The sequence below is a fragment of the Felis catus genome, chromosome A1, assembly GCF_018350175.1.
Source record: "Felis catus isolate Fca126 chromosome A1, F.catus_Fca126_mat1.0, whole genome shotgun sequence".
Lineage (NCBI taxonomy): Eukaryota > Metazoa > Chordata > Mammalia > Carnivora > Felidae > Felis > Felis catus.
In genome coordinates, this window is record NC_058368.1 from 94456871 (window position 1) to 94580749 (window position 123879).

The 123879-nt window shown below is 42.5% G+C and overlaps 2 protein-coding genes, 1 long non-coding RNA gene and 1 other non-coding gene across 11 annotated transcripts in view; 3 read left to right on the forward strand and 1 right to left on the reverse strand.

Moving 5' to 3' along the window:
- Positions 1-18000: 18000 nt before the first annotated feature.
- LOC123385448 lies at positions 18001-19645 on the reverse strand. Its single transcript, XR_006597969.1, has 3 exons — positions 19496-19645; positions 18986-19087; positions 18001-18252 (listed from the first exon to the last, which is right to left on the reverse strand). It is a non-coding gene; the product is annotated as an uncharacterized LOC123385448 (long non-coding RNA).
- Positions 19646-20050: 405 nt separating this feature from the next.
- Positions 20051-94830, forward strand: LVRN (laeverin). Of its 7 annotated transcripts, none has more exons than XR_006597950.1 (21): positions 20052-20927; positions 40541-40683; positions 42548-42687; positions 47144-47270; positions 54058-54212; positions 56187-56300; positions 63074-63217; positions 64005-64070; positions 64176-64241; positions 64459-64631; positions 66696-66772; positions 67138-67277; positions 70684-70739; positions 74292-74445; positions 76321-76415; positions 78193-78300; positions 79861-80028; positions 80473-80610; positions 88280-88355; positions 93642-93859; positions 94357-94830. XR_006597950.1 is itself a non-coding variant. In XM_045057763.1 (20 exons), exons 1-20 carry the CDS (start codon positions 20230-20232, stop codon positions 93780-93782), a joined length of 2979 nt encoding a protein of 992 aa, XP_044913698.1. In that variant the 5' UTR covers positions 20052-20229; the 3' UTR covers positions 93783-94830. The 7 variants fall into 7 exon arrangements, 3 of the variants coding, with proteins under 3 accessions (XP_044913701.1, XP_044913698.1, XP_044913705.1); XR_006597964.1 differs by lacking the exon at positions 94357-94830 and adding an exon at positions 83153-83270 and having other exon boundaries at positions 87656-88355; positions 93642-93711; XR_006597965.1 differs by lacking the exon at positions 94357-94830 and adding an exon at positions 83153-83270 and having other exon boundaries at positions 93642-93707.
- On the forward strand, positions 90929-91116 carry LOC111557054. The gene has a single exon (XR_002736815.2). It is a non-coding gene; the product is annotated as a U2 spliceosomal RNA (small nuclear RNA).
- A 23222-nt stretch (positions 94831-118052) lies between the features above and the next one.
- ARL14EPL (ADP ribosylation factor like GTPase 14 effector protein like) overlaps positions 118053-123879 on the forward strand; it is an 11672-nt gene continuing 5845 nt past the window's right edge. For both annotated transcript variants that reach the window (XM_045057777.1, XM_023254342.2), the window contains exons 1-4: positions 118053-118185; positions 118856-119455; positions 120993-121107; positions 123020-123159. In XM_045057777.1, coding sequence (XP_044913712.1) covers positions 121015-121107; positions 123020-123159 — 233 coding nt within the window. In that variant the 5' untranslated portion in view covers positions 118053-118185; positions 118856-119455; positions 120993-121014. The remainder of the gene's footprint in view (positions 118186-118855; positions 119456-120992; positions 121108-123019; positions 123160-123879) is intronic.

Genomic DNA, 123879 nt, shown 5'->3' on the forward strand with positions numbered 1-123879 from the left:
CAGCAGCTGGGGCCCTCCTTCAATTGTATGCCCCGAAGTTCAGCGAGGTGCCTTCTCATGGCTTCCAAAGACCCCCTGTGCAGATCCACTGTTCCACATTGTTTTGGGGAGCAGCCCCTGTCGTGGGCACCCAGGGCATTTTCCTCACCCCCTCCACAGGCTCTGAGCCATGTATCAGGTAGTCTTCCTGTGGTGTCTGCACCTGTTCCCTCTGAGAGCTTCTGAGACCGTTGCTTTGCAATGCCAGTGGACGCTTTCATTAGTATATTTAGGAGCTGGAAGTCTGGGTCACACGTACCCATCCCAATATTTCTATAATCAGGGGCTTTTGGATTCCTTCTACTGCAGCAATGGTTCTCAACACGAGGACCCACCTGAGGACTTTTAAAAACACAAATGCTTGGGTCCCACCTCAGACTAATTACAAAAATATTTGTGGGCATGCGGGCCTCAGAGTCATTTTTAGTTTGAAAACGTTGAGGTGATTCTTTTTTTACAAAGTTTTTAATGTTTATTTATTTTTGAGAGAGGGAGAGACAGCACGAACAGGGGAAGGGCAGAGAGAGAGAGGGAGACACAGGATCCGAAGCAGGCTCCAGGCTCTGAGCTGTCAGCACAGAGCCTGACGTGGGGCTCACACTCATGAACTGTGAGATCATGACCTGAGCTGAAGTTGGACGCTTAACCAGCTGAGCCACCCAGGCGCCCAACTTTGAGGTGATTCTAATGCACACCCAGGGTTGGAACCACTGCTCTAATTCTGGCACATCAGGCTCACTGACTGTAGGTTAGTCAGTGAGTTAAACTGCTGAGTTTAGGATCCAGTTAATTCCAGTCCAGATCTCCAAGCTAACATATTAAATATGGAGTCTTCAATGAGTTCACCAATATCAAGAAATTTGACCTGATTCAATCTTACGCAGTAAAACCTTGGTTTGTGCTTATAATTTGTTCTGGAAACACGCTTGTAATCCAAAGCACTTGTATATCAAAGGGAATTTCCTCATAAGAAATAATGGGAACTCAGATAAGTGGTTCCACAACCCCAAAATATTCATATAAAAAGGATTACAATACTGTAATATAATACAAAATAATAAATATAAAGTATTGTAGGCTGTAATAAAATACAAGATATAAAGAAAAATAAACAGATTAACCTGCACTTACCTTTGAAAACCTTCGTGGCTGGTGTGAGAAAGACAAAAGAGACAAGGGTTATTATGTAGGATGACTTTCACTATCACTAACGGATGTCGACTACAGTACAGTATTAATAAACTCTTGTCATCTACTGTATTTAATGTAACTGGCAGTAAGACAGAAAAGGAAAGGGTCTATATCTGCAGGCAGCCTGACTTATACTGAAGCAAAGCATTCCTAAACTTACTCTTACAGGGAAAAGCAAAGAACTGTCCATAGGTGCTTTGAGGTGACAAAAAATACATTAGTTCCAGTTGTGGGCACTTTGCAACGTTCTGAAAAATCGCTGATTTCTGCCAAACACTGTGGCCTGCGACCAAGCATCCAAACATGAGAGACCATCACCCACAATCCCACAGAAATAGAGAGAGAGAGAGAGAGAGAGAGAGAGAGAGAGAGAGAGAGAGAGAGAAGAACCATTGGGTCAGATGTGATCATGTAATGTTAGGCATCACGTACTACTCGTATTGCAAGACATCGCTCGTTTATCAAGTTAAAATGTATTAGAAATGTTTGTTCATCTTGCAGAACACTTGCAGAACAAGTTACTTGCAATCCAAGGTTTTACTGTGTTTGGTGTAACACCCTTAGAATCTATTCCCATATATGCTCCCCAAGCTTCTGGGGGAATTGGAAGAACCCAGATGTGCAGGCTCTCTTCCTGGAGAAGGAATAGAGCACTTCTTCTTCTGGGCTATTTTACGGTCTCATTTTAAGCCTTAGGGCAATGAGAAGTGAGTGAGTGAAGCCTGAGAATAAGTATCTCTTTATAAGGCACCTGCTCCAGATGAGGCACAAAGGTGTTTCCACAAGAAGACACTGTTTCCTCAGACAGAGTGGAGGGTTGCTTCCCCCGGTAGAGAAGGGTCTGAGGGAACTGATGGCTTGAAATTCTCAGCTTTGTTTTTGTCCAAATATCCTCATGCCCCTTCTCAGCCTCCTACTCTTTTCCAAACAGTGCCCTTACCTTAGCATTTATAGACCTGGTGGGGTTGCCCATTTAACTGATGTAGCAACCAGGGCCCTAATCCAAACTATGCTCGTCTCCCATATGACCATAAGATGGTCACAGGATATGAGATGAGATAAGGGACTTCTTTAAAGTAACTGTAGAAGTTTTCTGAATGTTCACTTATACCTTGGAATGGGAATTTAAAGCCTTATACTTATCTTTCGCTTTTTGGCTCTCCCTGGGGCATTCGGAAGAAGCCATAATAATCCATAACCCTCATAATCACCAGCTCAGTCAACAGCTCAGTCCTACAGCCTCTCCATCTCTCAATGCCTTGCTTTCTCCCTATAATCCATCCTGTGCTGCCATTGGTGAAGATCTGGGTAAGCACCATCCCATAAAGGAGGATATTCATGTGCTCTTGAAATATGTGAGCTGCCCAATCCCATAGTCACATTTCGAGAGTCTGTTTCCTGGGACGTATATTCCTGATTAGATGATTGTATCAGGTCCCAACAGAAAACACATTGCACAATCCAAGGGTTTAACTGGAGGGAATTTAGCAAAGCGGCTGTTTCTGGAGTTGTGGACATGATAAAGGGAAGCAAAAAGGAATCATCACACACCCAGGGATTAGCAACCACGAGAAGTCGTTGCCACACTTGGACCCCAAGTGGCAAGAGGAAATGGTTGTACCAGTCCCTGGAGAGAGCTGGATTGTGCAAGAGAACCCCTCCACAGGAGCTGAGACTACAGACAGGCTCAGCGCCTGCCAGAATCATAGAGCTGAGTGAGGTCCAGAAGGAGTCAGGGGGAAGAAGTACCTCAACCTCTCTCTGCCTTTTGATCTCTTGATGACGCCTCCCACTGGTCAAACTCATCTGGACTCAGAGGTCAAGAGAGGCTGGCTGATGCAGTTAGCAAAGATCAGCCTCCTACAGCAGAGCACAAGGCAAAAATTGAATTAGGTGATGGGAAACTGAGAATAATTTGCCCGAGATACCAATCTGTGTCCAAAAAACTGCTGCAGGAGCAAAACAGATCATTTTGAAATCTCTGCTGATCGTAGCCTTTGCTACCTATGAATTTATCTTTGGCCACCGATGAGATGCTTCCAGGATATGGGAATTAAAATAAATATTTTATTATTCTTGATCTTATTTTGATACTATCCCTCCACGGAGAAGCTTCTTAGTGAGGTCGTAATAGAACCAGGAAGGAAAATGAGATGATCTCTTAGCCTACTGTTCGGTTCTCTATCTTAACTCCAGAACATTCCCTGTTTTGCTTTTGTATGGTGAACCTGACTGACACAAATGCTGAAGCTTCACTTGATGCTGGCTAAGAGCCTTCTGGCCTCTGAGCAGGCTGAGTGAGATGCCGATTATAGGGCAGGGCTCAGTAAAGCTCTCGCCTTCTCAGGGCATAGGAAATGGGGTGGAGTGGTGGTAATTTCAGACAGAACCCTGGAGAACTGAAGCTGTAGTTGGCAGCTCTGAGCCTCATTTTGGGGGTGAACCTCGTTGCTTTCCTATGGCTCATAAACTGTGTGATAAACGATAACCACACTGTGAGTGATTTCTGTGCATTCTTAGATAAAAATAACGTTTGGCATTACACAGCATTTTTTCTGAAGTTTAGCTTCGTGGCAGCTTCCTCTTTGTAAGCATTTTATGTAAATCCTGAGGCAAGAATGACTGCACTAAACTGTTTTGTTTTTTTTTCCCAAGCATGGCAAAATGGCTAATTGTCTTCAATATCTGTTTGTTCCTCCTTTTAATAATAGAAGTCTTTCCATAGGATTAGAGAGACAAATCTCGTTTTCCTTAGAGCTAGATAGATACAGCCATATGATTTCCTAATCGTTGGAATATGAACAAAAAAGACATGTGCAACCCATCTGTGTCCTAAAAGAAAACACTAGCCCTCTACTTTCTCTCTCTTCCCTCCATGGGGCCGGGTTGCAGCTGTATCGGTGGGCCGGTGCTGAGCGCGTGCACAAGGACGACCCGCTTGGGGGACAGGTGATGTCATGGCCAAGAGCCACCTGCCCACCTTGGATCCTCCACGTAGCTCTGGACGATCCTGTGAAAAAGTAAACTTCTGTTTTGCTGGAGCCACTGCTCTTTTGTGATCCCTTTGTTACAGCAGCTTAGCCGAACCCTTAACTAACGCTTCAGGCTCGTCTGGAAATAACAGATGACAACTGGCCATTTTGCGTAAACGTGTCTGAGAAGTTCTCCTGTGATCCTTGACTTCCCATCTCAGTAAACAGGTGTCCAAACGCAGTATTTTATTGAAAAGCACCTTTATTGGATTTTATGTAATTAAATGGCTAGCTGGAAGAAAGGAAAAGAATTGAGCAGAAATTTAAAAAAAAATTTTTTTTAATGTTTATTTACTTTTGAGGAAGAGAGAGACAGACGGAGTGTGAATGGGGTAGGAGCAGAGACAGGGTGAGACACAGAATCTGAAGCAGGCTCCAGACTGTCAGCACAGAACCTGAAGGGGGGCTTGAACTCATGAACCATGAAATAATGACCTGAGCCAAAGTCAGGTGCCCCTACTGAGCCACCCAGGTGCCCCTGAGCACAAGTTTGAATGTACATTTTTTAATAGATTGGTTTTCTCCTTCATGTGTTTTTCTTCCTCTCCTTTTTTTTTCCTAGTGACAGTTTTCCCTACTTCTAGTTCCCACGCCAGACTGTGTTCAAGATACTCCACAGAAAAAAAAAAAACATTCATGACTTCATCTTTCTCTTCTTTACAGTTCGTTCTCAATTATTATATATCAACTGCCAAAGTCAGGCAGCATGTTTTCCCATTTAGGAGAGAGGGTTGATTTACACAGTCGATCTTTATTTTAAATACATTAACTTAGCGAAAGTACCAAAGATATATACCATATGACAGAGTAAGAGAGCTTAACTCTTTGGGGAACTAACTGTTTGGGTCCCATCGTTCATTCCACAAACATTTATTGAACATATTAGGCTGTGAGGGTGCTGTGCTCAGTGTTTCATTAACACTCAGTTCGTGCCTTCTGTGCCAAACGCCTTTCGCGGATGGTTCGTGTGTCTAGTGTAAGACTGCTAAGTGATGGGGGGAGAGGCCCTCTGTAAAACAGCCTTTCAAGAGAGCACCTGGTACACCCTTCCCGGCTTGCCACTACAATACCCAATCAGCTAGAACTCCACTATCCACTCCTTAGATCAGACACAGTGGTGCCGGTGTAGTGGGGCAGAGAGTGGAGACTATTTCGAGCTTGCGGAACACAGCCCTGACTGAGAGCCACCGTCACCATCCGTAAGTGTGTGAGACTCTTGATTTCACTCTCTACTTGGTCAAATATCTTTCTCAATACAAAGCCTGGATCCTGTCCTTACCTGAGTCTCGATACTGAGTAGATTTTGTCTTTTTGTGCAGCTGTGCTGTGGGAAGAACACACTTGATGAAGTCTCCAAGAAATACAGAGAAAAATGACTTAAGAAAAAAATAAGGAGGGGGGGCTCCTGGGTGGCTCAGTCGGTTAAGGGTGTGACTGTTGATTTCTGCTCAGGTCATGATATCATGATGAGATCCAGCCAGCCATGGGCCCTGTGCTGACAGCAGGGAGCGTGCTTGGGATTCTCCCTCTGCCTCCTTTCTCTGCCCCTCCCCCACTCGTGCCTACACGCACGTGCACGCTCTCTCTCAAAATAAAGACACATTTTTGGGGGTACCTGGGTCGCTCAGCTGGTTGGGCCTCCGACTTCAGCTCAGGTTATGATCTCACAGTTGGTGAGTTCCAGCCCCACGTCAGGCTCTGTGCTGACAGCTGGGAGCCTGGGGCCTGCTTTGGATGCCCTGTCTCCCTCTCTCTGCCCTTCCCCAGCTCGCACTCTCTCTCTCTTTGTCTTTCAAAAGTCAATAAACGTTTAAAAAATTTAAAAACAAATAAACATTTTGAAAAAAAAAATCAATGAAAGAGTCTTTCTCTTAAACACAATGGCAATAATTTTTGAATTATGAAGATAAAAAAATTCTGTGTATATACTGACAAACGTGTGACAGAACTTTATGTATTTATTTAATTTACTTATTTTTAAAAATGGAAGGCTTCACGAATTTGCTCACCATCCTTGCTGCAGGGGCCATGCTAATTTTAGTATATGTGGTTGCCGAAGCGAGCACGTGCCACAGAATTTTAAACAGGACTTGTTCTATCATGTGCTAGTGTGGGTGGTCCAAGAAGCTCCAAGATGGGATTAGATGTGGAAAGGATTTGCTGGGGGAACTAAGTGCGAGGGAAAGGTCATGGAGCCAGGGGAGGTGGGTCAGCCTTCGGACTGTGATGCTGTTGTGACTTTCTCCGTTGGAGGGAGGGAAGAGGAGGGCTGGATAAGAAGCGTCTCAGACTACAGCGCTGGGTTAAGAAAGTTTCTGGCAGACCAATGGGAAGTTTTTCAGCTAAACTTGTCCTTCCTAGGGCCTTCATTAACATCCCTGCTAGGCTCAGTCATTCATTGGCCCGGAGGAGCCCAAGGAGGCGTGGCCTCAGCATAGACAGGAAATAGCGGAGGGGAGCGGGGTTCACAGCAGCAGCTGGAGCTGTCAGTCAATTGCATTTTCTCTCCAGCCCGAAGGATACACTTTCATGGTCACCGCATGCAATCAGCCAAAATCCTAAACCTGAGAACCATAGATGGTAAATATTGACTCCTTTACAGTTTAGACACACGTAAGCAGGACTTGGTAACTGACAGCGGAAGTAGTCTAGAGACTGGTACCCCAACCAAGCTCTATAAGGAAAGGCTACAATTTGGAATTTCCAAAGAAAATAGTTGAAAGGAAATTTCTCTCTTCCTGGAAGGCTACTATTCTCTCTTCAGTTATCTCTATCCTGCTTTAATATCAGGTATGTGACATATATATCCAGCAAAGGACTCATATCAAAAAAATATGTAGTCAATAAGAAAAAGACCACCGATGGAAGAACATGCAACACCCTTGAATAAGCCCTCCACAAATGAGGAACTCCAAAGACCTAACGATTATGTGAAAAAGTCCTTAGCTTCACTGTAAATCAAAGAGGTGAAAACTGAAACCACACACCAAAGCAGCTAAAAATCACAAGACGGGTAATATTACATATTAGCAAAGTTATGGAAGACTGGGAACTCTCCCACACAGCTGTTCAGAGTGTGCCTTAGTACCACTAGTAGCTTTGCAACCTCTACTTAAGTTGAAGGTACACACATATTGTATAATTTAATAATTTCATGCCTAGATATATACTCAACAAAAATATATACCAGAATACATATATACAAGAGTACTTATAGCATCATTTTTCATAATAGGTCCTTATTAAAAATAACTCAAATATCTATCAACAGTAGAATGGACAAATCATGGAATATACATGCAATGGAATACTGTAAACTCCATTAAAAATTAAGAATAAATCAAAAGTTGAGGCACCTGGGTGGCTCAGTCAGTTAAGCACCAGACTTCAGCTCAGGTCATGATCTCACGGTCTGTGGGTTGGAGTCCCACATCAGGCTCTATGCTGACAGCTCAGAGCCTGGAGTCTGCTTCAGATTCTGTGTCTCCCTCTCTCTCTGTCCCTCCCTTTCTCGCACTCTGTCTCTTTCTCCCAAAAATGAATAAACACTAAAAAAAAAAAAAAAAAAAAAAAAAGAGTAACTCAAAAGTTAAATGCATTATCATGCATAAATCTGACAAACATAATGTTGAACCAAAAAAGCCAGACATCAAAGAGTAATATTAATGTTCTTTTCTATATAAAGTCTAAAAATAGTAAAAACTAATATATAAGGATTAGAGATGCACATATAGATGGTAAGATGACACAGAAAACAAAGTGAATATTGTAAAACTAAGAAGACAGGAGTTTTAGGGGGAAGCGGGATTTACCATCAGGAGGGAATTGTAACAAGGTTTCTAGGGGATGGTGGTAATGTTTTCTTTCTTTTTTCTTTTTTTTAAAAAAAATTTTAATGTTTATTTATTTTTGAGAGAGAGAGAGAGTGCGAGTGGGGAAAGAGCAGGGAGACACAGAATCTGAAGCAGGCTCTAGTCTCTCAGCTGTTAGCACAGAACCCGATGTGGGGCTCAAACTCACAGACTGCGAGATCATGATCTGAGCTGAAGTCGGACGCTTAACCAACTGAGCCACCCAGGTACCCCACTTTCTTTTTTCTTATTTCTTCTGGTCTTTTTTTTTTTGTTAATGTTTATTTATTTTGAGAGAGAGAGAGAGAGGGAACACAACTGGAGGAGGGGCAGAGAGAGAGGGAGACAGAGAATCCCAAGCAGGCTCTGCATTGTCAGCGGCCATGTGGGGTTCGATCTCACAAACCATGAGATCATGACCCAAGCCACAATCATTTGGGGAGCCTGGGTGGCTCAGTCGGTTAAGCATCTGACTTCAGCTCAGGTCATGATCTCACAATTCTGTTCATGCTTGGGTTCAAGCCCCGCATTGGTCTTTGTACTGACAGCTCAGAGCCTGGAGCCTGCTTTGGATTCTGTATCTTCTTCTCTCTCTGCCCCTCCCCTGCTTGCTCTCTCTCTCTCTCTCTCTCTCTCTCTCAAAAATAAATAAGCATTAAAAGAAAACCTTAAAAAAAAAAAAAAGAGTTGGATGGCTAACCGACTGAGCTACCCAGGTGCTTTTTTTTTTTTTAATTTTTTTTTGAAAGAGAGAGAGAGAGAGAGAGAGGCACTGAGTGGGGGAGGGGGCAGAGGGAAAGAGAGAGGATCTTAAGCAGGCTACACGCTCAACTCAGAGCCTGACTTGGGGCTTGATCCTATGACCCTAGGATCATGACCTGAGCCAATATCAAGAATTGGGCCCTCAACCGACTAAGCCACTCAGGCACCCCTCTTCTAATCTTTTATTCCAACACAGTATTTATTTTTTCCAAAAAGATTCTTATTTTTTCCCCTAGAAGCTCAACTGTTACATTTCCAAAGCAACACATACAATTGTAAACAAGCATTCATGGACTAAAACACCCAGACAGTGACAACAACTCTTGACCTAATGCTGTCTGCATATTCCTGAATTTTATTGAGTAATAGATCTTGATCACTATTAATAATAAAATCTTACTATTATGCTTAGATTTACAGTCTGTTTTTAATGGTGTGTATATATATAATGTATATATATCATATATATGTGTGTACATGATGTATATATCATATATATCTCTATATATATCATAAGCTTTACCATTTTAACCATTTCTCAGTGTATAATTCAATGGCATTAAATACATTCACACTGTTGTGTAAACATTACCACTATCTATACCTGAAGCTTTTTCATCAATCCCAACAAAAACTTTTTACCCATTAAACAATAATTTTCCCTTTCCCCTCCCCCCAGGCCCTGGTAACCTCTAACCTGCCTTCTGTCTCTGTGTGTTTGCCTCTTCCAGGTAACATCATATAACCTCACACGATCACACAATATTTACTTTTCTGTGTCAGCTTACTTTCCTAAGCATGCTTTCAAATCCCATCCGTGTAGCATAAATCAACATTTCAATCCTTTTCATGGCAGAATAATATTCCATTGTATGTATATACCACATTGTGTTTATACACTCATCTGTTGCTGGACATTTGGGTTTCTACCTTTTGGGTGTTGTGAGAAATGTTGCTATGAACGTTGGTATACAAATGTCTTTTTGATTCCCTGTTTTCAATTATTATGGATATATATACATAGGAGTAGGATATGCTTGGTCATATGGAAGTTCTGTGTTTAATCTTTTGAGAAACCACCAAACCGTTTTCCACAGAGGCTGCATCATTTTACGTTCCCACCAGCAATGCATGATAGTTTTTCCACATCCTTGCCAATACTTAGTTTACTTTTTTTTTAATTGTAGCAATCCTAATGGGTATGAAATTGTATCTCATTGTGGTTTTAATTTGCATTCCCTAATAAGTAATGATGTGAGGCATCTTTTTATGTGCTTATTTGACTGCTTGCCTGTCTTCTTTGGAGAATTGTCGATTCAAGTCATTTTCCCATTTTTGAATTGGGTTGTTTGTTTTTTGTTGTTGAATTGTAGGAGTTGTTTCTATATTAATAAAATAACATATTAGTATTATTGTAGTATATCAATATTATATTAATTAATAATTACATTATAATATAACTATTAATATATAACATAATTATATTAACGTTAATTACTATGCTCATATTCATGAATATAATTATTAATATATACTATATTATATTACATATAAGGTATGTTAATACCTTATCAGATATATAATATACAAATATTCTCATTCTTTAGGTTCTTTTGTTTTCTTGATAGTATCTTTTGAAGCACAAAAGTACTTAATTTTGATAATGTCCAACTTAAGTTTCTTTTACTCTCTGTGTCTTTGATATCACATTCATGAAGTCATCACTAAATCCCATGTCATAAATACTTTCTCCAATGTTTTCTTCTACAAGTTTTAGGTTTTTAGCTTTTATGTTTAGGTCTTTGATCCACTTTGAGTTTATTATTTTTAGATGGTGTGAAGTAAGGTTCCAGTTTCATTCTTTTGTGTATGGATATCCAGTTTTCCTAGCACCATCTGTTGAAAAGACTGTCCTTCCCCCATTGAACAGTCTCAGCATACTTGTGGAAAGTCAACTGACCAGGAGCACGTGGGTAGCTCAGTTGGTTAAGCATCTGACTCTTGATTTCGGCTCAGGTCATGATCTCACGGTTGTGAGATGGAGCCCCACGTCAGGTTCTGCTCTGGGTGTGGAGCCTGCTTAAGAATCTCTCTCTTCCTCTCCTTCTGCCCCTCCCCAACGTTCTCTATCTCTCTCTAAAGAAATACAATTATAATCAACTGACCATATACAAAACTTTATTTCTGGGCTCTCTATTTTATTCTGTTGATCTATATATTTATCCCCATGCCAGTGCCACACTGTTTTAATTACTTTAGCTTTATATTGAATTTCAAAGTCAAGAAGTGTTTGTCCATCAACTTTCTAAAGATTACATTGGCTATTTGGGGCCATTGTAAATCATATGAATTTGAGTACCGGCTTTTCTATTTCTGTAAAATAGGCTGTTGGGATTTTGATAGGGATTGTGTTGAATCTGTATGTCATTTTGTGTGACATTAACATCTTAACAATGTTAAGTTTTCTTATTGATGAATATGGGATATCTTTCCATTTATTTAGATTTTCTTTAAATCATTTCAGCAATGTTTTATCATTTTCATCATATAAGTCTTTCACGTTCTTGTTTCGATTTATTCCTAAGTATTTGATTCTTTTAGATGCTATTTTAAACAGAATTGCTTTCCCAATTTCCCTTTCAGACTGTTCATTGCTGGCATATAGAAACAGAATCGATTTTTGTGTGTTGATCTTATATCCTGCAACTTTGCTGAGTTCATTTTTTAGCTACAATACCTTTCATGTGAATTCTTTGGGATTTTCTGTACATAGGATCATGTCTTCTGCAAACAGAGATAATTTTATCTCTTTTTTTCCAATTTGGGTTGCTTTTATTTATTTATTTTTTTCTTGTCTAATAGCTCTGGCTAGAACTTGCAGTACAATGTTGAATAGCAGCAATAAAGGCAAACACGCTTGTCTTGTTCCTGATCTTTGGGCGGGGGGGAGTATTCAGTCTTTCACTGTTGAATATGTTATCAGTTGTGGGCTTTTCATAAATATTCTTTATCATGTTGAGTAACTTTCCTTCTATTCCTAGTGTCTGAGAAGTTTTATCAATATAAGTTTTTATAAATAAAAGGTTATATTCTGTGAAATGCTTTTTTTCTGTATCAATTGAGATGATCATGCTCTATTAATGTGTTGATGCATTTTCTTGTGTTGAACCACCTTTCCATTTGGGGTACAAATTCCACTTGGTCATGATGAATAATCCTTTTAACTCTCCTGGATTTTATTTGCTAATATTTTCTGGAGAATTTTGCAAGTATATTCATAAAGATTTTTCTTTAATGTTTATGTATTTATTTTGAAAGAGAGGACAGAGTATGAGCAGGAGAGGGGCAGAGAGAGAGGGAGACACAGAATCGGAAGCAGGCTCCAGGCTCTGAGCTGTCAGCATAGATGCAGGGCTTGAACTCACGGACCATGAGATCATGTCCTGAACCAAAGTCGGAAGCTTAACTGACTGAGCCACCCAGGAGCCCCTCAATTTCTTTACTTGTTGTAGTCTGTTGAGATTTTCTATCTCTTTTTGAATCAGCTTAAGTAATTTGTGTATTTCAGAAAATTTGTCCATTTCTTTGAGTTAACTAATTTGCTGGCATATAATTGCTTATATTTTCTGTTATATTCCTCTTGATCTCTGTAAAGCTGATAGTAATGTCTCCACTTTAATTTCTGATTTCATTTTTTTATGTCTTCTCTCTTTTTTTTCTGTCAGTCTAACCAATGGTTTGTCAATTTTGTTGATCTTCTCCGGGAACCATATTTATTTCCATTGATTTTCTCTATTATTTTTCTATTCTCTATTTTCTTTGTCTCCACTATAATCTTTATTATTTCCTATTTTCAACTTTAGTTTGCTAAATTTAGGTTACTGATTTGAGATCTTTATTCTTTTTTAATGTAGACATTTATACATTTATAGCTATCAACTTCCCTCTGAGCATTGACCCATTAGTTGTTTGAGATTTGTGTTGTTTAATTTCCACATATTTGTGAATTTTTCAATTTTCTTTCTGTTATTTATTTCTGACTTCATCTTGCTATGTTCAGAAAAGATGCTTTGAATAATGTCTTTCTTTTAAATTAATTGAGAATTGTTTTCTGGCCTAACATATGGCCTATCCATGGAGAAATCTCAGGTGTGCTTGAAAAGAATGGGTATTCTGCTGTTGTTTGGGTGGAATGTTGTGTATAGACTGTTAGACCTAGGTGGTTTCTTGTATTGTTCAAGTCTTCTAATTCCTTACTTATTACCCAGCTGATTGATGTATCCATTATTGAAAGTGGGATGCTGAAGTCTCCAACTATTATTGTAGAATATTATTGTGGAACTGTCTAGTTCTCCCTTAGACTTTGTTCATTTTTGCTTTATGTATTTTGAGGATATGTTATAGATGTGTATAAATGTTTATAATTCTTACATCTTACTGTATTGAACCTCTTACTGGTATGTAATATCCTTTTTCTTTTGTAACATTTTTTTGATTAAAAGTCTATTTTGTCTGATATTAGTATAGCCAGCTCAGTTCTCTTTTGGTTACTATAAGCATGGAATATTGTTTTCCCTTCTTTCACTTTGAACACATGTCTTTGGATCTAAAATGAGTCTCTTGTAGACAACAGATAACTAAGTCATGTTTAAAAAAAAATCATTCTGCCAATCTCTGTCTTTTGGTTGCAGAGTTTAATTCATTTACCTTTAAAGAAAATTACTATGAGGAGGGATTTAGTTCTGCCATTTTGCTATACGTTTTCTATATGTCTTGTAATTTTTTTCCATTTCCCCCATTAGTGCCTTCTTTTGTGTTTAGTTGATATTTGATTGAAATATTTTGATTCCTTTCTCATTTCATTATGTGTATAATCTAAAGATCTTTGTAATATAAGGGGGATTATATTTAACATTCTAAAGTCATACCAACCTAATTTGAATTTATACAAACTAACTTCAGTAACATACAAAGACTCTCTCCCATACAGTTCAATCCCCCCTTCCTGTTAATGATGACACAGATTACATCTTTATACATTGTGTGTTCAATAACAAATTAATATTTGTCTTTATGCCTTTGTCTTTTTTTTTAAATGCTTATTTATTTTTGAGAGAGACGGAGTACTAGTGGAGGAGAGGCAGTGAGAGGTGGCCAGAGGATCTGAAGCAGGCTCTGTGCTGACAGCAGCGAGCCCACTGTGGGGCTTGAACTCAAGAATTCTGAGATCATGACCTGAACCGGAGTCAAATGCTCAACTGATTGAGCCACCCAGGCACCTCTATGCCTTGTCTTTTAAATCACATAGAGAATTAAAAAATGGACTTACAAACCAAAAATTACAATACTACTCGCTTTTATAATTGCCCATCTGTTTACCTTTCTCAGAGATCTTTATTTCTTCTTTGAGTTACTGCCCAGTGTCCTTTCATTTTAACCTGGACTCCTCTTAGTATTTCTTGAAGGGTAGGTCTAGTGGTTCCAAACACCTTCAGCTTTTGTTTATCTGGGAATGTCTTATGTCTCCCTCATTTTTGAAGAACAGTTTTGCTGGATATAGAATTATCAGTTGATAGGGATTTTTTTTCTGGCACTTTGAACAGATCAACCTTCTCATCTCCAAGATTTCTGATGAACAGTCAGCTGGTAGTCTTAATGGGAGTCTCTTGTATGTGAAAAATCACATCTGCCTTGCTGCTTGCAGGATTCTCTCTTTGTCCCTGGCTGTCGACAGTTTGAGTATAATGTGTCTTGGTACGCATTTCTTTGAATTTATCCTACTTGCAATTTGTTGAGCTTTGTTAGATTTGTAGATTTGATTCTTGCAAAAAATTGGGGGAATTTTTGGACATTATTTCTTCAAGTCATGTCTCTGCCCCCTTCTCTTGCTATTTTCCTTCTGGAACTTCTACAATCTGTACACTAGTCAGCTTGATGGTATCCCACAGTTTTGTTAAGCCCTCTTCATTTTTCTTTGTTCTTTTTTCCTTTATGTTACTCAGACTGAATAATCTCATTTAGCCTATCTTCAATCTCATTGATTATTTCTCCTTTCCGATAAAAAACAACAACAAAAAAAACAATGAAAAAAACTGCTGTTAAGGTCCTTTAGTGATTTTAAAATTTTCAGTTACAGCACTTTCAGCTCTAGAATTTCTATTTGATTCATTTTTTTTTAGGTCTTAATCTTTTTATTGATATTTTGCATTTGATGAGATATTATTCCCCTACTTCCCTTTAGCTCTTTAGACATGGTTTCTTTTGGTTCATTCAACCTTATTTAAAATAGCTAATTCAAAGTCTTTGTCTAATAAACCCAATGTTTGAAAGTCCTTAGGGACACTTTCTATTGATGACTTTTCTCTGTGTATGGGCATACATTTGTGTTTCCTTGTATGTCTCATAATTTTTTGTTGCTGTGGGAAACACAATATGTTAAATAATATGACAAGTCTAAGATCTCTTGCCCTTTCAGGACTTGTTGCTGATTATGGTTGTAGTTATTTGTATGCTTAGAGGCTTTTCTGAACAAATTCAGTAAAGTCTGTATTCTTTGTTTTGGTGGCTACTTATGTCTTTGCTCATTAGCTTAGAGGTCAGCTAATGGTGAGACAGAGAGTCCCCTGAATACCTGGAACCAGTAAATCTCCCATTTTTTAAGATTTTTAAAAATGTTTTTATTTATTTTTGAGAGAGAGAGAGTGTGAGCAGGAGGGGCACAGGGAGAGTAGGGGACAGAGGATCTGAAGCGGGCTCTGCACTGACAACAGAGAGCCCAATGTGGGGCTTGAACCCATGAACCGTGAAATCATGACCTGAGCTGAAGTCAGACACTCAACCCGCTGAGCCACCCAGGCCCCCTAAATCTCCCGGGTTTTGCCAAGGGGCTCTGTGTAGGTGTTGAGGTATCCCTTCAACATTCAACCAGGCAGTTGACAACTCTGTCTTAGGCTTGACATCCAGTTTGAGCAATGCCTCAAGATAAGCTGGATGTGCTTAGGGCTTTCTTGGGTCTTTTCCAAGCATGTGGGTAGCCTTAGTTGTGTGCACGGCCCATAGCAGGCATATGGCCTTTTAGTTTTTCAGGAATCTGTTGGAGCTTTTCAAAGCCCCCTCTAGATATATAATTCCTGAACATTTCCTTTTAAACTTTCTGACAAGCTTAATGTTTGCTTCAATTGTTTGCCCGCCTCAGGCAGTTGCAAAATTAAACAATTGCCTATGGTTATTTTCAACCAGTACCCCTTAGGAAAGGCTGTTCACACAGACTGAACTGTGAATCAGGTCAAATAAAGATAACCTTGAGAGCAGTCTTCCAGGGAACCCCCCGGTAGTTCAAATATGACAATTCCTGAGAATGAGGTTTAAAGGGTCTTTAAAGGGACTATATGCTCCTTCCAGTGGTGGCCAGGCTACTGATTTGCACCGTGATAGCAGACTGTTGATTTTTAAGGCTACTGCAGAGCTGAGAAGAAGGAAATGAGAATAAAGCAAGTTAGAATGTTATAAAGCTCAGGTTTGTTTCTTTTTAACTGAGATTGGGCTGTTTGTTTATTTTTGAACAAACACTCTCCAGATTGCTCCAAGATTTTGGCTATTTCCCAGAGTTCTGAAATAGTTAATTCAGACCATTTTTTCCCAGCATTCACCTTGCTTTCACGGAGGAGAGGATTTTCAATGCTCCTTCCTCTGCCTTAATTCTGGTTATTTGGTTTCTGACTCTTGATCAATTTATTATGTGTTGACTCAGGTCTGAAATTCTCCCTGGAGACCCCTAGCGTTAGTTTTGTTACTGGTAGTTTGCAGTTGGATTTATGGGTCTGATATACCTGGCTTGATTATTTAAAAGGGGTTCTCTAAGAGTTTCTCCTTTGAGCTTTCTGTAAACAAGGTTCCTCTCACACACCTTGGTGGACTGAGCTGGTGACACAGCAGGGACCATTTATGCAAATAAAGGCCCTTGGGGAGCTGGCACTGGTGATGTCTCTCTGACCTATACTTGTCTGTAATCTCTGTTGCTGCACTGTATCCTTTGCCTTTGTTTTCCAGAGAGAGAGAGAGAGAGAGAGAGAGAGGAGCGTGAGTGGGGAGGGGCAGAGAGAGAGACACAGAACTGGAAGCAGGCTCCAGGCTCTGAGCTGGCAGCACAGAGTATGACGCGTTGCTCGAACCCACAGACCGTGATATCATGACCTAAGCTGAAGTCGGACGTTTAAACGACTGAGCCACCCAGGCGCCCCTCCTGTGCCTTTAAATACAAGCCTATGTGAAGATACTCAGTGGAGTCTGGTGAATCCGTCCAAATAACCAAACTAGGAAAATCTCTGCAATAGTATAGCCATACAATGCAGCTGTAGAAATGAACGTGAAAGATATCTGTGGAGTGATATGGAAAGATCCCCAGAATATAATGTTAAATGAAAATGCAAGGTGCAGAGTGCACTTTACTACACTATTTCTTATGTAAGGAAGGGGAGAGATACAAGAGTATGCAATTGTGTAAGGAAACACAGAGAAGATACACATAAAAACTATGGAAGCAGTGGAAGCAAGATATCTCAACATAACTGTCCATACTGTTTTGATTGTTGAGCCTTATGACTATATTACCCATTCAAAAAAATCAGATTTTCAAAGTAAATGAAGAAAAATGAAAAGAAAAATTGAGTCATATGGCCCAAGGGAAATAATAAAGTATCACAGAAGTTCATAATAAGTACCAAGATATAAAGATGGAAGAATAGGGGCACCCGGGTGGCTCAGTCTGTTAAGCATTGGACTCTTGGTTTCAGCTCAGGTCAGGATCTCGCTGTTCATGAGTTTGAGCCCTGCGACGGGCTGATAATGTAGAGCCTGCCTGGGATTCTCTCTCTCTCCCTCTCTCTGTCCCTCCCCCGTGTGTGCTCTCTCAATAAATAAATAAAGCTTTTAAAAATTTTTTTAAAAGATGCAAGAATAATAGACATGTCAAAGCATAAGCATAAACAAAAGTAAATAGGTACAAAGATGCAAAGATGAAGTCCCATTTGGACAGTATATAAAAGCCTGGACCTCTACCCACTAGATGCCAATAGAACTCGCTCCCCCAATCCCCCACCCCCGCCAACCCTTCAAAGTTGTGACAATCGAAAGTCTCCAAAAATTGTCAAATGTCCAGGAGAGAGTCAGCAAAAGCACCTCCAGTTGAGAATCACTGCTTTTAGCTGGTCTGAGTAGTGAGTGGATTTTCTGAGCATCTCCTTAAGTTTTTTGTTTGTTTTTAGGGGCACATGGGTGGTTCGATCTGTTAAGCATGGGTCTCTTGATCTCAGCTCAGGTCCTGATCTCAGGGTCATGAATTCAAGCCCTGCCTTGGGGCTTGGTGCTGGTCGTGAAGCCTACTTGAAAAAAAAATTTTTTTTTTTGTTAAAATTTTTAGTGAATGTATTCCTGGAAAATGGTCTATTTCCCAGAACTATTCTTTCCCTGAAGTGTCAGAAATTTCATGTAATAATATTCTCCAGTTTTTAAGTAATTGACATAAGCATGACTCAGCTGGTGTGTTATTTAGCAACTTTTGAGTGACATGAAAGATTTCTCAGAATCATTTGGTGCCATTTTATTACTTTGAGTCTTTGTGTGGTGGCCAATTTCTATTTGTTTAATGACAAACTGAGGGGAGGAACACCTCTAATACGAATTTGAAGTAACTCAGTTACTGACTCCTTTTATCTCTTTAACATTTCCTTGGGAGTCTGGAATCCTTCAAGAAATTGTCCTGTGGGTGGTAAGGACAATTATTAGCTCTACATCTGGGACACCCCTCTAGCTCAGTAGCACACAGTTCCAACAGAAGGAGCTGTTTCTCCCTTAGCTCTACCCCAGGACCTTCTGGAAGTGATGTAGGTGGCCACCATTATTTTCAAATATGATCGTTTCATTGCTGAAGAAAGCAGGTCAAACCTGTAATCAGGACACGGGTCTGTCTACAGATTACAGCACAACTATCTGTGTGAGCTTGGGTCTAAGTTTTCTTCTTCCGCCCTGTCCCGTTCCGAAAGTTTATTTTTAACTTGATTAATTTCATTGGGAAGGTCAATTTGCCAGGGGAATCACCTTGGTTTACCCCACCTCTGAACTCAGGTGGAAGGGTTTCCTCCTTGGATGGGACCTAGCAGGAGCGTGAAGACTGTTTTCTGGCAGAGATGGAAAATTTCTCTGAGTTCTGAAAGTCTGAAGATGGGATGCGCTCAAGTAAATCTTCAGCCAGCAAGAGAATTTTTAACCACCCTCTCGCCTCCCCCAGTGCCCCCGGAGTACGCGCAACCCCATCCGCAACGCACGCGAGCGCGTGCTTGCAGACTCGGAGCTCCGCTCCCAGGCCGGGGAACTCTCCCTGCAGCACGGGCTAAATAGCAAACAGATGCCCGGCAAGCCAAAGATCTCACCGACTGGGGCACCGCCTGGGACACGGGTCCCGCCCCGGCAGTTTCCGAGTGGAAAGGCTGGCCGCACTACTATGGCTTGAAACGGACCGGTTTGGAAATCAGAACGTCCCCTTTCCCAGGGACTACCCCTCTCCACCCCGCAGCCCCGGAGGAACTCCCCTTGCCTTTCGGTCGGCCCCTCCTCCAGCCCCACCTCGCCAGCTCGGAAAGGCTCGGGGACTCCTGGCCTTGTCTCCATCTTCGCACTCTCTGCCTTGGCTGCGTGAGTCCTGAGCTTATTCAGGAGGTGAATGTAGGCCCAACGGTTTGGCTCCGGGAGTTAGTTCTGATGGCGTGGATGTCCTTCTGAGGGTCATTTCAGAGTGCGTCTCCAAAAGTCCCGATCCTTAAGCCCCTCACCCAACCCCTAGCCCTGGCTTCCCCAGCTGATGGCCAGCAGGTGTGCTGTCCGCAGACCGTCCGGCAGTCAAGGAGCAGCGTGGGCCCTGCACTTGTCTCTTTTCCGACAACACCTGAGACCGCACTGGGGCGCATCGAACAAATCCCATGAATCCAAACATCCTTGTCGGAAGTGTCTAAGTTCGAGTGTGGTCCGACCGTCCCCTTAGCGCGTCGTCTCTGGAAGCCTCTTGTGCGAGGTCTTTTCCTTTGGACCCAAAGAGGCGCGCGCTGCGGTGCGCGGGATCCGCCTCTTCCCCAGGCTCCGGCGGGGCGGGGGTGGGTGGGCAGGGACCTGGATCTGATTAGCTGGGAGGGGGAAGCCGTGGTCCCAACCGTTCGCTCCTGTCTCCCCAGCTCCTCACGGAGGAGGAGGCGGGACGGTACAGAGAAGAAGAGCGAAGGGGGTCCCATCACTGAGCACCAGGGCCACCATTTGAGCCGCCGAGGTCTCCCGGCTGTCGCCCGGCCCTCGCCCCGGCCCCAGCCATGGGGCCCCCTTCCAGCTCTGGCTTCTACGTGAGCCGCGCGGTAGCCCTGCTGCTGGCCGCGCTGGCCGCCGCGCTCCTGCTGGCGCTGGCGGTGCTCGCCGCCCTGTACGGCCGCTGCGCGCGCGTCCAGCCGTCCGACCTCCATCACAGCGGGGTCCCGGACGCCGCGTCCTCGCCGCGCGGCACGCAGGAGGAGCCGCTGCCCACCTGGCCGCCCCGCCCCACTCGTGAACCGGCGGGTACGGCCACCCCGGGCCACTGGCGACCCCCGGGCCCCTGGGACCAGCTGCGCCTGCCGCCCTGGCTCGTGCCTCTGCACTATGAGCTGGAGCTGTGGCCCCGGCTGCGTCCGAACGAGTTCCAGTCTCCGACATTGAGCTTCACCGGCCGCGTGAACATCACCGTGCGCTGCAACGCGGCCACCGCGCGGCTGCTGCTGCACAGCCTCTTCCTGGACTGCGAGAGCGCCGAGGTGCGGGGTCCTCTGTCCTCTGGCCCCCGAGACGGCGCTCTGGGTCGCGTGCCCGTGGACGACGTGTGGTTCGCTTTCGACATGCAGTATATGGTGCTGGAGCTCGGCGCGACCCTGCAGCCCGGGAGCCGGTATGAGCTGCAGCTCAGTTTCTCGGGCCTGGTGTACCGGGACCTCAGGGAGGGGCTCTTCTTCAGCATCTACACGGACCAGGGCGAGCGCAGGTAAGGACAGGCCGGCCCCCGTCCCCCGCTCTAGCTGGGAGTCCCGCTGCTACCTGCGTCCCGGTGAGCGTCTGCTGCGCTTCCCCGCAAAGCCCCCACCCCTCGCGACGCTTGCTTGCAGAGCCAAAAGGCGAGCGCCTCCACCCCCCGCTGCCCTGCAGAGACCCTGCTTGTCTTAAAGCCTCTCGGACCGTGGTCCTGCCTCTGGCCAGTTTTCAGCCCCATCCCTGCCCGTCCAGTTTGTTTCTGTCCTTGCTTTTCTAAGGTCGCTACTACCCTAGAGGTCGATCATAGGCTTCAGAAAACCCCGCTTCTGCTCTAATCCAGGAGGGCTTGCTTCGCCACAGGGGGCAAATAAATCCCTTCCTATTCAGTTTGGTCCGCGGGCCGGCGGTCGCTGTAATATCTGGGAGCTCGTCCGAAATGCAGATCTCCCCCCGCCCCACCTCGATCAAAGGGATCAGACTGCGTTTTAACGAGACCACCGGGGGATTTCTGGGGGGTAGAGGTGGAGAAGCCTGGGGCTGCCGCACCCACGCGCTCGCCGAAGTTCCCTCCCCCAGCGCCCCTCCGCGCTCAGCTCCCTGCTCTGCCTTTCCCCTGGGCTCTCCGTAGATGCTACTCTTGCAACAGGCAGACCCACGTCGGTGCTCTTCTCATTTTTCATTTCTTTTGCTGAGGGTTCTCCCAAATTTAAGAATCCCCTTTAATTCATCCCCTCCCACCCCCTGCCTGGGGAAGGCGTCTTGTTTTGGGGATGAGCAGCAGCACCCCCACCCCTCCCAAGCTTTTTGAACGGCTCTCGGGACGCTGCTTCCGCTGGGGGTGGGGGTGGGGGGAGTACTAACAAGAGACCTCCCCTCTGAGTTTGCAAGCTCACGCAGCTTACATGTGTTCTCTTTACACTCATTTGGGATAATGTCTTCCACACGGAATGTTTCCAGCCCAAGAATTGCCTCTTTCCACGCCCTGAGATCACGCTACTGAACTCAGGAGAGCGCTGGGGGAAATCGTTTCTGCGGAAGACACCAGAAAGGTCTTTCTCCAGGCTGGCGAGCTTCTTCACTCACGCACTGGTGGGGCATTTGCGGTTTACACAACTGCATGTACTTTGCCTTTTATTATTAGAGAAAATGTTCTCAGATGTTCTCTGGGGGAGAGGAACCTAGTAAATTACCCCCTAAATCATCTCCTGCCCTGTTTTCAAAACGCCAGGGGTTTTAAAATAAGTTTAATAAGCTGCCTTAGCGGATGTGTAATCTGTAACTTTTGTTTTTAAGGACTGTATGCTTGGTTTGTTTGTTTGTTTGTTTTCTTTCAAAAATGCACCAGTGCTTGAAAAAGAGTTTTGGAAACTTTCTCATTGGGATGATGTGTCACGGGACTTAAGGACACCAGAAACCTTTTAAAGTGACTGTATGTGTATTTCAGAATGCAAGATTTTTAGAGGAAACACACACACACACACACACACACACACACACACACACACACACACACACACACACACACACACACACACACACACACACACACGCGACCACTGCACATACACCTGACAGTATTTTCTGCTGTCAGCCAGTAAATCTTCATCTGCTATCCCATCTCTTCCTTTTTCCTAATAAGGCCACGGCCTGGATGAACTACCCTAGAAATATGGGAAACGAAAGGCCCCTTTCCATTTTTCCATCGTGTGGCCAACTCGAGTGGTAACTAGAAACCATATTTTGAGAACATGAAAATTCAAACAAGCAGAAATCCTAATCAAGTCCCACAGATGTTCGTAGACCGATGTAGAGTTCCAAAACTGTGGCATCTTGAAGGGGCTGTTGCTCAGGAGTTGTTCTCCTGGGTCTCTGCTTTGCAAACCGCAAGGAAAGCAAACGGCCAGTGGAGCTGGAAGCCAAGGTCGCAAAGAACTTGGACAAAATGATGACTTATGGTGAAGCAGATTTTGGAAGCCCGGCAGGCCCGAGTCTGAGCTGTGTGCCTTGAGTCGGTCTCTTCATGTCTCTGAGCTATTGCCTCATTCACGGAATGGAGCTGAGTGTCAGCTTTTAGGGCGTTGTGAGAATTAACGAGAGAGAGGTCGGTGCCTGGCACACAGTCCATGCAGTGGCAGCTACTGTCGTTAGCTCACAGTGTAACTGTTAGGGGCAGCTTCTTGTCACCTAAGCGAGAAACCTGCCACGTTCTGGGTAGATCTGAGTCGAAGAAGAAGAGGGCCCCCACCTGGGGCACAAACTACCTAATCCCAGCTGCCAGTGGTTGAACATGTTTGCCTCTCGTTTGGTGACCCCTTATCACAGTCTGGACAGGCTGAAGCCTTTAAATAATTTTACTACTCAACACTAAGGGAAGAGAAAAAACCCTTCCAGAAAGTGCAAAGAGCATCGCCATCTCACACTTCTAAGGCTTGGGTGAAGATTTTCTGGCTTAAGAGGTTGCTGGGGAAGCTTCTCTGCCTTTCTGCACGTGGCAGGTGCCATCCCATGTCTGCATGTAGGAGCCATCCACTGAGTGCCTTAGATGTGTGCTTCTGTGTGTGAGCGTGTGGTGCTCTCCTCATTCCATGTGCCAAAAGTTGAGAGCAAACTCCAAATGTTAATGTTCCTTGAAGCGGTGTTTCCCAGACTTGATTCTCTGGCATATTGCTACCCAAGGTTTTGCCCTATTCACACACCTCTGGCCATATTTTTTTGCTTAAAAAAATTGCTCAATTTAAACAAAAATAATAAGTAGATTCATTAAAAGGCAATGCTACGTTATTATCATAAGCCAGAAACCATTTGGAATTTATAGTCATGCAACCGACCAATGCAATGAAAAACAATGTTACTGAGTTCTCCCTGCTTTTATTGTCTGCTGAAGAATCCGATGCCTCTGAATCCATGGGCTGCTCTCTCTTTCTTAAAAAGGGAAATTGGAACTAGGTGTTCAAGAGAAATAACACCAAACTAAGGTTTTTCTTTTGATCTTACCAGAATGATTCATAAAATTTGAAAAAGACTGACGTTCTCGTGTGTGAGTCAGATCTCTATGATAGTGTGTGAGGGCTACCCCAAATCCTTGCCCATCTACATGTGAGGAAATCCTGAATTAGAGTAGTGGTTCACAAACTTTTAAATTATATTAGAGGGGTGCCCAGGTGGCTCAGTTGGTTGAGCGTCGGACTTTGGCTCAGGTCATGATCTCGAAGTTCGTGAGTTGGAGCCCCGCGTTGGGCTCTGTGCTGACAGCTCAGAGCCTGGAGCCTGCTTCAGATTCTGTGTTTCCCTGTCTCTCTGCCCCATCCCCCTCTTGTACTCTGTGTCTCTCTCAAAATAAATAAACACTAAAAAAATTAAAAAAATATAAGAATAAAGCATATTTAAAAAATAAATAAAGTATATTAGAGTCACCAGAGGAGTTTATGAAACAGAGTCCTGGGGCACACCTTCAGAAATTCCAGATCCGTACACATGTTCAGAGCAACATTAGTCAAAACGGCCACCAGGTGGAAGCAATGCATGCCCATCAATGGATGGATGGATGAACAAAAGGTGGCATATACATAAAAGGGAGTATTATTCCACCTTAAAAAGGAAGGAGATTCTGACCTATGCTACAGCATAGATGAACCTTGAGGGCATTGTATAAGTGCCTAGAGTAGTTAAATTCAGAGACAGAAAGTAGAATGTAGGTTGCTAGGAGCTGGCAGGGGCAGGGAGAAGTTGTTACATGGGGACATTTTGGTTGTTTCCAGGTTTGCCTATTACAAACAAAGCTTCCATGAGCAATTTTGTATACGTTTTTGGACAAACACAAGTTTTCATCTTTCTGGAATCAACACCCAGATTCCACGATTGGTGGGTCATGATTGGTGGGTCATACGGTTGTTTCACATGTAGTTTTCAAGAAACTGCTAACTTGCTTCCCAAAGTATACCATTTACATTCCCACCAACAATGTATGAATGATAGTTTCTCTGCCGCTTAGCCACCATTTGCTTTTACCACTGTTTTTATTTTTTATTTTAGCTGTCATGATGAGTATGTAGTGATACCTCATTGTGGTTTTAATTTGCATTTTTCCAACTGCTCATGATGTTCAGCTTTTTCTCATGCTTACTTGGCATCTGTATATCACCTTTGATGAAATGTCTCCTCATGTCTTTTGCCCATTTTCTAATTGAATTGTTTGTTTGTTTACTTTTGAGTTCTGAGAGTTCTTTATACATTCTAGATCTGAGTCTGTTGTGAGATATGTGGTTTACAAATGGGTTCTCCTGGTCTGTAGCTTGTTTTTTTCATCTTAATAAGGTCTTCCAGGAACACCTGGCTGACTCAGTTAGAAAAGGATGCAACTCTTTGTTTATTCTTGAGAGAGAGAGAACTTGAGCAGAGGAGGAGCAGACAGAGGGGAACACAGGATCCGAAGTAGGCTCTGTGCTGACAGCAGAGAACTCATGAACTGTGAGATCATGACCTGGGCCCAAGTCAAACACTTAGTCAACTGACCCACCTACGTGCCCCTAAAAAAGGATGCAACTCTTAATCTCGGGGCCGTGAGCCCCATGTTGGATGTAGAGATTACTTAAATAAATAAAACTTTAATAGTAATGATAATAATCATCTCCAGGGAGCAAAAGTTTTTCATTAAATGAAGTCCGATTTATCAATTATTTTTTTATTTCTTTATTATTTTTTTTTCCGATTTATCAATTGTTTAAATAGACCAGGCTTTTGTATCATGGCTAAGGATGCTTTCTTAAAAAGGCTTTTGGGGGCGCCCGGGTGGCGCAGTCGGTTAGGCGTCCGACTTCAGCCAGGTCACGATCTCGCGGTCTGTGAGTTCGAGCCCCGTGTCAGGCTCTGGGCTGATGGCTCAGAGCCTGGAGCCTGTTTCTGATTCTGTGTCTCCCTCTCTCTCTGCCCCTCGCCCGTTCATGCTCTGTCTCTCTTTGTCCCCAAAATAAATAAACATTAAAAAAAAAAATAAAAAGGCTTTTGTTTTAGAGCAATTTTAGGTTTACAACAAAATTGGAGGTACGGAGATTTCCCATATAGCCCCTGTACCTATACCTACATGGCCTCCCCCATTATCAATACCACCCGCCAGAATGATATATTTTTTTTAACCAAAGGTGAAGCTATATTGGCATACCATAATCACCCAGAGTCCATAGTTTACTGTAGGGTTCACTCTTGCTGTTATGCATTCTATCTGTTTGGACAAGTGTGTAATGACATATATCATTATAATATCATACAGAGTACTTTAACTGACGTAAAAATTCTCTGTTATCTGCCTGTTCATCCCTTGCCCCCATCACTGATCTTTCTTGTCTTCATCGTATTGCCTTTTCTAGAATGTCTTATATTTGGAATCATATTATGCAATATGCATTTGAGATTCCTTCATGTCTCTTCATGTCTTGATAGTTCATTTCTTTTCAGCACTGAATAGTATTCTATTGTCTGGGTATACCATTGTTTATGTATTCACCTACTGAAAACTATCTTCGTTGCTTCAGGTTTTGGTGATTCTGAAAAAGTTGCTCTCAACTCTTTGTGCAGATTCTTGTGTAGACAAAAACTTTCGGGTAATTTTCTTTAGTTAAATACCAACGAGCATAATTGCTGAGTCATATGATAAGACTGTGCTTAGTTGTACAAGAAGTCATGAAACCGTCTTTCAAAGCGGCTGCGCCATTTTATATTCCCACCAACAATGGATGAGAGTGCTTGTTACTCCATATCCTCACCAGCATTTGGTGGTGTCAGTGTTCTGGATTTTGGCCATTCTAATAAGTCGATAGTGGTATCTTGTTGTTGTTTTAATTTGCATTTCCCTGATGACATATGATGTGGAGCACCTTTTAATGTGCTTATTTGTCATGTGTATAATTTCTTCGGTGAGTTGTTTGTTGGGGTTTGGGCCCATTTTTAAATTGAGTTGTTTTCTTATTGTGTGTTTTAAGAGTTCTTTGCATATTTTAGGTAACCATCCTTTATCAGATATGTCTTTTGCAAATATATTCTCCTAGTCTGTGGCTTGTCTTCTTGCTCTCTTTATATGTCTTTTGCAGAGAAGTTTTTAATTAAAAATTTTTATTATGTTTATTTATTTATTTTGAGAGAGAGAGAGAGAGAGAGAGAGAGAGAGAGAGAGAGAGAGAGAGAGAGAACGAACCCAAATGGGGAAGGCCGAGAGAAGGAAAGACAGAATCCCAGGCAGACACGGCACCACCAGTGCAGAGCCCGATGCAGGGCTCAAACCCATAAACCGTGAGATCATGACCAGAGCAGAGATCAAGAGCTTACCTGACTGTGTTACCTGGGCACCCCAGAAGTCTTTAATTTTAAAGAAATCCCCCTTATCAATTATTTCTGTCATGGATCATGTCTTTGGTGTAGTATCTAAAAAGACATCAGTATACTCAAGGTCATATAGGTTTTCTCCTGTGTTACCTTGTAGGAGTTTTGTGTTTTTGCATTTACATTTTAAAGTGGCCCATTGTGAGTTAATTTGACCCTTTATGAGCTTAATTTTTGTGAAGGGTGTAAGGTTTTGTGTCTACATTCAATTTTTTTGCATGTGAATGTCTAGTATTCCAGAAACATTTGTTGAAGAGACTGTCACTGCTCCATTGCATTGCCTTTGCTCCTTTGTCAAAGATCAGTTGGCTGTATTTGGGTTTATTTCTGGGCTATTCTGTTCATTGATCCATTTGTCTGTTCTTTAGCAATATCACACTCTTGATTACCGTAGCTTTCTGGTAAGTCTTAAAGTCAGATAGTGTCAATCTTCCAACATTGTTCTTCTCCTTCAATATTGTGTTGGCTATTCCGGGTCTTTTACCTCTCCATATAAATTTTAGAATTGGCTTATTGATATTCACAAGTTTAGCTTGCTAGGATTTTCGTTGTGATTGCATTGAATCTATAGACTAATTTGGTAAGAACTGACATCTTGATAATATGAGTCATCCTATCTATGAACATGGAATCTTTCCTCATTTATTTAGTTCTTTTTAAAATTTCATTCTTCAAAGCTTTCTATTTTTCCTTGTATAGATCTTGCATATATTTTGTTAGATACCTAAGGATTTCATTTTTGGGGGGGAGTACTAATATAAATGGCATTCTGGTTTTAATTTCAAATTTCACTTAATTGTTGGCAGGTAGGAAAGCAATTGGCTTTTGTGTATTAGTCTTGTATACTGCAACCTTGCTATAATTGCTTATGAGTTTCAGGAGTTTCTTTGTCAATTCTTTTGGATTTTCTACATAGACAGTCATGTCATCTATGACTAAAGACTGTTTTGTTTCTTCCCTCCCAATCTATCTACCATTTATTTCCTTTTCCTGACTTACTGCATTAGTAAGGACTTCCAGCACAATGTTGAAGAATGGTGAGAGGGCACATCCTTGCCTTGTACTTGACCTGAATGGGAAAGCCTTCAGTTCTCACCAGTAAGTGTGAAGTTAGCTGTAGATTTTTTTGCAATCTTTAATTCAGGATGAGTAAGTTCCCTTCTATTCCTATTTTACTGAGAGTGTTTTTTTTTTTTTTTTAACCATGAATAGATGTTGGATTTTGGCAAATGCTTGTCCTGCATCTATTAATCAGATCATGTGATTTTTTTCTTATTTACTCTCTTGATATGATGGATTACATTAATTATTTTTCAAATGTTGAACCAGTCTTGTATACCTGAGATAAATCCCACTTGGTTGTGGTATACAATTCTTTTTATACATTGTTGGATTCAATTTGCTAATATTTTGTTGAGAATTTTTGCATCTGTGTTCATGAGAGATGTTGGTCAATAATTTTTCATTTTTTGTAATGTGTTTGTTTTGATATTAGGGTAATGCTGTCCTCACAGGATGTGTTAGGAAGTATTTGCTTCTATCCTCTGAAAGAAATTGTAGAGAATTGTTATCATTTCTTCCTTAAATATTTGGTAGAATTCACCAGTGAACCCATCTGGGCCTGGTGCTTTCTTTTTTGGAAGGTTATTAATTCTTGATTCAATTTTTAAAATAGATATAAGCTTATTCAGATTGTGTCTTCCTATGTGTTTTGGAAGATTATGTCTTTTAGGGAGTTGGTCCATTTCATCTAGGTTACCAAATCTATGAACATAGAGCTGTTCATAGTACTTATTATCCTTTTAATGTTCATGGGATCTGTACTGATGTCTCCCTTTTCATTTCTGATCTTGTTTTTTTTTTAAATGTTTACTTATTTTTGAGAGAGAGAGAGAGAGAGAGAGAGAGCGAGCGAGCAGGGGAGGAGCAGAGAGGGGGGGGAGACACAAAATCCAAAGCAAACTCCAGGCTCTGAGGTGTCAGCACAACACAGGGCTCAAACCATGAACCATGAGATCATGGCCTGAGCCAAAGTTGGATGTTTAATGGACTGAGCCACCCAGGCACCACTCTGATTTTGGTATTAATATAGTTGAATTAATATTTATCACATGCATTATTGTTTTTTTTAATTGCCATTGCTCTTTGCTCCTATTTTTGTCTTCTCCTATTCTCCCTTTCTTTACTATGTTCAATCTGCCAATCCATGAACATAGTATGTATGTACATTGTTTAGATCTTTGATTTATTTCATAAGCATTTTATTGTTTTCACCATACAAGTCCTATACTCTACCCATGGGTAGAGTGCTTTGGGTTTCCTAATCCAAGGTCAAATTGGGCAATTGAAACTGTATCTAACCCCTAAGCACTTAATTTTATTTGAACAATTGTAAATGGTATTGTATTTTTAATTTGAGTCTTCATATGATTGTTGCTACTCTCTAGAAATACTGAATTTTGTATGTTTGTTTTGATATCCTATGACTTGCTCATCTCACTTACTAGGTCTAGGAATTTTTTTTGTAGATTCCTTGGGCTATTATACACAAAGATTTGAGAAGTATTCATGTATCAGTCTGTGTATGAATTCTTTGTGTGAATTCCTTTTTTTTCCCAGTAAATAACTAGTGGAGTGGATGACTGGAAAATACAGTAGGTAGGTGTTTAATTTCTTAAAAAATTATAAAATTATTTTCCAAATATTTTTACTATTTTACATTTTCATCAATACTATAGGAGAATTCTAGTTGTTTATCTTCATCAACACTTGGTATTGCCAGCAGGCTTTCTCATTTTAGCCATTCTAATAGGTGACTCTCACTGCAGTTTTAATTTGTATTTCCCTAATGACTAATAATGTGCATCATTTCCTGCACTTGTCATCCATGTATCTTAGCAAAATGTCTGTTAAAATCTTTTGTCCATTTTTGTTGTTTTGTTATTGTTGAATTTTTAAAGGGTCTTTTCTCAAACATATAATTTGCAAATATTTTCTCAGTCTGTGGTTTGTGTTTTTATTTTCTTAATAGCATCTTTGAAAGCAAAAGTTTTCTATCTTGATGAAGTCCAATTTATCATTTTTTTCTTTTATGTATCAGCCTTTTAGCATTGTATCTAAAAAAGCATTGTCTACACAAAGTTCACAAAAAATTTCTCCTATGCCTTTTATTACAAGTTGCATAGTTTTAGGTTTTGTAGTTACACCTATGATCCATTTTGAGGTAATTTTTAAAAAATGTTTATTTTTGAGAGAGAGAGAGAGCGCACAAGTGGAGGCCAGGAAGAGAGAGGGGAACAGAGGGTCTGAAGTGGACTCTGTGCTGACAGCAAGAGGGCCAATGCAGGGCTTGAACCCACGAGCCATGAGACCATGACCTGAGCCAGAGTTGGACACTTAACTGACTGAGCACTCAGGCACCCCTGAGTTAATTTTGGTATATGATATGAGATATGGATTAAAGGTCATTTTTAAATTTTTTGCATACAGATATTGAATGGTTTTGATACGATTTGCTGAAGAGTCTACTGTTTCTTCTTTGAATTGTCTTTATACCTTGTAAAACATCAATTGTCCATATATAGGAGGGTGTATTTTTGAATTTCCTCTTCTACATCATTGGTTTATTTGTATATCTTTATGCCAATTCCACAGTGTCTTGATTGCTAAAGCTTTATAATAAATCTCGAAACCTGATAATATTTATCACCAACTTTGTTTTCTTTTTAAAAGTTGTTTAGGCTATTCTAGATCCTTTGTGTTTTCATATGAATTTTAGAATTAGCTTGTCATTTTCTACCAACAAAAACATCTGCTGAAATCTTGGTTGAGATTGTGCTGAATCTATAAAGCAATGGGGGAGAATTCAAGTTTTAAAATATTGAGTCTTCTAACCCATGAATATGATATGTCTCCCTATTTATTTGTGGTCCTCTTTAATGTCCCTTGGCAAGGTTTTATAGCTTTAACTGTACATATCTCGCACATGCCTTATCAAATTTTCCCTATTTTATATTTTAAACGTATTATAAATGGTATTTAAAAAAATTCCAATTTCCAATTGTTTGTTGTTAGTTAATTTTTGTGTATTGATTTTCTATGCTGTCACCTTACTAAACTCACTTCTTAGCTTTAGCAGCTTTTTTGTTAATTCCTGTTTTGACTTTGTTAAATTAACATGTTACATAGCCTTGGGGTGTTAGATAGTGAGCCAAGGTTCAACAAAAGACCGCAAAGGAATTGAAATGGAGAAGTTTATTATTCCTAGGCTCTGGAGGAAGTACATGGCACACCTTGAGGGGTCACATGGGGAGATCAAGGCAAGATATAGGTAGAACACCAGGAGCTGGGGCGCCTGCCTTTATTAGGGTTCATGGCCAGAGTGCTTTGGGGTTCTTAGTCCATGGCCAGATTGTGTAATTCAACTGAAAAAGAGTGAGATTTTGTTAAGCTTTGCAGGGATGGCTCTGCAGGTGGGGAAGGCTTTATCACAAGGTGTATCAGGAGTCACATCAGGAGCTTGTATTTACCTGTGACTCTGCAGGCTGTTGTCTAGAGCATGTAGTTGTATGAGGCTAATGTCAGGTTAAGGCCCCTAAAGGCTGCTTGGCCAAACAATATGGATGCCAAAGCAGCAATACCATGGAGTAGCTTAGCTAAACTGAGAATTCCATTAAATTTTCTGTATCAGTGATTATATAGTCTTGAATAAAGAGAGTTTTACTTTTTGGTTACTTTAAGTGCCTTTTATGTCTTTCCCCTGCTTTACTTCCATGGTTAGAGCCTCAATACAATGTTGGATAAAAGTAGTTAAGTACAAATATCCTTGTTTTGTTCCTTATCATAAGCTGAAAGCATTCAGTCTTGCACTGCTAAGTATGATTTTTTCCTGTAGTTTTTCTTTTCTCTTCTTCTTCCACTTCCTCTCCTCCTCCTCCTCCTCCTCCTCCTCCTCTTCCTCTTCCTCTTCCTCTTCCTTCTTCATCGTCTTCTCTTTATAGATTCCCTGTATCAGATTGAGGAAGTTCCCTTCTGTTTCTAGTTTTCTGAGAGTTTTTATCAGATTGGATGCCAGATTTTGTCAAATGCTTTATCTGCATCTATTGAGATGATCATATGGTTCTTCTTTTTTTAGCCTGTTAATATGGCAAATTACATTACTTGATTTTCTAATGATAAATTAACATTGCATTTGCAAGATATATACTACTTGGTTTTGATGTATTATCCTTTTTATATTTTGTTGCATTTGATTTACTAAAATTTTGGTTTTAATTTTTGCATCCCTGTTCATGGGGTTTCTTTTTCTTTGTCTTGTTTTGGTATCAGAGTAACGCTGCCTTCAAAGAATACATTTAGAAGTTTCTTTGATTTTGGGGGAAGAATTTATATGGAATTGGCATTGATTATTGCTTAAATTTTTGGTTGAATTTCACTAATGAAGCCACCTGGGCCTCGAGGGTTTTTTTGTTTGTTTGTTTTTGTGGGATGGTTTTAAACTACAAATTAAATTTTTTTAATGAATAGAGGGCTATTCAGATTATCTATTTCCTCATGAGCAAGCTTTGGTTGTTTGGGTCTTTCAAGGAATTTGCCCATTTAGTCAAAGTTGTCAAATTTAAGTATAATTAATGTTCAAAATATTCCTTTATTATTTTAATATCTGTAGAATCTGTAGTGATGTCACTTCTCTCACCCCTGACATTGGTCATTTGTGTCTTCTCTCTTTTGGGAGCTGAAGCCCTGGTTGTGAAATCACCTCTGCCACTTACTAGTTGTCTAACCAGTGGCATACACTCCGGGGTGTTCAGCTTTTTGTAAGGTAAAAGGATGGGGTTCTCCAATGTCTCTTCCACTTCTGACAGACAATAAGTTTGATCAGTGTGCCTTGAGATTTATCTACTTTGTTAATCTGTTTCAATGATTTACTCTACTGTTTTTTTGTTTTTCACTGCAATGCTTTATGTATTATTCTTTATTATTTCCTTTCTTCTTACTTTGGGCTTCCTTTTCTTTTTCTATTTTCTTAAGGTGGGTGCAAGGTAAGTGATTTAAGGTATTTTTTTTCTTCTCTAACATAAATATTTAGTGCTATAAAATTTCCAGTAACTACTGCATTAGTGGCATGCCACCAATATTGTCATGTTGCTTTTAAAATTTTCATCCAGTTCCACATCCTTTGTAATTTCCCTTTTGATTTCTTCTTTGAATCATGGGTTATGTAGAACTGTGCTATTTAGTTTCCAAACATTTGGGCATTTTCTCATTTTTTATTGCGTGCCTGACATTTCAAAGTTTATGTTGCTCAATGCCACATTTTGTTACATTGCTTTAATGAATGCTGGTCTTTTTTGGATAGGTATACAAGTTATTTGGTGACCTTGATCCTTGTTTGATCCCCCATGTCTTGTGTTTAAGTTCTTTGAGAATGGATCTAAAGTCATCTAAAGTCACTAAAGGGGCACATAGGTGGATCAGTTGGTTAAGCATCTGACTCTTGATTTTGGCTCAGGTCATGATCTCATGGCTTGTGGGTTCAAGCCCCGTGTTGGGGTCCATGCTGGCAGTTGGAGCCTGCTTGGGATTCTCTCTCTCCCTCTCTCTCTGCTCCTCCCTGACTTTCACTTCCCCCCCACCAAGATAAATAAATAAATTAAAAAAAAAATTAAAGTTGCTTTTACCCCAAGGCTACTTTAGTTCACTGCTCAGGCATTACCTTCCTGGTCTCTGTTGAAAATCCATTTATTCTAGCAATTTCTGTACTCTGGCTTGTGGGAATTGGAACAATTCCTAGCATTGTGTGAGCTTCAGGAATTGTTCACCTTTCCTCTTCATGGTAGCTGTTCTTTCTTTGCTTGACCTCTTAAAGTACAGGTTAATATTTGACCAAAGGCTCGGGGTGAGGAGGGGTTATATGGACTCTGTGCAGATTTTTGGATTTCTGCCCTGAAGATTCTAGCTATCTAGGTCTCCCTGAGCATCAGTCATAGTCTCCTCAATTCAACGAGACCGCTGCACTCTGTTTTCGTTCCCTTTCCTTGTGCTGCAGTTGAGAAATTACATCCAGGTAGGCGAGGTGATTATAGAGTTCACATCTTTTGTTTCTCTTCTCTTGGAAATCACAGTCCAGTGCTTCCTGTTACCTAATGTCTGAAAACAGTTGTTTCATATATTTCATAAGAGTTTTTAGTTGTTTTCAGCAGAAGGCTAATTCTAGCCTGTGGTACTATAGAAGTCTCATCATCTCTAGATTTGGTAATGTTATTAAGTATAAAGTTAATCCTCAGTTCTTCCTCATGATATCTTGGTCTGCTCATAGTTTCTATTACATGATGTTCTACAAAGCACCTAAAAGGATCCCAGGAGAGGGAGCTAGCTGGAAAGGACCCCAGGCTGGGAAGCTGGAGCCTTCGTTCTGGTACTACCCCCGACCCCTGCCACTTCCTAGTTGTCTAACCAGTTATATAAATTCCCGGGGTGCCAGCTTCCACATCTATAAATTGAGATGGGACTCTCCAAGGTCTCTTCCACTTTGGAAATTCAGTGAAAGAAAGAATTTGTAATCCCATTGTTGTTCAAAGTGTCCTTTAAGAATACTTGTTGAGGGGCACCTGGGTGGCGCAGTCGGTTAAGCGTCCGACTTCAGCCAGGTCACGATATCGCGGTCCGTGAGTTCGAGCCCCGCGTCAGGCTTTGGGCTGATGGCTCAGAGCCTGGAGCCTGTTTCCGATTCTGTGTCTCCCTCTCTCTCTGACCCTCCCCCGTTCATGCTCTGTCTCTCTCTGTCCCAAAAATAAATAAAAACGTTGCAAAAAAAATTTTAAAAAAAGAATACTTGTTGCATTTCCAATCATGCCATGTCCTGTATAAAATATAAGGTAGAACAGGGAGGTATTCAGGGGAATGAGAGTAGGAAAATTAAGAGATTAAGAGATGAGGGCGGCTCACTAGTGTGAAATGGCTGGAGAAAATTAGGATTTTTATCTGGGACCCGTTAAGGGGAGAACCGCGTGATTAAAATCCATCAGCATGTGCAGGTGTAGAAAGAATGAACAGAGAACTGGAAAAGACGTCCTTCCAGTTGCTGTTTATGCTAGGAAATCTGGCACCAGCCTCAGAGAATGACACACAAGAGAGAAATTTGAGCAATATTAGGAAAGAATTTGAAAGTATCCAAACAAGGTCAGTGAACTCAAATACCGAGCACATGATCTCACTGGTGTCACAGATAAAAGAGGTCATTTCATTATCCTATAGAGGTGTTGAGCCCGCATGTCTCACGGGGCCCAGCTGTCTTCTCCGGGAGATGGTTTTGCTCATCAAAGATTCAGATCCTGTATCTTTTGCAAACAAGTGTAACCAGCCTATCGAAAAGGCACACCTCCCAGTTCAGTAAAAATGCGACTGTGTTTCTCCCACTGTGCTTTTACAATTTCGTCTCAGAGATCATCTTTCCTGCTCCTGCTTAAATACTCTAACAGCCCCATAATTTACTGCTCATTCTTAGGTGACAGATGAGCTACATTCCCTAAGTCACAAACACTGTCCAGATGCAAAAATTTGAGCATCCAGTCCTGTGTCAAAGCTTTTAAAAGCTTTGAACTGAGTTAGCTGTTAAATCTCCCTTTCTCTCCCTCCACCCTCACTCCCCCAAGCTTGGGTGGGCTTTCAGGTTAGAAGCCTGCAGTTGGTCAGGGGTAGTGGTGCTTCCTTCCCTTTCTCCACCTCAGGGTTCTAGCCCCACCCCCCCCGCCCTTTACCTTGAGAGCTGCTTCTACACCCCGACCAGGTCCGGTGGGTCTGGGGGAGACATGGAGAGGTGACACGTAGGGCAGTTCTCACCTGAGCCAGCACTCTTGCTGTTTGGCCTGACTCTGGCCTAGCACATACCTTTTTTCCCTTGAGATGTCATTTTCTCACTGTTTCCCTTTCTACTACAATGTTCTTGACCCTGCAGAATGATGCCTCTAGTTCTCCATTCTGGTGGTCATTAGTGACTCCTTCCTCAGCCCCTAGACATGGAGGAGTGCATCTCCAAGCTCTTCTAGTTTCATGCAGGTGGGCCCTGTTGGACAGAACCCAAGTCAGTCCCCGTCCTGGCTCAGTCCGTGTCTCAGGGCCCACAGCTGTTCCAAGGAACACTCCTAATCCCTGGCCTGGGGCTCACATGGGTCCCAAGGCAAGAGTATTCTTCTGGTTCCGCCTCCAACGCCTTTCCTTTTGCCTTTTACATTCCCACTGGTGGGAGTTCAACTCCGACCGGAGTCAATTTCGGCTTTCCCAGCAGTAAGCTGGGTACCAGGCTCTGAGTCTCTCTGCTTCTGCTCTCTGAGGGATCTTCTCCCTCATGGCTCACCCCAGTTTGGGGGTTTCCCTCCTCCCAGCATGCTGAGATCAAGAAGCTTGGCTAACCCGCACCACCTCCTCCCCCCCACCTAGAAATCTCTCCTCTCCTCTCTGGCCTCCGTTGCCTGACCTTCCTTCCATATGTTTTTGGTGGAGCCCAGAGGCCCCAGAAGGGCCCCAGGTTCTCAAGGCCATCTACTCCGAAAACTTCCATAAGGTGGTTTGGCACCTCTCTCTGGGATTTCACATCTATTGTGTTTTGTTGCCTGGTGGAAACTTCAGCTTTAAGATCCTATGATACAAGTAATAAACCAACATGATTCATGGGCCAATCCTTGAACCACAGTCCAGTGGTGTAATATCCGTCTTTACTAAAACATTTTGATTTCTGAGGGTGTTGTTGTGTAAAAACAACTTGGGGAGAGAGGCTTTCCGGTCTTATTTAACCCTTGACCAGTTATGTCATGTAGCACTTGTTAGCTAGAGCTGTAGGCAGAGTTCATACAATGATTTGGAATGAATGAGTGGATATTTTTTATATGGCAGTAGATGGATCCCAAAGGATATCATGTGGTCTTGACCCCTAAGCCCTCTTCTAGCACAAGAAAGTTGTGAGCCCATGATTCCCTGGCCACACAAGAGGGCAGGAGAGTGGCTTTGCAATACTGAGCCGCTACGGGACAAATTGTCCCAAATTAACTCCCTCACCAACTGACCGCGCTAAACCCAGACTTGTCAGGCACCATAATAGCATGTTTCGGCGAGGTTTGAAGGGAACAGAGGGTGGATGGTTCTATTTTCTGAGGTCAAGATATCTTTACAGGGTTGCTTGAATCCAAAGCAGAGAGAGAGAGAGAGAGAGGGAGGGAGGGAGAGAGAGAAGGGAAATAAATACCAGTGTTGAGTTCCCAGATGTGGCATAACCAGATCGTGTGTGTTTCTGGCTGGCCCTGACCTTTGTAGTTAGGACTGTGAGCCAGAAGGGCTGTGTGTTGTAGGGACTTTTTTCCCTTTTTGTTTGTTTGTATAAAACCAGGGAGGGAAATAGTTGAGTAAAATCCAAGAGTTTCTTCTATTTCACCTCTCAAGAGGCCTGAATCATGGAATAGGAAGGCACTTGCTTGCTATTTGCTTCAAGTGGTGACTCTCTGCGCTGATGTCTCTTAGCCTTTTTGAACCTGTAGTCCCCTTTGAGAAGGTTAAAACTTTCCCACTTCCTTGAAGAGTCTGATTTTCTCTCCTGACCTTGTAGCTTCCTTGAGAGGCCTATGCTTTGTGAGGTCATGGTAGTGGAGATGTTACCAAGCTTTATGTTTTATAGTTTCTATTACAAAAACAATAGGCATGTGGTGGCTTTCCAGATGGATAAGCACGTTTTATAAAATTGGCTGTGCTTTTTCACTCTACATTATACTTTTTCAGGCTAATTTATTACCATTAGTACAAAATGACCTACAATTCCAGGGAGCTCACAGGCCTCATGGAGACGAGGCATGAACTTCCAAGGGGGCTGTTTCTCCCAACCCTAGATGACTCAATCATGGTCACCTCAGGGGCTCCTTTTTCAATTCTGTTGGATGTCTTTATCCCTGTTAGAATCCATTTTGGGGGGCACCTCGGTAGCTTAGTTTGTTAGGTGTCCCAGCTCTTGGTTTCTGCTCAGGTCATGATCTCATGGTTCGTGAGATCAAGCACCGTATCAGGCTCTGCACTGACAGTGTGGATTCTCTCTCTCTGACCCTACACCACTCATGCTCACTCTCTCTCTCTCTCTCAAAATAAATTAATTAACATTAAAATTTTTTTAATGTTTATTTTTGAGAGCGAGCTCAAGTGAGAGAAGGGCAGAGAGAGAGGGAAACACAGAATCTGAAGCAGGCTCCAGGCTCTGAGCTGTCAGCACAGAGCCCCATGGGGAGCCCGAATTCATGAACCACAAGATCATAACCTGAGCTGAAGTCAGACGCTTAACTGACTGAGCCACCCAGGCGCCCCGTCTCCTTGAATTCTATAGTTCATCTACGTGGAGAGCAGTTTGTGAGGTTGCAAGGAATATAGCAGAATTCAGAGGTGGTTTGTTGATACATTCAGCTACTAATAATGTGAAAGCTCAAACAGCAATAAAAGGTTGGTAGTGCCATTGCTTTCTGGATGGGGAAACTGAGGCTTGGCAGGAATGTGGGACCTGTCCAGGATTACTCAGCTAGCAGGAGATGGAACAGAGTCCTGCAGACAAAGTGGCTGGTATCAGAGTTCACAGGCCACCTTCCAGTCCATGCAAGCAAGAGCAACGTACAGTGGGAAGCTGCAAGTAGGGAAGGCTTGTTGAAAATTCACTTTTGTCACGGTGAGGTGATGAACACATCCAGTTAGCTGACTGTGGCTGGCTTTTGAACGTGCTGATCGTTGCCTGTGAATTTTCATGTGAATAGAGGCCTTATCGTGGTAGAGGAGGGATCCCAGAGGTGGGTGGTGGTGACGGAGGGACCATACTCTCTCGTGGCACCCGTTGAATTCCCCTGTTACTTATCTAAGAGCTGGGCCTGAAGTAAGAGTAAATGCATCAGGGACACTAAGTCTCAGGGTCTTAGGAGAAAAAAAAGAATTAGCATCCACAGTTGTCCTCCCAAAACAGGTTCCCAAGTCCCTAAGTCTGTCTGTCTTTCTTTCAGAAAGAGAGAGAGAGAGCGAGCTAGGAGGGGAGGGGCAGGGAGAGAGGGGGACAGAGGATCTGAAGAGGGTTCCATGCTGACAGCAGAGAGCCCAATGTGGGTCTCGAACTAGTGCACTGTGAGATCATGACCTAAGCCAAAGGCAGATGCTTAACTGAATGAGCCGCTCAGGAACCCCCCACCCCAGGTGACTGAGTCTTAGTGATTCCACAGGTTTATTCTGATGAGAGTTGTTAGCTAGGCCCCATGTCCTGTCAGACTTAGGCCCCATTGACACAGAATGAACCTGACCATCTCCTCATTTGCTCAGGACACTCTTGACCCTAAACTATTCCCCATAAATCACCAGTGCACTGTGAGATAATGCCACTTTTAAAAAAATTTTCCATGGAGATGGGGAGAAGGAGCAGAAGGGATTTGATAAATCTACTCACCTGGAAACAAAAATTATCTTTTCCACTTGACATGCACCTGTATTGTTTACCCCTAAGAGGGTGCAAAATGAAACATTTTCTAAGTTTTCAACCCGGAAGAACATGTGAGAAAAAGATAAAAATGTGGACATTCTTGGAGTGCCTGGGTGGCTCAGTCACTTAAGCATCTGACTTCAGCTCAGGTCATGATCTCACGGTTCGTGAATTTGAGCCCCACATCAGGCTCTGCACTCACAGCTTGGAGCCTGCCTGGGATTCTCTCTCCTCTCTCTCTCTCTCTCTCTCTCTCTCTCTCTCTCTCTGCCCTTCCCCAATTTGAGCTCTCTCTCTCTCTCTTAAAATAAATAAATAAACTTTAAGAAAATGTTTAAAAAAATGCATTCTTCAGCAGACACTGCTTACATGTTAGTGGAAGATGAAAGCAATAGTCCGTTCCCCAAAAAGAAATCCTAGTTTAAAAAAATACTTGGTTCTCAAAAGCCTGCCATTGCACATTTGCTATATTTGTTCCTATTTTGTTTGCAGAAGGTTTTAAAGGCATATGATGTAATGAAGTAAATAGTATTTTGTGGTTGAAAATTAAATAGGTCTTTTGTATTTTAGGTCTTACAAGAATTGCAAGGTGTGGTGAGCCTTGGGAGCGTGTGTGTTTTAACTGGAAGGCAGTGCGGAAGATGAGGGGAAATGTTCTAGCTCCTTCCTGAATATAATTACAAGCCATCATCCCTCAATATTTTTGTGTGTGTGTCCACTAACTTGAAATAAAAATAAATAGGGTTTTTTCCCCCCCAAATGTGTTACAGGGCCCTGTTAGCATCTCAAATGGAGCCAACATTTGCCAGGAGCGTTTTTCCTTGTTTTGATGAGCCAGCTCTAAAGGCAACCTTTAATATTACAATTATTCATCATCCAAGCTATGGGGCCCTTTCCAATATGCCAAAGCTAGGTAAGTAAGATTTCCTGTCATGATATGTGTGAATATGTTAATTACAATAGTGTGCATATATATGGACCTACAGATATATGTGTATACTCGCACATACATATGTATTTAACTCTTTAATAGCTTTTATAGCAATGGCTTTTCTAGGCCGTGTGTTGGTAGCGTATTATAATTAGGGAGAGCAGTCACATGGGGTAGGTATCAGCACACACATTTTAGAGAAGGCAAGTCCTGATTCTTTTTGCACAGGAATCTGGGGACACCATTTCGTTCTACTTTGGTAGCCTGTCTGCCCACTAGTTTGGGCTTCAACATTGATCGTTAGTGATAAGCTCGCGGACTTAGGCTGAATCTGGTACACAGATGTGTTTCATTTGGCTCGCGTGATTTTTTTTTTCCTTCTGATTGAACTTTTAAAAATCCAGAGATTTCTCATAAACATCAAGATTTTTACTCCCTTGTAAACTTAGAAGATCTAACAACGCAGGGCCTGCAGCTCCTTTGTGACAGCAATAGTTACAGCTCACGAGAGACTGTCCCCTGCAGACGCCTCCCCCCCAAACTTGCCATGGTCCCCACCACTGCCCTGTTAATGTTTGCCAGCCTGATTCACATCAAATACCTGCCCTCGGCTTTGAAGGCCCAGCTTGCCTCTACTGAAGATCTCGCTGAAACCTAGCAATGGCAAAATTATCCTTCCATGACCTGTCATAGGCTCTAGATTAAGCATCATGAGAGGTGGCCTGGTCAATGAAACAGTAGAAGTAGATGGAAAAGATGAGAGATGGGTGGTGGGCGTCACTTGAGGTGCCCATGGATTAGGTCCACAGTCAAGACCGTGTTATTCAAGATACTGATTCGGAGCAAAGAGGCTGTCCTTAGACCTTCCTAATGTGGTTTGTTTTTAAATGTCTATTTATTTATTTTGAGAGAGAGAGAGAGAGACAGAGAGCACAAGTGGGGCAAGGGCAGAGAGAGAGAGAAGAGAATCCCAAGCAGGCTCCACCCGATCAGCACAGAGCCAGATGTAGAGCTCGATCTCACTAACCATGAGATCGTGACTTGAGATGAAATCAAGAGTCAGATGCTTAACCTACTGAGCCACCCAGGTGCCCATTGTTTGTTTTTAATTGAAGTACAGTTGACGTACAAGATTACATTGGTTGCAGGTGTATACCATAGTGATTCAACAATTATGTAATATTATGCAATGCTCACCATACAAAGTTAGGACTTTTATTTTTTTAATCTTTATTTTTGAGAGAGAGAGAGAGAGAGAGAGAGAAACAAACATACATTCAGGGGAGGGTTGGGGTGGGGGGAGACACAGAATCTAAAGCAGGCTCCAGGCTCTGAGCTGTCAGCACAGAGCCCGACGCGGGGCTTGAACTCACAGACCGCGAGATCATGACCTAAGCCCAAGTCGGACGCTCAACCGACTGAGCCACCCAGGCGCCCCTAAAGTTAGGACTGTTAATGACAGACTTCTCTATGCTGTACATTCTTTCCCCATGGAATTGGTTTTATAACCTAGAAGTTTGTAGCTCTTAATCTCTTTTACCCATTTTGCTCATCTCCCTAGCCCCCTCCCCATTGGCAATCACCATTTTATTCTCTGTATTCCTGAGTCTGTGCTTTTTTGTTGTTGTTGTTCATGTGTTTTGCCTTTTAGATTTCACATGTCAGTGAAATTGTATGGTGTTTGTCTTTCCCTGACTTATTTCACTTAATGTGGTTTTGACAGGCTTAGGGGTGCAGAAATCCACACTGCTAGACTATGGGTGACAGTCGACTCCACACATTGTTTCAAAGGTAGCTATTACTGCTTAGGTTTAACAGTGATTTGGACTAAAACCAATTTCCGTAGGTCAGTCTGAAAAAAGAGACGTGAATGGAAGCGTGTGGACCGTTACCACCTTTTCCACCACTCCCCACATGCCAACTTACTTAGTCGCGTTGGCCATATGTGACTATGACCACGTCAGCAGAACTGAAAGGGGCCAAGAGGTGAGTGAGGAAGATTCTGCAGGTAAGGGTGCCTTCATACTGGCCACAGGTGGTTCATCCATTGTCTCTGCATCCAGGGGTTATGCCTACATTTCTCATCGTCACCTCCTGGTGGCCCCTCTGACTTTTTCCAAGCCCCGTTGACACCCTTAGGGTGGCTTTGCAGATGGGACGCCACCATTCTCCCTTTTGGCTCTGTGGAAAGGCTGCACTCAAGGTAGGTTCTGGGCCCCCTCTTCCCGGGCTGTTGGCACCTTTCAGAAGACCGGGGAGCTGCCAAACTAGCACCTCGAAGCTCAGGTTTACCTGTTGTGTAGCCAATGCCATTCATGAAGCGGGGGTGATAATCCAAGTGTCCGGCAGTCTGGGCACCAACCGACCAGAAGGGACACCAGCTGGGAACAACTGTAATGGCAGATGGAGTGCCTGCAGGACGGATACCTGTAGGTAGGTATCGCCCCATCGAGAAGGAGCCCTGCTGGATTCCTCAACTCTGAGACACCCAGCGCCTCCCCACAGTTGTACGACGTGGGCGCTCTGTCCTGAAATACCCAGTTTTCACCCAGTTACAGCCTCATCACATAATAATCCTCTCGGAATGGGGCGCCTGGGTGGCTCAGTCGGGTACACGTCTGACTCTTGATCTCAGCCCAGGTCGCGATCTCATGGTTCGCGTGTTTGAGCCCCACGCTGGGCTCCGTGCTGGCAGCATGGAGCCTGCTTGGGATCCCCTCTCTCCCCCCCCCCCCCACCGCCTCTCTCTGCCCCCCCTTCAACTTAAATAAATAAATAAACTTCAAAAAATAATAATTCTTTAGGAAAATGTCAGGGCTGCTGTGACAAGTGCTTTACATGCTGGTTCACTGCCTCTTCTGCAGTGTGGAGGGAAGGCCGATTCCGTAGGCCGGGATCTTGCTTGCCAGATGGACTCCACAGAGCTGAGGAAAATCAGGCCCCCACAGTCCCATCTGAGACTCTCTCCTGGGCCCGCCCCAGATCTTCCAGGCTTGTCCCACTGACTTGTGGAGATAACAAAGCTGTGCATGAGCCAAGTCTGTCGCCAGGGGGAGAATCACCCAGAGCTGCTCCTCTGGAGGATGCATTAATAACACCGTGTTAGACGGAGACCACAGCTTCTCTTCCTCAACTGTTGGCTCCAGCCTCAAGAATCACTGGTAGACCATTGATATCCACAGATGGAACACAGGCCACGTCAAGCACAGCCAGAAATTTTGGGCACGATTTAGTGTTTTAATCTTTCTTAATGTTTATTTATTTTTGAGAGAGAGAGAGAGAGAGAGAGAGAGAGAGAGAGAGAGAGACAGTGTGAGCAGGGGAGGAGTAGAGAGAGACAGAGACACAGAATCCAAAACAGGCTCCAGGCTCTGAGCTGTCAGCACAGAGCCCGACACAGGGCTCGAACTCACAAACTGTGAGATCATGACCTGAGCCGAAGTCGGACGCCTAACCAACGGAGCCACCCAGGAGCCCCCTTGGGCACTATTTACAAGCGCGTGCTTTGTGCCTGGCATGAAGGAGCCGAGCCCCGGAGCTCACGAGCGACCCGAGGTGGTGTGTCAGTACCCACATCTCAAGTGGCTTGCCGTCTCAATGCTGCCATACTGCAACCGCGTCTCACAAAAGGGACAGGTCTGTTTCTTGGTGAAGGACAGCCCCGAAAAGAAAACCAGCTGCCGTTGGAAGCAGAGAGGAAATGGAACATGCCTGAGAAGGTCATGTTCTTAGCCAGAAAATTGAAATTCGGGATGAATTTATCAGCGGAATGCTGCATTTGGCGATGGCTCAGCTCTGCAAAGGGAAGGAGTCCACCATAGTCTACAGGGGAGCCAGAATGTACTCTTGGAATAGTGTCCAGAGTATATGAAGAGTTGCTTATTAAGTAAGAGATAAAAATTTAGTAAAATTGAAAATGCGGTTAATCCTTGTTGACATCAAGATAAACGTGGAAATGTAACTAAGGATGGAAATCATATATATATGTATATTATAAATATTAAGTTTATTTATTTTTGAGAGAGACAGAGAGAGAGAGAGAGGGGAGGATGAGTGGGGGAGGGACAGAGAGAGAGGGAAACACAGAATCTGAAGCAGGCTCCAGGCTCTGAGCTGTCAGCACACAGCCCCACGCAGGGCTTGAACCCATGAACCGTGAGATCATGACCTGAGCTGAAGTTAGACGCCCAACCGACTGAGCCACCTGAAAATCACATACTTTGAACAGAGCTTAGCACGCACAGGCATGTGTAAAGGGACTCCTCTCTCAGGCGGTAAGGTCCACTGTGTTCATGGAGAACCACAAGAATACACTGGTGGACTAGCCGTGGTGTTGAAAGAACTTTGTGGCCGCATCTCCAAAGTGTTCCTCACTATTTTGTGCTCCTGGCGGCCTTGCTGGGGGCTCCCTGCCCCTTCCCACACAGCTTGAAATCTCCATCCTTTGCCTCCCCTTTGGCTTATAAAATGGTAGTTTATGAGAGGGGCTTTGGAAACGTTGAGTTAAATATACAAAGGCTTGATTATTTTCCCATAGGTTACAGTGGAAATGCACACATCTTGAATGTGGGGAGTGGGGACTATTCTTTCCACTCGGTAGCTTAGGCTTTGGTTCAGCAATCTTCCCCTTGCCTCTGGAGTTAGAAATGAGGGGGGCGGGGGGAAGGTGGGTAGGTGTAGCACAGGGGCAGGGCTGAATCCTGGGGCCTCCTTCCGAGATAAGGAGGCCTCTGCTCTGCAGCATGGGGGAGGCCGAGGAGAACGAGGTAGGAGGCCTCAAAAACAGGTGGTTGCATTTTGTGAAAGGGGAACATTCCTGAAGACCTCACGTAATGCAATGTTCACATAATTCAAGACAAGTTTTCCAGCAGAAATAAAAGTGAAGTTAAGGTGGATGTGTTCTTGGGCTGCAGCCATCTGCAAATATCGTCGCTCTGCTTCTCATTTTCCTAGCATTCTCTCTAATGTTTTGCAGAGAGCCCTTTCTCAAAGCGACTGTGTTCACATCAGGACAATTGCCCTCACACCCTCATTGCTAACTTTTGTAACAAGGTTACTGAATTTCACACACGTTCTGCGGCATGAATGTTAGCGACTCCATTAAAAAGTGCTCCGATGGTGGTGGTGTGGGATAGAAAGTGATTTCATATTAAACTAATAACGAACAGTATAACAAGAGCAAATTAGCCACCGAGTCGCGCAAATAAATTCCCGAGTCCCCAAACAACAACACAGTTACATTAACCTAACAGAACGTGGCAAGGCTTTCTCTTTACCTGCTACAGAGGAAGGGGTCATAAACAGACTAGAATTCCCTTGTTCAACAACTGTAAAATCATAAGACTTGTGATGCACTTCTTTAAATTAGGGGAATTAACCTTATTGAAAAACTTTGAAAACAAGATCACGCACTGTTAATGATCTTAGCATCGAAAACATTAACAAACCGTTTTAAATTTGCACAACTCAGGTGTGTTTCATAATGTACCGTATTGTGTGAGCCCTGCTAACTGCACAGTTCTGTTTTGGAACATTGGAAACATGTCCTAAAAAGGGAAGCAAGGGTCTGAGATACCCTCTTACTCTAAGATAGAGTCTACATTTTCTGTGGGGGTAGATACCATCCCAGAGATTATTTCTGAATTCCAAAAGTTACACATGTTATTGTGAAAAACAAAACAAAACAAAACACGACTGAATAACACCCTTTCCAGAGAATCACAGCTCACATCTTAGTGACTAGCCTTCTGGACTTTCTCCAGAGCATGTACACATTTACAGCTGACCTTGAAGAACACAAATTTGAACTGAGTGGGTCCATGTATACACAGATTAAAAAAAAAATTTTTTTTTTTTTAGCACTTATTTATTTTTGACAGAGCGCAAGCGGGGGAGGGGCAGAGAGAAAGATGCACACAGAATCCGAATCAGGCTCCAGGCTCCGAGTTGTCAGCACAGAGCCCAACATGGGCCTTGAACTCACGAACTGTGAGATCATGACCTTAGCTGAAGTTGGATGCTTAACCAACTGAGCCACCCAGGCACCCCAACTTCCTCATGATTTTTTAAAATAACATTCGCTTTTTCTTTTTACTACCTTACTTTATTGTAAGTTTACAATATATGATACATATATAAAATATGCATTAATCTACTGTTTACGTTATCGGTAAAGCCTTCCCGTCAACAGTAGGCTGTTAGCAGTTAGGTTTTTGGGGAGTCACAAGTTACAGTTATATGCAGATTTTTGACTGCACGGGGTCAGCACCCTTAACCTCCATGCTGTTCAGGATTCGTCAACTGTCAACATTTTGTCGTGTAGCTTCTTCTGGAAAGGTAAGTCTTTGACTCGAGAGCATCAGAAAATTAGCCCATGGAGGCTGCCTCTTTCCAAAGTTCATTACCGCTTTCCCTAATCACTGCTTAATTGTTTTTGATTTAGATACGCATCTGGGCCCGGAAAGATGCCATCGCAAATGGAAATGCAGCCTTTGCTTTGAACATCACAGGTCCTATCTTCTCTTTTCTGGAAGATTTGTTTAATATTAGTTACCCTCTTCCTAAAACAGGTGAGCCATCTTCTGTTCCAATGCCATTGGTTTCCTATTGTTGGGGCCCTGGGTTAAGGTCAAGGGTACACAGAAGAGCCTCCCCGGACCCATTGTTACCGCTTAGCCGCTGTCAGAGGCAGCCCTGCGGGTGTCCCATCCGTAAGTTTGACACCTTCCCAAACACAGAGAGGCCTATCGGCTATTTCTCCATACACTGCCCTGTGCCCGCAGGTGTTCTCAGCATTTAGATTCCTCCTGGGTGTTCGATGCCAGCCTCTTCCCCTACTGAGGCTGCTGTCCCTCCTGCATTCTGTCCTTTTCTCTCCTAGTGCATGTGTGTGACAACACAGTTCTGGATCCTTTTAGCAGGCCTACGTGAGTTACTCCATGTCCCATGAATAAGGTTGGTGGTGGTTTATGGGGGGTAGCGTTTGTATGTCTGTTTGTTTTTTAATATTCTTTAGCTGTGAGTCATTGGATTAGGACGTGGGGGTCCTTTCTGTCATACAAACTTGGAATCACGTGTGAACCCTATACAGTCCTTGAGGAAATATAGAGACATTTTGTTGCTCCTAGATCTCTACAGTATGCCCTTAAGATTGTGTTGAGCCCCTCCGCTCAGAAAGCTGTCCAGCATTTTCTCTGTCTCTGGTATCGTGTCAATGTATCTTGTTCCTCTGACCTGTTCTGCGAAGTCTTGGAAAAAGTGTGCTCTGCCTTTTTCACCATCAGCTCGGCTGATGGTGGAAGAGGGTAGGAAGTAATTGTCCGGGAGCTCAAGCCTCCTGAACACCGGCGAGACAGGGGTCTAGGCAGCTTGAGCCTTCTGGCTGGGGAGGAACGGGGAGCAAACCAGGCTTGGCCCATTCAGGGATCCCGGAAGTGATACCTCTCCTTCTGGGAGTTGGAGGCATCAGAAGCCTGGGCTTGGAGACATCTGTGACTGGAAGATCTCACGGTGACACTTGTCTAGGCAAGAAAAGTTCCATTTGTCTTTATTTACATAAACAACGGTGCAGTCACCCTCCGTTCCCTGTTCCGTAAAGCACCTCCTCCCTCCAATTAGTCTCCTCGTTATTGTCCCCACCCCTTCCCTGCTGGCCCCCTCGAGCCCGTCTTCCAACACTGAGGCACGGGGGATCTTTCCACAGCAAAACCTGACAACCGTGTTACTGTAATATTACATATTGCTGTCCTCTTTAAAACCTCTCTGTGGCTTCCTGTTGCCCTGAGGATAAAATCCAAACCCTGTGCCCTGTCTTTACAACAGTGTGTCTCTGGCCAAACTCTCAGGCCTTTTGGCAACTCCTCCGAGTTGGAAGGATGCCCTAGCATCCGCTCTGTCCCCTCTCTACCTTCCTCTTCTCCTCTCCCTCAGGCTCTTGCACATGGACTTTGTACACCCTGCAATGCAGTCTCTCTAGCTTGTTAATTTGTATGTTTCTCAACCCAGTGCCTCCTCCTCCAGGAAGCTTTCCCTGATTCCCTTTTCCTCATGCTTCCACAGCATCCTATGCACCCCTCCATTTGAGCTCTTGACTTAACTACAACTTAATTGTTTCTCTTATTAGATCAAGAGTAACTTGGGTTCAGGATCCGGCTTGTCTTTTTCTTTGTGCACACAGAGCCTATTGAGACTTCTTCTAGAATGGTAGACAGTAACTTTTTTTTCTTTTTTAATATTTACTTTGGGAGAGAGAGAGAGAGAGAGAGAGAGAGAGAGAGAGAGAGAGAGAGAATATGAATCCAAAGCAGGCTCCAGGCTCTGAGCTGTCAACACGGAGCCCAATGCGGGGCTCAAATCCACAAACCATGAGATCATGACTTGAGCCCAAGTTGGATGCTTAAGTGACTGAGCCACCTAGGCGCCTCTGCGTTGTTAGAAGATTTGAAAGAAGAAGTGGCATGATGCTTTTAAGAATAAATGTGGACATTTAAAGATTTATAGACTTTTAGAATGGCAACTTCTCTTCTAAGTTTTAATTGTGCTTTTAACTTAAAAAAAATTTTTTTTAACATTTATTCATTTTTGAGACAGAGAGAGACAGAGCACGAATGGGGGAAGGTCAGAGAGAGAAGGAGACACAAAATCTGAAACAGGCTCCAGGCTCCGAGCTGTCAGCACAGAGCCCGACGCGGGGCTCGAACTCACGGACCGCGAGATCATGACCTGAGCTGAAGTCGGACGCCCAACCGACTGAGACACCCAGGCGCCCCTGTGCTTTTAACTTTAAATAACAGAGTCCAAACTATATATACTACACATCCACACATGATTTGTATTTTTTGTAGCAATGAAACTCAGGTACAATATAAATCATAAAACAGTGAAATAATGACCATAATCAGTGAGAATCTATGGAGCAAATACTGGTTACCTATTACTTTTCTAGGTGCTTTTTTTTTTTAAAGATTTTTTTGGAATGTTTTTATTTATTTTTAAGGAGAGAGAGAGAGTCAGAGCATGAGTGGGAGAGGAACAGAGAGAGAGAGGGAGACACAGAATTTGAAGCAGGCTCCAGGCTCTAGCTGTCAGCACAGAGCCCGATGTGGGGCTCAAACCCACAAAGTGTGAGATCATGACCTGAGCTGAAGTCGGACGCTTAACTTACTGAGCCACCCAGGCGCCCCTCTAGGTGCTTTTTGAACGCAAAAGAAGTAAGTGGCTGGGGCTCTCTGTTTAAGTAGCTGAGTTGGGGTGATACTTTCAATATGTAGAAACAAAAGCAACAGATCACCAAGTAAGGGATAATGTACTGGTTAAGTAAAAGTCTTAAAAGAAAGAGGGTTAAGAAGTGGTAATGAGAGTAGCCTACATATATAAAGAACACCTACAAATAAATAAGAAAATACAGTAGGAAAAAAAAAAAGATACCTGGATAGATGTTATAAAGAAAAAGGAACACATGTAGCTAATACACTTATGAAGAGATATTGAACCTCATTAGTAACTGAGAAATGAATGTCCAAAGCCATGTGAGGCCCCATTTTATACCTACTCACTTATCAAAAAGGAGGCATGTGACAAATGCCAAATGTTAGAAAATGGAAGGGAGTATCAATTGCTACAACACCTTTGAAACATGTTTATCATCTTGCAATGTTGATCATTAGAATATCTTAAGACCCAGGGGGCGCCTGGGTGGCTCAGTCAGTTAAGTGTCCGACTTCAGCTCAGGTAATGATCTTGTGGTTTTTGAATTCGAGCTCTGCATCAGGCTCTGTGCTGACAGCTCAGTGTCTGGAGCCTGCTTTGGATTCTTTGTCTCCTTCTCTCTGCGCCTCCCCTGCTCACACTCTCTCTGTCTTTCTCTCTCTGTCTCAAAAATAAATAAATGTTAAAAAATATTTTTAATTAAAAAAAGAATATCTTAAAACCCAATAATTCCATTTCTAAATAGATCTCCAAGAGGAATTTGATCACTTATGTACCAGAAGACAAGTGCAAGAATGTTCATAGCTACAGTTCTTATAATAGCCCCAGACTGAAGGCAACCAAAATGGTCATGGACAGGCAAATGGATAGATAAATTACAGTTCATTCACACAATGAAAAACTCTATAGCATTGAAAGTGAAACACTTTTTCTAAAGTTAAAAAAAAAATGAACTTGCCAATAGTAATTTAACTTCTGGAAGAATACACTGAAGGGTGAGTTGAGAGGCAGCCCAAAGAAAGATGTAACTCAGCGGTTCTCAAACTTTAGCATGCATTAGAACCACCTGAAAGGCTTGTTAAAACACAGATTGTTGCTGCTGTCCCAAGAATTTCTGATTCAGTAGGTCTGCAGTTGGTCCCAGAATTTCCATTTCTAGTAAGTTCCCAGGTGGTGCTGATGATGTTGGTCTGGGCGGGGTGGGGGGGGGGGGGATCACAGTATGAGTTATTACTAATATTCTCCATTAGGGGTTGGCAAACTATCAAATATGGCCCACTGCCTTTTTCTCTACGGCCCACGAATTAAGAGTGGTCTTTACATTTTTAAGTGAGTTTAAAAAATCAAAAGAAGACTATTTTGTTGACACATAACAGTTATATGAAATTCCAATTCCAAGGTCTGTAAGTAAAGAGCCAAAGTTGGGTGCGTAACCAACTGAACCGCCAAGGTGCCCCTGCTTGTTTATTTTTAATGGAAATGGAACCATAGTTTGAGACTGTTCTTTGACTTTTTTTTTTTTTTTTTTTTGGTTTGTTTTAAAAGGTTGTTACTGTATGTAGCAACATGGTCCAGGTAACTAACTATTCTTTTGTATTGTCATTTTTATTTTATTTTTTGAGAGAGAGAGAGAGAGAGAGTGAGTGTGTGTGTGCGTGTGCGCACATGCACCCGAGTAGGGGAGAGGGACCAAGGGAGAGGGAGAGAGAGAATCTTAAGCAGGCTCCATGCTCAGCACAGAGCCCAAGGTAGGGCTCGAACTCGGGAACTCTGAGATCCTGACCTGAGCCTAGAAGTCAGACACTTAACCTACTGAGCCACCCAGGTGCCCCTCTATTGTCATTTTAAACACAGAGAATGCTTACACATTAATTTGACAAAATAACTTATTTAATCCTCTGTGGTTGAACATTTGGACTAATTCTACACCTCCCCTCCCCCACCCATTTTGGGCCACTTTAGAAACACTAAAGAGGGGCGCCTGGGTGGCTCAGTCGGTTGAGCATCTGACTTCGGCTCAGGTCATGATCTCACGGTCTGTGAGTTCGAGCCCCGGATCAGAGCCTGGAGCCTGCTTCGGATTCTGTGTCTTCCTCTCTCTCTGCCCCTCCCCTACTCATGCTCTGTCTCTGTCTCAGAAATAAATAGACATTAAAAAAAAAAAAAAAGAAACACTAAAGAAAACATAAGGAGTGTGTACAAATATCCATGCTGTTTGCCCTAGTGTAAATTCCAAAAGTTAAATGACTTAGCCAATGCGTAGGAACATTTTTAAAAATTATAAAGCATTTTGCTGGATTGTCCTGGAAAGATTGTAGCAGTTCACACCCTTATCAACAGGCATTATGCCAATTCTCCTTTACCTAATTATTAATACTAATACAGTACTAATTATTAATCTTCTCACACCTTTGAAAGATTGTTATATCATTGTTTTAATTTTTGTTTCTGATAATTAATGAAGGTGAATGTTTCAAGTAAGATTTTTGACTTTTAATTGTTTCTTTAGTGAACTGTTCACATTTTTTTTAAATTTTAATTTGCTAGGGTTTTTTTTTTTAAATATTGAAAAAAACCATTGTCTAGTTGTTTGTGCTATATGCTGCAAATATTTTTTCCAGTTTGTGGCTTGCCTTTCATATTTGTTTATGGCGTCTTTTGGTGAACTAAAATATTTCATTGTAACTAGACTATTTTTTAGAGCAGTTGCAGGTTTATCGGAAAATTACACACAAAGCGTAGGGTTTTCCCATTTACCTCCTCTCCTCCCCCCGCCCCCAGTTTATCCTACTATAAATATCTTCCATTAGGGTGGCACATTTGTTACAATTGATGAACCAATATTGATACAATATCATTAATTAAAGCCTGTAGTTTACATTAGGTTTCACTCTTGGTGCTGGACATTCTATGAGTTTTGACAAATGTATATTGACATATATCCAAAATTACAGTATCCTACAGAATAGTTTCACTGTCATAAAAATCCCCTGTGCTCTACATATGCATCCCTGCCTTCTTCCCAGAGTCCTGATAGCCACACATCTTTTTCCTGTCTCTCTGGTTTTACCTTTTCTGTAAGTAAAACCTTGGATTGTGAGTAACTTGTTCCAGAGTTCCAGAGGATGAGCAAACATTTCTAATAAATTTTAACTTGATCAACGAGCAGTGTTCTGTAATATGAGTAGTATGTGATGCTGAACGTCACACGGTCACTACTGAGCCAATGGTTCCTGAAATTCACTTGGATACACGAGTGCTTTGGATTACCAATGTGTTTCTGGAATGAATTATGCTCGCAAACCAAGGTTTTGCCGTGGTTGGAATGGTACCGTTGTTTAGCTTTTCCCAGCGAGCGTCTTTTGCTTAGCAATCTGCATGTAAATTTCCTCTGTGATCTCTCATAGTTGGATAGCTCATTTCTTTTTACTGCTGAATGATGCTCTATGGTTCGCCTTTTGAACTCCATCTTGGTTGCTTCTGATTTTTCCCAGTTACCAATAAATCTGCTGTAAACATTCATTTGCTATTTTTTGTGGACTTAAGTCTTCAACTCACGTGGGTGAAGAACTTTGGAGCTCAATTGCTAGACTATATGGTCAGTGTTTATTTAGTTTTATAAGAAACCGCCGAACTGTCTTCCAAAGCGTCTACGCCATTTTGCCTTCCCACCAGCAATGAGGGAGAGTTCGTGCTGTTCCGTGTCTTCTCCAGCATTTGTTGGTGTCTTTTGGATTTAAACCATCCTAATAGTTGTGTCGTAGTATCCCGTTGTTTTAATTTGCAATTTTCTGATGACCTATGATGTTGGGCATCTTTTAATATGCCTATTTCCTTTTTGCCTATCTTATGTCATAAAGTGTCTCTTCAGGTGGGTTGTTTGCCAAGTTTGAAAAGTTTATTTTTTGTAGTTATGTTTTAAGAGTTCTCTGTGCAGATTCTTTATCAAAAGTATGTGATTTTCAGATAATCAAAGCGATATGTTTTCTGGATTCTGTCTTCGGTATTAGTCTTCTCTCCCCTCAGATTAAAAATACTCACTTGCATTTTCTTTGAGTAATTTTATGATTTCATTTTGACATATATCTGGAAATCTCAAACTTTTTGGAAGAGATGATTTCATTTTTCCCTCCATTTAAATCCACTTAGATATAATTGCCTTGCCTACTTTTGACAACAGTGCAATGGAAAACTGGGGACTATTGATATTCGATGAGTCATTATTGTTGATGCAACCAAATGATCAAGTAACAGACAAAAAGGCTGTGATCTCCTTCATTCTCTCCCACGAGATTGGACATCAGGCATGTGGTAAAATGTTCTTTCTTATTTCACATGAAGATATTCTCCAGCAGCTCTACCAAGAATAGCAAAAACCAAACCAAAACAAAACAAAAAACTGTATGGTACACCAGATTTCTTTCTTTCTTTCTTTCTTTCTTTCTTTCTTTCTTTCTTTCTTTCTTTCTTTCTTTCTTTCTTTCTTTCATTCATTTAATGTTTATTTATTTTGAGAGGGAGGGAGAGAGAGAAAGCAGGGGAGGGGCAGAGAGAGAGAGAGAGGGAGACAGAGAATCCCAAGCAGGCTCCATGCTGTCAGCTCAGAGCCAGATGCAGGGCTGGAACCAACGAACCCTGAGATCATGACCTGAGCTGAAATCAAGAGTTGGATGCTCAACGTACTGAGTCACCCAGGTGCCCCTATGGTACACCAGATTTTAAAAAATCATTCAAAAAGTGGGACAGTGAAGGAAGGATCTGTGTAATCAGATCTTGTGTGGATTTGAACTATTGGTGACGGATCATAGAGATGAGACCTTACAGGCCATTCAGAGGTCAAGTATTCATATCCAAAGGTAGACTTTGCTCCACAGAGCCCTGTTCAAGGAAACTAAGTCAACCAGAGGGATGATAATTTGTTTTCATTCCATCTTATTTTAAAAAGGTCACTGAAAGGTATCCGCATTTCTTTCATCAGTACATCATTATAGACTTTGTTTTGTTTTTTGAAGAGAGGTTAGAGGGGTGTCAGCAATGTTAATGTCAGTGAGATGAGTAGTTATCAATCCTCAAGGCGCATACCCAAAATCAGTGTAAACAAGGAGTTATTTCTTTAGATCTGTGCCTTCACACCGTGATTTTAGAAGCTTTGCTGTGTGTTTAATGGAGGTTCTCACACCTGCTTTTTGACCTTGACTCCATTCACACCAGTTTGTCAAGAAAGAAATGCTCTAAGCTATGAAATTGTTATCTCCTTGCCATGTGGATCTATAAGAAGTTTTGGGAAAGAGTGATTTACTAGGATAGAATAACCCCTTGTTGCGTAGTCAAAACAAACCTTGACAAGTTTTGATCAGTCCCCCCAAAATGTCATTTTTTTATGATTCTCAAGCGACACATTGTTTTGGAAGACAGGCTGATGGCTATTAGTGTATCACAGCTGTTATAAGAACTTGACTAAATACTAGGGTATGGATTAGTTGGTTTTAGAAATTATTCTGTTTTTCTTTCCTGATTCTATGCATCGTCCATTTGGCACTTTCTTTCTGTTAAGGTCAAATAGACAGTAATTACAGCTGGACCACTTTGTAGAACATATGAGTGATTTGTCTATGGCACAGCTCAAAACATGTTCTTGAAACATAATAACTGCTTCCAGAAAAATCCTGATGTAGTCTATTTGTAGGATGCTATAATTAGTAGGTGTTAAGTGAACATTCCAAACTTCTGCTTTATTTAACTTAATGTAACTTTTGGGGAAGTGGACAGTTTAGGAAATGATACTCTAGCTTACCTCATCTTTGAACATGACAGGTTTTTTTTTTTTAATGTTTATTTACTTTTGAGAGAGAGTGAGCGTGAGCGAGGGAGGGGCTGAAAGAGAGGGAGACACAGAATCCGAGGCAGGTTCCAGGCTCTGAGCTGTCATCACAGAGCCTGACATGGGGCTCGAACTCGGGAACCGTGAGATCACGACCTGAGCCGCAGTCGAACACTTAACCGACTGAGCCATCTAGGCGCCCCTGAACTTGACAGTTTTAAAACAAATTGCTTTCAGTCATTTGGATGTGAAATAATTATTTCAGAGAAATGCACGACTGCTATCTCTTCATGTTAAAGCAACAACCTGCTTTTTGGAGTCCTATTTTCAAGTTTGATTATTGAAGGCAAATAAAGTTTAATTGTGTCTTTGACCTTACATTTATTTAACATGCAATTACAGTAAATATTACTTAAGTTAAATTTAAGAAAGCTCTTTTTTCTCCCATCTCCAAAAGTGGTTTGGAAATCTGGTTACCATGAATTGGTGGAATGATATCTGGCTCAAAGAAGGTTTTGCATCTTATTTTGAATTTGGAGTCATTAACTACTTCAATCCTAAATTCCGAAGAGTAAGTGTGTCTGTTAAATTTACTTATATTTTTTTCTCCTAATTATAAAAGTAATGCATTTCATTGTTTCGAGTGTGTGAAATACAGAAAAATATAGGGAATGTTAAATTATCTGTAATACCAGAGATGATCAGTGTTCTCTTTTTCGTGATTTCTTTTTCCAGGATTTTACTCATTATAAATATTCGTAAAAGTGGGAATTACTTTTTTTACACAGAAACATGTAATGCCTTCTGTACTACCTATTGTATCAAGAGAGTTTCCACAAATCATCATATCATTTTTGAAAACAGGAATTTTTTTTAATATGAAATTTATTGTCAAATTGGTTTCCATACAGCACCCAGTGCTCATCCCAACAGGTGCCCTCCTCAATGCCCATCACCCACTTTCCCCTCCCTCCCACCCCCATCAACCTTCAGTGAAAACAGGATGTTTAAGGGTTGCCTAATATTTCATTATGTCACCTTATGAGATATATACATATTTTATTCCCCTACTCTCAGATTTTAGGTCATTTTCACTTATTCCTACCTAGACTAAATTCTAAAGCTGCTGTAATTAGTAGTCTCTGACTTTAATGGTAAGTAATATCATTAAATAAAATAGAATAATATGGATAATATAATATTTTATAGTATTTATAATATATATGTAATATATAATATGTAATGTTACAATATTTATAATATTATATTGTGAAATTATCAGCTATGTTGCTGATAGCATATGGAATAGTATGGATAACATATTTTATGGTATTTATAAAATATAATATATATAATATATAATATGTAATGTTATATTTATAATATGTTATTATATTATTAAATTATATATCAGCTATGTTGCTGATAGCATATATGTTATAGTTGATAGTATTTTGCCATTTTCAATGAATAGTAGTATGAAAATATAACTTCATGAATATGGAAATCTGGTGATTTCAACTATAAGTTGTACTTCTGGTCGTTTGGGTAGATTAATTAGGTACTGCTTTTAGAATGTCATGATAAAGCTGAATTGATTTTACTTGGCTTTGATCTTTAAATGTTTAGATGTAATATCATCCTTTGCCATGTCCCTCATTTTTTTATAGCAGCCTGGGGTCCTTGCTTCCCCTCTGTCCCTGCCTCCCTTTACCTTTGTTTCTTTCTTTTCATTTTTTAAAATGTTTATTTACTTTTGAGAGAGAGTGCATGAGTGGGGGGGGGAGGGGAGGAGCAAAGAGGGGGACAGAGGATCCCAACGGGGCTCTATGGGGACAGCAGCAAACGTGATGTGGGGCTCAAACTCATGAACCCATAAGATCATGACCTGAGCCAAAGTCCGCTGCTCAACCAACCGAGCCACCCAGGCACCCCTGCCTTTACCTTTCAGATGCTTAGGGTTGCTTATCCTGCTGCTCTTTGCTGGCCTGTCCCTCATCCCTTCCCCCCAGTGTTTCCAAGCTTGGTTCTTGACCTCTTTCCTTCTTTCCCCATCCTCACTCAGTATACTGATATATGAAAGGCTGATTAATCTCCACTGGCCAGGTCATTATTACAGGCTAAATGTACTCACTTCAAAGGAGATTCTAAGCTTATGTTTTTCCTATTACATTGGCAATAATATTTCTCTGTTTTTAATGAGAGGATGGAGACAGTAGGTAGATGATATTCTGGTTTTTTTTTTTTTTTTTGCTGATAATTTGGCAGAATAAAACATTGGCAAACTTGGCCCCATGGAAACTTTATTTAACCCCCCCCCCTTTTTTTTTAACCTATTCATGAATTCAGTTTGTGGGAAGCACTGATGTAGCAGCCTCTTTTTTTTTTTTTAAGTTTATTTATTTATTTTGAGAGGGAGAGAGTGAGTGTGGGGGAGGGGCAGGCGGAGATGGAGAGAGAGAATCCCAAGCAGGCTCCACGCCATCAGCACAGAGCCCAACGCGGGGTTCCATCCCACGAACCGTGAGACAATGACCCGAGATGAAATCAAGAGTCGGATGCCCAAATGACTGAGCTGCCCAGGCACCCCGCAATACCCTGGTTCCATGCCACCCACCGTATACTTTGTGGACTTCCTATAAATTGCCCACCACCCTGCAGTCCAGCTGCCCTAAGGTGCCCCTGCCCTCCTTCCCCTGGGTTGGACATCATTACGTAGATAAGGAAACTAAAGTACCGGATGGTCAAGTGACTTGCCCAAGTCATTTGCATGATTGAGGCAGAAGTGATTATAACCCAGTTGTCTGGGTCTGGTCTGATGACAAAGGTGATGACAATAATAATGGCAATAATACTGCCTTTCCTATACACCAAGTGCTTAGGACTTATGTCCCAGGTAGTGTGAGTTTCATACATGCCTCATCTTACTCAGTTCTCAAAACGATCATAGGAGTCTAGTTGTCATTTTGTCCATTTTCCAGTAGAGGAAAGTGGCTTAGGAGCATTAAGTAAGTTGTTCAAGGTCTCATGGCTACTAGATGTCAGAGATGAGGTTCGGTCCCAGGTTTCTCTGACTCCGAGCCCATGCCTTCACCCCACTGTGCTCTGCAGAGAAGATTCACAGGAGTGTTCTTGTCCTCTAAGAGCTAATGGGATGTGTGTGTGTGTGTGTGTGTGTGTGTGTGTGTGTGTGTGTGTGTTCATTATATGACTCTTTCCATTTAGATAAACTTTATATATGTAAACATCAGTTGTCTTCAAAAGCCCTTTCAATATACTCTATACCTACAAAATTGTTTATATCTCTCTTTGAGAAGCTAGAATCTATGCATGGTTTATGTCGTCCATAACTGTTTATGAAAGCATTTGGTTGTATCCCAAATTAACCCTGCTTGGATTCAATAAGAAAAGAAGTTCCATTCCTGCGAAACAATTAGATTCATCCTTTATTTTCTTAGCTGAATGGAATATATCATTGCCATCAATCAATTACTCCTTAATGCAGTTGAAATGGCTAAGGTATTATCGTATCTGGGAAAATTTGATGAAAATATATTGGTGCTTTTGAAGCAAATATAAGATTAGCCTCTTTTTGTAGCATTTAGTTACTTGTTTTAATCATTGCTTAAAAAAATTTGTTTTATACTTAAAAAAATTTTTTAATGTTTATTTATTTTTGAGAGAGACAGAGACAGAGTGTGAGTGGGGGAGGGACAGAGAGAAAGGGAGACAGAATCCGGAGCAGGCTCCAGGCTCTGAGCAAGCTGTCAGCACAGAGCCCGACACAGGGCCTGAACCAACAAACTGCGAGATCATGACCTGAGCCAAAGTCAGGCACTAAACCAACTGAGCCACCTAGGTGCCTCAGAAAAAGTTTTGAATGTTTACTTATTTTTGAAGGAGAGAGTGAGCATGAGTGGGGGAGGGACAGAGAGAGAGGGAAACATAGACTCTGAAGCAGGCTCTAGGCTCCAAGCTGTCAGCACAGAGCCTGATCGCAGGGCTCGAACTCAAGAGCTGTGAGACCATGACCTGAGCTGAAGTCAGACACTCAACCAACTGAGCCACCCAGGCGCCCCATAAGCCTTGCTTTCTTAATACCTCTTTTCTGAATCTACATTTCTCAGTGTTTGTGAAGCTAACTGAATATAACTCTGGGCAAAAGAGCGTGAGATCCTGGCGCTTGAGGAATCTCCCGTGAGCTTTGTGTTTTAAAAGCTTAAAGCCTTATTTCAGTGATCTTTGAGAGATCAAGAACTTTGGCTTCCTTTTAATCTGGTCATTACATTGACATTGGGGAAGAGAATCACAGAACCATATGCCGAATCAGATTCCCGGTTTTTTTCTTTCTTGGTCTCATTTCAGCTGAAAGTCATTAAAACATGTTATGAATGGGTCATGGTCCCAGATTCAGAAAACATCAGGCACCAGTTGGTTTCTTGGTCCCTGAAGCCCCAGCTCAGATGCTGCCACCCACTGACTTTTCTGTCTCTCTTTCTCTGGCTTAAGGAAGCAACAGACTTGGCGGAGGGAAAGGAACATAGGAGCCTTGCAGACAGTCACGTCTTAACTCTGTTTTTACAATCATTGTAAGCTGCCCACCTCTAAGCTTTAGTTCCTCATTGGTAAAGTAAGTTTCATGCAGTCACACAACAAATTATTGAGGATCTACGAGGCAGCATCGTGACAACTACCGTTTATAGAGCGTCGTATCCATTATCTGACTCAGTCCTCAGCGAACTCTACAGAAATCATAATAGTGACAATTTTGATAAGTAATTGTGAGTGAGTAACCCTCACTGAGCATGTTCTGTTCGCCAGGCACTGTGCTACGAACTTTATGTAAATTGATTTAGTCCTGATAATAATCCCATGAGGACAATTTTCTTCCCTCCATTTCTAGATGGAGAAACCAGAGTTTCAGAGAGATAAAGTTGGTTGCCTTTTATGAGTAACACAGTTCCAAAGAGGGTAAGGTAGGATTCACACCCAGGCAGCTCAATTCCAAATCCTGTTTTTCTTTTTTTCAGTTTATTTATGTATTTTGAGAGACACAGAGAGAGAATGAATGGGAAGGGGCAAAGAGAGAGGGGGGCAGAGAGAGAATCCCAAGAAACTCTGTGCTGCCAGCACAGAGCACGACTCAGGGCTCGAACCCACCAACCATGAGATCATGACCTGAGCTGAAATCAAGAGTTGGATGCTTAACCGACTGAGCTATCCAGGTGCCCCCAAAGCCTGTGCTTTTAACCACAGTGATAGTCCATGCAAATTGATTGTAATAAATACTGTTGTGTTTCTTAGGATAAAAATAGATTTAATAGATCTTTTTCTCTATAATCTCACAGCTACCGGAAGAAAGTAATGGTGAGTATACAGACTCCCTGTCTCCAGTCACTGTATGTAGTGACTAGATACGAATTTCTAAAAGTCTAACATCACTTTTTGTGAAGTGTTTTCCTCCAGCAGACTGGAATAGGCTGGAACAAGCATTAATTTATGGGAGGCCCAGAGGAGAATCGACCTCAAGGATATTGAGGAAGAGGTGTTCGCCCCATTCATCACAGTTAACTTGTATGATTATAATGACACCTAGAAGATGATATAAGATCTTACACCAGGCAGACAGAAGAGATAATCCATTCAGGGGGCAAGGGTGGGGTTCACAAAATCTGGAAAAGTCTATGTATAAAGGTGTTGTTAAAACATTGTTCATAACAACAGAAAGCTGGAAGCAACTTCAATGCCTAACTAATAGGAAAATGATGAAGTCAGTTATGGTTCATTCATCGACTCAACAATGGGCCATTCTGCAACTCTGCGTTTATTTATTTGTTTTTATTATTTTTTTTAATGTTTAGTTTTGAGAGAGAGAGAGAGAGAGAGAGAGACAGAGCATGAGCAGGGGAGGGGCAGAGAGAAAGGGAGACACAGAATCCGAAGCAGGCTCCAGGCTCCGAGCTGTCAGCACAGAGCTCGATGTGGGGCTGAAACCCACAAACCCCGAAATCATGACCTGAGCCAAAGTTGGACGCTTAACCGACTGAGCCTCCCAGGTGCCCCTGAATTCACACATGTTTGATTGTGATCAGATCCACAAGGCATCCTTATTCACATTAAAGTTTGAGATGCACTGGTCTAAATGACAGGCTTTCTCATTTCTAGAAGAGCAGAGTTTGATAACCACAGAATCAATGGTGTTAGTAGATGAAAAAGGAGAGAGTTGGTTAGAACATTGGCTAATGGAAGCAGGCAGAAATTGAAGGAGTCAGCTTGGGGACCCCAGAGATAGCCGCTGGGGAGTTGAGGCTTCTTGTGGATTATTAGGGGGCTCTCCCAGCTCTGTGGGGTCTGAGCCAGCTGTCTCTGTCTCTTCTTAACCACTATCCTTTCTTCAGCTTTGCTGTCCCATGCACCTCTCTGGCTGTACCTTGGTTTTCCTTTTATCTTTCCTTCCAAAAAGAAATGCCCTTTGTCATGTGTCTGAGAGAAGTCTGTTTTTTTTTTTTAAATAAAATTATTTAAGCTTATTTATTTTAAGAGAAAGAGAGTGTGGAGGAAGGGCAGAGAGAGAGGCAGAGAGAGAGTCCCAGGCAGGCTCCATGTTATTAGCATGGAGCGTGATGCGGGGCTCGAACAAACAAACTGTGAGATCATGACCTGAGCTGAAACCAAGAGTCGGACGCTTAACTGACTAAACCACTCAGGCGCCCCTATTTTTTTTTTTTTTGCAGAGTTCTGTTATTCTCATTAAAATATAATAAGTTGTCGTCTCATAATGCATGATCTGTAAGCTGTACTCTCCAGTCTGTGGATTTATTTCCAATTACAAATTCTGACATCATCATTGGATTTGTAAATCTGGCCTGGTTTTGGTTTGCAAATGTTCATATAAGAGAGGTTGATCCATTTTAAGGGGTTACTAATAAAATAACCAATAAAATTCTAGAGGATTAAAACCACCTAAAGATGCTATTCTCTGGTAGGTCCTGTCTGTATGGCCAGGGATCTGCTTTGGGGGAATGTAGATAAGCTCTCTTGGAAAACACATCAACTTTGTAATGGGTTTGGTGTGTGTTTGTTTGTTTGTTTGTTTGTTTTTTGTTTGTTTTCATTGAAATAAAAAGGGCTATTAAAGGGGAAGGAAAGTAGCTTAGAATTTTGTTATTCAAGGATTCCTAACTTACTTGGCATACGACAGCTCAGAGAGCACATCGGAATGATTTTTGTCCCCTCTTCTGTGTCAGTTTTTGAAAGTATTTTTTGTAAGCATTTTGAAAGCATTTGGATTTTGTGTTTCTGTGAAACCTGAGAAGTTAATGCTGCTCACTCTTTTCCTTTTAGAATGAGGTCTTTTTTTCTAACATTTTACATCATGTCCTCAGTGAAGATCACGCCCTGGTGTCTAGAGCTGTGTCCTTGAAGGTGGAAAATTTCACAGAAACCAGTGAAATAAATGAACTCTTTGACTTATTTACTTACAACAAGGTAAAATTAGTTACATATTTTCTTTTGTTTTGCACTCCCGCATGAGGGTGCTTAAAGTGGATTTTAAGAATAATAGATTAATAATAGGATACTAGAAAACTTTTGATACAGAAAACTGTGATTTTATTGAGTGGGTGCATTTCAGAAGAGGTATATAAATCAATTCTCATCTAGCAAACATTAACCAAGCCTATTTTAGGTGCTCAGTACCATCCATCATTATAAAAACACTGAGACAACTTGCTGCTTTTAAGGAGAACCCTTCTGTTTGGTGGAAATTTATTCTTACCATGTAAATATCTCAGCTTAAAACATGTTGTGTATCCTGAATTCTTTTTTTTAAAATGTTTTAATGTTTATTTATTTTTGAGAGAGAGAGAGAGAGAGAGAATGAGAATGAGAATGAGAATGAGCAGGGGAGGGGCAGAGAGAGAGGGAGACACAGGATCCAAAGCAGGCTCCAGGCTCCAAGCTGTCAGCACAGAGCCCGCCATGGGGCTCGAACTCACAAACCGTAGATCATGACCTGAACCGACGTCGGGTGCTTAACCAACCGAGCCACCCAGATGCCCCCTGAATTCCTTATATGTAGGACATTTGTTCACTTTTTACCTAGTAATTAGTGACAGTCTACTATTTTATCAGCAATTTGGGCATAACCCAAACATTCAACTCAAGTCCACAAAGCAATGAGGAGAAAAGCCCAGAATATTGCTCATCAGAATGGAATGTGTTGGTATTTATATGTTGAATTTGTTCAAATGATGGGCTGTTTCTTATGTCTTAGGGAGCATCTTTGGCCCGAATGCTTTCTAGCTTTCTGAATGAGAATGTATTTATCAGTGCACTCAAGGTGAGTTTGCAAAATTGTTGTTACTTGGCAGGAAGTAGACCTACATGGTTTTGGCATGTTATTTATTTTAACCTTGGCTTTTCCATTCTTCTATTTTTTTTACAGTCATATTTGAAGACATTTTCTTACTCAAATGCTGAGCAAGATGATTTATGGAGGCATTTTCAAATGGTAATTGTCCTACTTCCTGACTTGTGTTGAATGAATGAATGAATGAATACACTAAGGATTCATTCACATATAGAGTTCAATAGGGTTCTGAATTTGGCCCCGAAGATCACCCACTGGGAATCACTGCATAGATGAGGAACAGAATAGCCAGGTAGTTTCTTTTAGGCAGAAGATTTTGATGGTAAATATCTGCTCTTGTGATGATTTTCCAAAACAGGTCGTAGACGACCAGAGTAAAATTCTTTTGCCAGCGCCAGTAAAAAGCATAATGGACCGTTGGACACACCAGAGTGGTTTTCCAGTCATCACCTTAAATGTATCTACTGGTGCCATGAAACAGGAACCATTTTATCTTGGAAAGGTTCAAAATCAGACTCTCCTAACCCACAAGTAGGTACATTTGCTTCTCTGTACTCACCTTCCTTGGGGGTAGAGCTCTCTGATCAAATGGAAAGCAGCCTGCGGGTGAGGAAGCATATAATTCCAGCTGGGTACACACTCTTCTGCAGAGAGGCTCTGGGATGGCAACTTCATGGTCCATGCAGGGTGTTGTTCCTGGGGTGCTGGGATGAAGCAGAGCCCATGATGTCCTGAGCAAGGCCAGAGACCTGTGCTGAAGGGTTCAAGGCAGTGCCCCTCCCCTGGCATTTAGGATGACACCAGCAGCCAGTGCTTTGGGGGTTATGTATTTTATTCGTCCTTCAGACAGAAGGAATGCATTTCCTCAGGATTCTGGGTGAGAGACAAGAAAGTAGAACCATGCATGACCTCATGTTAGTTGAGAGAAAAGGGGATCCTGCAGCACAGCTGTCTCCTTTTCCCTAGAAACAGAATTGAACGGTCACTGCATCCTTGAGAAATCATTCTGTGCGTGTCCGCACGTACACCTACATGTGTATTTATCACCATGCCTATAATATTAGAATGAGGGCCTTTAGATCCCCTGACACCTGGGTTTAAATATCAACTTCCCCAAAATTCAAACCTTAGGTAAGTCTAATTTGAAAAATCTCTTGAGTTTTGGTTGCCTTAGCTGTAAAGTAAATGTGAGAGCATATATCCCAGGGGACTGTTGTTAAAATGAAATGAAAAAATGAGTATAAGGCAGCCTAGCGCCCATCTCTTCCCCTATTTCCCTTCCCTTCCCTCTCTTAACTTGTTGGAGAATGTTCCAGGGTGTTTGATAAAGTTCTGATATTCACTTCTCACTGTGGTGAGTTAGGGGTACACACGAGGGAGTAATTTTCAAACAGCATCACTGTGGAAGAATCATCGTCTTCTTCCTCTAAAACCCCAGGAGAAAGAAAGAGGAGAACTGAAGTTCCCTCACCACGCTGCTATTCTGTGACTTGCTTTTTTTTTTTTAAGCTTTTATTTTAATTCCACTTCGTTAACGTCCCGTGTTGTATTAGTTGCGAACCTACAATACAGTGACTTCAACACTCCCATCCATCACCCTGTGCTCATCACGGCTCTGTGACTTTTGAGAAGATGTGTGCCTTAGCAATTAGATCAACACACCCTCGTTCAAAGTCTTTTGAGAAACCAGGCTTGTGAGCGTTTGAGCCAGATGGCAAGTCTTGCCCAAACTCCGAGGAGTGTGACTCTTCAGATGACTAATGTCCTCCTCGTGGTCATCAGCTTCCTCCAGGTCACGTCTACCAATGTGGGAAGAATGTCGGCATTCAGTAAATATGAATAATCTGGCTGATCCGTGCTGAACACTTTTCAGATGGGGAGAAAGCTTGAGGCAGAAAAGCATTTTGAAATGTTTGTCAAGCTTTTTCTTCTTAAATTACTCTTGGCCTCTCTTGGCACGGATGGATTTGGGTCTGTCTACAGCATTTGGACAACCCCCCCAGTGAGGCCAAGTAGCTGTAATTTAATATAAACAGGCCTTGAGAGTTTCAGATACAAAAAAAAAGAAAGCTTCAGATACAAGATAGTCTTAGTAGCTACTTTAAGTTGTAAGAAAAAGTAAAGAAGAAATAAAAGAGTAAACAGATGGTCAAAGCAAAACTGGCTTATAAAAACAACATTGAATGGGGTCGCCTGGGTAGCCTAGTCGTTTAAGCGTCCAGCTTCGGCTCAGGTCATGATCTCACAGTTCAGGGGTTCCAACCCCGAGTCGGGCTCTGTGCTGACAGCTGGGAGCCTGGAGCCTGCTTGGGATTCTATGTGTCCTCTCTCTGCCCCTCCCCTGCTCGTGTGCTCGCGCTGTCTCTCTCTCTCTCTCTCAGAAATAAATGAGCATTGAAACAAAAATTAAATAAATAAATAAATTAAATTAAATGAAAACCACATTGAATAATCCTAAGAGCAAACCCTTGCAGATCCAGAGAAAATGACCAAAGAATTCGGGTTCTGTCTGTTATTTTATCATCTCATTTAATATTGGCTCAGTTTATATCTTATCTGTGAGAATAAACTGATTTTTTTTTTTTCCCACATAAGCGACACATGGATTGTACCTATTCTCTGGATAAAAAATGGAATCACACAGTCTCTAGTTTGGCTAGATAAAAGCAGCAGTAAGTAACACATTTTTAAAATATTTTCACATACATGCATGAATATATATTACCCACACACACATATATCAAGGAAGGGAATAAAATTTTGAAGCATATAGCTTTTGAAAAGCTGTCTTGCTTTAAAGTAAAATGTTATATCATTCTGGTTGAACACGGAGCCATAAAGAAAAGTTTTAAATCAAAGCCATTACTTCTGAAAAAATATATATGGTAAGATCAGTATATATTTTAGAATTCCTTTCTCTTTTTTTTTGTTGGATTTACTGGGTTTACTATTTAGGATTAAGAGGATATAGTATAAACAATTACTGGAATATTTTTTAGATGGACCATTTCATACTTTTCCCATATTCCTTTTGTAGAAATATTCCCTGAAATGCAAGTTTCAGATTCTGATCACGACTGGGTGATTCTAAATTTGAATATGACTGGATATTACAGAGTTAACTATGATAAAGTAGGTTGGAAAAAGCTAAAACAACAGCTTGAAAAAGATCCTAAGGTAAGATTATTTTATGCCTGTTATTAAATAACATTAATATTGCACTCTGGAGTCTTTTTTTTTTTTTTTAAGGTATCTATTTTGAGAGACAGAAAGCATGGGAAGGGTAGAGAGACAGGGAGAAAGAGAGAATCTCTCTGCAGTGACAGTACAGAGCCTGACCTGGGGCTCAAACTCACAAACCATGAGATCGTGACCTGAGCTGAAATCAAGAGTCAGAGGCTTAACTGACTGAGCCCCTCGGACGCCCCTAGAGTTAAGCGTTCATAAACCTGTCTGGTGGGAGGAACTCTACCCTCACTGCCACCTCTCACACCATGCCATACAGGACTTTTTCTCCCTCATTCTTAGAAAGGGGAGGTTTGGGTTGAACGTAGTATTTTTGAACATTAATATCATTTTTCTACAACAATTTTACGTTTCTAGGTGAAAATCAGAATACATTTTCCTATTAACTATTAGTTTTGTGATCTTAGACAAGTTACTTAAATGCTCCGTTTCCATATCTTCACTTTAAAATAGGAATAACAGGGGCACCTGGCTGGCTCCATCGGGAGAGCATGTAACTCTTGATCTCAGGGTTGTGAGTTCAAGCCATACACTGGGTGTAGAGACTCCTTAAAAAAAATATTGAAAAAAATAAAATGGGAACAATATATTTCTGTTATGTATCACAAGGATTAGAGACAACGTGGGTAAACATATGTTTAAAAATCTTAAGCCCTTAATGGGTACTCAGTATGTGCTAGAAAGTATTAATTCTTAAAAAATCATATTCCTGGGGTGCCTGGATGGCCCAGCCAGTTAAGCATCTGACTCTTGGTTTCAACTCAGGTCATGATCTCATGGTTCGTGAGATCCATGGGCTCTGCGCTGACAGCACGGAGCCTGCTTGGGGTTCTCTCTCTCTTTCTCTCTCTCTCTGCCCCTCCCCTGCTATCTCTCTCTCTCTCTCTCTCTCTCTCTCTCTCTCTCTCTCTCTCTCTCAAAACAAATACACTTAAAAAAATGTGTGTATACATATATGTATACACACATATATATATATTCCTACTCTCCCTCAGGGAAGTTAATTCACAAAATATCAATAGAATCTAACACCACTTTATCACAAAATAGAAGTCATTATGGAATATATAAATATTAAAATGTTGGCTAGGTCTAATCAGTCAGATTTTAATTGGTTCCATGAAACCAAATCTCCATTGGTGCAGATGGATGCTGCCGTAGGGGTCTACGGAGTTGGCTCTGCTGCGAAACCATGGGCGGTTCGTTGAGATGGCCTTGTTCAAGCTAGAGTGTTCACTGGAAGATATCTTTGGTGTCTCTGTCTTTGAAAGCTCTCTGAGACACAGAGCAGAAGACAAAGTACAGTATATTGGTGGGGGTTCTGCATCAGGTAGACTGTGTTCATCGATCACCAGATGTGCAACCTTGGGCTTTCTTTTTTTTTTTTCTTTTTTTTTTTTCAACGTTTATTTTTTTTGGGACAGAGAGAGACAGAGTATGAACGGGGGAGGGGCAGAGAGAGAGGGAGACACAGAATCGGAAACAGGCTCCAGGCTCTGAGCCATCAGCCCAGAGCCTGACGCGGGGCTCGAACTCACGGACCGCGAGATCGTGACTTGGCTGAAGTCGGATGCTTAACCGACTGCGCCACCCAGGCGCCCCGCAACCTTGGGCTTTCTTATCTGGCGAGTCATGCCTCAGTTTTCCCATCTGTATTATGACGTTTGAATAGACCAACCTTAAAGGGTTGGGAAGATCAGATAAGGTGATACATGCATTGTTTAACAGAGGCCAGACACAAGCCAGGCCTACAGAACATAGTAAGTTTTAAAAATTATTATAGGGCTTTTGAATAAGACCACACAATCCACTCGTAAGAAAATTTTACTTTTTTTAAATTTGTTTTAACATTTATTTATTTTTGAGAGAGAGAAAGAATGATTGCGAGCGGGGTGGACGAGCAGAGAGAGAGGGAGACACAGAATCCGAAGCAGGCTCCAGGTTCCGAGCTGTCAGCACAGAGCTGGATGTTGGGCTCGAACTCACAACCACGAGATCGTGATCTGAGCTGAAGTTGGAGGCTTAACCGACTGAGCCACCCAGGCGCCCCATAAAATTTTATTTTTAAATCGTTTTCAAGGGTGCCTAGCTAGCTCCATGGGCTATGTGTCTGACTCTTGATTTCAGCTCAGGTCATGATCTCTCAGGCGTGGGATCGAGCCCCATGTCGGGTTCCATGATGGGTGTGGAACCTGCTTAAGATTCTCATTCTCTCTCCCTCTCTCTTTCTCCCTCTCTCCCTCCCTCTGCCCCTCCCCTACTCATTCTCTCTCTCCCTCCCTCTGCCCCTCCCCCCGCTAATTCTCTCTCCCCCCCCCACTCCTCCTCCACTCATTCCCCCCCCTCAAAAAAAATCTTCCAGAGTAGCTACATCCTTATTGATTTCTAAGGGCACCGTAAGCTACGGAGACAAGGTCATCCCGGTCTAGCAATGATTTCTTGAAACCATTGTAGGCTTACTTTTTGAAAAACTGAGGTCAGTTATTTCTACTCTGTAATTGGGGAGCAAATGAAACAGCATGTCTGCCATTAATATTAATTTAGAAAACCTAAGTGTTGTTACTGCCAGAAAAGAAATGAGAGTGCTACCAGGGAAAGATTGAAGTCTGGCTTGCTAAGAAGTTCAGAGAGATGTTGTAAAGATTGATTTTTCTGGGACCAAACTTGTGAAAATGTGTGAGGTGTGGAAGGAATTCTATAGGAGGCTTTGGGCCCCCTCAGGCCACTCAAGCTGTGACAGAGTCCTGTGGCCGGGCAATGCCACGGAGCTCAAACAGAAGCCTAAGCAGTTAGGTTGGCAGTCGACCCCTGCCTTTTCTGTGATTCAAAGGGCTCTGTTGGTGGATTGGGTCAAATTAGGAAAATCTTGAGAAGACAGGATCCTGCTTACCAGATACTGTATTCGATACTGTATTATCAACATGATGCTAAATAATATTTGCATAAGGCTTCCTGTGCCTAAAAGCTTCCTGACAACAACTTGGACATTATAATACAATTTAATGTACACTTTCTGTTTTGGAGAGCCTTTTAAACATGGCCTCCTGTTTAATTTTCTAACATGCCGTTTTTCGGGGAGTATTTTGGCAAAACGCTCGACCAGCTGAAAGCCTGATGATTGATGTCCAGAGGGATCATTTAGCAAAACCAGATGCATAATAAATAAATCATGGGGACTATCCTTAGTAATTAGCATTTCTCGGCACACGAGCCAATTCACGTGAAAGTGCTTTGTAAGCAGCGCTGATTCTGAAATGCTGTTACTATTTTGGAAATTATTTTGGTACTAAAAACATGTTCTCATCTCTTTCTGCACATATTTGGGTCTCATTTGCAGGCCATCCCTGTTATTCACAGACTGCAGATGATCGATGATGCCTTTTCTTTGTCGAAGTGAGTATATTCTCTTCTCTCATGGTTTTGTTTTGTTTGTTTTTTTTAACATTTATTTATTGTTGAGAGACAGAGAGACAGAGCACAAGCAGGGGAGGGGCAGAGAGAGAGGGAGACATAGAATCCGAAGCAGGCTCCAGGCTCTGAGCTGTCAGCACAGAGCCCGACGCAGGGCTCGGACTCGTGAACCATGGGATCATGACCTGAGCTGAAGTCGGACGCTTAACCCACTGAGCCACTCAGGCACCCCTCTTCACTCATGGTTTTAAAAGTGTACCTTGAGAACTTTATAAAAATAAACAAATAACCAGATCAGTATGAAATGAAATTGGTTCTTCACTGTATAGAGGGCCTAACTTACTAGGATTAGGATCAAATTCCATGGATACAGTGGAATTTTATAACATAAAAGTTGCTGGGGTATGCAACAGCGTGGATGTACTTTGAGGCCATCATGCTAATGAAATAAGCCAGTCACAGAAAGGCAAGCAGCTTGTGATTCCATTTATAGGAGCTACTTAAAGTAGTTAGAAGCACAGAGACAGAAAAGGGGAGGGTAGTTTCCCCGGGGGCCACGGGGAGGAAGAATGAAGAGTTGGTGTTTAATGGGGAAGGAGTTTCATTTCTACAAGATGAAGTGCAATTTGACATTAAAAAAAAAATTTTTTTTTAGTGTTTATTTGAGAGAGGGAGTGAGAGAGAAAGAAAGAGAATGAGGGAGGGGCAGAGAGAAAGGAAAACACAGCATCTGAAGCAGGCTCCAGGCTATGAGCTGTCGGCACAGACCTGGACATGGGGCTCGAACTCACAAGCCATGAGATCATGACCTGAGCCGGAGTTGGATGCCTAACTGACTGGACTACCCAGGCGCCCATAATTCAACATTTTAAAGTATTTTTTTTTATTTTTTTCCCAACGTTTATTTTTATTTTTGGGACAGAGAGAGACAGAGCATGAACGGGGGAGGGGTAGAGAGAGAGGGAGACACAGAATCAGAAACAGGCTCCAGGCTCTGAGCCATCAGCCCAGAGCCTGACGCGGGGCTCGAACTCACGGACCGCGAGATCGTGACCTGGCTGAAGTCGGACGCTTAACCGACTGCGCCACCCAGGCGCCCAATATAATTCAACATTTTAAAATGAACCCCTTAAAGGAGAAATTTTAGAAGGATGCAGCAGAGAAGATGTAAATTGAAAAGGTCACAGAATTTAAATATTTATCATAAATATTTATAGGATTATCACAAAAAGTGTAAGAATCATTATTTTTTAAATTTCCAGTAAGAATAAAATCTCAGGTAAAAATACAAGTGATTTGGGCTTAGCACTTGTAAAGGCCATTAAATATTAAAATGGATAAATGTAGGAAGAGCGTAGATGCATTGGTATTTTTCTGTGATACTGTAAATTAAGGAAATAGCTAACATACCCCCCCCAAAAAAAAGAATTGCCTGAAATAAATACACAATCAACTGAGATTTTGAAATGAGTTTTGTTACCCTAGGCTGATGGCCATAGGTATAATTTTAATGAGATATGGCCTATATTTTAGTATCCTACAGAATTACATTTTATCTTTATCGCACTTATTCAATATAAGATGTGCTAAGTATTTCAACAGGTAGATTAATATGTGCTCAGAATTTAAATTTTCAGACAATACAATTGAGGAGTATACATGATAAGTTATCCAGTGTGTTCTCTCTTTCTTTGGCCTGTCCTGTTTCTTAAATGGATATCTATTTATTTTGTCCTTCATGCCTTTACCACTTTCCCCTCTGACCTATGGCACATGCCCTTGCCCGCTGCCTCGCTGACACCTCTCTCTGGGACATCCGTGACTTTGAGACTTTTGACCACATCCTCTGGGAAACTTCTCTTTTGTCTTCCCGAGACTGGGATATGCAAACCCGGTTCTCCTCCTATAGCTCACGTTTCTCCTGCTGCCGTGAGCATCCTTAAGACCAATCACAGTTATGGGACACCTGGGTGGCTCAGTCGGTTAAGCGTCCGACTCTTGATTTTGGCTCAGGTCATGATCTCAGGTTTGTGAGTTTGAGCCCCGCATCAGGCTCTGTGCTGACAGCACGAAACCTGCTTGGGATTCTCTCTCTCCTTCTCTCTCTGCCCCTCCCCCGCTCTCTCCCTCTCTTCTCTCCCTCTCTTCTCTCCCTCTCTTCCTCTCTCTCTTTCTCTCTCAATCAATAAACTTAAAAAAAAAAAAGAACCATCATGGTTCTTTTCTCTCACCTTTCTCTTCTGGTTTCCATGATCGTTTTTATTCTGTGCACGTCCAGTGCCCAGCAGATACAAGGTGATCAGGAAAGCCTTGTGAAAGGATCACGACTCCGCCTGTCCCCTCCTGTCTTCTGTTTATCCCGTGGTCATTTACACTCAGGATTTCGGCCGCTGCACTTTATTTCTGTCTCTGAGTTGCTCCTGTTATCAATTTCTCTCTGTCGAAGTACCACTCTACTTCCCATGGCCCAAACTTGAAGACTCAGAGATATCCCGGACTCCTCTCTCTCTCTCTCTCCATCTGCCATCTAGCCACCCTGTCTTATCTATTTGTTGCTGAGGATGTCTTCTGGATTCTCCCCTGACTTACCAGCTCCACTGCTTCCATGCTAAGCCAAGTACACGTCTTCTTTCACTTAGCCGGTTACATGAGCCTTAGCCTTCATTCAGTTCCTTTCAATACCATTCTGTCTCCTTCGGCACTGTAGCAATAAAGTTTGTCGGCAACAACTTCCTGATGTTACCCCAATTGTTGAAACGCCTTCTCGCCACACGCAAACTCTTGGTCCTGACATTCGAGGTTCCCCGCAGCTTTCATCCACCTGGTCTACTGGCCCTCCCCCTCTTGACTCCCCACAAAAGAAATTCTGTGCCTCAGTTGTGTGGTCTGCCCATCACACCAATTCCTGCTTTATCTTCTTAGTCATATGCTACCTTCCACTTTCTCTCCCACCATTTCCATCCTATCCATCCTTCATTGCCCGTCTCAAGTTCCTCCTCCAGGAAGCCTTCCCTGACTTTTCCATCACATGCCTGTGTTTTCCTCCTCTACTTGATTCTGGGACTCATTAACAGCTTCTTCTGCAAAAGTCTCAGCTAGCTCTTGACTGAAATAGTAAGTTCCCCACTGGTAGACAGTTGTGTCCTACATACCAGTTTATGTTCCCACAAGTAGCTGGCAGAGCATTAGAGAATGACTTCTAATTAATACTTGCTGAATGAAAATTATACTCTCGTAAGAACGCATACTAAATGTGCAAGTATTCTTTTGCCCGATGAGCCGTCCAACATTTGGCCTGGATTTTCCCATAGCCTCCTAGAATTTGGGCACTTGAATGTACCAAATTGCAGTGGAGGGCCTGTCAGCATGGGTTGGCTTCCATTTATCAGTGAGATGGACCCTCGACCCTCTAACTTCTTCATTTCACGTACCTTGTTGAGATCAGGCATCGAAGCATGGAACAAATATGGAAAGTGTGCACATTATTTAGCAAGTGGAGGTTTTTTTGAGCGTGTATCTTTTTGAACCAAACAGAAACAATTATGTTGAGATTGAAACAGCCCTTGATTTAACCAAGTACCTTGCTGAAGAAGATGAAATCATAGTATGGTATGCAGTCTTGGTGAACCTGGTAACCAAGGATCTTGTTTTTGATGTGAACAACTATGATATGTACCCATTATTAAAGGTAATCTCCTTCTTTGTTATGGGGTTTGGACAAAAATCCTCTCTTCCTCTTTCTGTATCTAGACAGCATCTGTGAAACACATCTTTCCGGAATTAATAGTCTATTCGTTCCATATATACATTGGTTTTCTTAGGGACGGCTGGTTATTCTTAGAAGAAAACACTTTAGTCATAGACCTGATCTAGGAGTTGAGTGTGAGAGAACTTTGGAAAGGCCTTTAATTCTTGGTGAAGTAAAAGGTGCCCTAAGAATCCAGGAGTGGATGGATATGGTATGCCTTTTCTCTTATAACAACTATTTTCCCAAAAGATTGTTAGTCAAACAGAAAGGCTTTTTCTTTAATGTTTATTTTTGAGAGAGAGAGAGCACATGCATGTGAGTGGGGGAGGGGCAGAGGATCCAAAGTAGGCTCCCCACTGACAGCAGAGAGCCCAATGCAGGGCTCAAACTTGTGAACCAAACTCAAGAACCATGAGGTCATGGCCTAAGCCAAGGTCGGAAGCTCCACCGACTGAGCCATCCATGCACCCCTAAACAGAAAGACTTTAAAAACCCCATACTCATAATTGAAATACTCTGATTTACAGGACTAGCACTTAACCAGAGAGGTATGTTCCAGAAAAAAAAAAAAAAGTGCAGGTTTTGAAGCTGCTTTTGATGTTGGCAAGTGAGAGAGGGAAATTGGAATTAATGAGACAATGACACACCATCATAACTGAAACAATATAAAAGGAGGAAAGTTCCATTATTAGATCTTAAACAGTGATCAGAAGAAAGATGGCCCAGGGAAGACCAAAGCAACAGTTGGGGAGCAACCGTTTGGAGAGGTAGGGACCAGAAACAAACCAGAAAGTTGCCACGTGATAATGCCAAGTGAGCTTCTGGGGGAGGCTGAGGGCAAGATCACAAATACCTCAGGGGCCCAGGCTTTGCTTCTTCTGCTGTCCAAAGTGCTGGTGGAAAGGTCCTTGAACGTGGGCATGGTGACCAAGGAAAGAAGTCACTTAACTGTTCATGGCATCAAAGTGGCTTGTTGATAATATCTGATGCCTGGTTCTGGGTAAAGAAGTAAAAACTAGTATTTGTTTTTAAAAAATTTCAATGAAAAACATCTACTTTGTTCTTAGGGATATCTTATAAATGGGTAACTTTTTTTTAAGGTTTATTTTATTTTTTGAGAGAGAGAGAAACTGAGCATGAGCAGGGGAGGGGCAGAGAGAGAGGAAGACACAGAATCCGAAGCAGGCTCCAGGCTCTGAGCTGTCAGCACAGAGCCCAACATGGGGCTCAAACTCACATGTGAGATAATGACCTGAGCCAAAGTCGGATACTTAACTGACTGAGCCACCCAGGCTCCCCTCAATAGATAACTTTTATAATCTTATTATTCATCAGCTGATAGAGCAGTTGAAGAAACTTTATTTCAGACTCAGGGCTTAAAATGGTCCAAAGCATGAATCCGTTTTTATTTTCTTGGAGGTGTAAATACTAAGCATGGAGATGTTAAGGTAGAAAGTTTAGTAGTTTAATATTTTTTACATTTCTTTCTCTATGTTCCAGGTGATATTAAGTGGTAATAATACCTGATATTTATTGAGTTCCTACGTGCCAGGCAATGCATTCACATATGTAATATTGTTTTGTCGTCCCAAAGCTGTGCTATTGGTATTCTTGTCCATTCCATTTTCCCAATCAGGAAACTGATGTAGAGAGGTTACAAAATAAACCAGTTATACGTTTAGTAACAAATAAAGATAACTTCTGAAGACATATCTGTCACTTCTCTACTAATGTCTTTTCGGACAAAGAGAAATATGATGCAAATCCAGTGTTGCAAGCCAAAATTAACAGTAGGTTTTTCCTTATTGTTTATAGAAGTATCTGTTAAAGAGACTTATCTCAATATGGAATATGTATTCAACTGTAATTCGTGAAAACGTGGCAGCATTACAAGATGACTATTTAGCCCTGTAAGTATTTTTGGAGCAGTGATAATTCAATAACAAGATTTGTATGAATAGATAGGCTCCCAGATTCATATTAAAAAGATCTGGACACCTATGATTTCACTGAGAGATTGTGTATGCAATTTGAGAACAGTAGCTCTGGGACTGGTGAGCTACATGTAGCCTAATAGGAAATAATAGTTTGGGATCTTAATTTATTTGCAAAGCACACGCGTGTAGACACAGAAATTTATAGCTCTAGACTGTCAACTCTGAGGCTGCTGAAATATCCGAGCCATTTACTTGTGAGCATGTGTAAGTATTGCAAATGGTTTTCCTATCATTGGTGTGGTGAGAGGAGTAAGCAGGTTGTCCTGATGGTCTGAGAAGGAGGAGTGAAAGACAAAATAGGGCTGCGGTACCCCCGGCCTCCCTGTGACCCAAGGTTTGTAGGGGAGTTAGGGGCTTCTAGATTTAGAGAGGGAATTTGTTATCTACAGTGGTACAGGAATTATGTTTACAGCTCTGGTCAACATCAAACTGAAATCAATGAGGCCAAGCCAGTAATACAAAATACACAAAATGTGATTACTCACTCTCAGGAGTATCCTTCTGAGAGGGGAGACATTTCAGTGCTAGGGCATGTGACATGGGGTTGACCAAACACGTAAAGAGAAGATGGCGAGGACTAGCTGGGATAGTTAAGTGGGCAGGCCAGTTGGGTGAATGAAGAGGAAGGCAAAAGTGTGTTCACACAGGCAGCACAGACCTTAACCCGCCATAACCTTGGCTCTCCTCAACTAGACAGAAGTGACCATCCAGGGCCAGTTGTCTTCAGAGTGACTTTGGGGAGTTGGTGTACTTGTAGGGAATTCTGTCTTTTGGCAGCCTACTTGGGATGGGTAGGGAGATGGTGTGAGTGTGTAAACGAATGCTCAGAACCATCACTCCGAGGTCCTCCAGCTTTGGACATTCTTCTTCTCAGAAAGTCAGGCCAGGCTGGGTTGAAACAGGAGGGTGAAGCAAGCAGATTTGGCCCTTGCATTTTCTGGAAATTTATGGCCACTTGGTGTTCCGTTACCTCTGACTCCAAGTCAGAGAGTAGGGAGTATAGAGAGACGTACCTCAAAGGAATCGCTTATCTGGATTTATGATTACCCTTCACCATATTCTTTTGAACTGTTTTTGTTTTGAACCGTAATGTGTGGTCCTGCTCAGCTATCAAAACAAAACAAAACAAAACAAAACTCTCTGGTCTTTTTCTGGATGAGAGCATAATAGCCAAACAGAGTAGAGGACGAAACAGAAATTCAAGCAAGGGAAAGCATATTGTCCAAAGGGAGAAAGAAACCATTTCCTCTCCTTTCTGTGTAGAGAGAAAAAAACTTTATTTTTAAGGTATTAGATCAAATACTACAAAACCTTCTTTTTTTTCCTATCCATAAGGCAAATTATTGTAAAAGGGAGGAAAAAATAAATTGATAACAGATGTGGAGTGTGTACTCCCACGTATGTTTGCGGGAGGTGAGAGATGGCAATAATTTATTCCCAACTTTCAAAAAATACCAATCTTGGGAGTTTATTTGGTGCCTGAAAGCCTCTCAGCAAATATTTCTCTGAGCCCTAAATAAGTTTGCCATCCACAAAAGCTATTTTTTTTTTTAAACAAACCTGGTATTATTGGAAGGATATTTTAAAATACCCATCCTTTTATGAAACACACATAGTTGGAGGCAGGGAGAAAAAATGAATATAGTAAATGGAGCAAAATACAATGTTTTTCTTTGTGCTCTCTTTTAAGCGTGGCCCTGGAAAAACTTTTTGAAACTGCGTGTTGGTTGGGACTGGAAGACTGTCTTCAGCTGTCAAGAGAGCTCTTCAAAAACTGGACAAACCATCCAGAGAATGAGTAAGAGTAGTGTCGGATTGCCCTTGTTTTCGTCCTGTTTCAACACCAATAATGTCTCTCCCTTTTTGATGTTTTCTTTCTGGGAATGATTGTTTTATTTTTGTTTGGGTAGTCTGTGTCTCCTATTTTCTTCAAGTACCTTTTGTTTTTGTTTTTGTTTTTTTTCCCCCCTGTCGATTTGCCTTAGGGTTATGAGTTCGAGCCCCACGTTGGGTGTGCAGATTACTAAAAAAAAAAAAAAAAGATATGAGCCCAAGCTCAATTATCAGCATATGTTGATTGAACTATTATAATTTCCTTCTTTCTTAAACCTCTTTAGTTTCTAAGCTAGTCTGATGATTTCTTCTCAGTTAACTTTCTAGATCCCTGCTTTTGATCTCTGTATCTGAGATCTCCATGTGTTTTTCTAGGTACATCCTTCTAAATATATAACAGCATAGATTCCACATATGGATGAAATCATATGATATTTGTCTTTCTCTGACTTATTTTGCTTAGCGTAATACCCTCTAGCTCCATCCACATTGTTGCAAAGGGCTAGATTTCATTCTTTCTGGTCGCTCAGTAATATTCCATTGTATATATATACCACAACGTCTCTATCCATTCATCAGTCGATGGACACTGGCTTCTCTCCATAATTTGGCTATTGTTGATAGTGCTGCTATACACACTGGGGTGCATATGCCCCTTCAGATCAGCATTTTTGTGTCCTTTGGATACATTGGCTATTGTTGATAAAGGAACAAAACAAATGAATGTAGGAGAAGGGAAGGAAAAAATAAAGTAAGAAAAAACAGGGAGGCAAGCTATAAGAGACTCCTTTTTTTATGTTTATTTATTTTTGAGAGAGCAAGTGAGTGGGGGAGGGTCAGAGAGAGAGAGAAAGACAGAGAATCTGAAGCGGGCTCCGCGCTGACAGCAGTGAGCCCAATGTGGGGCTCGAACTTACGAACCATGAGATCATGACCTGAACTGAAGTCAGACACTCAACCTACTGAGCCACCCAGGCGCTCCTAAGAGACTCTTAGCAACAGAGAACAAACTGAGGGTTGCTGGAGGAGAGGTGGGGGAAGATGGGCCAGACGGTTGATGGGCATTAAGGAGGACACTTGTTGGGATGAGCACGGGGTGTCGTATGGAAGTGATGAGTCACTGAATTCTACTCCTGAAACCAATACTACACTACATATTAACTAACTTGAATTAAAATTTTTTTTAACGTTTATTTATTTTTGAAACAGACAGAGCATAAATGGGGGAGGGTCAGAGAGAGAGGGAGACACAGAATCTGAAACAGGCTCCAGGCTCTGAGCTGTCAGCACAGAGCCCAACATGGGGCTCAAACTCACAGACTACAAGACCATGACCTGAGCCCAAGTTGGACGCTCAACTGACTGAGCCACCCAGGCACCCTGCTAACTAACTTGAATTTAAAGTGAAACATACATATGTGTGTGTGTGTGTGTGTGTGTGTGTGTGTGTGTGTGTATTTAACAACCTAAATAAACATATAAATTGACTACTATGAGAAATAGCATTGCACCTTCTACCTTACAGAATACCTTATCCGATTAAAAGTGTCGTTTTATGTTATGGCGTTGCCTTCGGAAGTGATGAAGAATGGGACTTTTTGTTAAATATGTACTCTAATAAAACAAAGGAAGAAGAAAGGATTCAACTCACTTATGCGATGAGCTGCAGTAAAGACCCATGGATACTTCACAGGTAATCTGGCCAAAGTTCTCGGCAGAGAGGGAGGGGTGGGTGGCTGGGTGGCCACTGGGTGGCTCAGTCAGTTAAGCATCTCACTTCGGCTCAGGTCATGATCTCGTGGCTCATGAGTTCGAGGCCTGCATCGGGCTTTCTGTTGTCAGCATGGAGCCTGCTTCGGATCCTCTGTCCTCCTCTCTCGGCCCCTCCCCTGTTCTCTCTCTGTCTCAAAAATAAATAAACATTGAAAATATTTAAAAAATAAAAAGGTCCTAGCAGAAGAATGCAATTCATAAACCAAGGGGAGTGAAATAGACCACGTGCTCATATAGGAATTAAAATAATACCTATTTGTGCGCTGACTCAGAACCCTAAGGGATCTTATGTCCATTTGTTGAAATCCACTCTTTATATTGGATAATGTTTGCATATTTCTTTTCTGCACATGCATTTTTGCAGATATCTGGAGTATGCCGTCACGGCAGCTCCGTTCACTTTTAACGAAACAAATATAATGGAAGTTGTGGCGGAATCTGAAGTAGGCCGGTACATTGTGAAGGACTTTTTAATCAACAATTGGCAAGCTGTGAGTGAAAGGTAAGGAGCTAACAGGCAACCTCTCTTTCATACAGATCACTGGTTTGGGGCTAGAAGCTCAGCTTTAGCCCGTCAAGGTCCCAAAAGTCCTTTGCCTGGATCAGGAAAGTGACGATTTTGCTTGCATTCAGTCTCATTTGTGGAAGAGAAGGTCGCTTATCCCCAGTGTTGGCTTTCTATGTGAAAATGGATTTGCATGGGATACTTACCTACCTCAGTTTCCCCACTGTGCCCACTAAGAAGATTGTCATCAGACACACAGAGTAGAGCAGGTCATGTGCTTTGGTTTGAGCGCACACCACCCATTCATTTATTTTGTGAAGCAGACCGCTACATTTCAAGAAACACCAACGTTCATCGCTTCCTTGCGTCTTATTTGTTATAATATTCCCTTTACATATCTGGGTTCCATATTCTTGAATTTTTCATATTTCTCACCTTTTGAGATGAAATCTGCTTGCCTCATAGCCCCCTCTTGGGTGAAGTAAATGCTGACGAGCAAAAATAAGACAGCATGCTGGGGTACCTGGGTGGCTCAGTCGGTTGAGTATCTGACTTTGGCTCAGGTCATGATCTCATGGTTTGTGGGTTTGAGCCCCACATGGGGATCTGTGCTGACAATTTGGAGCCTGCTTCGGATTCTCCCCCTTTCTCTCTCTGCCCCTCCCCTGCTCACGCTCTCTCTCTCTCTCTCAAAAATAAATAAACGTCAAAAAATTAAAAAAAGAAATCAGCATGCCCTTGATGGCTGGTCTTTCTAGAACATTACTTAATCATATCTGATTAATCACATCACTGAAAGCCTAGAATAATGTCTTACAAGTGCTCACATACTCTAGAGTTAGCAAATACAAAGTGGCCAACAGTTCAGGTCCAAACACCTGTAAAGGTGGAAGATGCTTTTTTGCAAATAAATTTATCCTTGTGGGACAGAAAGTATATTTAGAATATAAATGTTTAAAGAATGTGAATATAGCTCTCTTAAGGAACAAAATCATGGAATGTTTTTCTTTTGTAAACACTTATTGAATTCCTTTACAATACCAAAATATTGTGCTTTTAAATCGGAAGTTTGCAACACACAGGCACGGCTGGGTGGCTCAGTCAGTTGAGCATCCGACTTTGGGTTCATGGGTTCAAGCCTCACATTGGGCTCTGTGCTGACAGTGTGGAGCCTACTTCAGATCTTCTGTCTCCCTCTCTCTCTGCACCCCCCCAAATAAATAAACATTAAAAAACAGAAATTTACAACATGGAGGTAGAGACTTATTTGCACAGTATCATTTTTCTGGTCATCAGTGGAATGCATTTAGCATAGTCACATACTAAGAAAATTGACCTTACATCCAGTTTTATATTTTCTAAGTTCATTGCTTTGGAGGGTCTTTGGAATTCCTTAAATTTTCTCAGATTCCTAAGACTTTGGCAGTAAAGGGTATCCTTCCCTTCTTGCTTCAGTCATTAAAAATAATACCCCCCTTCCTAGGCCCTACTGGGAATTTGGGAGTTGAGATATAAATCAGAATTATTGACATTGGTCCCCTTGTTCCCTGAGATTTCAGAGATCCCAGCCTCACAGGGGTGTTTCTTCGTTTCTCTTCTCTCTCCCTGGAGTTTGTAACAACAGTGCTGTCTCCACTTGGCTTTGCCTGGCCTGGGAGGTCACCTGTCCTCTTGCTGCTATGGGGCACTCACTTCAGCTGCAGCCCTTGACTGTTTTCTTCCCATGCTTCCTACCAAACAGTCTAGTAGCAGTTTGGGCATGAAAATGTTGAGAGAGCAGCTCCTTTAAGAAATATGTTTTGATTCACCAGAGGTCCCAACTTGTCATCACCACCGGCTATTGATTCCTCCAATCCTTCCCGTGCACTTTTGGGTCCCGAGGAAGACAGAGATTCACAGTTATGAACCAGGCTTAGTATTTAGCTGTGCCTGGCACCTAGTATGTCCTTGCAAGTGCTGAGGATTGAATTTATTATCATTGTGGCTCATAGTGACATGGTGCCTGGCGTTCAGGCGGGTGATCCCAGCCACAAGGTTGGAAATCGCCTGTAGTAGCTAAGAAACCTAAAGACCTCAAGCCCACCCACCCATCCCCCCTTCAAAATCAAAATCTTCCTGGCGCCTGAGTGGTTCAGTCGGTTAAGTGTCTGACTTTGGCTCAGGTCATGATGTCATGGTTCATGAGTTCAAGCCCTGTGTCGTGCTCTCTGCTGTCAGCACGGAGCCTAGAGCCCACTTCGGATCCTCTGTCCCCCTCTCTCCCTGCTCCTCACCCCCTCTCAAAAATAAACATTAAAAAAATAAAAATTAAAATAAATAAGTAAAATCAGAATCTGCCAAAACAGGGCAGAAATCTGCACCTTTCACTAGCTCCCCGGGCAACTCTGGTATAGTTTAACCTGGAACCATTTGGCACCTGAGTAAAATATTATCTGAGGCTGCATTGCTCAATATGATAGCCACTAGCTAACATATGGATATTTGAATTTACATTTGAACTGATAAGTAATGAAATAAAATTTGAAATTCGGTTCCGCAGTTGCACTGGCCCTGTTCTAAGAGTGTGATAAGGCCAAGCAGCCGCCACGTTGGACAGCTCCGATGTAGAACATTGTCATCACCACAGAGAGTTCAGCTGGATAGCACTGCTCCTGGGGGTAATGAGCCCCTCAATTCATTTTTTCCTCTCTTCTTCTTCATGCAGGGCACATGTGCCAACCAAGCCCCCAAAATGCCTTTGACTAACCCATGGGGAAGACTCCTCTCAATTTAAGTGACTTGAAGTGTATTTTAACTTTTATTCCTCAGAAGAACCCTTTTTCTGTGGTTAGAGAATGAGAACATGTTGGTAACACTCTCTGAAAAGTCCACCGTGTAGCAATTTATTTAAGCGATGTGCATAACAATATTAAATGGAGAGAATGCCTCCCCTTTCTTTTAACTCTAAATGGGTCTTATTAACCTCAAGGAGCTCCTAGAATTATAAATGTATAAACTCTTTTTTAAGTTTATTTATCTTTTGAGGGAGAGAGAGAGAGAGAGAGAGAGCGAGAGCGCGCGCGCATGAGTGGGGTAAGGGCAGAAAGAGGGAGAGAGAATCCCAAGCAGGCTCCACACTGTCAGCACAGAGCCCCATGCGGCGCTCGAACTCACGGCCCTTTAGATCATGACCTGAGCCGAGATCAAGAGTCGGACGCTTAACTAACTGAGCCACCCAGGTGCCCGTAAATGTATGAACTTTTAATCCATGGCTTGAATATTTTTATCTCTTATCGACAAAATTTCATGCCCATAAAACAGATACCTATTTACAGCAAATTCATCTCAGCCCCCTCCTCTCATAGAGTCTGCTACACAATGTCTTTCAGACTCAAATAAGTTTGCTTTCTACATCAAGTACATTTATTTTTATTTATTTTTTATTTATTTCATATTAATTGTAATGTTCATCAGTCTTGCTGGATTTTGCCAATAATTTGGTTTCAATAAACGGTGATAACATTTATGGATTTGTAGAAGGAAGTAAAGTTCAAATTAATAATTAAACTGTCATATACACTAAACATGAAACAAGAATGCTTAGTCAATTCTTTGTACATCAGAGCAATTAATCATCACGTATTTCAACAGTTACATTTCAAGGGCGTCTGGGTCGCTCAGTCGGTTAAGCGGCTGACTTCAGCTCGGGTCATGATCTCACGGTTTGTGCGTTCAAGCCCCGCGTCGGGCTCTGTGCTGACAGCTCGGAGCCTGGAGCCTGCTTCGGATTCTGTGTCTCCCTCTCTCTCTGCCCTTCCCCTGCTCGCACTCTGTCTCTCTCTCTCTCTATCAAAAATAAATAAACGTTTAAAAAAATATTAAGAGTTATACTTGACAAGAAGACTAGCATGTTACCTGTCTCCATACAATGATAAAGACAGCATGAAAGGATAAATAAAAAAATGCCTCTGACAAATTAAATTTTACCTTAATTATGTGAGAAAGACTTATTCTGAGTTTGCTGAAACGTGACTGATGACGAGCAAGTTAGCTTTGAAATTAGTGTTTCTCCAGTACGTTCCACTGAGCATTGTTCATGGAAGACGGTGCTCAGACTTCTGTGAGCAAGAAAGACCGTCAGTTTGGGAACTGTTTGAATCTCTGCTTTTTGCAAATTCACAGTCTATGCTAGCATCATAAAGACCCCAAGAAGCCCCACGGAAGGAAATCTAGAGTTTTCCACACCCCTTTTCCTGCATCTTATAGCCATAACTGTATATGTGATGTTCATAGAGTGTCATTTTGCCAGGAGAGAAGTTCTGGGAGAGAAACAGATAACATCAAACTGAATGCTCTGACCCTCTCCTCTGGAGCTGTAACTAAAGCAACAACTGTTTATTGTTTACTTGTTAACATTTCAGCCTTGGTTTCCTCTTACATAGAACGAAAGGTATTCTCTTTGATCGATTCCAAGGTTCCTTCTCGTAGTAAAAAAGTTCTAGTTTCTCCATGCCAGGGCACAGTTAGTTTAAGCTCTTGTCAGGAATACGAGGTGACGAGGACATGGTATCTGACAAATGCTGGAGAGGAGAGCTGGGGAAGGTTTGGGGGAACCCAAAGAGAAGAATGGCATTTGTGTGGGATTTGAACAAGCAGTTGGGAAAAATTACCTTCTGCACGGAGGAGAGGACACCAGAAAATGCCTCAGGGCAGGACTGAGTGTCTGACTTGGGACCTGTCACAGTAAGTGGGTCAGGAAGCCTCCTCTGAAACTATATTTTGGAATATTTGTTCGAAGGAAAAGAGCTTTGGTTTGGTCCTGCCCCTCCCTCCCATGTTTAGGGCACTGGTCTGGTTGCTGCAGGGTATTTGAGTTCATTGTTGGGCCGGAGATGATCTTTTGAGTCCTGATGCCAATGAGGGAGCCTCCACTGACCACAAAGACATCTTGCAGGCTGCAGAAAAGTGCTCTCGGGCCATTAGCTACAGATAGATCTTATGGAAGAACATGTGGATATAGACATGAGGCAGTAGTGTTTGTAGGCATTATTCCTGGAGGCGGTAGAAACCCTCTCTGTGCCCTGGCATCCTGGTCAAGTGCTTCTGGCTTTCTTACAACAATGTAGACCTTGCAGCCTGTGGGAAAACCCTAGCTTTGCGTGAATACAGAACGCAGGGTGTAATCAGTTTCAAATTCAACTGATTCCAAAGGAAATCTTACTCCGTTCTTCACCTAGCGCCCGATTTCTTCTTCAAATACTGTTGTTACATGGCTGAAGTCCTCAGTGTGAAAGCTGGTACACGTTCCTACTCTGTCTCTGTTGTGTTTCGTCATGGGGAGTACAGAGCTGAAGAGAGAAATGGAGAACAAGCAAATGGAGAGAAGTTAGGCGTTATGGAGTGGGGCACCCGAGCTCTGAACAGCCTATTCCCACTGCCAGTCATTGGATCAGGCTGGATGCCCTGGTGCCCCCATGCTTATCCAGTGGCCACGCTTGCCTCAGGAAATCAGACATGGCAGGGGAAGGTTGAGGAGGGAGAATTCGAAAGGAGAGAGACAGGAGGCGATCCAGACGAGAGGGGCCCAAATCCCTGCGCACACCCTACCACAGAATGTTACCATTTTTTTTATTTTTCAGTTTATTTATTTTTGAGAGGAGAGGGGGGGCAGACAGAGAGAGAGGAAGGGAGAGAGAATCCCAAGCAGGCTCAGCGCTGTCAGCGCAGAGCCCCTAACATGGGGCTTGAACACACAAACTGTGAGATGGTGACCTGAGCTGAAATCAAGGGTCAGATGCTCAGCTCAACAGACAGAGCCACCCAGGCTCCCTTGAATGTTACCAGTTCTTTAAAACGGTAACTAAACTGACACACATAGGCTTTGGTCGTTCAGTTCATGAGCACGTTCCGTTCATGAGCATGTATCGGACCACTGGCAGGATAAACTATTTGTAATGTATATAGTTTTGCTCAGTAAGGTTTCAGAGATGGCTCTCTCAACAAGAGGGACAGATCATCTGTGGCAGAAAGACCTCCTCTTGGAATTTCCAAGAATAGTAAGGGATAAAACGTGCCGGGTACTCTGATGGGTGCTTCAATACACAGCATCTCATTTCATCTCTAGAACAATGCTTCGAACTATATGTCAGTCCCCATCTTTTATAAGTTATAAACTGCTCAAGATAATTTCAAACCCAGCCCTGCCTCTCAGGGTAGTCTTCTTCCTCTGGTAGAAAATCACACTGGTAGGGCCCTAGGTAGCTTTCCACATTTTTTTTTTTTTTTTAAGTTTGGAACTCAGGTTTGTTTTGGCTTTTTTTGTTTGTCTTTTTGTTGTTGTTTTTGCAAATATTGCCCAATTTCTTGAGTTGTTTTACAAGCTTTTAATACTTGACCAATAAAAATGGAGAATTAAGGGGGCGCCTGAGTGGCTTAGTCGGTTGAGCATCTGACTTCGGCTCAGGCCGTGATCTCATAGTTGGTGAGTTCAAGACCCGCGTCGGGCTCTGTGCTGACAGGTAGGAGCCCGGAGCCTGCTTCGGATTCTGTGTCTCCCTCTCTCTCTGCCCCTCCCTGACTGGTGCTCTCCCTCTCGTTCTCTCTCAAAAATAAATAAACATTTAAAAAATTAAAAAAAAAATGGAAAACTAAGAAGCGTGTCCTCTTTTCCTATAGAAATAAATTTGTTTATATGTAGACTATGTCTCCTTCGCTTTCGTCAGGAACACACAGCTTAAGTTACAGCTGAAAACTTAAAAAAGAATGAAAGCATTGTTTTCTCTCACCATTGTTTGATATTATGCCAATGTGAAGTCTTGCAATTTTTAGTGTCAAGTATACATTTTTGAAGTAAGTCAGTCGTGTGTATTAACTGTCAACTATCAAAAAAACAGTGTCATTGCAACCCTTTTTTGTTCGGTCCAAAGCATTAACCCTATTTTAATTTTCTTTCTTCTTTAATGCATCCAAAAGTCTTTATTTACCTTTTTAACTTCAGCAAGGCTTTGGGCAGGTATGTATCTGCTGTATTTCCGTAACAATGTTTCCTGGGGTTTTATTGCAGAAGATCCCTGTTGGCTACTCAAGGACACTAAACTAGAGGGGAAGTTACAGTCACTGTGCCTCTTTGAGGGAACAGAAGTACTTAGCCCTTCTGTGATCACCAACATCTTGAGAATCTCCAAAGGCATGGATCATTTCTCCACAAACAATATACAAATTCAAAATTTTAAATAAGCTTTCAGGGTAGTTTAGCCAGAGTTTCCGAAAGTGATCCCATATTAATAACTGTTTGTTAAGGGGCATAATTTTGCATATTTACTTACTCCCTTATAGATTATGTTAATTTGAGGTGTGTGACCACTATTCTAACCACTTCATTTAAAAAGATAAAAAACAGTTGTTGTTGTTGTTTTTAGGAGCTTTTTATATGTAACTAAAAGTTTTAGAACTACGTGTACAGAAATCGATATTTAACTGTAAATGTTTTCTTAGTGCTGATAAAATTCTCTGTATAATAGATTCCCTCTTAAGTGATGACCCTAACCTTATTCATACATGATTTTGCTTAGATTCAGGAGATAGGAATCAATAGGGGCTGTACGCTTAGCATTTACCTGCTATATAAAGTATAGCTTTATCTTGCAAAACATTTTCCATGTCTGATTAGCATCTTGTTGCTTCGTAGGTATGGAACACAATCGCTGGTTAACCTAATGTACATAATAGGGAGAACCATAAGCACAGATTTACAGATCACAGAGGTAAGTACTTTAGATATTGTGAATTGTAACAATAATTCAGGAGCCATTTTTAACGTAATTTGGAATTGCTAAAATTAAAAACAACAGGCTTGGGGCGCCTGAGTGGCTCAGTGGGTTAAGCATCCGACTTCAGCTCAGGTGGTGCTCACAGTTTGTGAGTTTAAGACCTGCGTCAGGTTCTGTGCTGACAGCTCAGGGCCCGGGGCCTGCGTTGGATTCTGTATCCCCTTCTCTCTCTGCCCCTCCCCTGCTCACACTCTGTCTGTCTCTTTCAAAAGAATAAATAAACATTAAAAATAGATTAAAAACAACAGGCTTATTTGAAGGATTATATTCCCTGCTCCTACTGGTGTTATTTTCACTGTGTGCAGGAAATTACTTTTAATTCTCTCTCGCTGCTGAGATAGAGACCATTCTTGTTCGCGGAGGACTGGGCTGCGTCCTTCCTCACCTAACGTACTGCAGGGGACTCTGGCCAGGGCCCCGTACCCCAGGCTGGCCTTCCGTGCCTCCCAGCCCTCACGCTGCTGCCACACCTCGCCCAGTTGTCAAAGCTTCAGTAGCTCATTGCAGCCTTGGAGGAGATTTTTTTCATCTTTCAATTAGCATCCTTTATAACCTGGCCCCCATCTGCCTCTCTGGCTTCATTTTTGCCCCCCTCACCGCCGAGCATCGGGGAACGAGAGAGACAGACACTCCCAAATATTTTCCCTCGAGTTGGACTGTACCACACACAGGTTTTCTTAAATTTGCATGTTGTCCCACATTTTCTAGATTTTGGAAACACTCTGCCTTCTGATCTGGGTGACTTCCCCATGCCTGGCCTTGGCTGGATAAATCTCGTTACCCTTTAAGACCCTGCTCCAAATACCTGTTCCAGGAATTTTTCCATGAACTGATTTATACCTTCTCCTCAATCATCCTATGAATAGCTGTACCCTGGCCGTGACTACATTATACTGTAATTGGGGTGTAAATATGTCTACTCCTTGAGGCTATAATGAGCTCCCTGAGGACAGAGACACATTTTAGTCCTATCTGTATTCTAGAAACTAACAATGGGGCTTGTCATTTCCAGGCTCTGCTTTCTCCTGGGCTGATTTTCTTCTTAGGCAGGCTTTCTCTGCGTGGAGGCAAACATAGCTCCAGGCTTATGTCAGCCTTAACACTGTCACTTGCAGGAAAAGAGGTCCTTGCTCACCTAATGTCAAGTTCCAGTCCCATAGAATGACCCTGGTTGGTCCTACGTGGGTCACATGCACCAATCACTGTGTCCGGTGGGGGGGGGGGTGGGCAGTGAAATACTCCAATGGCCTCGCCTGGGTCATGTGCCCACCTTTGGAGCCAGCCCCACTCAAACCACAGGCCCTGGGATAGGAGAGGAATAGTTCTAGAAAGAAAATGGGATCCTTTAACCAGAAAGTAAACTAAGGGGCCAAAGCAAATAACTATTAAAAAAAGAAATCACACACACACACACACACACACACACACACACACACACACACACACACTGTAAAACAAGGGTAATATATAAATACAACCTCCACACGCCCAGTAGCATGGGTAAAATTAGAAAGATTTATAATACCACACACTGACAGAGAAGTGAAGCAACCAGAACTCTCTTTTTCTGCTGGTGAGAATGGAACACGGTACAACTATTTTGGAAAATAGGCAGTATTTTATTTTATTAAAAAAATTTTTTAATGTTTACTCATTTTTGAGAGAGAGAGAGAGAGAGAGAGAGTGTGTGTGTGTGTGTGTGAGAGAGAGAGAGAGAGAGTAGGGGAGGGGCAGAGAGAGAGGGAGACACAGAAATAGAAGCAGGCTCCAGGCTCTGAGCTGTCAGCACAGAGCCCGATGCTGGGCTTGAACCCACAGCCGTAAGATCATGACCTGAGCTGAAGTTGGACGCTTCACCCAGGAGCCCCAAGGCAGTATTTTAAAATGTCACTAGACACATAGTGACCTATTAATTCCACTTTTAGGTTTTTTTTACTCAAGAGACATTAAAGCCTACATCCACACAGTCTTCTACATGAATATTCATAGCAGCTTCATTCTCGTTAGCCGAAAAATGGAAACCATCCAAACATCCATCGATAGGTGAATTGATACAGAAAATGTAATATATCCACACCAGGGAATACTACCCTGCAATTAAAAAAAAAAAAAAGAATAGGTTTGTGTAATGGCCTGGATAGATCTCAAGATGATGGTGCTGAGTTTAAAACACACACACACATTCTAAAAAATGCAAATATAACCTCTAGTGATAAAAGGCAGATCAATGGCTGCCTGGGACAGAGGGAGGGTTGCAAAGTGCCTGAAGGAATTTGTGGGTAGTGGAAATGTACTGTGTTTTGAACGTGTCTATGTGTTTCACGGGTGTATATAGTCATCACAACTCATTTGTATGCTTTAGTGAGTATAATTTATTGTCCATTGATTTCATTTCAATAGACTTAATTTTTTTTTTTTTTTAATGCCTGAGTACAAATTAAACACCATGGCCTGGGACCATATTCCTAAGAACAGAAGGGGCCTGTGTAAATAAGAAAGGAAACTCAATCGCCTCTTGGCCTTTTGGCTCAGATCAAGCGTCGTGTCTGTTCTTACCAGTTTTATAACTGATACATCCTCTCTCCGAGGGCAATATATTAAATGGATTTGGGGAGCAGGGAGATGGCCTAGGAGCTTGCTCCGTCCCCTCCATGCATCGAGCTGGTTAAAAAAAACGAGAAGAGGGGCGCCTGGGTGGCTCAGTCGGTTGAGCATCCGACTTCGGCTCAGGTCATGATCTCACGGTCCGTGAGTTCGAGCCCCGCATCGGGCTCTGTGCTGACAGCTCAGAGCCTGGAGCCTGCTTCAGATTCTGTGTCTCCCTCTCACTCTGCCCCTCCCCTGTTCATGCTCTGTCTCTCTCTGTCTCAAAATTAAATAAACGTTAAAAAAAAAAAAAAGAGAAGAAAGAAAAAATCAACCTCTCTGCCCCAGCAAATACACCAACACACATGTAAGTCATAAAGGCCTGAGGTTTGATCGTGAGCCAAAAAAAGAAAAAAGAGAGAGAGAGAGAGAGAGAGAGAAGAGAGAGAGAGAGAAGCAGTGAGCTGTGTAGTTGTTGTTAAGAGAGAGGAAGAACCACTAATTCCTGAAGGAATGATCTCTGTTTGCATTTGGGCCTGCCTGAGACTGAGCTGTCAGGACGTGATTTACCAGGGACTCCCTGGACAAGAGAGTGAAGGGCACACCCAGAAATGCTGGAAGGAGTGCTCCCACAGGGATGGCGAGTTTGTGCGAGTATCTTCCTTTTTTTTTTTTTTTTAATGTTTGTTTATTTTTGAGAGAGAGAGTGCAAACGCAAGCAGGGGAGGGGCAGACAGAGAGGGAGACCCAGAATCCAAAGCAGGCTCCAGGCTGTGAGCTGTCAGCACAGAGCCCGACTCGGGGCTGGACCCTGTCCATGAGACATAGTTAGACACTCAACCGGCTGAGCCACCCAGGAGCCCCAGTGTGCTGGTATCGTCTAAAGGGCATCAGTTCATCTTTGTGTCTACAGAACCCAGCAAAGATTTTTTGTTTAATGAATGAAGTGTGTATAAATTTAGCTGTCCTCAAAGTTCCGAAACTGTACTCACTGATAGTTGATTTTTATTAATGCAAAAGTATGTTTCGCAGGGGTTCAATTCTTGCAGTTTTGAAAACAAGTTAAATTAGCTACTACGAATAGCCTTGCCAAAAAGTAGTCATCTCCAAGGGTCCTGCCATAATCTATGTGTTCACAGGATCGTATGGAGAATAATGACAAGAATAAAAATGAAAAGCCACACGAGTCTCTTCTCCCTCTAGCGTAGCACAGGTACTATACGCTCTCCATTATTTCTTGCTCAGGGCTTCATGCTGCACCCGCCAGAGCCTGGCCTCACGCTCTCCAGCACACATGAAGCCCACCTACAGTCCCACAGACACCTCTCCCCACCCCACCCCCCCCGCCACGCATTACAGGTGCATCAGGGCTGTGGCCTGTCGCTCCCACGGCAGGCAGGTGTGGGAGAGGCCGGGAGGTCTGTTCCTGGTTCCTTCACCTGCTCTTTCCTCCAAACTGACTTTTCTTTGACCTTGTAATTAGGCTTGATGGCCTATTTCTGCTCAATTTCAAGTACATTAGTGTTTAAGTGACATTTTGTGAGCGGGGGATGGGTACACAGTCATCTGGGATGTTCTAAATTCTAATCCAGTGACACAGAAATAGACTTTTGGAATATAACTTATTAGTTCATTGGGGTCTGGCTGATGTAGAATATTGAGGTAGATGTTCCCATAAATAAATGCCCCAGCTGACCCAGTGAAGGAATCTAGCCAGTGGACAAAGCTACTATCTCAATATTTTTTTTTAATGTTTGTTTATTTTTGAGAGACAGTGCAAGCGGGGGAACGATAGAGATGGGGGACAGAGGATTTGAAGCAGGCTCTGTGCTGACAGCAATGAGCCTGATGTGGCACTCGAACTCACAAACTGTGGGATCATGACCTGAGCCAAAGTTGGACGCTCAACCAACTGAACCACCCAGGTGGCCCATTTCAATATTCTTTTTTAAAATAACTTAAAAAGTTTTTTTTAAGTATTTGTTTTTGAGAGAGAGAGAGACAGAGAGTGAGTAGGGAGGGGCAGAGAGAGAGAGAGAGAGAGAGAGAGAGAGAGAGACAGAATCCAAAGCAGGCTCCAGACTCTAAGCTGTCTGCCTAGAGCCTGATGTGGGACTCAAATTCATGAACCATGAAATCATGACCTGAGCTGAAGTTGGACGCCTAGCCTACTGAGCCACCCAGGCCCCCCCGCCCCCGCCACCATCTCAGTATTCTTAAATAAAGGATACACTTGTAAAGGCACAGATGTTGGGTGCCAGCTTTGAGCTTGAGGAGTTGCAAAGTTTCTTTCCAGATAAGAGAAGATCTCACTGTATCTCTGCCCACACATCTTGTATAATCCCCGATATGCATTCAGTAGGTCATTATCAAGCACCTACTGTGTGCCCTCGGGGGAACAGAGCAGTGAACAAAACAGACGAAGTTCCCCTTCCACAGATGGAATCCGCACCTGATTCTTCAGGGTAGGTGTGCGGTCTCCCCAGGAGCACGCCATCTAGAGGCCGGCCTTCCCACCCGCCCCTGCCCACACGGGCCATTTGCAAGCCTGTTGTTACTGAGCATGAACTTGGCCTTCTTCTGGCTAAACGAGACCTGAGTTTGCACTGACCGGCCTTCCCTTTGTCCTTCAAGCTGCAGCAGTTTTTCGGCAACATGTTGGAAGAGCACCAGAAGCTCACAGTTCGTGCCAAATTACAGACAATAAAGAACAAAAATCTGGAAAACAAAAAGCGCAATGCCAGGATGACAGCGTGGCTACGGAAAAACACGTAACTGAGCGGCGGCCACTTCCGGCACCCCTCAGGCCCGTCATAATGTACTTTGTGCAGAGTTTTGTCCTCCAATACTTTGTGAGTCTGGAAAACCTCATGTTCTGTCATTCGTGTGTCTGTCACATTTGCTCCTGGGAGTCCTTCCCGTCCTTCCCATGTTGTCACGTTCGGCCCTCAGGCTCAGTGATGGCTGAGGGTTTTGCCAGTGCTGCTCCATTCCGGGGGGAGATTTCATGTTCGGCTACAAAACCACAGAATTTACTTTAACTGCCTTGTGAAAACAAATTCACCTTAGAAGAGTCTTGCTTGTTCTGTTGTGAAAGTCAGTGGGATGTTAAATCCTTGGCCAAAAGCGCACATTCTTTTCTGAGGGAAATACGGATTTGCAATACTCTGGGGTTTATTTAGTGCAGTATTTAAAAGTGTAACGAGCAAATAACACAGCAGTGTAAGGGAACAGAAACCAGAAAAGCCAAGGAAAGCAAATTTTAAAAAGGAGAAATAGGTCATTTTATGAGCCATGTTAAGTGCCCTAAAGGCAAGCGATGTGTCTGCCCGTTTCTCTCTCCCCACAGTGCCCGTTGCCTGTGTCACGGTTTACAGGCTACCGAGCCTTTATTGGGTCACGAAAAGAGCCAGGATCGAAGGATCCACAAAGTGCCCTTGGGATTGCTGTCGTGGAGGCCGGAATGAGAGGAAGGCTTTGCTCTGAAGCTGGAGACTGCGTACCCACCTGCGGGCCAGACGCTCATTTGGCCAAAGCCTCTGTGCAAAAATAATGCTGTCAACAGACAGTAGCAATTAGGGGCAGATCTTCAGCCCCAGGGAAGTGGCCAAATACAGAGAAATAGAGCTAAAAGGCCAACATGCTAACCAGAGCAGAATCTTTACAGCCAAGCCCTCAGGGGACCAAGTTTGAAACGCGGTTTCATCTGGCCAAATCGAACCTGCTTGTAGTTTGGAGAACTTTAAAGGCGTTCATCAGTTACGATGTATGGAATTAGCTTAGTTTCGTTACACAGGATTAAATCGGGACCGCTAAAGCAAGGCATCCTGCTCTAGACTTTGTGTGATTTGATTCTGTGTTTTCACGCTAATTGTGTTTTTGTTGAATGGGGGTAAAACCACAGATCTCTGATCTACCTCAGAGTGATGTAAACATTAAGAAATATGCCAGTTAAATGCCTTAAAGATGTTGTATAAACTCAAGGCAACGTGATCTCAAGTTTTTCCCTCTTGCTGGAGTAAGTCAATGTAGTCGCAAGTGAAGAAGCAGAACCAAAGTTTGGTTTTGTATTTGTCTCACACAAAGAGGCTCCTGAGTGAGTGGATGTGGCCATGAAAAGCAACCAAAGCACCACCCACCCCCAGACTTGACCATGGGTCATAGGTCAGAGTCGTCTTCTCCAAATTTACACATTTAAAACGGGGGCGCCTGGGTGGCTCAGTCGGTTAAGTGTCCGACTTTGCCTCGGGTCGTGATCTCACGGTTCCTGATTTTGAGCCCTGTGTTGGGCTCTGTGCTGACAGCTCAGAGCCTGGAGCCTGCTTCAGATCCGGTGTCTCCCCCTCTCTCTGCCCCTTCTCCACTCATGCTCTGTCTCTCTCTCTCTCAAAAATAAACATGAAAAAAAATTAAAAGAAAAAGAAATTTTAAATGTAAGCAATAGAATATCACCGTGCATCCAAGTCATTATGTGTGAGATATCTCCCGGTATTTTCTAGACCATCCGTTCTCTATTTCCTATATTTCCTCTGATGACAGTCCCACTTCCAATAACCATGTCACCTGTGTCTTTTCTTCCACGTTCCTCTTCCTCCTCTTCCTCTCCCTCCTTATCCCTCTTGGGCTCCTTTCTCCCTTTCCAGCAACCTCTGCCTGCCTTCTGCCTGGCTGTCTGCCCCTCCTGCGACCTTGGTCTTGCTACCCCGCTGTGCTCTCCATCCAAGTGTGCTGGGAGGCTCTGACACTGGTCACCAGGTGCGGGTGACACCGCCGAGGACTGCCTGATCCCACCAGAGGAGTGCCCAAGTGCCACTCCCCAACTATCTGTTGAAAATCAAAATCCAGTTACATCTTAGCTTCTGTAGTAAATAAAAAGCACTTAAAGAGCTTATGGGGCACCTGGGTGGCTCAGTCGGTTAAGTGTCCGACTTCGGCTCAGGTCATGATCTCACTCACGGTTTGTGGGTTTGAGCCCCGCATCAGGGTCTGTGCTGACAGCTCAGAGCTTGGAGCCTGCTTCAGATTCTGTGTCTCCCTCTGTCTCTGCCCCTCCCCTCCACACACTCTGTCTCTCTCAAAAATAAATAAACACTAAAATTTTTTTTTAAAAGAGCTTATCAAATGCCCACCTGATTGGTTAATAGTCCTTCCTCTGAATATGAAAAAGAATTCTGAGTAATATACATTTGTCTTACCTGGATGAAGACAGTTATTCCAGATAGGCATTGCATTTTATTATATTGTACTTACCCTTGCTATAAAGTGAAGTAATTATTGTGTCACTACTGAGATAGCAAGAAGTCAGGGAGGGATACTGATGTAGATTTGTGTAAAGGGCATAAACACTCCATTCACCAATAACCCAGCTTACCTATTAGTGCCCTACCTATAAAACCACTTCTCCAAGCCATCCAGTTTACCCAGTTTGCTCTGTACTGTTCACCTTATAAAAAAAAAAAAAAGTTTATAAGATGTACAATGTGGTCGTGACTGTTTTCCATTTGGTAACTAGAAATGAAAAGTTTTCCTTACAATTTTCTGCTTCTTTCCTGATCAACCCACTAAGTGACTTCCCATCGCTGACTTTAAAGGAAAGAACAGATGCCTTGGTCTTGAGGACTGGAGATCGTCTGTAATTTAGAGCTCTGGGGTCAAGCTGCACTGCAGTTTATTCTGAGGAATGAATGAAGGAGAGAAATGAGCTTCATTTTGTTTTTAATTTTTTTAGTGTTTATTTATTTTTGAGAGAGAGAGACAGCGTGAGCAGGGGAGGAGCAGAGAGAGGCAGACACAGAATCTGAAGCAGGCTCCTGGCTCCGAGCTGTCAGCACAGAGCCGGATGCGTGGCTCGAATTCACAAACTGCAGGATCATGACCTGAGCCAAAGTCAGAGGCTTAACCAACTGAGCCACCCAGGCTCCCTGAGATGAGCTTTAAAAGGGAAGCCTGCTCGATTGCTTTTCCTGTTTGCTTCAACAAATGCTATCTTTTTTCCATCCAAACTCTAGCAGGATTAACATGGCCAGAGCAAAGCCTTAATGGCTTCACAGTAAATAGAACTGCCTCCCTCATGCGGAGGAGCAGGAATCAGCATTCGAGACCATGTAAATATTGCTTTTGGCCCGCTCTTCTCTGGAATCCAACAACATTCAGCAAAGATATTCCTTACAACACACATATCTAAGAGTCATGTGGACTTTTCCTCTTCTCCTCCTTCATAAACAGGTTGGTCCTTAAGGTGAGGCAGAGCAAGGCAGGCCTCTTTATGAGGAGAGTCAGGGGTGGGGCCGGGGAGACCCATGACCCGGAGTGGGTGGGGGAGTTTGGGTGGGCGATGGGGGAGTCTGTACAGTGGGGAACAGCTTGGTACAGGATGGCAGAGCCCAGGAAGGTGAGTAGGACATGCACATGGGGCAGGGAGGGGGCTTACAACATGGAGAGTCAGAGCCAAACAGGGTAAGGTGGACATCTAGCAGGGGTCCACCTAGCATGGGCAGTCGGAGCCCAAACAGGGTGAGAATGGGGAGTCCAAGCCCTAGTGGGGTAAAGGGGACTTTCAGAGCCAGGGCAGTGACCCAGCATGAGGTAAGGGAGCCTGAGGATGGTGAGGAGGGCATCACGTGGGGTGGGGGGAGGACAGTGATGGGAGCTTGGTGACCACAGATGAGTGAATCATATCCAAAGATATATAAATGCTAATAGGACCCAGGTTTCTCACTGTTGGAGAAGAGCATAGCAAACATTCAAAAAGGGAAACCTAGAAGGGACCTTTTGTCGTTGGATTGGAGTCGGAGGTATGGATGTGAACAGTCCTCACAGTTTTCAGTATATGGATAGAGTCCTGCATAGACATGTAAATGTGTGTAGACGCATCTTGCCCCTTCTGTAGACGAACAGATGTGTAGGTACAGATATGTATACAGATACAGATATAGATATACATGTCAACATCAATCCTACCTTCTCAGCAGAGGGGGCCTGGGAGCAGCCACACCCTACCAACAACGAACACAGCTAGTGCCCAGATCTTGGCTTCTAAACACCATGGTCTATGCAAACCAGGGCTCCTCAGAGAAATGGCTGATTTCAGGGCTTTCATGGGAAAGGGACAATTCGAGACGGAATGTCTTTTTGTACCGAAAGACAAGGAAGTGTTCAAAGAATGATGGGAACATTGATACTTAAGCCAGCTTGAAGCACCCCCCTTTTAGTCAAATCTGGGGAAATTTGAGCATCATAATAAAGACAGCAAGTTATCAAATAGGGACTCATGAATCTATAGTTTTCTGTCTAATGAACAATTGAAATACTGATGAGGAAAAGGATATATACACAATTTCAAGGCGACTTACCATCAAACACGAATAAATTACAAAGGGAAAGTGAGTAATTTACAATTATCACCTGGCAGACATCCCCTCACTCCACCCGTGAGTGTGAACATCATCCCAGTGGAATTAATTAAAAAAAAAATTGCTCCGTTTAAAAAGGCGAGATGACACTTTTGTTATATCCTTGACAAACCTCCATGACATGAATTTAACCATGAGGAAACATCGGACAAACCCAAATTAAGGTGCATGCCAGAAAGCAGTCTTCAAAAGCCTCAAGGTCACAGAAGTAAAGGAAAGATAGAGGATAGAAGACCATCTTAGACTGAAGGGAATTAAAGATACATGACAACAAAGTGTAATGTGATTCTGAACTGGATCCTTTTGCTATGAAGAACATTACTGGGACAACTGGAAATATCTGAATGGAGTCTGAGGATTAGATACTAGAAATGTATCGACATTAATTTTCTGACTCTGACAGGTGTATTGTATTAGGTAGAAAATATCCCTGGTTGTAGGAAGTACACATCAAGGGGTGAATGGGGCATCTGGTGACAACTCACTCTTAATGATTCAGGAAAAAATATTTTTGTATTGTAATTCCAATTTTTCTATAAATGTGTGATTAAATAAATTTAAAAATAAATGTTATTTTTTAGTAAAACTGTAATATATTTTTCTTTCAAACCATTTTTTTCTTTCAGGCGTGGTAACAGCCACTCACAGTCCTCAAGTTTATCTGTTAAACATTTCAGTTAACACAAAGTAAAAACTTAAGTTGTCCCAAGAAACCTAATGTCTTGTTTCAGCCAATATTTTCCTAGAGGAAATTTTAGTCCTAGAGGCACTAAAAATTTAAAAAATTATTGGGCACCAGTGTGACTCAGTTGGTTGGGTGTCTGACTCTTAGTTTCAGGTCAGTATAATTCCAGGGTCTTGGGATCAAGCCCTGTGTCAGGCTCGGTGATGAGCATGGAGCCTGCTTGGATTCATTTCTCTCTCTCTCTCTCTCTCTCTCTCTCTCCCCCCCTCTCCATCTCCCTCTCCCTCTCCCTCTCCCTCTCCTTCTCTCTGTCTCTCTCCCCCTCCCTCTCTCTGAAAAAGTGTTATTCAAGGGGTGCCTGGGTCATTCAGTTGGTTAAGCATCTGACTTTGGCTCAGGTCATGATCTCATGGTTCATTGAGCCCCGCATCGGGCTAGGTGCTGTCAGCATGGAACCTGCTTCAGATCCTCTGTCCCCTCCTCTCCTTGTCCTTCCCCCCCCCCCCCCCTCAAAAATAAACATTACAAAAAAAAAAAAAAAAAAGAATGGCCCCTCAACACTAGCATCTCTTACATGGGATCAACACAGTCTGATAATTTCACCAATTCATGCGAACCAGGCCTTAGTGAGGCCGTCAGTCTGAGGCCTCATTTAGGAGATTGTCCTAAGAATGCTCTGTGACAGAGGATAGGTATGGTTTCTTTCAGAAGGCGTTTCTTGGACTTCAACAGTGAGCAGAAGGCCTTCCGAATCACCAGTGCCAGATGGTGGCTTCAGTCTTAGGAGCTTCCATGAAAGCTAGGCGGGGGAGGGGACAGATTTCTTCCATAAGGTTGGTGTTCTCCCTGCCCCCGCACCGACACACCCCCTGATTTTACAGAAAATACACTCTTTTTATAAATAGGTACAGAGTGGGGCGCCTGGGTGGCTCAGGCGGTTAAGCATCCGACTTCGGTTCAGGTCATGATCTTGTGGTCTGTGAGTTCGAGCCCCGAGTTGGGCTCCGTGCTGACAGCTCAGCGCCTGAGGCCTGCTTCAGATTCTGTGTCTCCCTCTCTTGCCCCTTCCCCATTCATGCTCTGGTTTTCTCTGTCGCTCAAAAATGAGTAAACGTTAAAAAATTAAAAAATAAAAACACTTAAAAATTTTTTTAATTAAAAAAAAAAGCTTATTTTAGAACTCCCTTTGAAGATCTCTGATTCAATGACTAGGACTTGAGCTGGTCATTTGCTTCCTGTAAGTGCCCAGCACACTCACAAATGGCCATGTTGTCCCACCTCCTCCCGGTGACAGTGGCTAAACAGCAGCCGCTGGGGCCTTGAAGGTGCTTGTTCGCTAAGTACCCCCTTGTAATTAACCTGATCGATGGGCGGTGTCAGCGCTGCGTCCAAGGCCAGGGGCGTGATCAGAATCCCACCTTGAGAGTCTATTTTCTGGGAGTCTGCTGCCGTCCCTCAGGCCTCAGTCAGGAAAACAGAAACCAGATCTGCTTTTTTTGGACTGAGAAAACTTACCATAAAAAAAAAAAAATGGTATAGAGGAGCCTGCGGGGCTCAGTTGGTGAGTGTCTCACTTTTGATTTTGGCTCAGGTCATGGTCCCAGAGTCATGGGATCTGTTCTCTGAAGAGAATTTCTCTTTCTCTTTTTCTTCATTTTTTTTTTAACGTTTATTCATTTTTGAAAGACAGAGGGGTGAGCGGGAGAGGGGCAGAGAGAGAGGGAGACACAGAATCCGAAGCAGGCTCCAGGCTCTGAGCTGTCAGCACCGAGCCCATCGTGGGATTCGAACCCATGAACCGAGAGATCATGACCTGAGCAGAAGTGGGACACTTAACCGACTGAGCCACCCAGGCGCCCCTCCGAAGAGAATTTCTTAAGAGATTGTTAAGATTCTCTCTCTCTCTCCCCATGCCCCTCTCCCCTTCTCATGCTGTCCCTCTCCCTAAAATAAAAAATAAACTGGTGCATCTGGGTGGCCCAGTCGGTCGGGCGTTTGACTTCAACTCAGGTCATGATCTCAAGGTTCGTGAGTTGGAGCCCCACGTGGGGCTGTCTGCTGACAGCACAGAGCCGGCTTCAGATCCTGTCCCCTCCCCCACTGGTGCATGCGTGTTCACTCTCTCTCAAAAGTAAATCTTTAAAAATAAAATAGTAAATCAATAAATAGTATATAAGGAACTGAAGGGTTAAAAGAGTAACAATGAGATAACCTCAAGGGGGGTGAAAAAAAACCTGCAAGAAACGGCTAGCACCTCCCGGGCAGGAGTAACAAGGGGAAGAGGTGAGCTTATGCAGAACCTAGAGGCAGGTGCTGCTGCCTCAGAAGCTCAGAGAAAGGGCGGGCAGGGCGGGGACCCAGACCTTGAGGACGGGGCCCCTGGCACTCTGAGGCGACACACCAGGCTCGGTCTCGGAGACCACGGGGAATATCCCAGGAACTGGAATCCAACAACCACCCTCAGGAGAAAGGGTCATTGCTGGGGTGATGATGGCAGAGCGGGAAGCAAAGAGGAAGGAGCAAGCCCCTTCGCCCCACCCCAGCTTTTCCGTGAGCCTCAGCGCCCCCTGCTGGCAGAGCTGGCACAGCCCAGATTTCGGTTTGCAGAGCCGGGTCCTGCCCTCGCTACAGCAGAGAACTAGGTGGATTTGGGACTGAGAGACGGTGGCCTCCTAACCAACTCAGGTCAGTGTAATTGTTCCGATTTCAACACACGGGGCAACAGACGCAGAAGCCAGAATTTAACACACACGCTGTGTACTGCCAAACCTCATTTACTGTGGCATTTTCTTTTACCTATCAGTTCAGGACACAGTGAATAGGGATCACACACACTTACTATGGGCCAGAACTAGAGAGCGGCCAGCTTTTTTTTTTTTTTTTCAAGTTTATTTATTTTGAGAGAGACACAGCACAGTGGGGGAGGGGCAGAGAGAGACAGAGAGAGAGAGAGAGAGAGAGAGGGAGACAGAGAATCCCAAGCAGGCTCCAGGCTCTGAGCTGTCAGTGCAGAGCCGATGTGGGGCTCGAACTTACCAACAGCAAGATCATGCATGACCCGAGCTGAAACCAGGAGTCAGATGCTTAACCGAGGCATCCAGCTGCCCCTCAAGTAAGCAGCTCTTGGAAAAACAGGCAATGCTTCATGCAGGCACAGCCTCAGAACAAAAGAAAACTTCCTAAGAATGATTTGTATAAGAACATTAGATTTGGACCTGTATTGAAAAGAAACTTTAGGTAAATACATTTAAAGAGGTTATTGGATCTACTTTGCAAACACTATTTACATAGATTTTTAGGGAATGGCCAAAGTTCTAAAATAACTAGCTTCACGTTGTCAAATCATTAATTGCTATGGTTTATAATTACATTTAAAACCTATGGATTATACAGAAAGTATAGCCTAAGGATACTTTATTGATAGAAATAAACTTTATTCATGTAAATGTGACTCACAGATATGCTTATGTTACTCCTGAAAGCTAGCTTCAGTGGTAACACTCCATTCCTACAGGTTTCATAAACCACATATGACCATAAAAAGGATTTAAGTGAGGGGCGCCTGGGTGGCTCAGTCGGTTAAGCGTCTGACTTCGGCTCAGGTCATGATGTTCAGGTCATGATCTCACGGCTTGTGGGTTCGAGCCCCGCGTCGGGCTCTGTGCTGACAGCTCGGAGCCTGGAGCCTGCTTCAGATTCTGTGTCTGCCTCTCCCCTGCTTGCACTCTCTCTCTCAAAAATAAATAAATGTTAAAAAAATTTTTTAAAGGCTTTAAGTGACTCCAAAGTTAAAAATCCCAGAAATTTAATTTCATATGAATTCCAAATTCATATGTCAAATTTGTGAAAAAGTGTTGAATTTATTGGTGCATTTGACTGTCCTTAGTGATTTTTTCCTTTGAAAGCAATTAATGATTTTCATCTTTTTATGTATTTTTTTCCATTTGAAATTGGAAACTCTCTTCCTCTAAGCAATCCTTTTCCTTGGTAACTTGAAAGTAATGCAAAGTGCATTAGTGATTTTCTCTAGCATTTCTTGGAAGTATGCTATGGATTCTACAGATGTTGATTAAGCACCGCCAATTCCTTGATTATGACCAATGGGGGGCAGGGGAGGACTCAGGCAAAGGGAAGCCCAAAAGGGTTCTTGTTCCCAAACTCCATTTCACTTGAGATGGCTCTGGTTTTGTGGGTTTCACGCGTTGGGGTTGATGTAGAGGAAAATCTAAAAAATGACGTTTGAAAACTGATGGACTCCGTGATCTCCAAAGCCCTTTCCAGGCGCGACATCACAAAGACATCTAGCTTGTTTGCTCCTCAAGAACCTTCTAGACAAATCATGTTGTTCTGCAGCCTCTGTAGGTCCCACACATGCCCTCCTCAGACGCCCGTCGCTTACCTCTGACATGACTCACCTATGGCTGTAGAAGAGGTCAAACAAATGATATTTGGTGGGCATGAAAATTCTGGAGCAGCGTCCATTTACTGATGCTTGGCCGGTAAGAAACGTGCCCTCCACCGGGCGTTCTTGAAGATTTTCTCTGTGGATTGAGGTTTTGCGCCATCTGCTGGGCATATTTATTTTGCACATACTCTGAGAAACTGCGTTTATTCTCAGACCTAGGTTTCAAAATATTTATTACTAATTTTAAAAAGTATAAAATAGATGGTTAGTCTAGGAAACATGTAAGTGTAGGGGATAATGAAGGGTAAAACAAAAATACAAAGATACCTACTATTCTTAATGACAGTTCCTTGTACATGCACACAGGAATATGTTGTCTTTTGGTTTGGGCTTGTGTTTTTTTAATTTTAATTTAATTTTAATTTTTTTCAACGTTTTTTATTTATTTTTGGGACAGAGAGAGACAGAGCATGAACGGGGGAGGGGCAGAGAGAGAGGGAGACACAGAATCAGAAACAGGCTCCAGGCTCCGAGCCATCAGCCCAGAGCCTGACGCAGGGCTCGAACTCACGGACTGCGAGATCGTGACCTGGCTGACGTCGGACGCTTAACCGACTGCGCCACCCAGGCGCCCCAATTTTAATTTTATTTTAGAGAGGGAGAGAGAAAGAAAGAGAGAGAGAGAGAGACCAGGGTGAAGGGTCAGAGGAGGAGAGTGAGAGAATCCCAAGGAGGAATCCCACAGCCCTGGGATCGTGACCTGAGTCGAATTCGAGAGTGGGACCCTCAACTGACTGAGCCACCCAGGCGCCCCTTGTGGTTTTTTTTAAACACAAATTTGAGATCAACACTGTATTAGCTTAGGTTGTGTCAGTAGTAAAAGGAGAAGACACATCGCAGATCTAAGATTCATGGGGAGGGACGGTTGTGTGATTTACTTTTGCTACGCAAGGCAGGAATCTTATGTTCCAATTTAACAGGCAGGCAGGATAGAGGTAGGGTTAGGGGACTGGGTGAGACCCTAGAAGAGTGCCCTACAGTGCTCAGAATCACAGGAAACAGATCCCCAAGTTACTATTTCCAGTGGTAAATGTGGCATCCCGCATTTCTCTTAGTGTGTATGTCGTGAGCCCCAATGTGCTAGTCACTGAGACACGTGTTCTAGAACCAGGAGGCCTTACAGATGCTGCTTTGAAGTGAGAGAAGGACAGGAGGGGACGTAAGTGTGTACAGAAGCAACTATAAATACAGACTTGGAAACACGGAAGCAGGGAGCTTATCCTAATTGGGCAAAGGGACTGTGTGGAACACATAAGTGGGTCCTGAAGGTGGGAACGTTCCTTGCATTTAGGAATGGCTAATGGAAGTCAGGTTGAGGGAAGGCTGCGGTGACAGTGAGCTGGGAAAGTAGATGTAGGTCATGTCACGGATGGTCTGAAATGCGGGCCAAGGATCACACAGCATCACCAAGATGTTGGAAGGGGAAGACGACACAATGGAATCCATTTTAGGAGGATGTCACTGTGGTCGTGATGTGTGAAGACGTGAAGGACTGAAGGCAGAGACACCAGGTTCAAGTCAGAAGATGGCTTTGTAGGTATGGGAGGTATTAAACAGACATGAAAAATCACTATTCGGCGGACCTAGGAACAGAGCGCAGTCAGAAAACCACAGTCCACGAATAATGACTGCTAAATAAAGCAAAATTTGGACCCAGTTGTGAAAGAAATCGGACAGCAAACATGGCCCTGTGGATCTTTAACGATATGCAGCCTTCCAATTTACATCATGCACGCTGACGGAAACCGGAAATCCTTGAAACTGCAAGCCTCAGGCTTCCAGAGCAACCCTGGGGCCTGAGAGACATCCTGGAAAGACAGAAAATGGAACAGAATGGGGACATGCACAGACAAGCCACCTTGCTACTGGAGTGGTAGGGGGTGGGGGTGGGGCAGCCAGCCCTGCACGTCCTGGCCTCCATCAGTGAAAGGACCAGAGGGCCTTCCAGGCTTGATTGTAAGCCAAGAGCACATGTGGAGGCTTACACCCAGAGCAGGGGGTTGGTGGGAAACTTTCCAAGTCAACATCTCTCTGCTCTCCCTGGTTCACCTCCCCAGTGCCTTTTCCCATTATCTGTCATCAAATAGCTGTCCCAGAAAGCCTGGCCTCCATGCATGGTCTCCAGACAATCAGAGAAAATCAGCCTGGAACCTTTCCAAAGGCACTGGGGTAAACATCACAAATAACTGATAAAGAATACATAAGACAACAAATATACCAGAAAGCAGAGGAAAATACAAAGAAACTTCTCCATGGAATAAAATATTAGGGAAATATTTCTTCTTTGAAACAAGAGTTCAAATTGTAGATAGGAGTCAAATATGGTAAAAGGAGACAAGTAAATCGAGCAGACAGAAGCAGACCTAATGAGATTTATATCCACAAATGCTCATATTAGAAGAAAAAAAGGAATAGGGGTGTCTGGGTGGCTTAGTCATCTAAGTGTCCAACTTCAGCTCAGGTCATGATCCCACAGTTCACGGGTTCAAGCCCCACGTTGGGCTCTGTGCTGACGGGTCAGAGCCTTGAGCCTGTTTGAGATTTTGTGTCTTCCTTTCTCTCTGCCCACCCCCTCAAAAATAAATAAACATTAAAAAAATTTTTTTTTAATTTTTTTTTCAACGTTTTATTTATTTTTGGGACAGAGAGAGACAGAGCATGAACGGGGGAGGGGCAGAGAGAGAGGGAGACACAGAATTGGAAACAGGCTCCAGGCTCTGAGCCATCAGCCCAGAGCCTGACGCGGGGCCCGAACTCCCGGACCGCGAGATCGTGACCTGGCTGAAGTCGGACGCTTAACCGACTGCGCCACCCAGGCACCCCTAAAAAATGTTTTTTAAAAGGAAAAAAAAGGAATAAAAACTAATGAGCTGAGCATTCATCTTAAGACAAAAGAAAAATAACACGAAAAGAGACCCAAAGATATGAAATAGAAAAAAATATATATATAAGAATGAATGAATGAATGGAAGGAAGAGAAAGAAAGAAAGAAAGAAAGAAAGAAAGAAAGAAAGAAAGAAAGAAAGAAAGAAAGAAAGAAAGAGAAAGAAAGGAAGAAAGAAGGAATGAAAGAAAGAAAGAAAGAAAGAGAGAAAGAAAGAAAGAAGGAAAGAAAGAAAAAGAGCTTTTTTTGATAGGATGAGAAATGTCTAAGAGAGAAGACACAGCATTAGGAATAAAAAGGGAAACATAACTACAGATACTTCTGACAGAAAACATAATGATGTTTTGAACAAATTTATGTCAATAACATTGAAAACTTGGAAAAAAATGGTTAAGCTCCTAGAAAAATGTGATTTACCAAAATACCTCTAGGGGAAAAAAATACACCCTGTAGATTCTCATCTGAAATGTTCTTTCTTTCTTCTTTCTTTCTTTCTTTCTTTCTTTCTTTCTTTCTTTCTTTCTTTCTTTCTTTCTTTCTTCTCTTTCTGTCTTTCTTTTTAATGTTTATTTATTTACTTTGAAAGAGAGAGAGAGAGAGAGAGAGAGAGACAGTGTGTGTGCACGGGAGTGGGGAAGGGCAGAGGAAGAGAAATAGAATCTTAAGCAGGCTTCATGTGCAGTGTGGAGCCGGACGCGGGGCTCCATCCCATGACTGTCGGATTATGTGAGATCGTGAACTGATCCGAAATCAAGAGTCAGCCACTAACCCCCTGAGTCACCCAGGCGCCCCTGGAATGTGCTTTCTTAACATTCAAGTATGTATATCTTTCTTCCTGTTAACAAATACATTTCCACAGCATCATTTTAAGGGCTACATTGTATTACATAATTTTGTTTAATAAAGAAGTCATTAAATTTTTGCTCTCCCAACCTAGCAACTCTATAATCTAGCAATTAAAACAAGATGCTAAATTTTTGCAAAGAGCTTTATGTTTCCTTAGAAGAAGTCCCTCAGAGTTAATTGCTGGGTCAAAGATGCCTCTGTAAAGATTTTTTACACACCAACTGTCTATAGTTTTTTTAAGGCATGATGGGAAGTCACTTCTAGAAGACAGAACAACAGAAACAAATTGAGGTACAGCAAATACAAAATGTGTCCTGAGATTGGGAAGTAGTTCATGAAGAAACAAATGTTACTATGACATTAGTAAATGAAAATAGCACAGCAATATTTACTTAATAGTTATGCTAATAGCAATAGTAAATATACAGTAATAGTAGTCAGTGTCATAGTAATAATAGTAAAACAATTCAATCTTTTTTTAAAAAAAATTTAACGTTTATTTATTTTTGAGAGACAGCAACAGAGCACGAGTGGGGGAGGGGCAGAGAGAGAGAGAGAGAGAGACACGCACACACAGAATCCGAAGCAGGCTCCAGGCTCTGAGCTGTCAGCACAGAGCTCGACACGGGGCTCGAACCCACAAACCAGGAGATGGTGGGCTGAGTAGAAGTCAGATGCTGAACTAAGCCACCCAGGCGCCCCAAAAAATTCAGTCTTTTTCAAAAGAAAGCAGTTTGCCTGCACACCATAGAAACTTCTACTGATCTTTGCTCAGGTTAGAAATTGTGTGAAATCAGTTTGACTAGTTTTCCAGAACAGAGATGCTGGAGCTCTCAAAACTACACACCTCTGCTGACGCTCTTCTCCCTTGCCTCATTCATGTCATCTGCCAGCAGCCACTCTATTGTTGTCTGGGAAAGGCATTTAGTAGAGTCTATAAATACACAGATGCTATCTCCATGCACTTGTGGCTCAGCCTTACCGTAGCCTGGACAATGCCTCCACCTGCCAGCAGACCCTTCTGAAAGGTGTAGACTCCCCCTACCTATTGCTCTTGCTTAGAGCAGCTCCATCCACCTGGAATGCCCTTCCCACTGTCTCTCTACCTAGTTTCTCCGTTCTTTTTTCAAAATGAACTCAATTGGCACCTCTTCTTGGGAGCCCTCCTTGATATCCCTTTCCAGGGAAAGCCACTAGTCTCTCTACCCCATCCCCTAGCCCTGGCAGTGTCCTGAGCAATTATGATGCATATGTTGTATCTGTTTGATTTACGTATCCCCTTCTAGACTTAGGAGCTCTTTAGAGAGAGAACCATGTGTTACTTGTTATCTTTCACACAGTTCCTGGAAGGTAACAGGGATGTAATCAATGCCTGCTGAGTGAATGGTTGGAAAAGCAGATGCCCCTGGACGCCTCTGGAGCTGGAGCCACGGCTCCTGGCTCGGGTTATCAGCTCCATGCACCATCGGACTTGCATGGAGATTCCCCGCTAGGAAGTCTGCCTTTTCAAAAGTACAACTCATTACAGTTGCATAGTGTAAAAGCACCTTAATCAAACACTAGCCACAGTGAACCCACAGCAACAGTGCCCAGACAATGAAGATTATTCTCAGTTGGATTCTTTCATTACACTGTTAATAAGCCCAGCGCGAGCTTGTCCAGTAGCCGACGAGGACGCTAACACATTTAGGAAGATAAAACTAGAAACTTACCTACCGCAGATTTCCTCCCTAGATGCTTACCGCTCTCGGAGCCAGTGACTTTTTGATTATTTCATAAGCAACACCTTACACCATGCTGAATTTATTGAAATTGTTTGGCTACAAGTAACAGATTGTCTCAGATCTCTGTCTTCCTTTTTTTTTTATTGTTTATTTATTTATTTTGAGAGAGAGAAAGAGGGTGGGGGGGGGGCGGTGGGCAGAGAGAAAAAGGAAGAGAGTATCCCAAGCAGGTACAGTGCTGTCAGCACAGAACCCAACACAGGGCTCGAACTCATGAAACCGTGAGATCATGACCTGAGCTGAAATCAAGAGCCAGTCACCCAGGCACCCACAGATCCCTTTCTTTCCTACATGAAGGGTAGTATACTTCCTTACCCGGAGAGTAGATATTCTATCACACTCTGTTATTTTCATTAAATAGTACAGTCTATAGATCACTCTATATCGCATCATAGGGATCTTTCCTACTCTCTTCTCATGTTTATGGTACACATGGATATACCATACTTTATCCAACCACGTGCCCATATATGGGCATTCCAATATTTTGCAATAATAAGTGTTATCACGATAAATAAGCTTATAGAGCCATGTTCCCTGTATAGTCCAGCGTATGTTACACATTAATATTCAACTAGCTACAAACTGATAAAATAAGTTAATACAGCTCTCCAACCCAAAGATTTTTACTCTCCAGGAATTAGTAAGTGAACCGAAGAGTGTTTTAGTACGTGAATCCTTCACTTGAAAAAGCAACCAATTTTGAATATTGTCCAGAAAACCTGAAGACATCTGAAGATGAAAGAAATCATAGTTTCTTAGCAAAAGCCATGTAGAGAATGCAGTACATTCAGGAATAGCAAATTTAGTGAGGTATTATTAATTTTTATTCCATCTTTTAAGATTAAATTTTAATCTTTGTGAAAACATGATGTAAAACTCTTCTGAAGGTTTGCCAGTTAAACCATGAGTTTGAACAGCTAATAGATTTTGCTTGAGAAAATTGGAAATAGGACAGGATAATTATTTTGTATGATTTATTTTCTTTTTTCAATTGAAGCAATAAGAGGAAGTAATAATTTTCAATCCCCTGGCGCACTGTTCTTTCTTAGCACTTTAATTTTTTTTCTTTTAAAGTTTTCAGTTGGAACTTTTGGTTGGTGAAAATCCTCATTCTTTAGACGGCTTTCCTCCATCTGGTTTTAAGAGGATTCCTGTCCTTGCGTTTGGCCCTTGATGTGATCATACCTTCTGTGTTCATCTTGTGTGGTAAAATCAGGGACGAGTACCTTTTCCTGTGGAATGTGTAAGAACAGAGCCAAATGCTGGCCAAAGAATGTATATTTGTAAGATGTGATTGTGGGAAAGCCTGGTGGGATTTTTAGCTGCTTTGAGGTTTTTGGATCTTTCATCAGCGAGACGGGATTGGCAATCCTTAAATGGCAAGATGGCAACATTTTTATATGCAAAATTTCCTGTGTGATCTCAAAAATATAGCAGTTGCTTAGCGGATATAAAGTTTAGATCAAATATACTTAATTCTGGCACCACCGTAAAGTATTGTATCGTTGCCAGATGGACTGCAAGCTCTTATAACTGAAGATTTTGTTTCTTTTCCCTTGTTCTTTGTAGCAAAAGTAATTAGGAGGAAAATGGTGGGTTTTTTACCCTCTAATTCACAAATGAACGGGGCGGGTATGAACCTACCAGTGAAGCGGTTTTAATGACTCACAGCACAATATCAGAGTCCTGGTGGCAGAGGACAATCGTTAGAGGGCTGTAATTTAGAGATTAATATATACCATAGGCACGACTTGTAAACATGACCTGGCTTTCTCTTGGGACCACACAATTTTTTCCCTAAATGGTTTTTAGCTTAAATGTATATACGTTTAAATTTTGATATGCAAGGTTTACTGTGTAATCTGAAAGATACAGCAGTTTGCTTAAAGGATGTAAAGTTTAAATCAGATATACTTAATCCTGGCACAACCTTAAGGTTTTGTAGCATTGCCAGATGGGTTATAAGCTTTTCTAAGTGAAGATTTTGTTTCCTCTCCTTGTTCTTTTTAATAACACTATATATATACTTTATATATATATATATACTGTACTATGTATACTGTAATATATACTATATAAATAACAATGTATAGATAATATATAATATATACAAATTATACATAATATGAATAATATATAAAATATGATTATCATATTATATTACAAGATGTTATAATACATGAATATATGAATCATAATATATCACATAATGTAAATGATGCAAATAATAAAAATAAGAATATATAAATAATATATAATTTTACAGGTAATATAATACTATAATATTAATGTAGTCATACATTACATAATATAATTATAAATTGTATGATAAAATAATTACAAATTATATAATAGTATAGTTATAAATTACATAATAATACAATATAAACTATACTTTATAGATACTATATATGTGTGTGTGTGTATATATAAAGTATCTCTACTTTAGAGATACTATGTGGGGGTGTGTATGCTGTTTACACTGAAATATAAATACAGCCTGGGAGCAACTGGGGTTAACATTTGTTGAACATTTGCAGTCAACATAGGAGACTCAATAGTAAAGTCAAAACTTAAGCTTGAGACTCACTGCTTCGGGGCAATGGGAGATGGTGAGCACATTTACCTTCATTCCCTGATGTCGTATGATTTTAGAACAGGGTCTCGGTGGAAGAGAAAGTCAAGGATCACTCTCCACCCCTGACACCCACCCCTCTTCCCATTTGCCACCTCTGCTCCTCTCCACCATTATTAAAAAAGCGTTCAACTGTAGGAGGACCTTAGAGGCCTTGTGTCTTTTTCCCTGGAGGGCTCTACGGTTTCTCAGCAAAACAAAGGAAACAAGGAAGAACATTTTCTCTTGTTTCCACTATTCCTTCCTTCTTTTTCATCCAACTGAAAGGTATGTGCTCTTTCTCTTTAACCCCCATCGCTGGGCTTGATGAGTTGACTCTCCTTAGGAAGGAGAGAGCGAGGGAGAGTGGGAGGTCAGTCATTTCAAGGATGCTCCTTTTCTGAGGATGCACGTAAACTTGATTCCCTCTGAGGCTGGTAGAGAGAGACAAGGCTAAAGCAGGCCACCAGATATTGACTCTGAATAAATATTGCGATACTAATGTGTTGTCGTTCAGAGTGGAAGAAAATTGGGGTCCTGTTGTTACAGTGTGGACTGAAATAAAAACGGCAGCAAAGAAATGCATAGAAAAGAAACTTACGGGGGTCTGGAGCGAAGAACCTCCATCCCTAAAAGGTGGGATGAGTAGTTGGAAGTATATCTATCAGGACAATGCTGTGGCAGGGAGGAAGAATTTCCTCTGCCCTTCAAGATTTTTCTCGCTGGACTTAGAATCAAATCGACAGGAGACAGATTAACAGGAGAAAATCAGATTGAATAGTGTACATACGGGGAATCTACACGGACATGGGCATTTCAAAGACAGTAAGGCAACAGGACACTTACACGAACTAAGAAGGGGCTGGGAGTCTGAAGATACGAACAGGAGGAAAACTCAGCAGGAAGGTGAAAGGGGATGTTTGAAAAACAGAGGTGCCCTCTTATGTAGATACGTTTCTTAGGTAAAGGGGAGTCTCTGTTACTGGCTCTCATCCTGGTGCAAGCAGGCAGTTGAGGGGGGAGTGTGTGTAAAGAGCTTTTCCTGAGTCTGCTGGGTTTTGATTGCGTTTCACTTGCAGTAAGGTTCATGCCAAAGTTCCCCCTACAGCGGAAAATGGCCTAATCTTCTGGCCTCATTAAAGAGTTGTCTTCCTTTTTTCCTTTCAATCGACGGGGCAGGCTAAACACACAGCTTTCTGTTTTTTGTAGTCTTTGAAATTGCAAGGAAGAATGAAAATGTGTAATTCAGGAGATCCAGTTATAACTAAGGTGTGACTGGAGAGGCCCTTGTGGCTGTGGATCTTTAAGTGACCCAGATATGCTTTTCAGGAGGTTTAGTTACAGAGTGATGCCCGGTTACCACATTCTGGCAATGGCATTAACACCCCTGTGGTCACATTGTCAGTTTCCGGTGACCGTCCCTTCAAATTACTTTAAAAGCATGATGTTTGTTTTCACATTATTTTATATTGAGCCACAGAAGGGTGTGTGTATGTGTGTGTGATGTATATTTTATATTGTTTATATATCTTTATAAGATATATATAGTAGTATACTATATATTTATAAAAATATGTATTTACAGCAATATATATATAAGATATATATAACTAGGATACATACTTATATTTTGTAAATAAAGTTGTTTCTAAAGTGTCCACATTGTTTATCTAAAAAACACCCCCAAAGGCTTGGATCCAAGTTACTATGAATACTTTTGGACAAATGGCAGTCGAGGTTTTGTTAGAGGTTATTGTGCAGTTTTGTGGCTTTGAAACCAGCTGACTCAGCTGGGAGGGAGCAGCAGGGGAATGGCTTAATTGATCACCAGCACAGTGTTTCTCTTTACCAGGGTGTCCCTGGTGGGATCTGCCTCACCTGTCAATTACCTCAGTGACTTATCATTTTTAGCAGGTATGGGAAACTAAGGCTGGAGACAGAATGAGGTCAAAATAGCTCGAATCTCTACTGAGAGTCGCAGCTTTTAATGAAAACCTTTCGATCCATTCACTACCACACTATGCAATTGAATGTTCTCTATGGACGTCTATGTGTGTGTCTTTTCTAAATATTTTCTGAGGAGTGTCTTCCAGATAGTTCTCAGATTACACAGCTTTATCAGCTCCCGAATAAAAGCAGAGGTCAACTTTTGGGCTAGAGTATAAACTGAACATTTTTCTTGCTTTGATAATTTGCTAGTGTCATTCGGGATAAAAAGTAGAAAAAATAGGGGCGCCTGAGTGGCTCAGTTGGTTGAGCCTCTGACTTCAGCTCAGGTCATGATGTCGCAGTTTGTGAGTTCGAGCCCCACATGGGATTCTCTGCGGTCAGCGTAGAGTGTGTTTCAGATCCTCTGTTCCCCTCTCTCTGCCCCTTCCCCCACACTCAAAAATAAATAAACATTGAAAAGAAAAAAGAAAAAAATGTACTTATTCCACCTTATGCAAGATATAATCAGCCCTTGGGGCACCTGAGTGGCTCAGTCAGTAACGACCTGACTCTTGATCTCAGCTCAGGTCTTGATCTTAGGGTCGTGAGTTCAAGCCCTGTGTTAGCCTCCTCGCTAGGCATGAAGCCTATTTAAAAAACAAAACACAAAAGGATATGATAAGCCCTCAAAAATTCAACTCTATGGTGCTGGGGGCATCCTAAAAATAAGTGTGAACGATTCAAGTGTGAGCCATTTTCCTGCATTCCCCTCCATGACCAGTGCCCCAGAGTGACCAGGAAGATGATCTGGACCTGGGCTGCTTCTAGGGTGACATAGTTCCAAGGCCTCCATAGAGCCAGCAACTTGCCAGGAGATGTGATTCTGAGGTTTCAAGGTAAACAATTTATCCATGGTGGCTCCTACCCTAAGCCAACTACTTCATTTGATGTTCAATCGAAGAAACAATGATTTATCCTGATGTTGGTGAAATGTCTGGCTGTATAGAGCTATTCTCTATGTAGCATTTTCTGAAGGCGTTTTCAAGGTAACTTTGCCTACACGTGACTTTCTTCTTTTTTCTAAGTAATCTGTGCCCCAAACATGGGGCTTGAACCCACGACCCTGAGACCAAGAGTTATAGGCTCTACTATCTAAGCCAGCCTGGCACCCCACTGGCTTTCTTCTTTTATGCTGACTTCTGAATCCCATGCTGAAATCAGATGTGGCTCATGTGCCTCAGGTGGAAGTCTTTTCCCAGCACACCCTTTGAGATGTGAGGGCAAACTTGAGGTTATCTAAAGTGCATCCTCCCTCAGTCCTTCTCCATACCTTCTTTTGAAAAGGACAATAACATCCCCTCCCTCTGCAATGTCCTGTGTAGAAATGGTGGTCATCATTAAAACAAATACATATTTTTAAGTTTATTTATTTATTTTGAGAGAGAGAGAGAGAGAGAGAGAAAGTGTGCATGAGTAGAGGAGGGGCAGAGAAAGAGCATCCCAAGCAGGTTCCACGCTGTCAGCATGGAACCCAACAAGAGGCTTGATCTTGAGGTTCTCGAGACCATGCCCCAAGCCGAAATCAAGAGTCAGAGGCTTGACCAATGGAGCCACCCAGGTGCCCATAAAACAAATCTTAAAGCTGTGTAACATCCTGAGAAAAGCTTAGTTTTGGGGGCCAAAGAGATCTGGGTTTCAGACTCATGTAGCCTACTTGTACCTGTGGGGCCAAAAGGATCTTTCTGGGCCTCAGTTTGGTCATCTGAAAGATAGACGTAACATCTAGTTCACAGTTGTGGAATTGAATGAAGTAGTCTGAGTGCCTGGCTCTTAGTAGGTCTCTAATAATTGGCATCCACTAGCCTAATCAGGGGTTACGTATCGAGCAGTAGGCGCTAGGTAAAGAAAGGTGTAAGACCACTTCCAGAGCTGAAGACCCAGTAGAACTCCAGTTTTCTCAAGGTCCTCGATCACAGTGAATTAGAGCTTATGCCAGCATGCCTATCAGTGAACTGCCTTCTCCAGGAAGACCGTCTTGCTATGAAGAAAAATGTCTGCTAAACTACCCAGTGTTCTGGGGGCACGCCTGGGTGGCTCGGTCTGTTCAGCATCCAACTCTTGATTTTAGCTCGGGTCATGATCTCACAGTTTGTGAGTTCGATCCCTGCATTGGACTCTGCACTCGTGGACCGTGCAGAGCCTGCTTGGGATTCTCTGTCTCCCTCTCTCTCTCATTTAAAAATAAATTGAGTCAGTTGATTTTCATTCGGGCTCAAAGCCCCATCCTTGGCCACACCTGGAGGACCCCTGCTCTGGGAGTCTCTGCTCCCTTGGGAGCCTCTTCTTTTTGAGCTAGATCATATTTGGGGTCTTTCATATGCAATTTGATGTAATGTGAGGACTGAACACAGAGTTTGTTAAATCGATGTTCTCTTTGCGTTCCATTCAGTGCGATAGCCTAGGACATACCACATTGCTTCCAGCCCTATGAGCCTCTTCTACAGCCTGGAGGTGTTGTTTTTCAACTCCAGGATCAGCAGAGGTGGTGGCAGTGGGTCTTCCCGCCTCTGTGCAAGGGTTTTAGATCTGATTTTTGTGTCCTGGACCCCTTTCGGCCAACGGGGTTAGATCTATGGACAATTTCCAGAATGTTCGTTTGTTTAGGATGAATTTTTATGTTTTTTTTAAATTATATTTAAAAATTTTGTTGTTATTGTTATTTACATAATCTCAACATCCAGCATGGTGCTCGAACTCACAACCCCAAGATCAAGAGTACCATGTTCCTCTGACTGAGCCAGCCAGGTGCCCCTAGAATGATGTTTTTAATCATATGAAATAAGATCTGTGAGGTTACAAAGGAAAGCAATTACACTGAAAGACACTTATCAAAATGTTAAAAACAATTTGTGATAGCAGTATATGTGTTTCATTATTCACCTATCAAATACATTCTAGCAGTGGGCCAAGAACTACCATCATTTTAAAGAAGGGGTAAGTGTAAATAACATTTTGACGGGTCGACAGCAATTTTAACGGGTGATGAAAACATCTGTGTTTTCAGTGGCAAGAAAGTCACAGGACTGCTAACACTATTATTATTTGTTGGTTGCGTTGTAATAGAAGGAAATGCCAGAATTTCAGTTAGAGGTTAGTGGGAATAAATATGTACTGTATTCTTTACTCATGCAAGGTCAAGAGCCCCTGCCTTGGGAAAAACCAAGCAGGGGGGAAAAAAGGGGGAATTCTGAACACTTTTATTACTTTTCCTGGGACAGATATTTTGGGCTTATAATAGAATCCAATTAAACTTCAGTCCCCAGGGATATTGTATCATAATTTCCTTTTGCTTTATTTGTAATATGAAGAAGCAAGTCCCCCTATGCCCACCCCCAATCTATTTGTGGAAAAGTGTATTTCACAAAGCACTTAAATAAAAGGCTCTCAGGCAGAGGATTTACATAAGATATTCATTTCTCTCATTGCGGTTACACGGATGCCTTTTCAGGAAAAATTCTAGCTTGCAAGGATAATCATGAGCTCGTATTTATTCCCATGAGGAGGAAAACTTGTTACATGAAGAGGGTAGAGGGTTTAGGGTCCCTTGGTGGGGGACCTCCCTTTTGGGGAGGAGAGATTTTCTTCAGGAAGCACCAAAGAGATCCCAAGCCTGCAGGGAATAGAGAGGTCAGGGGAGGTTTCTGGAGCCTTTTTGGAGCAGAGACCAGAGTTCAAAGGTCAAGTGCCAAGTTAGGGGGAGGTGAGAGGTGTGTTTGTTACTGGGAATGGTGAGATCAGGCAGGCTCAGCCCTGAATGGGGGTGTGCAGGGAGTCGAGTGTAGACATGGGTGATTTGGGGGTGGTTGGGACCGACCTTCTCTGCTATGGTGGGCTTGTGGGGTGTTATTGTGGGAACTCATCAAAGTCTTATAATAGGAATGAGATAAAGAAATATCGGATTTAGGAAAATATTATCACAACCACAATGGTTTGGATGAATTGAGGGTGGGTAGAAAATAGACAGTAGTTTTAGGATCAGATGGCAAGACTGGTTGGAGAAAACTAACACCTACTTCTTGTTGTTGTTTAAGGGGAGTTTAAGGGGATGATTCACCTGCAGGGCTCATTAATTATACAGATTACCAGGATTCTGCTTTGCAAATTGCAAGCCCAGTAGGTCTGGAATTTGAAAGTGTAACTGGGGGCCAGGGGTGCAAGAGCCAAACAGATGAGGTTCTGCTGCTCACGGCTCACAAAATCCAAAGGCAGAGAGAGGAGGGATAGTGAACCAGGAATTTATTTCAGCAAGGCCAACACCGGAAAGATCTCAAAGATTGTCTCCAAAGTGCTAGAAATACTTGTAGGTTTATATAAGGGAAATGTGGGACAGAGGTGGGTGGGTCTCCACAGGTGGGCAGTGCAGGTCAGGTGTATCTTTGTCTTGGGATCAGTCACTTGGGGTCTTGCTGGCTCAGGCCAGACCTAATTGCTTGAGCCGGTAGTTGGGTTCCCGTAGGGGCTGCTTTGCTCTCAGGGTCTTTTGCCAGAGTTAAGAGGTAAGCTGCAGATTTCACTCACATGTGGAATTTAAGAAATAAAACAGATGAACATAAGGGAGGGAAAAAAGGAGAGAGAGAGAGAGAGAGAGAGAGAAGCAAACCCTAAGAGAGTCTTAACTATACAGAACAAACTGGGGGTTGATGGAGGAATGGGGGGGGGATGGGCTAAATGGGTGACGGCCACTAAGGACGATACTTGTTGGGATGAGCACTGGGTGTTATATATAAGTGATGAATCACTAAATTCTACTCCTGAAACCAATACTACACTATATGTTAACGAACTGGAGTTTAAACAAAAATTTGAGAGGTGCCTGGTGGCTTCGTTGGCTAAGGGTCCAACTTCGGCTCAGGTCATGATCTCACAGTTTGTGAGTTCAAGCCTGGTGTCGGGCTCTGTGCTAACAGCTCGGAGCCTGGAGCCTGCTTCAGATGCTGTGACTCCCTGTCTCCTCTGTCTCTCCCTTGTTTGTGCACTCTCTCTCTCTCTCTCAAAAATAAATACACATTAAAACAATTTTTTTAAATAAAACTTTGCAAAAAAAGATAAGCTGGAAAGATCTTAATTAGGAAGTAGACATGGAGGTCAGAATGGAAGTGGTTCTAAGTCCTCCTTCTTCAGGAAATTTACAATTTTTAAAATAGCTCCGTGTGATTTTAACTTCAGATGAATTGGAAAATACTCCGCATGAGTGTTTGGCTGATCACAAGTGACACTGCATGTGAGACTGTCAAAGGAAAAATTGCACGGGACACAAGTAAACAGGCAAGACTTGGTTCAAGACCGTGATGACAGGGGAGAGAAGCCAGAACTCAGTGTGAACTCAGCGTGACCCAAAAGGCAGAAGGAAACAACTGGAGGGCTTGACAGAGGCTGATCCAGGAGATGTGTCGAGCACCTTGAGTTTGCAAATGGTTTTCTCCGTGATTAAGCCACCTGTGTTTGCTAATTGGCACCCACCAATTAGCAAGTTAGGCTCTACCTTCCCACAGAGACTGGCAAACGCAAACACAGGTGCCATCTTCCTGGCTGATTGCATTTCAAAGGGATGCCTCCTAATCTTTGAGCAAGACATTCTTGGGTTGTAAAACTGGCTGGAGGCTCCGAGAAGATTTGCATGTCAATGGGACAGAGAAAGAATTTATAACGATGAGTTTTCTGAAGTAAAAACTCTGGGAAAAAGGAGGTCAGTTTCAAGAGTCAGGAAGAAGCCTGGGCTGGGGTTTCGTCAAGCTGACGCAAAGGTTAAAGCTGTCCTGGTCAAAGGTAAGTACCATTAATACTAAGGCCACTATCTGTAGGGTGGATTTCACCTGATAGAGAATGAAAAGGAAAATCAGGGCGCCTGGGTGGCTCAGTCGGTTAAGCGTCCGACTTCAGCTCAGGTCACGATCTCGAGGTCCGTGAGTTCGAGCCCCGCGTCGGGCTCTGGGCTGATGGCTCAGAGCCTGGAGCCTGCTTCCGATTCTGTGTCTCCCTCTCTCTCTGCCCCTCCCCCGTTCATGCTCTGTCTCTCTCTGTCCCAAAAATAAATAAACGTTAAAAAAAAGAAAAGAAAAGGAAAATCAATTGTTAGGGAAAGAAAACTCAACTTCCTGACCTACTATGGGGAACTGGAGAGTGCAGGATACAGAAGAGTGGATGGTCTATGACTTAGACCTGGGAGAATGCAGATACGCTGATAGATCCAGCTGGCAAGCAGCAAGCCTGTGGTGCCAAACGCCCCCAGGGACCTTGGTAAAGCATAAGTCAGGCTTCTTCGGTAGAAACAGCACCCCTGTAGACAGTCCCAGCGGTGGATGAGAGGTAAGACAACCCGCAGGGCTGTGGGAGCCGCCTCTGGAGCTTGGTCCTTTCTGAGAGAGAACACTGCAGAGCAGCCTGAGATATGCAATTTGCGATTAGCATCCCATGTTGACCTCACCTAAGTCACGCATCCATAAACGGCACCCTGTGTATACAACCAAGTATTTCACAGCAAATTGCAGGCATGTTAGCAGCTGGGTTTTATGGACACCGGATGCCTTCCCTTTTGCCCATATTGTACTAGAAATGTGTCAGGAAACTTGAGTGAGGAAGCCAGGGCTTTTAGAGCACCCTGAGGAACTATCTGCGCAAAGAGGTGACACTGAACCCACAAAAGCGGATGGGATTTTCACAATGTTACTGGGGACATATGACATTCACGTGTCTTACTTTTTGTCAAGGGATTACGTGTAATGGGGGGAAAATGGGGGTCTAAGAATGCAGACTCTTAAAGAGAAGTGGGGTGCCTGGGTGGCTCATTGGGTTTAGCATCCGACTCTTGGTTTTGGCTCAGGTCGTGATCTCACGGTTCCTGAGTTCGAGCCCCGCATCAGGCTCTGTGCTGACAGCAAGGAGCCTGCTTGAGATTCTCTCTCTCTCTCTCTCTCTCTCTCTCTCTCTCTCTCTGCCCCTCCTCTGCTCACGCTCTCTTGCTCACTCTCAAAAATAAAATAAACATTTAAAAAGAGAGTGAGAGAGAGAAGTGGATGGTCCCAGGGTCGTCTGCTCCAGCAAAGTCTGTGATGCTAAGAATGGTTAGAAGTTAGGTGTGATTTGTTCATGGAACTCCCGGCAGAGAAAAGCATTGGTCAGGTGGTCTGGGGGGAGGCAGATATGGGATTTTGGAGTGAGGGGTAAAAAAAGAAGCCAGGAGAGTGGATGGCTTTTGCAGGAAACCTGGCTTTGAAAGAAAGAAGGATGTAGAGAGAGAGCCAGAAAATCCCAGGATTAGGTTACCGGAGATGTATCAAACTAATGTGTTCTCTTTTGGTCCCAGTTCCTTCGTTTAGTGATTGGACATGAATGGACAATCAGAGAAGAGTGTCGCGCAAGAGGGACACACAGGTCAAAGCTCTCCTGAGAAAGACTGTCAGATCGGACAAAAGCAGCTGGTAAGGCAAGGGATATTAGGGTTTCATGGTATTTGGAGAGGTCTCAGCTCGGGGATCTCGGAGGTGAGCCTGGTCTTGGGTGGAAGGTGGGTCCCGTCAGGATTTCACAGGAAGGTTCTCTGCTCCTCCATACAGGTGGGGCTTTTCCCCCATTTCTTTCTGCTCTCTGAGGGGCTGGTCTCACTTCACGTACCTCCTCTCTGCCACTCACCTCCTTTGATTTACAACCCAGTGTTCTGTGCAATAAAATCCTGCCCCTTGGAGAAAAATATTTGCAGAGACTATAGTCCAGTGTTTTTATTTAACAAGCCCTAAGGGTTTTTTTGCCCCCTATTACCTGCTGGTCATGATTCTAAAACTTGGTAGATATTAATTCATCAAACTTGTATCACAGGGTACTACCGTGACCCCGTTTTGCAAAGGGAATCAGTGAGGCTTAGAGAGGTGGGAGCTTGTTCAGTGCACACCCCTGACAAGTGGCCAAGGTTTGAACTTGGTCTCGTGTCTGTGTTCTTACACTTTTGTCATGGAACTGACAATGACAGTAGACGATATGAAGTTGTCTTTATTTCACAGCCATACCTAAATACAGAATTGTTTCATACGGTCTAGTTTGTAAAACAAACCCATACACACACACCAAAATGAAAATTTAAAGAAACATGGGGCACCTGGGTGGCTCAGTGGGTTAAGCATCCAACTTTGGCTCAGGTCATGACCTCGTGGTTTGTGTATTCAAGCCCTGTGGCAGGCTGTGCACTTACCATGTTGTGTCTGCTTGGGATTCTGTCTCTCTCTCTCTCTCTCTCTCTCTCTCCCTCTCCCTTTCCCTCTCCCTCTCCCTCTCCTTCTCCCTCTCTCTCTGCTCTTCCCCTGCTTGTGCTCTCTCCTTTCTCTCAAACGAGTAAATAAATAAACTTAAAAAATAACCCAGAAAATTTAAAGGAACATATTTATATTATTTTAGACAAACTGGACTATTATTATAAGCTAAATCAACTGCAGACAAGGCTGAAGTTGTTACTGACTTGTTACGTTGAAATTCACACTTTGAAAGTTTCCCTTTTGTTTCCAGGTGTGGTATTTCATCTCTGTATGACAGCCTGTGTGTTTTGGGGCCAATGAGATTATATTCTTCTGAAATCCTTCAGAAGAGCATTCCCTTCCCTGGTGACCTATGTGCCACATTTTTGAAATAAGGTGTCAGGATTTATCGAAGAAGCATCTTTGTTCCTTGTCTTTCTCAATTGGGCTCCATTTCTTTTCCATCTGTAAGTGTCCCCAGATGGAGTCTTTTGAAAATATCCACTAACACTCTAGAAAGCCATGCGAGGAAGATTTTCTTCCTCAAATCTGGCTCTTACTGAGAGTGGACCCTTCAGGTGGGTGCACACTGCCTCGAAGTGATCCAACAACATGATTGTTGTGAAACATATTCCAGAACACAGAGATGGGGGGATGGGGCTGTGTGCACTTTGGGGTCCCATTGTGGTTTGAGACCCTTCACCTTGAGTTTCTGCAGCCAAGAGTTGCAGAAGGGCTCTCTTCCCTTTTTCTTTCCCTCCATAAAATGCTAATTCTGACTTTCATCCCCATCAGATTTGAGAAGCCAACTGGTATTTTCCAGGTGTAAGAGGAATTCTGTTCCTGCTGGGTTGTTTTCTGTGGTTTTCCCTTTTTAATTATATGAGTTTTTTACTGTGGATTTCTTCATTCAGAAAGAATGACCTAACGTGAGGAAATTTACACGTGAGGATATTTACATCATCTTTAGAGACTTAATCAAATAAAACTGTTTCTTTCTCTGGGTAAAACATCTGTGCTTTCATGATATTATGGCAGAAGTTTATTTTGATACAACATAAAACAACTCTCAAATTCTTACTACTAATACATTTTATTTGTTTCGCAGCAACAGATAGAGCGGCAGTTAAAATGCTTGGCGTTTCAAAACCCGGGACCACAGGTAGCGGACTTTAATCCTGAAACAAGGCAGCAGAAAAAGAAAGCTCGGATGTCAAAGATGAATGAGTATTTTTCTGTGAAATACAAGTAAGATCATGATTTATTGTATTTGATTTGCGGGATTGTAACATGCCCAAATTCTCCTGGACAAAGCAAAGATTGCCTCTTCTTTATGTTTTAAAAATATCTTTTCTCAAGTGCAGTATTGCCCCCATGTATTTGGAAGTTAGCAACTTCAAGAAATAGACAATAATCCCAGACTAGTAATCCGTTTTTTAAAGGTACCAGAAACCCTTGGATTAGAGTAATAGCTTTAGTAAGAAAGATGATTGAAAGTAAGAAAGATGTAGGGTCCAGCTTTGGCTCAGGTCATGGTCTCACGGTTGGGGGGTTCAAGCCCCACGTCAGGCCTTGTGCTGATGGCTCGGAGCCTGGAGCCTGCTTTGGATTCTGTGTCTCCCTCTCCCTCTCTCTCAAAAATAAACATTAAACATTTTTTGAAAACTTAAAAATTTATGCCCATTAAAATACGCCTTAAAAATAGTGAAAGACAAACCACAGGATAGGAGAAGTTATTTATAATTTGGAAGGTCAGTATCCAGAGTTTAGATAAGTCAATAAGAAAAAGATAAACATCTAAAGAGAGAAATGAACCAAACAATGAAGAAAAGGCTAATGAACATTCAGGATACAGAAGCTCATCAGTACAGCAGAGAGGTTCCAGAGAGAGGCAGCATTTAGTCTGACAATACCAATGTTGATGAATTTTGTTTTTTTATGTTAAATCTTTTTTAACATTTATTTATG

Bases quoted from the DNA above. Each gene is read 5' to 3' on its own strand.
- LVRN (XM_045057763.1), top strand. From the start codon at position 20,230: ATGGGGCCCCCTTCCAGCTCTGGCTTCTACGTGAGCCGCGCGGTAGCC. The intron at 67,278-70,683 runs GTAAGATTATTT...TCTCATTTGCAG, and splicing joins AGCTTGAAAAAGATCCTAAG to GCCATCCCTGTTATTCACAG. The intron at 80,611-88,279 runs GTAAGGAGCTAA...GTTGCTTCGTAG, and splicing joins TGGCAAGCTGTGAGTGAAAG to GTATGGAACACAATCGCTGG.